We start from the raw sequence: 144,179 nt of genomic DNA on the forward strand, positions 1-144,179 counted from the left end.
ATAAATGTTTTTTTTATAGAGGGAGTATGCTTGTGACCAAGTGGATGGTGTAAAGGAGTAACTAGGTGGGACCCTAGACTACAGAGTCATTCTTTGTGGGTCAAATTTTGAAAGCTGTAAGGTCAATTTAAAGAATGCTTTGCAGGCGAAAGATATTGATCAGATTAAAATGCCAAAGTCATATAGGTCTGCGCTTTGGATCGGATCAGACTAATATATGTCTTGTAATGTACGTGCCCAGAATAGCCGGTCAACAGAGTACACATGCATGCATTGGAATTCCACGTACCTTGGGAATTCCATGAACACGGATACGAATTTGGTCTGTCTGTGGAAGAAAGTTTGGCAGGGTGAGAGAGCGACAGTATTGCAGCAGGAGACTGATCACTGAATTTTTATATAAATATATGTTTCATAGGATTTGGGCTCAGGCCTCTCACAATGATAATGTCTTGGAGAGGCAGGTTATCTGCGAACCCACAAATAGATTTAGTTTTTGCGGATTATGCATGTAGCCCATAAAATGAAGCCTATTGCAGGGGTTTTTTTTATGCGAAGCACAGAGGGGAGAGCTTCCCCGCCTGGATATATTGATTAATCATCAACGGTCTTGTTTCTAGGGAACGAGGCAAAAACCATAGTCATCTGGTTAATTTTGGAAAACCAGACTAAAACCAATATAATAACCCCAGCATAAGGGCTAGACTGTGGCGTGTCCACAAATACATCAAAAAAAAGAGAGAAAGAAAATTATAACACCAAAGCACAGGGACTCTTCGACGGTGCCTTCAGGGAGGTGGATGACGCAACAACATATGTAGTCATCGTCAGCCAAGCAACAAGAGACGACGCCGTGGAAGCTTGACAAGGCTTTCACCCGAGCCTTGTGCCAAGTGGTTGAAAGAGTCAACCATGCGGAAGCAGTGCAAGAGGTTCTTCAGTGACGCCTTCAAGAAGGAGATCCTTGTCGCTAGCCCAAACTAATCTGAGCTGAACTTTCGCTCAGAACCTTTGCTAGTGCTCAACGGCAGTGCCAGTCGCCGCCACACTTCGCGGAGCTGTTCGGACTCGCCCGCGACGATGGAAGGCGCCACCGGCAGTGCCAATCACCGCCACACCTCGCGGAGCCATTCGGACTCAACCGTGACGATGAGAGGCGCGCACCGGCAGTGCCAGTCGCCGCCACGCTAGCCGAGCCGTTCGGACTCGCTCGTGTCGATGGGAGGCGCGCACCGGCAATGCAAGTCGCCGCCACACCTTGTGGAGCTATTCAGACTCGCGCGCGATGATGGGAGGTGCGCACCGGCAGTGCTAGTTGCTGCCACACCTTGCGGAGCCGTTCGGACTCACCCGCGACGATGGGAGGTGCGCACCGACAATCGTCGCTCCACTGTTGAACCCTATGCCCAACTCCTCAACCACTTCCGTCGCTGAGCGGACGGTGTCGAGCCGAGAGTTGGTGAGGCCGTGGGGCAAATCCACCAGCGTAGCACGCCGGCGACGGGGGAGCTCATCGCGGACCCTCGGTGTCGCTGCCCGGCACAGCCCAGCACGTGCGCCTTGGCCAGCAGCTCCATTGCGCGCGGGGAAGGACTGGTTGCGGGCGCGCCGCCTGGCCGACCGCCATCGAGCCTGACCTGCCTGCCACAGATCCAGCATAGGAGAGGTCAGATACGGCTCAGGGGGCCGGGATCCGCCTCCTCGTGCGCCCTGACCATGGCCGCTGGAGAAAAAATGGTGTGGAGGAGGGAAGAGGAGGTGGTGCTCGCCACCGGACATTGAGGAAGCGGAGCTGTGCCTCGACGAGCACTTGGGCGGCTACGCAGAGGAACCCGAGCCGCCGCAGCTACACCTGGAAGAGGACCTGAGCATGTCGATTTGCTTCAAGGAGAGTCAGATCCGGTCGAAGCGGAGTTGGATCTGCCACCTAATGCCGTCGAGAGCCACCGTTTCGGCCGTGGAAGTCGCGGCGACACCCCACACGGAGCAGCTCGCGACACCTGGGCGAGTGCCTCGCCGCTGCCGTCCTAGGGGGCTGCATGGGCTTCTCGGAAGCACCCTCTGGCAGTGGCAAGGGGAAGAGAGGGGACGGTGGTTGGCGGCAGCAGCTAGGGTTGCTGCCGCCCGAGCCGCCCGTGCAGAGGGCGACGTGAGCGCTTATTGCATGTTCGCGGATAACTCATCTTGCATCCCTAGGTACTATTCCCGTTTCTGTTAGTCTTATCACTGATGGGAATCCCTAAGTACTTCATTTAGTGGTATTCTCGTTTTACAATTGAGCAAGCGTTGGCTATTTTGATTTGTTATAAGAATCGGTTAGCCCATAGATCACAGCCTCACATTTATGAACGATTTATATATTGCACTTCACGTCATTGCAGTAACATATATTGCAAACCATCAGCCCACTGATCAGAACACCATGATTATATTTATTCAACACCATTACATCAACAATTATTTTCCCTCCATTAATGATAGACCGTTAGAAAGATTATGGACGGCCTTGCATCAATGCTGTTCGAGGCTGTGGCTATGGTGGGCAATGAGGGGTGCATGCGGGGCACTCAGCCTGACAATCAGCCCTTGTCCAGTAGCAAACATCATTCCCATCGTGCAAACAGCAATAGCAGTCACGGTTCCCATCACATGTATAGTTAGCACAGAATGTAATAGTGAACTTGGTCTCAGGAGGTACCGATGTGTTCCTGACCAAAAAGCCTTTTAATTTCTTGTTGGTAGGACTATTTTGGTAGGTTTGTTTATCTCCAGTCTTAGAGAGCGCCGGACTACCTATTGGAGATTTTTTTTCCATCAGTACATCAGGAGACAATACACACACACATACAAGTTAACCAAAAGACAAGATGTTGATGTAAACTTACAAGGGGAAGGAAGGCACACAAAAAGAACGAAGGACAAGATTGCCATCACATACAAAAGGTTGGCACAACAGCTCTTCATGTTGTATCTCTTTGTATTTTTCAATCAGACTTAACCTTATGTTTGGAGGGTTACACAGTTGAACTTTATAGCAAAATAATGTAGTCTAAATAAGTGCCATGGTTAAGAAGACCTCTGATATATAGAAAGAGGTAAATTCTCGCCTATTAATGTATAATAGATATATCATATATATAGTTGTATTTCACACTTTGTGAAGTTGGCAGTTATTAAAGTATCCTTTGCTCTCTGATAGCAATGATCGCTATAGCCTCAAATAGATTGTATAATTCTATATTTCAGTTTAAGGAACAGCAAAATTGGTAGTCATTAACCTTTGCCAAATTTATGTGCTGGAATTGAGGATCCATTAGGTCTACTCACTACTCGAAATCGGCAATTTGCCGAGTGCCTGCGGCACTCGGCAAAGCCCGAAATACACTCGGTAAAGGCTTTACCGAGTGCTGCACTCAGTAAAGAGCAGTCGGCAAAGAACCCGTTGGCAAAGGTTTCTTTGCCGAGTGCCACATATCGGGCACTCGGTAAAGCCTTTGCCGAGTGTCACGTCAGCACTCGGCAAAAAAAATCCGACGTCAACTCTGACGGCCTCTTTGCCGAGTGCCACCTCAGCGGCACTCGGTAAAGAATTTTTCCTTTTTTTTTGAAAATTCTTTGCCGAGTGCCATACTCTTGCACTCAGCAAAGAAATTTTTTCTTTTAAAAAAAAAAAAATCTTTGCCGAGTGACATGGCTCTGGCACTCGGCAAAGCTGGAAAATTGGGTCTCTACTTCCTAGCTTTGCCGAGTGCCATGGTCACGGCACTCGGCAAAGCCCTCTTTGCCGAGTGTGGCACTCGGCAAAGAGGGGAAAAATGCTATTTTTTTGGTTTTTTGCTTTCCATCAGCGCAAACAAAGAAATCACATATATATCAACACACAGCACATGATATATCACATACACATCCATATTCCATCACCTACACATCCACAACCCATCACATACACATCCACCATCCATAATACATCACATACAAATCCATTGTCCATAATCCATCACATACATTCGCATCATCCATGACAATATCCATCACAATATATATATGTCTCTAGTAGTAGTCCAACATAAGGCTAAGTCTAACACAAGTCCATGCAACATGAAAAGAAATAAATAAACAGTACCTACTGCCAGCCTCCCCACCCGGAGTGTGAACTGCCACCTTGAGGAGGGTCAGTTGTCCACCCGGCCTGTGGAGAAGGGCCACCTTGAGGAGTCGGGTTCGAACCCTCCGACTGTTGCTGCACAAAGGAGAAGCGAATTCATGAGTATCTACAGGAGGGCCACACAAGCTAAAGGAATAAACAACCATATATACTCACCGGAGTCCCTACAGGAGGAGGAGGAGCCACAACTGGAGCGAGCAGCGACTGGGGCACGACCACACCTGGCAAGACCTGAAGGCTCGCCATGAAGCTGAACATGTCCTGCAGCCTCTGCGCCTCGGCCGCCCTCTAGGCTTGTACAGCCTCCATCTCCAGCCGATGGGCCTCCGCCTGGGCCGCCTGCTGGACCTCCAACCTCCGCAAGTCGGCCTGCAACATTCCACCCGCAATGTTTAAACAATGCAAAGGCAAGGTAGATGTGAAAAACAATGAACGACGAATAAAACAGTACTAACCTGGAGTTCCGCCATCTGCTGCTGTGAGCTCTGCTGCCGAGAGCGTATGGGGAGGAAGGAGCTCGTGCTTCTTGCTCGAATCTCGGCGAGGTTGGGAACAGAGGTGGAGTCGACTATGCTGTCCGCCATCCAGTACCGGTCGTGCTGCTTCCCTCCTCCCAGCCTCATCAGGAGGTCTGTCTCCAGGGGCTGGGTGGCCAGATCGAAGTCCTCCCCATGGCGCTCGCGGGCCGCCGAGGTGTACTCGCTAAGCTTGCTGTGGACGCTCGCGCTGGTGTACGCCTCGGGCCCGTCCGCCGAGTTGTAGGTGACTTTCGGGGCCGTCGCCTTGCCCTTGTGTGCTAGGGCGTACGCCATGAACTCATTGCATTCGTGGCCTTGGTGTGCCTGGGACTACGAGGAAAACATAAAGATGATTACAAGTAATGAGAATTGAGCGTTAGAATAAATAAAAAAAGATGAAAACACAAAGAAGATCACATGTGGAGATGTCCTGGTTTGTGAGCATCGTACGTGACAACGTGGTCGAAACTTTTTCAAAATTTTTCCACGGCATACGCATACGATACGGCGACAACTCGACAAGTTTCATGATTTTCGGAATTTGTTCGCATTTTATACAATTAAAAAACCACTCCCACGCAAGTTGGCGGCGTTGCCCCGTGAGCACGTTGATCGAAATTTCGAGACAGTTCCTGGATTTAGCCTAAATTTACACTAAGAAACAAGGATAATATTTTTTTGAACGAATGTAATCCATTATTCAATGCACCCGCAGTTCAAACTTACATTTTCCGGAAAAATTGAACAAAACAAAATAAACTATAGAAATATGCCAAAAGGCAATGAAAATGTCCCAAATTTAAACATGTTGTTTGTGGTAGTGTACTAAAGCTTCAAAAAAAATTGGTGGCAAAAAACCAAAAAAAAAATTTATTTTGCCGAGTGCCAAACGGGGGGCACTCGGCAAAGAGGACGCCGCTGGATGACGTTAGGCCCCCTACCAATCTTTGCCGAGTGTCTTCCTTTGCCGAGTGCCAGGTCTTTGCCGAGTGCCATATTTTGCCGAGTGCGGCGCTCGGCAAAGCAGGTCTTTGCTGAGTGCCCGAAATTTGGCACTCGGCAAATCGCGTGTTTCCCGTAGTGACTACTTTTAGTTATTGGTACATACAACATGGTAGCAATCAATTTTGGATGACTTCTCACATCTTCTACTATTTTTATTTTTAAGATATTTTACAATGCTTGAAAGTAATAATAGCCATTCATTAGTCTAGATCGATCGAATGGCCAAAAATAGAGAGGTACCTATTAGGAGGAGAACCTAAGTTGTGGACCAGAACCTTAAATTTGTGTGCCAAGAACTACATCCAAAATTAGGTAGAGGGGTAAATATGTACTTTCATCTACACGTTTAGTTATTCTAAGAGAGTAATTAGCGCATCTGTAACTCTTCCATCCCAACACTGTCGCCATCATGTCGCACGGCCACGACCTCTCACCAGTACCTACACCGAGACCGGCGCCCACCTCCTGCACTCGCTGCTAGTGCCGCCACGGCCACCACATCTCTCTACCTGCTCACCTCACTACTTTTTTGTTTTTCTAGATACATGCTTCTGATACGTATCTAGATATACATTATATGTGAGTACAAATCAAAGTACACATATATAGAAACACCAAAACGCTTTATCATTTAGAATAGAGGAAATAGTTGTCAATGCTATCTGTAACTTTGTAGGTGACGATTTTAAGGTCTGAAGTCGTTTAAAGTCCTAAATATCCAATTTATGTTGTTAGATTTTGAAACTCAAAATTTAGAATTTTCAAGCTGACTTTGGAATTTCGATGTTGACAACTTGACATATGTTATTATACATCAAACTTCTAGTTAAAGTGAACTACAAATTTCTACTACCTGACAAGTTTTTCATTTGAAATTTGAGCCCTAACTTTTAGTTTTGAAAATCTCAGATCTTGAGTTTCAAAATTTTAACAAAGCTTGGGTGGAGATACACCCTATACCAAAGTTATTTAGTGCTCGGCAATATCTATAATTTTGCAGTTATTTTTTTCATTTGAGAGGTTCTAGGGGTCTATAAGACCGTGAAGGAGGCCCTCCGATAGCCGATATCAATTAGTTTCTGGGTTTACAAAAGTTAATTCGAGTTGGATATTCTCTACCTAATATTAAAGAGCGATGCGTTTGTTCCTATCCACTTTTTCCTTCCAGAATTATCCTTACCTTCGTACCTCAATTTCCCGTGTTCACTCGCCGTTACCTTTGTATTGCTCCATAACTCTTTTTTTTTGTTTTTTCTGTTTAAATTAATGTTTGTGCTCTTTGTTTTCCCCATGTTTAAGAAAATGTGGAAATAGCTAGAAAGATTTTTTTTCGGACGGGAACAAAGTAAATAGCTAGGAAGATGCATAATAAAAATCTACTCCGGATCCGTATCTGTTTTTTGTTCAGTCTTTTTGTTCTTGGTTCCATTCTCTTTTTTTTAACCTTTTTCTTAGTCATTTGTTTTCGTTTCTTTTTTAATAATGTCGTTTTTTCCATTCCAGTCTTTTGTTCAAACCTTTTGTCGTCAGGACTTCCTTGCCGCCAGTTCTGTTACACTTTTTTTTTATTTGTCTTTTTTTGGTGCGTTTCTGTTTTGCTTCAGATGTGGAACCCTGCTCGATCGGCCTCTCATATACATGTACACTATTTCAAGATTATGAATACTACACAGAATAATAGCCAAAGCATTGCACAAAGTGATGTGTTTCACCATATAAACATTAGCAAAGAGAGGTCAGATGATCCATAACCCTGTTAAACGTACGAGGCCTAACTAAACTCAAGCAAAGCAACTCTCCGGAAAGAACTGGAAAAAACTGGGTGTCAAGTTTTGCAACGACCCAATCTAAAGGGAGGGTAACACGAAACAGGAAAAACATGGGGTCATTTTAACAACGAACCATACCCAATCTAGAGGAAGAGTAACAACAAACATGCAAGTGATCGATGACAAACTTAACATAGCAAATAATCTCCTTGCATCAACAATATTTTGCAGGTCAAATAACAGAACATTGAGAAGGTTTAAGAAACAACTACCATGCAAAGGAACAAATGTCAAATGTCAGCTGATTTAACAGGAAGCAGGTCCTAGTAGAAATATTATGAATGAGCAGAACAGTTTTCACTACAACAGTGTGAAAAGATGGCGAGAATTAGCACTTCATGGAACAATGATCAACTCAACACTTCTTTTATGTTTCTCCAGGTAGAAGCATTTAGCTAGTGATTCTGGAAGATCCATTCAAAGCAACGCACAAAATTAAGCTTGTTCCTTTAGTTGAATCCTTTTTCAGCATACTTCATGCGATTGAATCTAACTCGCTCTAACTGAACCTGCATAAGGAAAAGCATAATGTAAATTTGTATAGCTCATCACAGTAGACATAAAGCAAAAAAGCAATATATGCGGAGACCAAACTGCAATTGCACTGATCATCCTTCTTCTAACAGAAACACGTAAAAGGTTTATGCCTAAAAATGAACTCTACTGGTAGTGTGGACTAGGCAAACATTGCATAGCGATTAGGTCATTAGGTGCCTTCATTGAAATAATTGTCAAGACATCATATAGTAGTGCCGGTAATATAGAGAAAGCTGCCATTGCAAAACATCGACCGAAAGAGTAAATTAGAGTCCATGCAAAAATGTTAGGTTCAATTGACCCTAGATTGAGTTTTTTTCTGTGCCAGAGAATGCTAAAATATATGCAATCAACAAGAATACAACTACTACAAAAAGCATTTTTAGGGGCGGCTGGTAACCCTTTGTAGGGGCGGTTTGGCCAGCCGCCCCTACCGAACCGTCTCTACAAATCATGCATTTGTAGGGCTGGTTCCCAGGCCGCCCCTACAAATCGATTTGTAGGGGCGGTTGGTGATTGAGCCGCCCCAACAAATCGATTTGTAGGGGCGGCTGGTATTACGAACCGCCCCTACAAATAGATTTGTAGGGGCGGCTCAATCACCAACCGCCCCTACAAATCGATTTGTAGGGGCGGCTGTAGTGCCAGCCGCCTCTATAATACCTGTTTGTAGGGGCGGTTCAATCTAGAACCGCCCCTATAGTACGTTTTCCCACAAAAAAAATTCAAATTTACAATTCAAATTCGACCAGAACTGTTTGTTTCCGCGTATTCCATCCAGCGTTCGCGTTGCCGAACGCCCCGCGACCAACGTTCTGAACCGCGTTCGCGTTGCCGAACGCCCCGCGACCAACGTTCCGAACGCGACTACAAGCACAATAGTATTATATAAACTACAATTACAAGTCCAATTCGTAAGGATATATACAATCCATCATTTAATATACAAATTCCATACACATTGTTATCAACGTCCTAGAGCTAGCCTTTCAGTCTCACGAAGGTGTTGGTACTGAGGATTTCTACCTAAGTCAGACTCTCGGTCATGGTAGGCGCCTTTGACGTGTACAATCTGGTCCAATATGAAGTTGCAAAGGTCGCCGACGAGCTCTAAGAGTTGGTCATCCTTGTATGGGTCTTTTTTCATTCCTTTCTCTTCTCTCCACTACAAGAGAACAAGTTTCGGTTTAGTATTTCATACCATGTACGAAGTTTTTATACTACTGATGAAGAGGTTCAAACTTACCCTTAAGGGGTGTCTCCTGTAGGCACTGGTGTTACTCATCATAGAACATATATAGTATCCACAATGTACACTCCCAGGCCTCTGCTTGGGGCACTGTGTGTTTTGCATATGAAAATGTTAGGTAATGCTTTTGACAGCCATGTAACGGAGTACTGAAGAAGTAAGTTACACTTACCGCACATAGTGTTTTTATAGCCAGCTTTTCCTTCCTCGCTGGATCATGCCTTCCGTGATGATGAGTGACATAGAACCTAAATGCCCTGTTCGAATTATTTTAGCAAATACAACTTGTTAGTATCCATAAGTGAACGTTACAAGTATGTATACAAACATATAAGCTAATGAGGATTGTCGATATGTATACGTCTTGAGAATCGATATGAAGTCTTTGTATGTCGCCGGGTCCTTATCTATTGAATCAAAGACCCATGCCATGCTCCTCCCGACATCGACGGCTATACAAATCCAGTGGTTGCTGCATGGATTTAATCATAGAACTAGATAAGCTCTTTTGCATCGAATAAAATATATCGAACAAAGCTTTAAGTATATAGTTGAACTTACTCGAAGTTGTATGGTAGCCATATAGTAGAGTGTTGTTGTAGATTTTTGAAAGCCAGAGCAATGTATGCCGCAACCTTAAGGGACTCTTCCTTTAGTTTCGCCGTACGGATGCGCTCTTTCTCCCGAAGAGTCTTTGCAGCAGCTAGCTCTTTGGCATCCAGTGTCCACTGTTTAGGGTAATTAAAATTTGGTTGGGCTATAGCTTGAGGGTCTACATACCCGGCTTTCAGACTTGGCATTTGTTTGACAATGTGCACTTGCATTCTACAAATCACGGCGTTGGTTAGTTACAACAAAATTCAAAGATTACATTCATATCATATCGGGAGGACAAGGACTTACAAGCACCACGTGCGAATTAGATTCATCTCCATTTCTCCCAGGTGAAAGCATGTGTGCATGTCATTGAAGTCAAAGACAATTTTCCCGGCTGGGCTTCCAAATGTGCCGGTGGGGAAGCATGCTTGTACGAGATCTATGCTCGTTGGGAGAACACGCAAGTACCAATCATGGAACCTTCTCATTCCAAGTGGTAGGCGCCGGATGTCCCGGTTTGGTATAAAGGGCTTGCCTCTTTCATATGTTTTCGGGCAATCCTTTGACCATTTGATGTCATCAACATTTGGATACTGCTTTGCAATTTGGTGGAGTTTGCTAGTTACGGCCTCCTCAGAACCCCGTGATGGGACTTGTTTAACTTGGTTCTCAGGCTTGAACTGGTCATGTGAATACCACTTGGACACCGACGAGACGTCTTTCACCGGAACATAAACTGGCCTTATGTTGATTGGAATCTTCTTTCGAAGTTCCCATTCAGGCACGTCCTCGTCTTCTTGTGCATCACCTTCTTCAGGAGGCACTCGTTGTTCATGTATCGGCTGTGCTTGTTGAGAAGACTGTGGCATCTCATCATGCACTTGCTTGGTACGAGCTGGAGAAGGTTGTGGCATCTCATCAGGCACATGCTCGCTAGGAGGCGGGGAAGAATGTGGCATCTCAGGTACGTGGTGGTCACGAGACGGTGAAAATATCTCCCCAACCTCAACAACTCGCTCCAAATTTGGGAGAGGGGGAGGCGGCGAAGAAGCAGTCAATATAATGTCCCGTTTGTGCCAGAGGATGAACTGCCCAATAACGTCTCCGAGTAACACCAGCCCCTCGGGAGTTGCGTAGTCTATCCTCCACTGCATGAACTCGGGCTTCACGGTATGCACCTCGACCCTAGTGTAGTCCGGCGGTATCTTATTATTGTGGTGTAAGCCACCGGGAGGATGTGCCACACCCGTTGCCACCTCCATCACAGTGTTCTGTCGGCCGCTTAGAAACACCAAGGTGCAACTAGTTGGTTCCCGTATGCGATCGACGGGGGTTGTGGCTGCAGTGGAACCTTGGCTGCTAGGAACTTTCGGAGGGCTACCAACTAATGCCAGTTCTCCCGGCGGCGTCACTAATATCCGTGGCTCCGTAGACAGTCCTTGCTCCTCCAGCGCCTTCGCAACTAGAGCCTTCACTTGGAGCTCAAGACTAGTCTCCCGGTCTCGGCCATGTTTCTTGTACATGTGCCTGTCCTCTTCGAATCCTTGCTTCCAGGTCAGTCCTTTTCCCTAGCCCCCTGGTGCGGCCTGTGTGCTCCTTGTTTCCCAAGCCAAGGCTAAGCTCGTCCCTCTCTCTAGAAGGATTGAAGGAGCCCTTCTCCTTGTCTTCAGCATATTTCAGTATCCTTGATACCGCCTCTTGGGTCTCCAGCTTATCAAACTTAAGATTACTGCCGGATGATTCTGTACTCCTCGCATATATCCAGTTCCTTGAGCGTACCTTCAGATTCGTCACATCGATATTCCCAGCAGCTGCGGCCTCTTCGTCCATCTTCCTAAACTGCTCTTCCTTGGCATAGTAGCCACCGGGGCCTAGATGATGGTGGTGTTTGTTCCTCTTCGCCAGCTCGGTGTTACGGGCACTGAGCTCCAATGCCTCCGGTGAAGTCTTCTGAGCCACGAGCTCCTCCCATTGACTAGGAGTTATTTTGCCGAACTCGTTGAAGGGAGTTAACCCCTTTTGGATATACTTCGTGTTGAGCTCCGACCTCCAACGTCGGAATACCTCTCCCATCATCCTGACAGCATTTTTTTACCAGTTCGTGCTTACCCTCCGGAAATCTAAAATTGACCCTCAGGTGCCTATCCCATAGTTCATTCTTTTTGTTCTCTGGTACCTCTTTCCAGTTAGGGATTGCTGGGTTCAATTTATCTCTTACTAGGGCCCCGATCGCATTACGGAATCGTCCTCTTAATTCCTTCGGCTCAAGGACCTCCCCTGCTGGCCCGACCTCCGTTATCACATAGCATGCCTTATCTGGATATAGATTTCCTTTTCTATCCCCTCAGTTTCCTCTTAGGCTTGGTAGTCATGGTTGTGTCTTCAGGTTGTGGAGCAGAGGCATCGTGATCCGTCTCTGTGGTTGTTGCCTCTGCTCTCCTTTCCTCTACTCCGTCTTGTCCAGCGAGATGTCACGGACGTCGACGTCGTCTTTTCCGAGTTTCAGGAGGGACCTGTATATACGACAGGTCAAAGTGTTAGCAGAGGTAACACAGCCAAAGCTTTAGCAAAATTTACAAGCTAAGGCTTTTTCCCTACCTCCTCGTTCGGGTCAAAGTCCTTGTCCAAATCTTCCTCCGTTGGCCTCCTTCTGGCTTCACGTGGGAAAGGATCCTCGGGACTTACATATCCCTCTTCTGAGTCATCATCATCATCATCCTCTTCTTCTTCGCCTTCAGCAGCCTCTCCTTCGGGGCCTTCCTCCTCGTCACACTGCTCCTGAGTAAGCATCACTTCTAGATCCTTTTCTACCTCCTTATTGAACTGTTCCTGAGTAAGCTGGTCCTCTAGTGCTTGCTCCTCAAGGGTTGGCTGCTCATCATGCTCGGGGCATCGGGCTGCACTGTCTGGTGTCCGCGACATTATTTCGCGCTTTGTTCTAATAGATGCAAGAAAGTGTGCTTTAGGTACGCGAGAAGGTATAAGAAATCAAAAAGGATCTATAAACCAAAGTAGTCCTATAAAACAACAATATATAAAAAAACGAGAAGTAGCAGTGGTAGAGGCCTCAGAAACATGTCAATCATCATCTGATCTTGAACTTGGAGCATCAAGGCATCATAACAGAGAAGAGAGGAGAAGGTAATGTAGGGGCGGCTGCTAATGATGCCAAGTTCCTCACAAGTTCTTGATCATCAGCTCATATTCCATATAATGTATGGACTTGGACGATTTCATCATCGGCAAAACAAAGGAGAGGAGAGGAGAGGGGAGATTTGGCAAAAAAAAGCAAGGTGCTGCTTCCAAAACATAGAGGATAGGAAAGGTGGCAACAAATAGAGGAGAGGGGAGATTTGGCAAAAAAAAGCAGGTGCTGCTTCCCAGAAAAAGCAACATGACAATGTAAGAACATCATATGCTTAATATCTTCCGAACCTGATAAGCAGATCGGACAATCAGAAGTAGTAGACAGTAGTAGTAGGGAAGTAGTAGAAGTAGCAAAAAAAGCAACAGCTGCTTAGGAGAGGAGAGGAGTAGAGTGGAGTAGAGGAGAGTAGTAGTAGAAGAGGAGTACAGAGAAGACAGCAAGTACAGAGAAGATTAGTAGCCACCGGCCACAATAGTGTATTTTTAATTTTTACTAAAACTTGAGGATCATCATAATACTGACAAATGACAATGTAAGAAGAATAATATAAATGCAAGGATTATTTCTACTCAGCAGATATTGTTAGAACCCAAAAGGACAAATCATGACAAAAGGCAATATTGTTAGAACAGGCACTCACATTCAAAACCACATTCTGCTGAATACCAGTCACACTACTGTATCAATGTTTATAGTGGTACTTTGTGTTAAGGTATCAGCACATGAATGATCCAAATTAACAAGGGCTAGGTCTGAGATTTATGCATTCCAATGTGGACATGCAGGTGTGAGAAAGACGAGTCTGTCGGTGTTGAACTGTTGACTAGTCATTAAAAAACTAGACCAACTTAAGTTGTGGCATGGATTGCCATACTGACTTTGCTCGATCACACATGAACAAGTATTTCATCCAAACAAAAGCCATAATAAATGTGATAAAAAGGAGCAAGATCATTTCCACAGCTTGTATAAAAGAAATATAGCTACTCAAGATCATTTCAACATTTATCATGGCAAGTATATAGATGAAGAATGCTTATTAAGTGCATAAACATGGTTGTTTATATATATTTGCTCTCAAATCAGTGGGTAACTGCTTTAGGTAGCCTTCCAATGCTTGTTGGTGATCACTGATCCTAGACTAATGTGACAGTCCAATCTTACCAATTTCAGGGTTTTAGAACAAATATTAAATGCCTAGAAAAACAGCAATATAACCAAGATCAAATTACTGATGTCCAGAACAGTAAGAACAGAGGTAACACAGGTTATAGCTCATAAGATTAAAGAACAGAACTACAGGTAATGTTGTTCAACAGTAGAGAAAATTTCTAGACAAATAATAATACAATGCTAAAAGTAATCCACACACTAATAACCCTAGACTGTCTTGTTTGTCTCACTACACCACTGGGTTGGATCTCATTTTTTTCATCAGCTTCTTTTTTCCTATACAACTGGGTGTTCTCAGCTGGGTTTCTTCAAGATACAGTATATGTTAAGGTTCAGACAAAACAGGGGTGTAGGAAAAGTTTGTTCAAGGAGCTAATTAACATAACAGCTAAATGAAGATCACCGACCCTTGGATTCCGATACTGTTAGCAAAAGAGTGAGCAATTCATGAAAGCTCAAAGTGAAATTGTTCCCCCAAAAAAGAAAGCTCAGAGTGAAACGAACAAGCACTATCTGTTTTGCTCCACATGCTCATCATCAGCAAGTGGCAGAATTGGGTGCCATTTTGTCACACTTACGACGTACTGTAAGTGATAAAAGGTGTGCCTAGACTTTGGAGTAACCAATTGACCATTGGCAAAGGTGACTTACATTGACTCTATGAAACTAACATCAATAGACTAGCTAACTAGCAACCTTTCGCTACCAGCTACCGCTTATGCAACCACAAACACTGAATTGTAGGTTCAGTAAAAACCATACCGCCTTCAGCTACAGAAGGCTACCAGGCATTAGGCCTCGTATAGTTTGCATGCCTGATCTGTGCCTTCTACCAGATACGATATCGTGATCTGATCAACAGCACTAAACTAAATAAGTACCTAGTACTAATTAAGCAGCAAATTATTGAACGTCTAGCAGCAGAGATGCAAAAATGAAAATAACACCTACATCATCAAACCCCAATTTATCGTCTACTCAGGAGCTCTGCACGGTAGAGGAATGGTAAGAAAAGGCACAAAGCAGCAAACAAAGCTTGGAAGCAAGTACAGTGGATTAAGTACATGAATTGAGAACTCTGCAGTTAAGAAGGTTTCAATTCAGCTAGTCAGATATGTAATATTTGTTCTATTGAAATATATCTTTAGCAAACTAGAGCAGCATTTCCACCAAGCAAACTTAGAAGATTAAGAACAACCTGTGCTGACATGTGATAATCCCACATCAATTTATAAGGAGCCATATCATTTCAGCCAACTAAAAGATCAAGAACTACAGGTCAACTTTGCAATATATCCTATTCCTATATAAATGAGATAGCATGGATGAAGCCTTCAAAGACTTTTAAGCATAGGAAGAATTTTAAGCTGCTTTTGGAAGGACTAATGTAGGACTGATAAGTATTGTACCTATATAAGAAACTACTAACCATTAATTCATCATAATTAAAAAATTCCTAACTTCTTCAAGCATTTAACTACATTTCTGAATCGGTGAGATGGACAATATGAAATCCACAATGGTCCAGGCAAACTAAATATACAGGGTGCCAACATATACTTTATCTTTTCAACAGACACTGTAAACGACATGGAAAATACTGCACAAATCCAATTGGATCGACACAACTGTAAAGCCCAATTAGGTGGGAAAAATAACCAACATTCAAGTTCTTGACAAATAAACTATTTTGTTGTATAAGTCTAGGCTGTTGTAAGATCCAAAAGTAAATACAGTGGTTTAGAAGAAAAAAAGAAAGGTCCTGATTGGAGTTCTAGAAGGTTTGTTGCAGCCAACAGCTTTAAAAAAAACCAATGTATTTTGCAAAACCGTGATATTTGTCCAACACTACAAGATACTTTGCATCCAAACAGGGCCTCAATGTTTAACCATGTGAATATATGCCAAAAAATCGGTTAAGCCAATAAACAGTTTCTTGACAAAAGGAACATCGCACGAAGCTTACCTCTGTGTTTAGCCAGTGGACCAGGCCTCTTCACCGCCGATCCGTACCTCACTAGATCGTCCTTGCTCGCGCCGTCCGAGACGAACCCAGGTCATCGTCGATCTTGACGTCTCCTGCCTGGCGCGCCCTTAGCGCGGATGAGGTCGCAGATCCGGCTCGAGAGCTCGCTTCAGGCCTCCGTCGACTCCGGCGAGCGAGGTGAGCAAGCCGTCAAGGAGTAGTTGGGGGAGGTGATTGGGGGCGGCGGCTGCGGGGGAGTTGGGCGCTGGGGCCGGCTGCGGGGGGTGGGGCACTGGGGGCCCGGGTGCGGGACCGCGGCGGTGCGGCGGCGGCAAGAACCCTAGGCGCGCGGGCAGCCTGACGGCGTCGTCGGTGGAAGAAGACAGCGCCCCCAGACGAAATCACTACCCGTGCGCCGTCCTATTAATACTCCCTCCTATTTCTAGGGGCGTTCTTGATCCAGCCGCCCCTACAATGCATTTGTAGGGGCGGTTCCTGATCCAGCCGCCCCTACAAATGCATTTGGTAGGGGCGGTTCCTAATCCAGCCGCCCCTACAAATATTTCCATTTTTTAAATTGTAATTTCTATATTTTTTATATCATAAAAACATAAAGTAATATAAAAAAATTATGTATATGCACAAAAATTGTGTATATGCACAAAAATTGTGTATATGAAGAAATATATATATATAAACAATTTTAGTCAAAACAATATTTTGGTCATTTCTTCATTTCATAAAGTGTTAAGTGATTTCATAAAATTTTAGTAGTAATAGAGTTGGATGTTCAAATAGAGTCATCTGGATGTTGCAAAGGGTAGTCTCACACACATGCATAAATGTAGTCTCACACACATACAAAATATGTAGTCTTACACACGTACATAAATATATAGTCTCACACGCATCCATAAATGAAGTCTTACAAACACACATTTACATAAACACTCCACGTTAAACAACTAGCTAGCCCGCTGTAACGACTTTCCCCTTGACACCTTTTCGTTCCCATGGCAATATGTCTTTGGGGAGGTTCTTTTCCACAACACTGATCTTCTTAGGAAAGTCTGTGAATAGCGGCATCTCATCGTAGTTATTGTAAGCTTCAACATCGTCCACGCCATCAACTCCAATAATGTGCTGTTTCCCGGAGGCAACCACGTGCTTTGTCTTCTTCTTCGGGGGGAGGTTACTTTGTGGGTCAGACATATAGAAAACTTGTGCGACACATGAAGCGAGCACCCAAGGGTCATCTTGGTAGCCTAGATTCTCGAGGTCCATGACTCTTAATCCGATCTCGTTCAGTTGGTGTTGTTTGATCCAGCGGCATCGAAACAGGGCCACCGTTATATCCCTTCCATAGTCAAGTTCCCATATCTCTTCAATGATGCCAAAGTATTGGATCTTTCGCCCTAATCCATCGAGAGCCTCTATTCGAACGCCGCTGTTTTGGTTCACATATTTACTATCCTTTGCGTGGGTATAGTACGTATACCCATTGATGTCATAAGCATTCAAGATGTCACTTGTCTCGATGGCCCCTCCGCCAACCTACTGATGGTAATAGAGTCTATGGTTTCTCTAGGCGGTATGTTTTGGTCCTTCAACCATGTAGTTAGTCGTTGCTTGTGTTGTTTCATGACCCAATCATCCGAACGGCCATTTCTCTCCGCCATAATGATAGCCAAGTGTTCATCAATATATCGGTTTGCATCAGTTGTGTACTCTACAAGACACTGTAATGCGTCCGACTCACATCTTTGTAATCATGGTCGATGAACACTTTTCTACCACTGGTGCCCTTCCCAGCCAGCCTACCCTTGTGACGAGAATCGGGTTTACCATCCCTTTCTGTACTTTTTAGGTACTCTTGACAGCACTCAACGACTTCTTCAGTACTGTAACCCTCTACTCATTGAGCCTTCTGGGTATGCTCGATTATGCACTTATCGCCTTAGAACCGACATGAACCGCTCGTAGGACCACATTTCATGCAAGTAGCAGGGCCAAGCACCTGTATTTGATGAAACCATGTGAAATCATGAGATTGGCATTATATCAAAATAAAAGCAGGAGGGTAAACACATCTCTAGTTGGTTTTGGCCTCCACCACAAATTCATGTAGGTCACTCAGCTCTTCCTTGCCAATCGTCTTCTGTGAGATCTTCGAAAAGAAGTAGCACATGCGGGTGATGGCCATTTTCAAGAACTCTGGCTTTATAGCCCTGATTGCAATAGGTAGAAATACTGTCAGCATCACATGGCAATCGTGAGCCTTGCAGTGTGTTATTGACAAGTCCTTCATCGACACTAGCTTCTTCACATTTGCTGAAAACCCAGTCGGGACTTTGATCTCTCTCAGGAAAGTGCATATAGCTCTCTTCTCGTCTGGTGTTAGGTTGAAGCATGCCGCGGGCAGAGTGTATTTTCCATTAGCCTCAGGTACCGGGTGAAGCTGTGGCTTCACGTTTAGCTGCACCATATCTTTTCGTGCTTTCAGACCATCCTTTGACTTGCCTGTGTCTATCAAGGTAGCAATGAGACTCTCAAAGACATTCTTCTGCACATGCATAGCATCAATGGCATGGGGGACCTCCAAGTCTGGCCAATAAGGCAGATACTAAAAAAAGATCGATTGTTTCTTGAAAGGTACGCCTTCGACAGGAGGTGTGCGTCTATCTCTGTTTGTCCCATCTGGATTCTTCTTTCCATAGACGACGCGTATGTTTTTCACCATTCTGTACACGTGTTCTCCGTTATGACATCTCTCCGGAGGGGGTTCAATCTCCGGGGCGTTGTCATAAAATCTAAAGAACAATTTGCTGCGGTACTTGTGACTTATCTTTAAGAAGCGTCAGTTCCTTAGGTAAACTATCTTCTTGGATGCATCCAGGTACACCCATGTAGTACCATCCAAGCAAACCAAGCATCCCGTCTTCCCTTTGATCTGTCTAGACAAAGCAAACAGCGCGGGGTAATTATTGGTAATAACAAATATTATTGCTCTACATATGAAGTCCTCCTTTCGGAACGCATCGTACATCTGCTCCCCATGCCTCCATAGCCTCTCCATTTCTTGCATCAAGGGCTCGACGAACATGTCTATATCAATGCCTTGTTGTTTAGGGCCAGAAATAAGAATAGTGAGGAGAAGGTACTTTCTCTTTTGACACAGCCATGTTGGGATGTTGTACATGGTCAAGATCACTGGCCATGTGTTGTGGTCGCTCATCCTCTCATTGAAGGGATTCATTCCATCGGTGCTCAAGCCAAACCGTACATTCCTTGGGTCATCGCTAAATTCTTTGTGCTTCTCATCAAACATTTGCCACTGACTACAATCAGCCGGGTGTGCAATCTTATCATCATCCACCTTGCGCTCATCATCCCACCATGTCATGAGTGCGGCTTCTTTAGGGTTTAGGAAGATACGTCTCAAGCGGTCGGTCACTGGCAGGTACCACATTACCAGGGCAAGAATTCTTCTCTGCTTTGCATCGTTGCCTCATGGAGTGTCCTCTGGGGGCTGAGATTCTTGTACCACCTTTTTGGTACCCTTCTTATTCCTCTTTTTCCCCGTGGAGGGTTCGTCCCCACCGTAAAGGTCATTGTTCTTGTACCGGCTGGCCCCACACCGGGGACATTTATCCAGTGACTTGAACGTTTCGCCACGAAAAAGTATACAGTGGTTGGGGCATGCATGGATTTTTTCAACCCCCATTGTCAATGGACTTATGACCTTCTTCGCTTGGTATGTGCTGGTGGGAACTGAGTTTGGTTATGGCAGCACCCATGACAGGAGATGCAATAGATCATTGAAACTACAGTCGGACCAGCCATACTTAGCCTTCAGGATGAGCAGCTCAAGCACAAAACGTAGCAATGTCCAATGTGTCGGACAACCCTTTTCAACACTATACACAGTCTCCTTCGATGCTTTTGTCACCCTTTCTAAATTTTCTAGACCTTTCGGGCTATTTAGTAAAATCTCTGGTCCAAGGGCTCGAATCATGTCCTCCAAATCATCTTCATCCCCGACACGTGCTCCACCATCATTATTGGCACCACCTTCGTTGTTACCATCCCAACCACCAGCATCACCACCTTGTTCATTGCCAAACTTGAAATCCATTCGTGCATCAAGCTCTGCTGAATATTGAGACAGGGATTCTATGGTTTCGTCGTCGTATTCCTCCTCATCCTCGTCGTTAACAATAACCGTTTCACCATGATGAATCAACACTGTGTAGTCCTCAACAAATCCTCGCATAATCAAATGTCATCTGATGATAGTCACATCTATCCATGCCATACGGTTCTTGCAATCTTTACATGGGCAAATAATTGTATCCTTATTCTCTTTCAATGTCGTTGCATGCTTCTTTGCGACTTCAATAAATTTATCCACCTCTTCACGGAAACCTGCCTTGAACCTTAACGAACCATACATCCAAGAGTTCCTATACTCTATCTTTTACAACAACAACAAAACAAACATTAAAGGACTACTTATTCAGATATATATAAAAATGAAACAAATTAATAATTACTTGAGAATAATTGTATATACTTCAGATATATATGAATATAAATCTAATATAATTACATGAAGCATAAATTAACGGCTCATTTATCCATAAATAATTAAAAAACATATTTATTGATTACAATAAATAATTTCAAAGACAACAATTAGCAACAATTATACTTTACCCAATATCTTTCATACAAACCCTAGTCCAATTTCATCAAACATAAATTTACAAAAACGAAATTAATAAAAAAATCAAACCCTAGATCTAGATCCACATGCACATGAAACATCCATAAAACTAACTAATTGTTCACTAAAATCAAGAAACATGGACCAAATAAGGGTATGATCTTGTTCTCCTCCCTAATTTATCCTAGTACATTTAAAAGTTGGATCTAATTTGCTTCATAAATAGCTCAAGCACCATAGAAGAGAGATAAAAATAAAACTCTAATTACTCACTAACCAACCATTAAAACTTTAAAAAAAGTATGGAATAGCATTTTCTTACCTTCTACAACCTCTACACCAAAGGATTTGAGACCAAAACATTCCTCCTTAGTAGAGCAATTTTTGAGAGGTGCCCAAGGCCTCCCTACCTTTCTTTCACGGGTTGGAGTGAGTGACCCGAGGAGGAAGAAGGTGCTGCATCTGTTTTATATGGGGGGCATTTGTAGGGGCGGCTGGTGATTGAGCCGCCCCTACAAATCGGAGCTATAAATACGGGGCCATTTGTAGGGGCGGCTCAATCACCAGCCGCCCCTACAAATAGCATTTCCAGGGGCGGCTGGTGATTGAGCCGCCCCTACAAATCAGACCCCATTTGTAGGGGCGGCTCGTAACACCAGCCGCCCCTACTGTTCTATTTGTAGGGGCGGCTGGTGTCTGGGCACCCGAGCACGCCACTGTAGGGGCGGCTCCATCACCAGCCGTCCCTACAAAAAAATCGAACCGTTGCTAAAAAACCGTTTTTTACATAGTGATATGAACTTGCTTCCTCCTGTAGGTACAGGATGGAAGCAGAAGGCGATAGAAGATGGTTTATGGAAAATGAGTCTTGATGCGAGTTCCTTATCCTGAGAGAAGTGAAAGCACTAGCTCAGAGCGCTGGCTTAAAGTATCACTGGCAATTGCCTCGTGTTGCATGCCTTATTATCAGCTAAAGGAGCTTAAGTTTCGAAGTGGGGGAGGATTATAAGTTTGCTGTCAAATTATTAGTTCAAAAAAGCAGGGCCATGTGGTGAACTGGTGTATGGTGCCAGACAAAAAGAGGACAAAGAGCAGTTTCGAAACAACCAATGCTGAATTGCTGATAGTAGCCACTTCAATAATATCAGAGAAGATTATAAGAACAAATTTGGAGGGATCTCTAATAAGCAGAGTTTCCTTTTTATGAGCATTGAAATGAATGACTTAAGATAAGTTGATTTAGCTGCTAGAAAGTTCACTGGGCTTGTTCTCAACGGGTGTGTTTGGTTCCTTGGCTATCCCCTAGCCAGGCTTGCTGGAGCCAACTTAAGCCTATTTGGTTGGCTGAATAACGCTCCTAGCCAAGCCACCCAAGGGGACTTAGCCTGGCTACCAGAAAACACAGAGGTTGGTCGTTTTTGCAGAGCCAAGCCAGAGCCAGCATCTGACGCGAGTTCTGTTTCTGTCACCTCCCGTCCTCCCGACGGCGCCATGGTCGAGCCGCATCGCTCCTCATCCCCGTGGCCTCCGGCGCCGCACAAGTGGATCCCCTTCGACATCGACCTCCCCGTCGTCCCTTTTGGCGTCGGCGGCCCCCGCGGCGGCTTTCGCTTCCCCGCCGCTGTTCGCTCGGTCACGCCGGGAAGGACGAGCCGACCGCGCCGCGACGCTTCTCCATGAGCGCAAATGAGCTGGGCCAGGGCCATCATAACTGCTGCTGCTTCCTCGTCTGCTCCTTCGCATCCACCGTCCACCTTGCCCGCCGGCCAGCATGACGCTGTCACGACGCCACGCACCGTCCTCCTCCCACTCCACGCTGTCACACGCCAGCATCTCCCTATCCTCAATGTCGATCTTGGACTTGCGCAGCATTGCCGAGAGGATCTTGTCCTTGTGGTCCGCGTCTCGCCGCAGCCGCGAAGAGATCGGTGGCCGTGGAGCCGTCTTGTCGCAGCGCTACAACGCAGCCCAGAGCTTGGCCTCCGCCGTGTCAGCGAGGCGCGTGGCGTGCTCCATCACCTCCTTGTCGGTGCGCTCCCGCAGCTGCTCCACACCGCCGAGCTCGAGGCGGTGCTGGCCGAGGTCGCCGGGCTCGCGCTCGAGGAGGCCGCCGACGATCCTATGCGTGGTTTGGCGGGAAGCCACCGGAGCGGAAACGGTAGAAGATGCAAAGTCACAAAGTTGTCCCGATGCAGGAGAAGAACCAAGGGGAGATAAAAGTAAAGCAAAAAAAGAAAATAAATAAATTATAACTGACACGTGGGTCTCATATATTTAGAGAGATTATTGATGATTTATTCTAGCATCTCCCCCCAATAATTTAAAAAATAATAGTGGGCCACCCCAATACCAACTTATTAGGGGAGTTATATTGGTGAGCTACCGGAGATACTCTTGGCCAATGCAACGTAATGAACCATACATGCATGCAGTAATACACCACTCCCTTAGTGCACGGAAAAACAACTCTATTCTTTTTCTTATTAAGTAACATATACCACACTCGTGAATTAAATCGAAATAGCCTCTTATTTTATAGGCATTGATTTAAAAATATAACAGATCAGAGATTTAAAATTACTCCCTGCGTCTCAAATCATAGGTCGTTTCGTCTTTTCTACATGTTACTCACCTAGATATGCTATATTTACCACATAGTAAAAACTATATCTAGAAAAAAAATCAAAATGACCTATAATTTGCAACCGACGAGAGAGCAGTATCAACAGTTGAGGAGAATTCAAATGATGTAAACGCTAGCCATACAGTGTGATCATCGCGCTGCTGATCCATTAACACAAAGCAGAATAACTAGGCGATGAGCAAAGAATAAAGAAAGATTGTTAGCAGCCAACAGCACGCAAAGGGTATTCCTTCCAGGAACAAAGTGTAAAGCATCCAAAGTCTGCCCAGACACACACACACTGGAAAACTTGTATTCTCATCAAGAGCATCGTTTTCTATTGGACAGGAAGCCGAGCTCTTCTGGTAACATTAGCAGATAGAGTTCAGAAGACAGGAGCGCAACTCTGGGGGCAAGGGCACGAGAGAAGGCTGAGCTAGGAAAAAAGAAGCAGCAGAAAATACGGTATGCACTACTGAAACCGGCACTTTGCCGGGTGCCTGCGGCACTCGGCAAAGCCCGAAATACACTCGGCAAAGACTTTGCCGAGTGCCGCACTCGGCAAAGGACACTCGGCAAAAAATTAATCGGCAAAGAAGTCTTTGCCGAGTGCTTTTTGTCGGGCACTCGACAAAGCCTTTGCCGAGTGCCGGAAAAGCACTCGGCAAAATGAAAATGCGAAAAAAACCAAAAATAATAGCAAAAAATAAAATTTTCGGGGGAGGCCGCCACCGGCCATCAAAGTCGTTGTATTTTTTGCGCAAAATTCGCGGCTAACACGACCAGCGGGATTCGAACTCACGACCTCTCCCTCGTGTGTCTGTTGCTCTACCACTGCACTACACTGCCACTTGTGTCTAGATTTCGTTATCTATCCTTATATATTATACTAAACCGAAAGTAAATTGCTTGTTTGAGGCCCTAAACGAATTCAAATCAAAAAGTGGTCAACTACAAAGTTTCATAACTTTTCGAGATCTACAATTTTCATTTAGGAAGTTTTTCCATCCGAGGTCGTTTGAAAAATTCGAATTTCAAATTTGAGAGATTCAAACGTAGTTTTGCATGATAAGATGATTTCAAATTAAAAAGTTGTCAACTACATAGTTTCATAACTTTTGGAGATCTATAATTTTCATTTAGGAAGTTTTTCCATCCGAGGTCTTTTGAAAAATTCAAATTTTCAAATTCAAACGTCGTTTTTGCATGACAAGATGATTTCAAATCAAAATGTTGCCAACTACAAAATTTCATAACTTCTCAAGATCTACAAAGTTTATTTTGGTCATTTGTTCATCCGACATAGTGGTAGTAACATTATTCACAAATCTTATATATCTCTCTTCTACTTTCATGAAACTAATTTGAGAGATATGAGAGAGAAGTAGATTTTATGAACAACGTTATTGTCGTTTTGTCAAATGAAAAAATGATCAAAATAAACTTTGTAGATCTTGAGAAGTTATACAACTTTGTAGTTGAAAAGTTTTTCATTAGAATTCATTTAGGGCCTCAAAAATTGCTTTGAAAAAATGATTTGCCGAGGGCCAAAAAAATGCACACGGCAAAATGCCTCTTTGCCGAGTGCAAAAAAAAAGGCACTCAGCAAAGACGCATTTTGCCGAGCGCCAAAAAATGGCACTCGGCAAAATGCCTCTTTGCCAAGTGCCAAAAAAAGGCACTCAGCAAAGACGCATTTTGCCGAGTGCCAAAAAATGGCACTCGGCAAAATACATCTTTGCCGAGTGCCAGAAAAAAGGCACTCGGCAAAGACACATTTTGCCGAGTGCCGAAAAAAAAAACACTCGGCAAAGCCGTCTTTGCCGAGTGCCCGATAAAATACACTCGGTAAAGCTTCCGGCACTCGGCAAAGTGCCGGTTTCTGGTAGTGATGTGATGTTTCACAAAAACTAATTTGTATTAACTATCTGTTAAAGAGTGGTGATTGTCTAGTATCTAATATTATAATTTTTAAGCCACAAAAACTAGCACTGCCGTGATAAACAAAATAGCACAGATATATATACTCGGTTTGGTCTACTTGCATTGTTGCATCGACCTGTTCTTAGGCCGACCCCTGTTTATAATAGATAGCGAGGCAACTGAACCTACTTGCTTGCCTGAAACATATATAAATTATAGTGACTATATATGGAAAATGGGCATTCACAAACTATTATATTTATTTTAGTCTTACAGTTACACATAATATTAATTAATAATAAGAAAGAAATGGCAAACGGGCCATGGATGTAGTCGTTGCTTGGATTTGGCTAATTCAGCAAATCCAAAACAGAAGTCATGGATACAGGGTGTTTCCAACACTCTTCCTTACTTTTTTTCCTCTCAACTTGCCACCTTGGGCATGACGATTTGGTGGAAGGCGCAGACCAGTGGGTAGGAGAGGGAGCCTTCCAGGTCCACCCAGGGTTTACAATACCGGTAAGAAAAAAATTTCGGTCCCCAGCGATAAATACGAAATTTCGGAAATATCGGTTCAAATTTAAATAAATTTAAATTGAGTTTTAAACAAATTTGGCATCATTTCACTAGAAAAACTCTATAATCCATCATCCATCATAAATTTATATAACATCGACGAAATAATATAATATATCACAGAAGTAGAGCCGCGGTAATACAGTGTGCTGACGGTGGACGAGCTGCATATACTAGTGCCGTCCAATGTGTGAGTGAGAAAATTAAATAAATTTGAAGAAATTTAGGGCTTTGATAAGACTAGATGATATGGAGGGTCATTTTAGTGTGGTTTGGTGTAATTTTAGAGTGAAAGATGAATTTAACCGAAAAATTTTGACCGATACAAAAAAAATTCGGACCTCAGCGAAAAAGGCGATATTTCGGAAATTTCGGCGATATTTCGCCGAAATTGTAAACCCTGGGTCCACCTCTAAATCCAAACCATGAATGTAATGTTAGTTTTTCTATTTAGGAAATATATGTGTAGAAAACTGTCAAGCAAAACAGTACTGGCCAGCGCTAACTATGTATCAGTAAACTGTAAAGTAGCAACATAAGCTATGAACTGGGAATAACCTCGGTTGGTTGGAGTCCATTGCATTGCCAATCTGGATCTTATGTCTTCTTTATTTGGATGTAAAGGTCGATTACGTATTTCTAGATTAGTCTATTCTTTTACTCCCTTCATGAGCAAAAACTGTAGCTAAATCAGAAAGCCTAGCTTTTATGACACACATGTTCTTCTTCTTCCTCTAAGGTGGGCTACCGTCAGTGGCGGATGCACGATGCGGGATAAGGGGGGGCTAAAACAATGGAGATGTTGATTTGCATGAAGATTTAATGGTGAAATCAAGCTTTTGCTACAGTGATTAGGCTTGAAATCAAGACATTAGGGGGGCTCCCCCCCAGCCCCCCCTTTGGATCCGCCACTGGCTACCATCGAATGGGCAATAATATAATATGGGTCGGCAACACTTGGGAAATGCAACATATATATGTATATATATTGCACCAGTTCAATCTTCAAAGTATTTGTGGCCGGTTCAATTAAAACAGTCCAAAGCTATTAAAACAGGCTCAGTAGTACTAGGAATATTCTGAGAAGGAAACATATGCATCTTCAGTCATATGATTGTGTTTTGTGCAACGAGGCCTCTTGAGGAAATGGTAGAGCATCTTTTCTTGCACTGCAGCTTTGCCAGAGATTGCTGGAATCTGGTAGGTATTCAAGTGCCTACTGCAGCTCAACCTTTGGAAATCCTTGAGAGTTTCAAAACACAGCTTGGTGTATCTTTCTTCATATGGAGATCATAGTACTAATGTGCTGGAGCGTTTGGACTGTTAGAAACAATCTTATCTTCAGAAATGAGGCTGTCAGTTTGGACCGCTGCAAGCTTTGCTTCCTTAGTGTCTTCGGCCTAGTTATCCTTCGTGTGAAGAAAAAGTACTTCCCTTCAATCGTTTTATGGCTAGAGCATCTTGTGTAATCTGCCTTATTTTCTTCCTGAAAATATGGTACGTCATGTTTCACAAAAACTAATTTTATATGTAAAATTGATTATTTCGCATCAAATATTATTATTTTGTAATCCATAAAAGGCTAGCTTTGTCGTATTTTTTTAAAAAAAATCACTGATATATACTCGGTTTGTTCCACTTGCATTGACCAGTTCTTAGGCCTATCACTGTTCTTATAGATAAATAGTATATGCAACTGGATCTACTTTCAAACATATAATTTAGTAGAAAAAAGACTGTTTAACCCCTGGCCTTAACTATTGGTGGGTTGTCTACTTCACCCCTTCATCTATGAAACTAGTTATTTTACCCTTCAAACTATTGAAAACTATCTAAATAACCCTCTAGGTTGTTTTGAAGGTAATTTCGCTGACGTGGCATATTAAAAAGTCTATATAACCCCCTAACTTATCAAGGGTTCACTGCATAACTTCCTTCTACAAAACGTGATAATGTAGCCTTTTAGTATATCTAATAATATTCAAATGAACCCCTGTTGATCGTGTAGGACCGTTTGACACCGTATCCCGCCACATTGGCCTAAGTACTTATGCTTACACGTAGGCCCATTTGTTGCCTCCACCTCTCTACAGTACATAAGACGAGAGCTCCAGGAAATGTTGAAGGGCGGCTCCAGGAGTCCCCGTGACCTGCACTGTGATATGAAAACATCCATTGGTTGTTTTATTCTTGACAAGATGAGGTCCGATGAAGTGAGTGGCTGGGCATCCTCCGAAGAGGAAAATAGACAAAGAGGTAGCAGCTTCCAGACTTCTCTGTCAAGGTAGCTGTTAAGCCATCGTCTGAGGCTACCGATAGGAATGAGATGATATACGTGTCTTGTATTCTCATGTGGCACATTGCAACATGCTACTGCGAACTGCACGACCAAGTTCATGTTGTAGACGACAACAAGGATCGTGGCGTGGCCACGGCTGTCCAAATACTGTGCATACTTGGTGGCTTCAGCACCGCGCTTACTCCCTGGCCGCTTCGAGACTACAAAATGGGTATACGCTCAAGTCAGGGAAGTGGTGATTGGCTGGACGACCAGAACAGGAGACAAGTTACGGGCAATGGACAGTTGCGACACGGATGATATTACACTTAATCCATCTGAGGGTGTTGGATACTGGGTCTATGCCCTGGGTGTGAAGCTGGGGAAGGGACTAACTAATAAAGAAATGGCTCCAGCTGATCGGTGGAAGTTGCTGGTAGATTTCTGGGTGAAGGCATTGGTGTACGCCGCGCCATCGGACGACGTGGAGGAGCACATGCAGCACCTCTCGCTGGGCGGCGAGCTCATCACCCATCTCTGGGCGATGCTCTATCATACCGGCATCCAGAAGTGGCAGCTGAACCCGCCTGCACAAGACTGCAAGATGGGGTGGGATTACATCTTTAGGATTCGCTCCTGGAATGACCTCGCGCATCACATGGTACGTACGTACTAGATCCCGGCCGGTCTACTTTATTGCTTTGTCATTTCTTTTTTCTCATGCATTACTCTCTGTATATCGGCTATTTATTTGCACTCATAAATATATTTGCTAAGGTTCTATTCAAAATATGTGCATAATTTTGGCAAAAATAAAAAGAAAACTTTCCTTTTTTGACGGGTTAAGGTAAAATTTTCTATATTCTTGTCAAATTTCTTCATATGGATCCATATGACACCCTAGAGTCATGCCATTCTCGGCAAAAAAATCTTCCTACGCCGGTCCACACATCCTATATAGAACTCCACCTAAAACCTGAATTCCACCGAACTCATTTCCTTTCCTAGCACCCATGCTCAAAGAGCCCCTAATATAATTAACGCCATCTCGGCCCCCATATGTCTGATGCTCCGATCCACCATTGTGACTTGTGTTGTTTATATTTCTTCATTGTTATATGCAATTATGATCTATCATCTATGATGAATTACTAGAGATAGCTCCTAGCAAATCATGAAAAATTTCCTATGGATAAACCTTAAGTTTGCTGAGGCCCGATAAAATTTATTTACTGGTATTATAAACACCTTGTTAGGGAAAAAACAAGCAACCGGTGAATGATGGTCACCCATCAGAGGTCTGGTTTGACAACGCCAGCAACGGCGCCCTACAAGATGGTGCTTCCTCGAGTAGGCCTCCGCTGTCCCCGGGAAATGCTCACACAACATCCGCGCTTCGTCTACCTACTACTTGATCGAGGAGTATACTCCAGAGATCGAGTCCAGAGTACGTGAAACGCCAAGGTACATGGACGCCGTGTAAAATGAGTTGCTCCCCCCATCCTCCTTGCCATGTGGCTTATTTATTATGTTTTTTCGCGCCCGCACGTTTCATTATGGGGTGAGTGGCTTGTTTAAGCAGCAATGCTTTTTGCTGCTGTGTGTGCGTGCCACTATATATGCTTGCTGAGAGTGATTTGTATGTTTCCCTTCCTTTCCTCATATATATGTATAAACTGACTCCTGTGTGTATTTTAATTTCTAGGCCTTCTATTAATAATGGAAGTAGAGAATAAATTTGCATCATCCTCTGCCCATATAGAATAAATTTGCCATGTACTTGTCTTACATGGCAACAGCCGGCGACGACCTTCTCCTAGTGGCGCGGTGCACGCCATGGCCATGACGGGTGGGCGCGGAGTGGGGCGCAGCGGGGGATGCCCACAACGTCGAGCCGGAGTGGGGCGACACGGCGAGGGATGGCCGTTGTGGCGATGCGGAGTGGGGCAGTGTGGCGCAGGATGGGGGCGCGCGTGGGGAGATGGCCGTGGCGACGATGCAGAGTGGGGTGGGCGGATGGCTGACGGCGCAGAAAAGCACACGACGGGCAAGCGAGTTGGGAGATTTTTTGAGAAAGGGAGATAGGGACCTCTCTCAAAAAAAATCTCCACTCATCTTTTTTGTTTTCGTGCGACCCGGTAAGGAGGGAACCTAGACGGCGTGGAGCTTACCTCCGTGACGTCCTTTTAGAGGATTATTTTACTCGTGCACTTAGGGCCTATTTGGGATAGCTCGCCTAGCTCCAGATCCACCAAAAACAGTCCACTCCACGAAAAGTTACCCAAACACTCTAGATCCACCAAATCCAGATTCACCAAAATAGTGGATCTAGGGGCCAGATTCAAAGTAGGGTCATGTGGCTGCGGGATGTACTGCTGTGTCATTTTGTGATAACCATGAGCAGTGGAGGACATAAGAGTGGTAACAAAAGCTCGTGGTGCATCACAGCCATTGTGGGATTGATCATAAACAATACAAAAAAAAATCAACAACAAGCATAAGGTCGAGCACAAGAGAATAAAAAATTCAACAAATCCTCCTATCCTTGACAAATCTCCATCCTCTACTGCCCCAATGGGCGGCGGCCTCCTCATCCACACACCTACCTTTGTCACGGCTCCACACCTGGGACAGCCCAAGCAAGCACAACAGCAGAAGAAGAGTACCAGAGCCCGCCGCAAGAGCGTCAAGGTCCACGACCCGCAATGGGCTTGTAATCGATGTGAGGCCCAACGAGAGGAGTAGAAAGGGGAGATGAGAGCGTGGGGAGTGAAACATCCAAACTTGTAACAGAATTCTAAACCCTATCGCACTCATCCGGGACCTCGTTGGCCCATGGCTACCACCTCCGGCGTTGAGTTCGTGAGCGAATCCTGTTAGTGATTGGAGGTCGCTAACATACCTTGTATCAGAACCCGTCAAAACCTAGACGCCGACGAGCTCTGGAGTCCGCGCCGGCAACTCACAAGCACTTCACTCGTCTGCAATGAGCACGGGGAGCGATGGACCCTGTCGTAGCCAAGACGTTCGACAAAATGCTCAAGAGGTTCGAGGAGTTCGACACGCGCTCCACTGAGCACTGAGAGCACTGGGAGAAGCGTTTTGAGGATGCCACCGCCGCCCTCCAGGAGTGCGAGGACACCATCGACGGCCGCCTCGCCGCCTTTGAAGATTTCACCTCCACCTAGTACACCGCCACCATCATCGCTGACAACTGGGGCTCCCACTTTGACTCGCACGTCACCCAGCTAGAGCAATGCATGGTCTATGTCGAGCTCATTCAGGTGGCTGAGATCTGCAACGAACGCGATGACCGAGTGGCGGCGCTGGAGGAAGCTGTGGGGGAGCTTGGATCTTGGCGCCCGAATGTTGATGGCCACCTTGACGACATCTGCTTCGAGCTCTGCCGCCTCTCCAAGTCTCCCGCGCCCCCTTCTCAGCACCCACCTCTGATGGCGCGTTAGGAGTCGGCTACCTCACACCCTCTTGCTGGAGCCATGGTCGACTAGCCCAGCGGGCACCGCGTTGCCATGACTACACAGGGGCCGCACACATGATTTGGTCACGGCCATAGTTCCGTCCCCGGCCAATGGTATGTTTTCCCCTCCCAATTCCGGTACTCTTGTTCCTTCTTCTCAATTCCATCCTCATCCTCCGCCCCATCCACCAAATCTTTTGTGGCAGAACCGCCTAATCTAATGCCCTCTCAAGAGTACTTGTCTTCCATTAGACACTAAGTACCCAAGAGAGTGCACTAAATCATGCTGTTCCATCGAGCACACCCCAAGGGAGAACTAAAAAATCCACATTTTTCCATCAGGATCATAAATGAGAGAATAAAGCTTACAACATTCTTAACCATTTCTTACATCACTTTATTACAACATTAGAGTACTTAAACAAGTTGAATGCAATAGCGAAATTAAGACAGTTTTACATGTAAAAGAGTTTATACATTTTAGGTTTACATTTTTATCTTGCAGCGGAGAACAACATATGATCAGAATTATAGCGAACATAAAAATTAATGGTGAATCATAAAACTTTTCTTCTAAAAACTTTTAGTGAGGGTTATAAATAAACACTACGGTGGTAGCGTGAAAGAAATCCTCTCTGAGCCCACCAAGAGGTTTCCACACACACAAGTCGTCTACCATCCATCAGTCACCTGCAACAGGGGGAATAAAACCCTAAGTACTCGATTGTACTAAGCAAGACTTACCCGACATGAGAAAAATAAAAGACTCCAAGGATATAAAAGGCTTATTTGGTTTGTGGGTTATTGCATCTGCGGAAGCATTACTAAACGTGTGTCCTTATATTAAATTTTATTAGCAGTCATCATTAGTTCATTAACTATCCATTCTATGTAAGCACCTATGCTACTTTCAAGCAGGTGGTAAGCAATCAGAACCATTTTATCACCTTGCAAGTTCAAGTTCTTACTACGGTGTTAGACCATAGCCAAGTCGGTACCGTCTCACAGAAACGGCGATTCGCGAATCAATGTATCCTAGCTGGGTACCCCGAAACGCATGCCCCATTTGTACCCTAGGCACAAACGAGACCAACCCATTTCACTCCTGTCGAGGGGTCAAGGCCGCCGTCCAAACTTGGACTCCAAGCCCTCACACTAGAGACCAGGTCTCAGCATGGTGCTTAGACCTCCATCTTTCCTTACCTCTAATCAGTCGGTCCAGAAAGAGTTGGAATCCACAACAAGAGCGCAATGAGCCTTCCCGCTCCCATAAGCAAGTATGTGCTCAGGATAATAAGTCTGTGATCTAACTACCATCCACAGCAATAGACGGTCCTCAATCGACACAGGCGGAACAAGTGCAATCCGAGCCTCGCTCGAATGCCTAACTAAGTCTAGATCCAAAGTACCATTCCGCCCAGTCTCCAATTATCCTCCATATATATTCCATGTGATAGTAATATAATAACAACAATAATATCTTTCCCATCTCTCGCGAGTGATAGGCAATCACTCGACTTCTACCGGATCCTATAGCATAGCAATCTACACGATCCTGACATACTAGTAGGACTCATAGGATAAGGATATATATATGCAAGTGGTTTTCATTCAACTCCTTAAAACTTAATGCACAAGCATAAAATAAAGTGCAGAATAATATGGGTTATGCACCAGAGCTTGCCTGGGTAAGATATAACCAAAAGTTAGCACTCCATCGTAGGGACACGATCATCAAGACACCATCTTTTCTGCTACTCCAGATGACTCCACGATCCATCGTTATCCCTATTATGATATACGTGGATGCAACGCAGAGACGTAATTAATCAACGACAATCACAAATCTTAAAAGACGATTACGCCTCTCAAGCTACGAGATAACTCTAATGACTAACGTACTAGGCCACGTATCCATGTTGTCGAATAAAGCGTTATTTCCCAACAAGTGTTTTAGCTATACAAACCCAAGGTGTTTCTTTTTCCATTTCATGGTAGTGGGCTTATATCGGGGTGGTGAGATACCCTATGTCCATATCACCGACTGGTACCCTTGGTCCATATCACCTACAATAGCCCCCAAAGGACTTGATGATGAGCCTGGTGTGTGACTTGATCCTTAGGGTGCCGGTGCCGAAGGTCTACACACTGATGTTCCCAATATGTTGATGCTCCCGAGGATCTTCTAGGCATGTACTGGTGGGTACTTCCTTCGGTCTTTCGGGTATCACGCATTATTAAGTCCTGTTATAGATAAGGATGAATGAGTTAGGGAATCTGAAGAGCCTCGTCTTCCCCGCTGATCTGTTACGCACGTGACCTGCGTGGGTCATGAATCTTGTTGTTCGTTTTCCTTTCTCTTGCTTCAAGGTTTGTCTATTTAAGCCAAGTGTGGAGGGGCCTCCTGTGCTCATTCCACTTATTTTGGTCCCTTGAAGTCTTCAAATCCAGAGAAATCTCTTAGCCAAACACCAGTTCTTCATGGCATCCTTCTTCCTATGCCGCCTCTGACTGCAGTCGCAACATTGGGAGGGGGCCTTCAAGATTGGCTTTAGCTTCTGGGCGCAGCAGTGGCTGCTCATCCTAGGTGGTAGTGGAAGTTTTACGATAACCAAGGGAATGCCACTATTGGTTGCCCAATGGTACGGTACTGATTACACTTTGTGATCGGTTCTACAGTGGTGCGGCCATGGGAGGCTTCATCGGCGCCGCTAGGATGTTGGCGGTAACAAGCGGCGTAGACCTAACACTATGCCTATGCCGAAATCTAACATTATATGCCTTTGCCATGGCAGGGGACCTTTCTAATAAGCACTATGCCTAAATCTAAAGCTAGTGCTAACAAACGGTGTCTAACTAACTAAGCAATTTGCAAAGCACTAACACTAATTGCCTAATCTTCCTTAAGCACTTTTGGTGGCTAGAGCACAAAGAAATGAGCCTCAACTCACACGCCACTTTCCTCAACTCCAACTACACTCAAATGACCGAACATGGGGGTATATATAGCCTCCACCCATCAAAATTTCCATTGGCAAAGGACTACACTCGGGTGGTGAGCACCAGAGACCTCTGCTGACTCTACCATAGATTTGGTGTCCACCACATCAGCTAGCATTGGACTAGTCGTTGCTACCCTTGGTGAGCCTAAGCTCTAGTAGTGGCACTCCGATGACCACTAGAAAATTCTGGCGAGGATAAAATGGTACTATATAGCCTCGGGACATGGTCTATACACTCTGTCTTTCTCCACGGTCTCTACAACTTCTCTATCACCTAAAATCCGGTGTTGTAGTCTCTGTTGACCACTGGAAGTTATGATGAGTCGTCTTCTTGTCGCTCATTTGTAGTGGAGCCATATAAACTCCAGTGCTGAGCTTCGTTGCATCACCAAAGCTTCCCGTTGGGCTCAACAATGATCGGACGGATCCAACTAGCAATATGTCTATTCTCTAGTTGGTATATCCGGTGCTCATCTAAGAACTCTGGTGTAGCCATCTAGTGCACAATGAACTTGTTTTCTTCACATCTCTCATCCATGCTTCTTCTACTTGAGGTCTAAGACTTCTTTATTGTTTCCTAGAGTCTTCAACACAAGTTCTAATCCTTTGCTTGGGATGTCCATCATTTGACCTTCATTTTCGCCTTGTCCAAAGTACATGGTTCCATCCATAGGACTAAAACCTTGTATAGTAGAGGACACCATTAGTCGCAATGGTTACATTGTGATTCTATCACCATAATCAATAATGGATCCCAAAAATGAAACCTACCTACTTGCTTGGATGCAATGTAAGAACAAGATACAATTAAACGTAAAAGATACAAATTGAATGGTACATGAAACCAATTTTGATACCTTACCATGTTCTTACCAAATCTACTTGTCCCCCTTGTGTGGAATTATGGACATAATCCTCCCCCTTAATCCACTACTCCCTATCTAGAACCAAAACTCCCCCACTACTCTTATAATCACCATAAAAATAAGAAATTTTTATTTGATGATTTTGGTATTGATTGTTGGATAGGCTTGCTTTGGTCCATAAATTACCCCCCTTTGGGATCAAACACCAACAAGGCATTTGTAGCACAAGGGAGTGTCCATTATTGTGATCCTTTTGATTAGAGTGAAGTTGATCAAAGTACTTGACAGTCACATTACATAGACTAAGCTATCCCTAAGTGTATGCACATATATGTTGGGAGGCAAAACATAAGCATAATAACTAGCTAATTAAACCAAAAATAGGGAGTTTAATCTATATATTGCATGGAGATAGCATATATGAAATGAATTGAAGATACACCAATTGAAAACATCAAAATGATACTGAATTGAAGATTGATTCCTTTCAAACCATTGATTATCTCATATGACTTCATTTTCCTTACAATGAGAATACACACAAGTTATGCTTGAAAATAGTGCTAGTCTCAAAGATCTCAAACCATAGAGTAACCACCCTTAAAAGTGTGCATACAAGTGTTTGAATTACTTGTAGGAAACATGCACTAGAATTTTAAGTCAAAACATATCAGTTGCAAAATGATACCAGTTGAATTTGAATACCACTTGAAGAAGATAGCTGGTGGAAATTATCTATGATTCGGACATTGGCACATAAAGGATATAAAAATAACAAGTAAAAATGATAATTGGAGTAAGTAACAATTGAAATTGAATACCACTACTTGAAAATTGAACCCAGATGGCAATGGTTAAACTTCTAGGGTTTTACAGTATCACTAGCTCATTCCCTAGGCGATGACACTACAAGCGTGACACAACTTCTGCTCTACCCTGTTTCACAAAAAAAAACTTCTGCTCTACCCTCCCCAAACTCTAACGCCATCTTTTGACATGGTGGCCCTACTCGACAGTTCGTTGCCCCACCCTGTGGCTGGCGGATGGTGCCCAACAGCAGTGGCGGATCTAGAAAATACATTTAGGGGGGGCTGAGAACTCATCTTCAACTCGAAACTCATCTTCAACCTCCGTCGGGAGCACTCCAGCACCTTCTTCCCTGTTGTTAATGGCTGAAAAATTCATGGGGGGGGGGGGGGGGGGGCTAAGGGGGGGCTCCAATGGAGCGACTAGGGTAGGGGGGGCTTTAGCTCCGGCAGCCCCCCTGGCAGATCCGCCGCTGCCCAACAGCGACGGCACCCCTGCGTGATGGCATTGCATCACATCTCTACACGCTTGCCTGCCGTACATCCTTCTTAGTTATAAGCTAGACAAGGCTCATTGGTTGTGTCTATGAAATTGTCATGACACCGACGCAATCGATAAAGATAGGCTCATCGCCTCACTAGGCTGACCAAGGTGCCATGGCATGGTTACTCTATGCTTGTGCCGTGTCCAACAATTGAGCCCGTGGTCTGGTACCATACAAGATGTGCCATGCCACCGGTTGCAATGTTTTAACTAGTAGGTTAAGCTATTTAGCAGAGCCCTACTTTAAGAGCTATAAAAAGATATAGTGAGATATAGATGGAGCTATTTCATTTACCGATTTTAATTTATAGAAAGCGTAAAAACCGTTAATTAATAAATTATGCATAAATATATGGAACTAAGAAATTTATGAACATAAATAAATATTCAAATACATGCCCAGGGCTTTAGGAGAATTTCTCTACATGTCATTGTTTCATAGTTATTCAATCAATCAACACACTCAAGGCTAAAATGAGCACTAATACTCATTAAAATTTAAAAACAAATAAATCAAGGGTTATTTAATAGTTTATTTACTACATCATTTACTAAATAATGAACACACAATGGTGTTATATAGATCATAGTCATCTAGAGTGAGCAAATGAATATATATTTTCCTCGGTTTGGATTAGCTTGGCTAAAAAAGTTTTGCGGCTAAGCAAAATAGCTAGCTAAAATGTCCTTTATGGCAGTGTGGCAGTGGCAGTAGCGAGAATTAGTAGTATTGTAGTGTCATGTCCAATTGTCGATTGAAAAGCTATATAGAGCTATAGCAGGCAATGTAGAAGTTTGTGGGCCCCTTTCCCATGTACACCATCAGCTGTGAGTTTTAGTAAGACATTGAAGATTAATTGATACAGTTGCCTAATTTTAAACTCATTTACTGTTGAACAGTGTAGCAGATTTGTTACAGCAAACGATAGCATATATGTTTGCGGCGGGCGCGGCATATATTGGACTACTGATCTGGCGCGAAGATATTCATTCAGCTGTTTGGTTGCTGTATGATCCGTTGTTGCTGAAGCCTGCCTTGGGTTGCTGATAATTTGGGTTTTCAGATACGTTCTAGAAACCAGAAAGATGTGCAGCACACAAGGACAAGTGACCTCGGGCTGGAACTTGATCACCTTTGCCATGGGCCTGCTCGGCTCCGAATCTCGGGATGATCGCCGTAACGCGGTTCGTCTGTTGGACACCTTCGTCGGGAACAAAATACTGGTGGCACCCAAGCTGCTGCCTTGCAAGGCCCCCCCTTGAGAACCTTATGGAAACGATCGAGGTGGGCGACAGCGAGATCAGGGAGCGTGCAGCTAGGGTTGTTGCGGCTCTTGCCGGCGATCTCCGCCACATTGACCAGTTCCCCTCAGCAGTGGATCACATAGCTTCACTGTTTCAACAAGCCTCTAATAAGCAGTTGCCCACAACTGCAGGGACGACGACGAAAAGCATGCAGGAGCAGGAGGACGAGCAGGCAGGAAGGAACCTTTATTGTGGGCTCGTATACCGGGGCATCCTATCTTTGCTCAACATTTACATCTATAAAACCTTTGAGAATCGAATGAGGAGGAAACTGACCTCGAGAGGCTCATCCAGCACCAAGGAAACTGTGCGCACATATGCAACAACCATGTCCTGCTCTCAAAGATCACAGCGCCACTGAACTCATCCAATGCCTTCCTTGACAACGCAGCAGAGGAGTATGACAGTGAGTGGATCGACATACTGAGCAGATCACTGAGGATCTTAGCCAGGCTGATCCGTTCTCCTGGTGAAGCCAACATAAGCCTGCGCAACGAGACCGCAAGCAATACACAGGCCGTCGCTAACCTGACAAGGATTCTAGAGGGTGACAAGTTTGGCCCAGTGCTAAAGGCACCCAGCCATCCAGATCCTTGCAGAATTGGCGTCTTCAGACAACAAGACTCTGACGAGCTTGGGCAAAGGTGACAAACACAAGTTCATTTCCCGATTGTGGGGCATCTTCTTTGCATCTCCACAAAAGGATGGCATTTGTACTGGTGACAACAACAATAGGACTGCCATTGAAGAAGAAGAAGAAGAAGAAGAAGAAGAGACACAGCAAGAGCAGGCTACCAGATTGAGACACGAAGCAGGGGAGGCACTGGTACATATGCTCCCTGTGCTGGACGTAGGAAGTTCCTCAGATATCCTGCAGATGCTCATCCCAAGTGGTTCTGAGGGTCACGTTGTTGGCCAACTTACCTGCATGCTTACAGGCAATAGTAAGGGCTGTCAAACTCAAACCTGGGCGGCAGAAATCCTCAAGTGCTTATGTTCACATTTGACGAATGAATGAGCACAGGCAACTTCCTAGGCAGGATGTGATCCAGATGTTGACAAAGGTAACCCCATACCCATCTAGATGACTACATCTTCGTTCCTGCACATTCATTCATTTCAGCTTATCATCTTCAACATATTGTTAACTGATGGTGCATCAGGTTTTTCAGCTCATACTATCTATCCAAAGAGAAGAAAGCGATGGCGCTACTGCTGGGGTAGCAGGAGCAGACAGCAATCATGCAGCACAAAACGATGAGGAGACCACGGAGGGAACCCGTCATCATCATCATCATCCAGTAAACATGAAAAGGAATTCGTGGTGGCCCTGTTATTCCTTGCTGTGGCGATATGCGACGGCACGATGGTGAATGCACATGATTTCATCGGTGCTGCCCCTGTCGACATAGTGTTGCTCGTGATAAAGCTTAAGAAAATGATAGAGACAAACAATGACGCCACAGTTGAATGCCTGCGGGTAGTGAAGCTTTCCTGCCAACTGGTTGTTTCCATGGTGCAGCTCGAGCCCAGCTCTGTCAAAGTCTGCATAGACCACAGTTTCATGGATGTACTATCCAAATCCTCCAAGGGCTTGTCAGATCTCGATAACTGCCTCATGCTCTTTGATGCCAATTATCATCAGGTGACCAAGACTGATAAGCCACTAGCTTCACTTGTGAAGCAAGCACAGGAACTCTTCGACAAAGCACAAGAACAAGGTAATAATCGCCCTGCTGCTTAATTAAGAGAAACAAAACCATCTATTATATTGCGGTGTGTATGAACTATATGGAAAAGTACCAAGTCTGTTTGCGGGTCAATCCACTGCTGCGTGAAGTGTGAAACTCGGATTTATATATTAATTGATAGGCCACTGCATATGTTAAACTATTATTAAAGTGTGAATGTGTGATGATGTGTGGCAAGGCTACAATCACTACGGGACTCAGTGAATTTGCCGAGTGCCAGGGGCACTCGGCAAAGCCCAATTTGCACTCGGCAAAGGCTTTGCCGAGTGCTGCAATCGGCAAAGAGCACTCGGCAAAAAAAGAGTCGGCAAAGACGTCTTTGCCGAGTGTCTTTTATCGGGCACTCGGCAAAGCCTTTGCCGAGTGCCGACACTCGGCAAAGTTGGAACCGAAAAAAAAACCCGAAAAAAATGGGAATTTTTACCCAAAAAAAATGGAAATTTTTTTTTAATTGGTGGAGGCCCCCACCGGTCAGCGCCCATCCATCTCCGGCTTTTTTCGCGTAAATTTCACAGCTACGCGGCCGACGGGATTCGAACCCAAGACCTCTCGCTGCGCACAAACCTCCTCTACCACTACACCACACTGTCACTTGTGTCTAGAATCCGTTTTAGTTCCCAATATATTATACTAAACCGAGTGTAAATTGCTTATTTGAGGCCCTAAATGAATTCAAATCAAAAAGTGGTCAACTACAAAGTTTCATAAATTTTTGAGATCTACAATTTTCATTTAGTAAGTTTTTCCATCCGAGGTCGTTTGAAAAATTTGAATTTTAAATTTGAGAGATTCAAACATAGTTTTGCATGATAAGATGATTTCAAATCAAAAAGTTGTCAACTACATAGTTTCATAACTTTTGGAGATCTACAATTTTCATTTAGGAAGTTTTTTCATCCGAGGTCGTTTGAAAAATTCAAATTTTCAAATTTTCAAATTCAAACGTCATTTTTGCATGAAAAATGAATTCAAATGAAAAACTTTTCAACTACAAAGTTGTATAACTTCTCAAGATCTACAAAGTTTATTTTGGTCATTTGTTCATCCGACATAGTGGTAGTAACATTGTTCACAAATCATATATATCTCTCTTCTATTTTCATGAAATTAATATGAGAGATATGAGAGATGTAGATTTTATGAACAACGTTATTGTCGCTTTGTCAAATGAAGAAATGACCAAAATAAACTTTGTAGATCTTGAGAAGTTATACAACTTTGTAGTTGAAAAGTTTTTCATTTGAATTCATTTAGGGCCTCAAAAATTGCTTCGAAAAAATGATTTGCCGAGGGCAAAAAAAATGCACACGGCAAAAAGCTTCTTTGCCGAGTGCCAAAACAAAGGCACTCGGCAAAATACATCTTTGCCGAGTGCCAGAAAAAAACACTCGGCAAAGACGTATTTTGCCGTGTGTTTTTGTTTGACGAGTGTATTTTATTTGACACTCGGCAAACACGGTCTTTGCCGAGTGCCCGATAAAATACACTCGGTAAAGCCTCGGCACTCGGCAAATCGCCGGTTTCCGGTAGGGAATCAAATTAATGTTGCATGCTATAAAAATCGGCCTCTCAGTATTATTTGTTCTGAACGACAATGAGATACACATACATTCTCCAGATTAACAATGTTGTGTGTATGTGCTCCCGCCGGCAACTGCAGTTGCCCCGCCGCTGTATATGATGTGTTATCTCCCTCGCGTGGATTCCTGCTGCATGGCAAGCAAAATCATAGGCTGCCTTCCCAAATCAGCTTGACTTTCGTTAAAAAAAAATCAGCTTGATTGGACAAGCGTGCATCGCCAAAGCATCATGGACTGGGGCGATGGATCGTGGGCTTCCAGCTGCGCCACGAGATGGGCTTTCCAAGTGCTTCCGTTGGAACAGGAGCAAGACAATAAAGGACCGAAGCGACACGGGAACGGACATCGAAAAGAATATACTGAACTCGACTCGTCTTCCTCCTCTGTCCGACTCCTGTACCTGTTCTTGCTGTCTCTCCCGATTCCTTGCTATTCCCAGTCTAAACTCCCTCTGATTCTTCCCCCAAATTGTATCAGTACTGCTGTAATTGCGAATTGGTAGTGAAGGTTCATAACAAGCACATGGTTAGAATAAAGGTTGTGCACGGGAAGAGCTAGCTAGCAGATCTGTCAAACTTACAACACCAGGCAAATAATCCCACACAAATAGAGGCTGCATTTACATGGCAACAGAAAAGCAATCTATACGGGCAGAGGATGATGCAAATTTATTCTCTACTTCCATTATTAATAGACGGCCTGGAAATTAAAATACACACAGGAGTCAGTTTATACATATATGAGGAAAGGAAGGGAAACATACAAATCACTCTCAGCAAGCATATATAGTGGCACGCACACACAGCAGCAAAAAGCATTGCTGCATAAACAAGCCACTCACCCCATAATGAAACGTGCGGGCGCGAAAAAACATAATAAATAAGCCACATGGCAAGGAGGATGGGGGGAGCAACTCATTTTACACGGCGTCCATGTCCCTTGGCGTTTCACTCTGGACTCGATCTCTGGAGTATACTCCTCGATCAAGTAGTAGGTAGACGAAGCGCGGATGTTGTGTGAGCATTTCCCGGGGACAGCGGAGGCCTACTCGAGGAAGCACCATCTTGTAGGGCGCCGTTGCTGGCGTTGTCAAACCAGACCTCTGATGGGTGACCATCATTCACCGGTTGCTTGTTTTTTCCCTAACAAGGTGTTTATAATACCAGTACATAAATTTTATCGGTCCTCAGCAAACTTAAGGTTTATCCATAGGAAAATTTTCATGATTTGCTAGCAACTATCTCTAGTAATTCATCATAGATGATAGTTCATAATTGCATATAACAATGAAGAAACGGATCGGAGCATCAGACATATGGGGGCCGAGATGGCGTTAATTATATTAGGGGGTCTTTGAGCATGGGTGCTAGGGAAGGAAATGAGGTCGGTGGAATTCAGGTTTTAGGTGGAGTTCTATATATATAGGATGTGTGGACCGGTGTAGGAAGATTTTTTGCCGAGAATGGCATGACTCTAGGGCGTCATATGGATCCATATGAAGAATTTTGACAAGAATATAGAAAATTTTACCTTAATCCGTCGAAAAACAAAAGTTTTCTTTTTATTTTTGCCAAAATTATACACATATTTTGAATAGAACCTTAGCAAATATATTTAGGAGTGCAAATAAATAGCCGATATACAGAGAGTAATGCATGAGAAAAAAGAAATGACAAAGCAATAAAGTAGACCGGCCGGGATCTAGTACGTACCATGTGATGCGCGAGGTCATTCCAGGATCCAATCCGAAAGATGAAATCCCACCCCATCTTGACGTGTCGTGGCGGATTCAGCTGCCACTTCTGGATGCCGGCATGATATATAGAGCATCGCCCAGAGATGGGTGATGAGCTCGCCGCCTTGCGAGAGGTACTGCATGTGCTCCTCCACGTCGTCCGATGGCGCGGAGTACACCAATGCCTTCACCCAGAAATCTACCAGCAACTTCCACCGATCAGCTGGAGCCATTTCTTGATTAGTTAGTCCCTTCCCCAGCTTGACACCCAGGGCATAGACCCAGTATCCAACACCCTCAGATGGATTAAGTGTAATATCATCCGTGTCGCAACTGTCCATTGCCCGTAACTTGTCTCCTGTTCCGGTCGTCCAGCTAATCACCACTTCCCTAACTTGAGCGTATGCCCATTTTGTAGTCTCGAAGAGGCCAGGGAGTAAGCGCGGTGCTGAAGCAGTATTTGGACAGAGCCGTGGCCACGCCACGATCCTTGTTGTCTTCGTCTACAACATGAACTTGGTCGTGCAGTTCGCAGTAGCATGTTGCAATGTGCCACATGAGAATACAAGACACGTATATCATCTCATTCCTATCGGTAGCCTCAGACGATGGCTTAACAGCTACCTTGACAGAGAAGCCTGGAAGCTGGCAACCTCTTTGTCTATTTTCCTCTTCGGAGGATGCCCAGCCACTCACTTCATCGGACCTCATCTTGTCAAGAATAAAACAACCAATGGATGTTTTCACATCACAGTGCAGGTCACACGGGGACTCCTGGAGCCGCCCTTCAACATTTCCTGGAGCTCTCGTCTTATGTACTGCAGTCCAAGCAGGCCCAAACACCTCTTTACAAGGGACTTTAGATGAGAACAACATTTCCCGATAATTTGCTCCAGGAATAAGCACACAGCCATTATTTGGGTGCAGAAAGGAACACAGCCGCAAAAATTCACCAGAAATCCGCAACAGAATATCCGATTGTAGAATACCTGATGGCAGCCCAGAAATCCCCAGAAACCCACCCTGATGGAACCGGATTCTTCAATCACTGAATGTTGCCCGAGCTTATTTTGCCATAGGTAGTATTTGTCGTCATACCAATTGATCTTGAGAAGATATGCTCTCAGTCTCATTCCCCAGCTCACATCGTCGGCTTTAATTCTCTTCTCTTCTTTTATATTGAGCGCCGTATGATGATTACTTTTGTCCAGAGTCTTGCTGACCCAATCACGGGCAAAGGAAACTCTGGACCAATTTGAGGTCCAGCAGCGTAGCATCTGCACCACCTGTAGTAGAGCTAGAGACACCAGTATTACTCCAGTAATAACATAGTCCGCTGTTGTGGTGTTCACAAATATGGTGCCCGCAGGAGCAGCACGGCGGGTCATCCTCATGCCAGGTATGGCGGCCACTGCCCCTACGAAACATATGCCGACAACCGAAGCAAATGCCCAGACGCTAGCATTCTTCGCCTCATAGTAATGGAGGAACGTGTTGCTGGTGTACAAGATGTCGTATAGGAAAGCCAACTCAATCTCAGCCACCTTGTAGGCCCGCTCGAAGTTTTTAACCAAGGGCTTTGTGCCGTCGGCCACCGCTGGTGTAATGCCGCTGCTTAACCCAAGGAAACGCCGGTGCAACAAATGAGACAGAGAGAAGGAGAGGCACACATCCTTGCAGGCACCAAGGGCTGATTCTACAATCTTACTAATGCCTTCTTCACAACTCATGGAAGCTATATCACCCATGTCAACCTCCCGACGATATCCAATAATTACGTCAAGCTTCCTATCAACAATTAAGTCTTTTTCTTCATCAGCATCTCCAAAAGAACATTTTCTAATCCTATGTGCCGGAATCTCTCTGATCATGTTCCGCATAGAGCTTGGCAGAACAAGTGCCATTGACCTATGAAATCCCTTCATGAAAGTCACGGCAGCCAACACACAGATGGCTACATTACCAATATGGCTAGAGATGGTTGTGATGCTCATTAGCAGGACATATCCAAAGTAGAGACAAAGTTGATACAACATCTTCCAGAGCTGGTTTTTGTTGTCGAGCCCAGACGCAGCAGCTGAGTCGACGCAGCAAAGGAGAGCTAGTAAGGATACCGCCCATATCGGGTACATCTCGCTCTTCACCCGTGAAGATTGCATTAGGCCAATGCTGTATGTCCCGAGGGACAGAAACAATGCATTTGCAGCCAGGAAACCCTTCTGGATGATCCAACTCTTGGACCAGCGGCGGCAATACCCAAATGCAGCAAGGAAGAAAGAGAGAGCAATGGCCACCAACGCTAATGCCTCGATTTGGAGCACTGTGCCCCTAGGACTCTTCCACATATCTCTCAGCTGATGCAAAAGGCTTTCTTCTGATGCTGCATTTCCCATGTGTTGCTGACTCATATTCCCCATTCGGCGGTGGCCCACCTTGGAAGAACAAGTAGATGTGTGTCATAAAAGCTAGGCTTTCTGATTTAGCTACAAATTTTGCTCGGGGAAAAGATTAGACAAATCTCTATAATTGTGTACTCAACCTTTGTATTCTAATAAAGAAGACATAAGATCGAAATCGGTGATGCAATGGACTCAAGCCTAGCTATGAGATGACTGGCACACGCCTCCAACCAACTGAGGCTATTCTCAGTTCATAGGTTATGGATTGCTACTCTATGGTTTTGTGATATATAGTTATTATCAGGCTAGTACTGTTTTGCTTCACAGTTTTTTACAATATTTAGTTTCTAAATATATAGAAAAATAATTAACATCACGCTAATGGTTGGAGTTAGAAGTGGACCTGGGAGGCTCCCTCCTCAATGTTAATTACGACTCCAAGACCAAAGTAAATATAATACTTCGTGAATGCCCACTTTTCATAGCTAATAAACTAGGAAAAAGTCTACTTAATCCCCCAACTTATTTGTAGTTATCTACTTCATCGCTTCACCAGTAAAACCATGTCTACTGAAGGACCGGAAACGGCGACCAGAGGGGGGGGGGTGAATGGGAGCCTCAAATTTCTTTCGAAATTTTCAACCACTGTCCCAACATCAATCCCCAAAAAGCATTCACGAAAGACTTGATGACCACGATCCTAGAGAAGGGTGGATACTCCCTCAGAACACAACGGGTCACCACAGAGCAAACGGAACAAGGATCGAAGCCCAAACGAGCAAACTCCCAAAATAAAACAGCACTGCTCCTGCAAATATCGGACACGTCCGGTATTATATCGGACACGTCCGGTATTTTCGGACACGTCCGGTATGATCTCGGACACGTCCGGGATTTTCAGCAGCAAGCTGACCAAAAGAGAAAAATCCGAAACCCCATCAAACGGTGTCCAAAAATCATGAAATTTTAACCATAGCTCTTTAGACACCAAGGGAAGATCTCCACAAAATTTCAGCTCAAAACTCCAAAGTGAGAAATATCGGACACGTCCGGTATGATATCGGACACGTCCGGTATTTTCAGCAGCAAGCTGACCAAAAGAGAAAAATCCGAAACCCCATCAAACGGTGTCCAAAAATCATGAAATTTTAACCATAGCTCTTTAGACACCAAGGGTAGATCTCCACAAAATTTCAGCTCAAAACTCCAAAGTGAGAAATATCGGACACGTCCGGTATGATATCGGACACGTCCGGTATGAACGAGCAGTTTCTCGGGAAAAATTAAATCAAGCCATAACTTGATCAAATCAACTCCAAATGACTTGAAACTTTGCACAAGAGTTCACAAGCGGGTAGAAAGGCAACCTCTAAAAGATCATAGCCCGAGACAAACTCTAACTCCGTGAATCGAAGGAATTAAAGAAAACCCCAAAAAATAGGTCAAGAACTAAAATTGCCCGGATCTGCGATCTCGTGAGGAATTAGTGGATTTCCTTCGGTGGAAAGCTTCTACTCATGTCACTGATCGATCCAAGGCAACAAGAACGAACCGAAACCATCCCAAATCGAAGAAACGAGAGGGGAAACAAGAAGGGACAAAAGGAGCTCGTGAAGAACACCAAAATCACATCAAGAACACAACTAAATCATGAATCCCGGAGGACATACGGTGGTTACGGCCACCGATTCCTTCAAAACCAAGTCACAATTTGAGTTGTGGACCTCTCTCATACATGGAAGCAAACTAGAGGAAGAAACCCTAAAGGAGAAAATGAAAACTGGAGGAGGTGAGGGAGATGGGGGCTCCCTCATCCTATTTAACAGGGCTATTACACATTCCCAGTTTTGCCCCTGGATACAAATGAGTTGAACCGCTAAGCCCAAGGGCGTTGTTGTCCAACCCGGTGTAATCTTGATCCGACGGCCACCGCGCCTTCTCATCGATAGCTTCGCCTCGACGCGAACTCCCCGATGCCGCCACGTGCCGTCCGTCCCTCCTCGGAACCTCCGCCCGGGTTTTGAGGCCCAAACCCGTAAACCGTCCATCCGATGGTTTTGAGGCCCAAACCATCAAACCATCCGCGAGTAGCGTACTCCATACGCGTCCCCCGCCATCCGACGCGTGTCACCGCCGTCCTCGACCGGCCGGCCCGCCAAGTCCTCCTGAGCCTCGCTCGACTCACGCGTCCGCCGTCTTGACCCGGTCAACACCGTCACTCCATGTCTTCTTGCACTTGTTGATGTCCCAAGTGTCAGCCACCGCGGCTAGTCACCCGGCCTCTGGGTCCCTCGGTCCAAGCCTCACGTCCGTCCTTCACCGCTCCTGGTCCGTCGGCACGGCACGTCCTCCTTGACCTTCACCTCGCCGTCGACCACCGCATCCGAGCTCCACACCTGCACAACACAAGCCAAAAGACATGTCGCACACATAGCTTTCGCCATGGTAGGGTTAGTCACCACTCAACCTACTTCGTGGATCACATTGACAATCACTCATCACAAAACGAACACACAAGGGTACTTGTCAACCTTGTGTTCGCAATCTCCCCCTTGATGAGTGCATTGTCAACACCAATACACGAACAGCTTGAGCAAAAGAAAAAGAAGAAGAAGAGAAAAGAAAGAACTCACCCAAATGACCAAAAGCCAAAGAAAAGCCAAGAACCGGGTCATTTGAAAATGAGCAAAAACTTGGTCCCCAAAGACATGGGCAACGGCTCGACGCAACCAAGTAAAACAAAACTAGCCCTCAAGAAGAGGCAACGGGCTCAACACCACTAGCAAAGCTCGAAAAGCTGAAAAACTGCTAGACCCTCCAGAAGAGGCAAAGGCTCAACACATCTAGCAAAACACCTCAAATGCAACTCTCCCTGAACAAGTGCAATCTCTCTCAAATGAATGCATATCTCTCAACTTTAGGTGGAATTGGAAGTTTCTTCCCCTTGTGTCATTGTGAGTGTGGAAAACTTCTCCCCCTTGTTGACACATGCACTTATCAAGCTAGAGCCCAAAGACTGCATCTCCCCCTCAAATCATGCTATGAATGGAGAAATGCACGAATGCAGAAGCTTCAAGATTATAGTAAGTAGATTGAAAAGAGGCTCTAGTTGATGCTGTCATGTATATATAGCAACACATACAAGTGCTAGCAAATGCTCAAAGTGACCAAATGAGACGAAATATGGCATTTAAGCAATTTTGATCAAGTTTGAGCAATTTTAAAAGAGGGTTCACCACCAAAGGAGCACATAGCAAAAATAGACAGGAGATCGACCTTGTGCTACACATGTATGCAAAGTGAACTACCCCAAACAAAGTTCACACATCATGTCATGAGACAAACTTGTGGTTTGATCAAAATTTTAGACACCAATTGAAATTTATCAGAGTTATGCAGCTTATTACCAAAGTTTGTCAGACAAGTGTGTGCGGGAGGTTATCTGTGCCACCAAAACCTGACTTAGCGACCATGTCAAGCCTATGCCAAAAGCAATCAGAAGCTTAAGACAATGATCTCGGTATCCATTACAGAGCTCAAGTTCACCAATAAGTGCAATTTGGAGCTGTCTCGATACTCTGACATAGGATAGTACAGACCCATCCCGATCTTTTCAAATCACTGAGTTTGATTTTCAAGTTGTAGCACAAATTCAAGTTTCTCAAGCAAGTGTGTAACTCAAAGTATGAGCCGTAGCAACTAAGCATATACATGAAGCAAGAAAAAGATCTCGACACATTCTACACATGCTAGTGACACAAGTAGTGGTGAACACATTTCATGTTTCAACAAGTTTTAATCAAGTTCACAGTTTGGAAAACAAGCTTAGCTCATAACATGCATCAAATGATCAAGAGGAGCCTAAGCCAAAAGCACATCATGTATATCCATAACATCCCCAACAAGAGCATAGTGTCAATCTAGCTACTATAAGGATGAAGCTCAGAATGCAATATGATACATGATGATATGATATGCAAGTATGATATAAAAACAAAAACAAAGGCTAAACTACAAAGAAAAGCAAAACTAGAATACAACAACCAAAGTTTCCCTCCTCTAAAAAGGGAAACAAACTCCAAGCTCCCCTCGCAAGCGAGCAAACTGGGCTTGGTCAAGTGGTTTGGTGAAGATATCTGCGAGCTGGTTTTGGGTATCAATGTGGTGCAGATCGATATCACCTTTCTCATAGTGGTCACGCAAGAAGTGAAAGCGAACTTCTATGTGCTTTGTCTTTGAGTGAAGGACTGGGTTTTTGGCTACACTTATGGCACTGGTGCTGTCACAAAATAAAGGCACTCGCCTAAACTCTAACCCAAAGTCTCTCAGAGTAGCTATCATCCAAAGCAACTGGGAACAACAAGCAGCAGCAGCAACATATTCAGCTTCTGTGGTGGATTGGGCGACGCTAGACTGCTTGCGAGAAGACCAAGACACAAGAGAAGATCCAAGAAACTGACAAGTCCCCGAAGTGGACTTCCTCTCAACACGACAACCAGCATAATCCGCATCAGAATACCCACAAAGAGAAAGAGAGGAGGAGGCTGAAAACCAAAGACCAAACTCAGGTGTGAAACGAAGGTACCTGAGGATCCGCTTGATGGCTTGACGATGAGACGTGCGCGGAGAAGACTGAAAGCGCGCGCACAAGCAGACTGCGAACTGGATGTCCGGTCTCGTCGCCGTTAGGTACAGCAGGGACCCGATCATGCTTCGGTATTCCTTCTGGTCCACGCCTTCTCCCTCCTTGTCCTCATCCAGGGCCGTCGTGGTTGACATAGGCGTCGAAAGAGGCTTGGCCTCACCCATATCAAATTTCTTGAGCACGTCCTTGGTGTACTTGCCTTGGTGCACGAACGTCCCCTCACGAGTTTGCTTGATTTGCAGCCCGAGGAAGAAAGTTAATTCGCCCATCATGCTCATCTCAAATTCCCTGCTCATAGTATCTGAAAACTTGGCAACAAGAGCATGAGAAGAGCCACCAAAGATTATATCATCCACGTATATCTGAACCAAAAGGATGTCTGTGCCCTGCTTGAGGAGGAACAAAGTCTTGTCTACGGAACCCATCCTAAAACCCTTATCAAGCAAGAAAGCTTTCAAACGCTCATACCAGGCTCTCGGGGCTTGTTTCAAACCATACAAGGCTTTGTGGAGTTTAAAAACATGGTTGGGGTACTTTGGATTTTCAAAGCCAGGGGGTTGCCTCACATAAACCTCTTCCTCTATGTACCCATTCAAGAAGGCGCTCTTCACATCCATTTGATACAGCTTGAACCCTTTCGAAGCTGCAAATGCTAAAAGAATCCTAATGGCTTCTAGACGGGCAACAGGAGCAAAGGTTTCTTCATAGTCTATTCCCTCTTTTTGGCAAAAACCCTGAGCCACTAATCTCGCCTTGTTTCTCACCACCACCCCATCCTCACTCTACTTGTTCTTGTAAACCCACTTTGTACCTATGGGGTGGCACTCTGGTGGAGGTGGAACTAAAACCCACACTTGGTTCCGCTCAAAGTTCTCTAACTCCTCGTGCATAGCATTAACCCAATCGGCATTAGATAGTGCGTGTCCAATATCTCGAGGCTCAAAAGAAGCTACGAAAGCAGAATGAGCGAAATGGGAAATATGATAAGACTTGGAACGTGTTACCCTTTCGTCGATGTCGCCGATCATGGTCTGAGGAGGATGGCGTCGCTGGATATGTCGAGGTGCACCCAAAGACGAAGTCGCCTCCCCCTCATCCACAGCTGGGGCCTCCTCAGTCAATTGAGGAAGCGGCTCGCAAGGACCCCATGAAGTAGAGGTGGAGGGCTCGGGGCCGTGAGCCGAAGTGGTCGAAGCTGGCTCGATCGGGGCAGCTGGTTGAGATGGCTTGGGATCATCCCAATCGATGTCATCGTCATCCTCAACGAAAATGCTGTCACCCATCTCTTCATCACCTGCATGTTCAAAGACAGAAACAGAAGAGGGCATGGTTTCGTCGAAGGTGACTTCACAAGTCTCCACGACACGGTTAGTCTCAAGATTAAGCACACGGTACGCATGTGAATGAGAAGCGTAACCGAGAAATATACCGTCCGAAGATCTAGATTCAAACTTGTCAAGATTACCTTGCTTAAGAATGAAGCACCTGCAACCGAAGACTCGAAAGTGACTCACCTTGGGTGGACGCCCAAACCGCAACTCGTAGGATGTCTTCTTTAAGAAAGCACGAAGAAAAATGCGGTTTGAAACATGGCAGGCGGTGTTGATGGCTTCGGCCCAGTAACGCCTAGGAGTCCTATGCTCATCGAGCATCGTCCTGGCCATTTCAACCAAAGTCCGATTTTTGCGCTCAACAACACCATTCTGCTGAGGGACATAGGGCGAAGAAAACTGATGTTCAAGACCCAAGGAAGCACAAAAGGTGTCAAACTGAGAGTTTTTGAACTCAGTGCCATTGTCACTGCGGATAGCTCGTATGGCATTCTTTGGTAACTCAGTTTGCAACCTCAAGATCAAGTCACGAGCATGAGAAAACGCTTCGTCCTTGCCCTCCATGAAAAACACCCAAGAATAACGAGAAAAATCATCCACGATCACAAGAACGTACCACTTCCCTCCCTCTGACCGAACCCGAGCCGGACCAACAGTGTCCATATGGAGTAGCTCACCGGGTCTCGTGGTCATGACCTGAGTCACTGGAGGATGGGAAGCAGCCACCATCTTTCCATGGCGACAGGGATGGCATACCAGATCCTTCTCAAACTTAAGTTTGGGCAATCCTCGGATCATGTCAAGAGAACTCAACCTCACTAGGAGATCGAAGCTCAAGTGACCAAGTCTCCTATGCCACTTCCACAAATCAGAAGAAGATCCGGCAACCAAACAGCGAGAAGAACCGAAAGACTGAGAGAAATCAGCTCTGAAAACTCGACCGAAAGGAACGATCTGACAAACTAGATGTCCCTGAGAATCGAGCACACGAGAAAGTCCAGTCTTAAAGCGCACCTCAAACCCATCTTGAAGGAGTTGCGAAACAGAGAGCAAATTGAAATGCAGGCTTGAAACCAAAGCAACGTCCTTCAAGATAAAAGACTCATTGACCCGAATGGTCCCACGAGACAGCACCTTACCTTTGCTATTGTCCCCAAATGTGATGTACTCCTTGTATTGCATGGGGTCGAGGCTGGAGAACCATTTGGAACTTCCGGTCATGTGGCGCGAACAGCCGGAATCAACAAGCCACGTGTTCTCCAGGCCTCCGCTCTGCATCAATAGAAAGACAGGGGGTGAGCAAATGGCACAACACTGGGGTTAGTGAAATGAGGAGAATACCAGTGTTGAGTCATTTGCCCTGGAAAAGTGTTAGGAAAAACACCATACATGCCATGTCCCATTGGAGAGAAGCGATCACCACGTGGGGGAAAACGTGGTCCGCTAGGAGTGTGGGACTGAAAGCCACCGTCGCGAGGTCCAGAGTCATATAGGTCATGACTTGGGCCACGCCGGGCACGACCACCACGTGGTCTCGCCACCTGAGGCCTAGCACCTTGAGGCATTGCACCTCTAGGCCTAACATTGTGCCTCTGAACAGGCGGTACATGTACGCCATGGGGACGACGGTACATGTTCCGGTTGTTCAACTCGTACTCGCGCCGCTCATCTCTCTTCCTCTTAAAGCAAAACTCAGCCAAATGACCATCTCTATGGCAATAGTCACAGTGGTACCTCACCTCTCTCTTGGATGGTGGTTGACTCACTCTCTTGTGGATGTGGTTCACTCTTTGAGGCTTTTTGGCTTTAGGAAGGGGTGCACTAGAGATGTTGGGTAGAGTATCGAGTGAGTTCCGAAAGTGGTTCGGTTTGGGAACCCAAACTTGCTTGGATGGTGGAGCTTTTGGTGGTTCTTCAAACACACCATCTTTGATCATAGGCTTGGTAGACTCTGGTGGAGGGATCTTGATCAATTTGGGAGTGTTGGTGGGTTTCTCACTTGGGTTCAAACCACTATGTTCACCAACCTTGCCATAGACATGCTCACCCTTCCCACCTATAGCAAAGCCTACTCCCGATGAGTCAGTTCCCCGCCTGAACTGGCTCACCATCATGCCCAACTGAGGCTCACTGCACGACACCCAGCTCAAGATGGACCGAAGTTGTGTGTTTTCTTCCTCGGTTCCCATCTTGTCGTGCCTACAGGACTCAAGCTCCAACACCAAAGCTTCACATCGAACACATGTAGTGGTGGTGCTATCTGAGTTGGCCTTCTCAAACTCAGCAAGTTTGGCAACCTTCTCTGCCAACTCAGATTGCAAGCCTGAGCAGGACTTGCATGCACCGAGCAACCCAGAACGAGACTTCAGCTCATCACATTCATCAAGCAAAACAGCATACTTGGATTGCAAGTCAGAGAGGTTAGACATGTGTATAGCACACTCATCGCACTCCTCCTCCTCTGACACCACTACACCACTCTTGGCAAGCTCCAACTCCTTCAAAGCAACCTCTAGCTGGTCCTTAAACTCTTTTCTCTCACGGGCAGCACGCTTAAGCAACTTATCTTGACTCATCAATGTATCATTCATAGTATCAAGCTCAAGCATAAGTGAGTCAAGTGTGGGCGGTACCTCGTTTTCGTCGTCGTCGACGTCGACGTCCTTTTTGAGCTTTGCTCCACCGTCAACCGCCATAGTGCAAAACCCACCACGGTTTGCACCGGCGACAAAGCAGAGACCGTTGAGCTTGTCCTCGCGCTTCTTCTCGGACTCATCGTCGGTCGAGGGACAAGAAGAGTGATCATCGTCGGAGTCGTCGTCGAGGTCGCTGAGGGAGGCGAGGAAGGCGCGTTCTTGAGCTTTGGCCTTCCTGCGGTACGCCTTCTTGATCGCCTCCTTGTCGAAGCCGCCCTTGGCCTTGTGCTTGCCGGAGGTGTAGTCGCGCTTATCCTTGCGCTTGCCGGAGTCGTACTTGTTGGTGAAGGGCTTCTTCTTGGGGCAGTGCGCGACGAAGTGGTCCGGATCTCCACATCCATAGCATCCCTCCTTCGGGCCACCACTGCGTCGGCGGTTCAAACGGTTGTTGTGAAACCGAGAGAACCGACTGATGACGAGTGCCAACTCATCATCCCCAAGAGACTCCAGCTGCTCCTCTGTGACTGACATCAAGCACGACAAAGAGAAAGAAGCTTGTGAAGGGTTAGTCAAAGAACTTGAACCACTACCTGAGACCAAAGCCATGGTTGGTGCGGAAGGATTCTTGAGCTTGGCTTGGGTTTGGTAGTCGATCTCTGTGGACTTGAGCTTGCTGAAAAGCTCGTCGACGGTGAGGGTGTCGTAGTTGGCGGACTCGATGATCGCCGACACCTTCACATCCCATACCTTTCGATCAAGGGCATAGAGAAGCTTGAGCGCCCTCTCATGATCACTATAAGGTAGGTTGGCCTTGTTCGCTTTCATTTTGTTGACGATAGTCTGAAAGCGGGAGAACATGGCATCGATGGACTCGCCATCAAACTGAGAGAAGTTCTCGTACTCGCGCTTGTACGTCTCGTAGAGTCTGGTCTTGACCTGTGCGGTCCCCTCGTGATAGCTCTGAAGCCTCACCCAGATCTCTCGAGCTGTAGTACAATCGGAGACACGCTCGAACTCAGAGAGCGAAAGACTCGAGAAAAGCACACTGCGAGCTTTGCTATTTGCGTTGTGCCGATCCTTGTGATCCTGGGTGGTACGGGCCGCTACAGGGAGCACAACGTAAGTAGCATCCTCGCAAATTTCCCAGACGAGCCAATCAATCCCCTGGAGATGCGCAGACATGCGGATCTTCCAATAAGGATAGTTGGACCCATCAAAGTGCGGTGGTTTGCCGGAACCACGCTCCATGTCGCCTTCGTGGATCACGGACCGATTAAGGTGGAATGATCCTTAACCGGCTCTGGTACCAATTGAAGGACCGGAAACGGCGACCAGAGGGGGGGGGTGAATGGGAGCCTCAAATTTCTTTCGAAATTTTCAACCACTGTCCCAACATCAATCCCCAAAAAGCATTCACGAAAGACTTGATGACCACGATCCTAGAGAAGGGTGGATACTCCCTCAGAACACAACGGGTCACCACAGAGCAAACGGAACAAGGATCGAAGCCCAAACGAGCAAACTCCCAAAATAAAACAGCACTGCTCCTGCAAATATCGGACACGTCCGGTATTATATCGGACACGTCCGGTATTTTCGGACACGTCCGGTATGATCTCGGACACGTCCGGGATTTTCAGCAGCAAGCTGACCAAAAGAGAAAAATCCGAAACCCCATCAAACGGTGTCCAAAAATCATGAAATTTTAACCATAGCTCTTTAGACACCAAGGGAAGATCTCCACAAAATTTCAGCTCAAAACTCCAAAGTGAGAAATATCGGACACGTCCGGTATGATATCGGACACGTCCGGTATTTTCAGCAGCAAGCTGACCAAAAGAGAAAAATCCGAAACCCCATCAAACGGTGTCCAAAAATCATGAAATTTTAACCATAGCTCTTTAGACACCAAGGGTAGATCTCCACAAAATTTCAGCTCAAAACTCCAAAGTGAGAAATATCGGACACGTCCGGTATGATATCGGACACGTCCGGTATGAACGAGCAGTTTCTCGGGAAAAATTAAATCAAGCCATAACTTGATCAAATCAACTCCAAATGACTTGAAACTTTGCACAAGAGTTCACAAGCGGGTAGAAAGGCAACCTCTAAAAGATCATAGCCCGAGACAAACTCTAACTCCGTGAATCGAAGGAATTAAAGAAAACCCCAAAAAATAGGTCAAGAACTAAAATTGCCCGGATCTGCGATCTCGTGAGGAATTAGTGGATTTCCTTCGGTGGAAAGCTTCTACTCATGTCACTGATCGATCCAAGGCAACAAGAACGAACCGAAACCATCCCAAATCGAAGAAACGAGAGGGGAAACAAGAAGGGACAAAAGGAGCTCGTGAAGAACACCAAAATCACATCAAGAACACAACTAAATCATGAATCCCGGAGGACATACGGTGGTTACGGCCACCGATTCCTTCAAAACCAAGTCACAATTTGAGTTGTGGACCTCTCTCATACATGGAAGCAAACTAGAGGAAGAAACCCTAAAGGAGAAAATGAAAACTGGAGGAGGTGAGGGAGATGGGGGCTCCCTCATCCTATTTAACAGGGCTATTACACATTCCCAGTTTTGCCCCTGGATACAAATGAGTTGAACCGCTAAGCCCAAGGGCGTTGTTGTCCAACCCGGTGTAATCTTGATCCGACGGCCACCGCGCCTTCTCATCGATAGCTTCGCCTCGACGCGAACTCCCCGATGCCGCCACGTGCCGTCCGTCCCTCCTCGGAACCTCCGCCCGGGTTTTGAGGCCCAAACCCGTAAACCGTCCATCCGATGGTTTTGAGGCCCAAACCATCAAACCATCCACGAGTAGCGTACTCCATACGCGTCCCCCGCCATCCGACGCGTGTCACCGCCGTCCTCGACCGGCCGGCCCGCCAAGTCCTCCTGAGCCTCGCTCGACTCACGCGTCCGCCGTCTTGACCCGGTCAACACCGTCACTCCATGTCTTCTTGCACTTGTTGATGTCCCAAGTGTCAGCCACCGCGGCTAGTCACCCGGCCTCTGGGTCCCTCGGTCCAAGCCTCACGTCCGTCCTTCACCGCTCCTGGTCCGTCGGCACGGCACGTCCTCCTTGACCTTCACCTCGCCGTCGACCACCGCATCCGAGCTCCACACCTGCACAACACAAGCCAAAAGACATGTCGCACACATAGCTTTCGCCATGGTAGGGTTAGTCACCACTCAACCTACTTCGTGGATCACATTGACAATCACTCATCACAAAACGAACACACAAGGGTACTTGTCAACCTTGTGTTCGCATCTACCCCTTAAACTATTGAAAGCCGTCTGAATAACCGTCTAAGGCGGTTTTGAAAGTGGTTTTGTTGGTGCGGCATATGAAGAAGTCTACATGCCATCCTTAAACTATTGAAAAGTCTCCTGCTCTACCTCACTGCACTTCACGAGGGCATTGAGCTCATGCACTGCGCCTACACCCTTCGTCATCTGGCCCCTCCCACATCTCGCCCTTGATCATTGTCTCCTCGTGTGGCTACCTAAAAAACTGAATGACAACCAAATGGAGGACGTGGGAGGGGCCGGATGACGAGGTTGCAGACATGGTGCTTGAGCTCAATGGCATTGATGAGTGCTGGGAGGTGGAGCAGGAGACAAGATGTCACATGCTACTTGTTAGGCAGTGGGCCAGCCTAGAAAGAGTAGAGAGGTGGAGTCAACAAATGGGCCTGCGTTTAAGCATAAGTACTTAGGCCAGTGTGGCGGGATACGGTGTCAAACGGTCCTACACGATCAACAGGGGGTCATTTGAATATTATTAGATGAGTAAATTGCACGGCCGGTCCTTAAAGTATTTGACGGTTCTCATTTGGGTCCCCAAACTATGAAATCGCACGTTTGGCTACCTAATGTATTTAAGCGATCTCATCCAGGTCCAAAATAGACACCAGGAGGGTTAGAAACTGACATGGCCGTAGATGACAGTGGCAATCAAATCACAATCCGCCCGGACCTCCTCCTCTTCGACTTCCTCTACCCGTGGGCGCCGCCTGGCCACTCGCTGCTGTCCCTTGCTGCAGAGCCGTGCCATGTGCTGGACGAGCGCGTCGACCTACGCGCCGTCCTCGTCGTTTAGCGCCACCACCTCCCGCAGTTCCGGGGCGCGGCGCCTGAGCGCGCGGCTCTCCTCCCCGCGCATGGCCCCGCGCACCGCGCGCGCCGCGTCCTCGGCCCGTAACTCCCCGAACCACGCGGTCGGCGCGGGCGCTGCCGAGGCAGTGGACGAAGAAGGAGGTGGCGGCGGCACTACAGGTGCTGAGGTGCTCACCCTCTCTCGGTCTCTCCCTCTCGGTGCTCCCTGCTCCCTGCTCCGTGCCTCGCGCGAGCAACCGCCCTGGGCCGAGACCGCCGACGGCGTCGCCCGGTTTCCTCGCGCGCGCGTGCCCCTCAGCCGCGGTGACCCTGCGCGCGTGCCCCTCAGCCGCGGTGACCCTTCCCCGAGGCGCCCATCCCCAGCCGCTCTGCCCTACCAGAGCGCTGCCGCCCATCGCGGTCGCCGCGCGCGTGGCTGGGCCATCACCGGCGGCGCTCGGCCGAGCCTCCACTGCGGGCATGCTACTCCTGCGGTTCCGGCCAGCTCCCCTGTCGCTGAAGCTGGCCTTCACCATCTCCCTCGCCGTCTCCTGCTACGCCTCCTCCTCCTCCTCGTCCTCGCCAGCACGCTGCGGATCCACGCGTCGGGGCTCGCCGAGGGGTACGACGAGCTGGACCCCATCGCGGTGGTCGTCATCGCCGTCACCGCCACGTTGGCCATGCTCACCGCCAATGGCGCCGCCTCCGTCGTCCACGCTGGCCAGCTCCTGGTTGATTCGGTCACGTCACCCGCTGCGTCCACGACAATGGCGTCGCCTCCGTCGTCCTTGCTCCGAGAGCTCCTCGCAGCTGACGGCTTCAAGAACCGTCACAAGCCGCCCAACAGCTCCGCCCCAGCGGCCTCGAGAGCCACGAGCATACCACTCCAGCACCGGAACCCGGGCAAGCCGCCGTCACGGTCACAGTCCGATGTGCTCACCCGTAGCCGCCTGAGGCAGATGAACGCCGACGCGGACGATGGCAGTAGGGCCACCGGTGCCGAGCGGCGGCGTGCCGCGACCGAGACGCGCGGGTCGCCGACGTCGCTGACGAGCGCGAGGAGGCACAGCAACAAGGGAGACGGCGACAACAGCGGCTCAGGCACCGGTGCCAGGAGAGGCTATGCATCTGACCCTTCCGCGATGCTGGCGCTCGACGAGTCCGCGCTCATCTCCCTGGCCACGGGGTCCCTGAAGCGGTTCGCCAAGGACGAGGCGTGCTGGACCTCCGCGTGCACGCGCAGACCGTCGAGCGGACCGCGACAGAGGGCCTGGATCCGCGTGACCTAAAGCGCGCGTCGCTCAAGCTCCACGAGATGGCGTCGCTCTAGGGCAAGGATGCGGACGCGGTGACCGCGGCGGCGGGAGTTCCCTACGTGTGTCTCGCAGCGTGCGCGCACCTCTACATGGCCGCCGTCTCCAAGCTGCAGAAGCGGGACCACTCTGCCTAGCACCGCGTGAGGCACGGACGGTCCTGCTGCCCGCGCTCTGGGACAGGCTCTTCCGGTCGGGCCTCTCGCACCTCAGGACGTGGCGCGACCGCGAGTCGGCAGCGGCGAGCGCGGATGAAAGGGTGAAGGAGGTGGTGAAGGTGTTCGTGGACGTACTGGACGAGGGGACGCGCGCTCTCGCGTGCTACTACAGGGACTGGCTGCTGGGGCGGACAGATGCCATGGCTCTCCCGGATGTTCCAGCTCCTCCGAGCACGGTCCATGGTTTTCTGTCTACTTCGCGTACGGCGGCTTCGACAACATCACGACCATGGTTTTCTGTTCAAACCATGTCCACGTCAGCTTCTAATCTTTCTCGTGTCTATTTTGGACCTGAATGAGATCACTTAAATACATTAGGTAGTTAAACTTACGATTTCATAGTTTGGTGATCCAGATGAAAACCACTCAATACTTTAAGGACCTGCCGTGTAATTTACTATTATTAGATATACTAAAAGGCTACATTATCATGTTTTGTAGAACGAAGTTATGCAGTCAACCCTTGATATGTTAGGGGGTTATATAGACTTTTTAATATGCCACGTCAGCAAAATTACCTTCAAAACAGCCTAGAGGGTTATTTAGATGGTTTTCAATAGTTTGAAGGGTGGAATAACTAGTTTCATAGATGAAGGGGTGAAGTAGACAACCCACCAATAGTTAAGGGGGTTAAACAGTCTTTTTTCTACTAAATTATATGTTTGAAAGTAGATCCAGTTGCCTCTACTATTTATCTATAAGAACAGTGATAGGCCTAAGAACTGGTCAATGCAAGTGGAACAAACCGAGTATATATCAGTGATTTTTTTAAAATACGACAAAGCTAGTCTTTTATGGATTACAAAATAATAATATTTGATGCGAAATAATCAATTTTACATATAAAATTAGTTTTTGTGAAATATGACGTACCATATTTTCTGTTGCTTCTGTTTTCCTGCTAGCTTAGCTGAGCTTCCCCGGGTGCGCCAGCCTTGTCACGCCTAGCTTGCCCTCCAGAGTTGAGTTTCACTCTGTATCCATAGTATTAGGATTGGACGATTAATCGAATCGGCAAGATCATTGGTTAACTGATTCGATCGTGAAAACCAGTTTTTTTTGAGAGAGAGAGAACAGGCCGGAGGGATCAGAGGCTGGTCCCTACTGGAGCATATATTAATTAAAAAACAGGAAACAAACAAAGGAGTACAAAGGGAGTACAAAAGGGGAACAGAGCAGGTTCAAGAAACAAAGAAGGTGAGGAAGAAAATAAGGCAGATTACACAAGATGCTCTAGCCATAAAACGATTGAAGGGAAGTACTTTTTCTTCACACGAAGGATAACTAGGCTGAAGACACTAAGGAAGCAAAGCTTGCAGCGGTCCAAACTGACAGCCTCATTTCTGAAGATAAGATTGTTTCTAACAGTCCAAACGCTCCAGCACATTAGTACTATGATCTCCATATGAAGAAAGATACACCAAGCTGTGTTTTGAAACTCTCAAGGATTTCCAAAGGTTGAGCTGCAGTAGGCACTTGAATACCTACCAGATTCAAGCAATCTCTGGCAAAGCTGCAGTGCAAGAAAAGATGCTCTACCATTTCCTCAAGAGGCCTCGTTGCACAAAACACAATCATATGACTGAAGATGCATATGTTTCCTTCTCAGAATATTCCTAGTACTACTGAGCCTGTTTTAATAGCTTTGAACTGTTTTAATTGAACCGGCTACAAATACTTTGAAGATTGAACTGGTGCAATATATATACATATATAGTTGATTTATAGAAAAAAATAAACACATAAGTATTTCAAAAATATTGTAGAAACCAAAACAAGTGTATTAAAAAATGAGTTAAATGCACCGTATGACCATTAACTTTTGCATATGTGTCACCTAGGTCCATCATCAACTTTGAAAGTGCAGTTTTCAGTCCCAAAACTCTTTCGGTTGTTGTTCACCAGAAGTTCATATCCCTTCATTTATCATTTAGATCTAACGTAACGTCGTGTACACTCAGCGGCATCCATGGTGTGTAAATTACAATAGCTCCTTCCCTTCATTCCCTCTCTATGTAGCTCCCTTCCCTGAGTTGCGGCGTGCGGAACATGGAATCTCACCGGGTCCTCGCTAGCCGCAAGCCCACCAGCACGCTGGCCTAATTATAATTTACACGCCACGCTGGCTAGTGAGTATATACGCCACATCAGATCTGAACACTAAACAAAGGTGCATTTTCAAAGTTAATGTACCTAGGTGACGCACATACAAAAGTTAATGGTGCTGTGGTGCATTTAACTCTTCCAAAATGATTGTGAAATTAGGAAGCACAAACACAATAAATAGTCTCATACTTCATGATTCGACAAACTCAGTCTGACTCACAAATTACCAAGTATCAGCTAAAAAGGATTACAAGTAGACAGCCACAAAAGCTAATATCAACTAAAAAGGATTACAAGTAGACAGCCACGTACAAGAGCTATGACTCACAATTAACAAGTTCGCAAGCAAACTGACAATAGGACAGCAACAACAGCACTGATCGATGAACTGAAGTCTGAACAAACACAAACACATGTGATGATGTGAACGTACAGTAGGTGTTGGATTTGGGTGACTGTCAACTGGAGTTGGTGTGTCAAAAATATCAACTGTGTGAAAAACAAGTAAAACGGAAATTTCTTTTCATTTGGCCGAGCGGGCGGCGGCAGCGCCGGAATCCCGAATCCTTCTCCTCGGGCTCTGGCGCTCCTAGGCTCCTCCTCTCCATATCCCACGCAGCCACGCTCCCAGTTCCCCGAGCTCGTTCGTCGAGTACGTCGACAACGGACATCCTCCTTCTAGCGCCAGCCGGCGGCGCGGCGGCCCTGTCCGTGACGGGTGAGGCTCTGGGTGCCAGGCGGCGGCCGCTCTAGCTTCTGGGTCCGCCGTCCCCACCGCAGCGGGTGCCGGCTTCCGGGTGGGCGCTCTAGGCGCGCCATTCGTCGTGCAGCACGCAGGCGCTGGCCACCGGGCCTCCACGGGCCACGCCTCCACCTCCATGCACCTCGTTTCCTTCCGGTAGCAGGCGGTGCGCCAGTGCTAGAGATCCACTATCGCACGCAGCACGGCGGCAGGCAGGAACACAGAAGGCCGGCGTCGTGCGCTACTCCTAGGTCCTAGGCTCCTCCCGTTCTTCACCGAGCAGTACCAGTCAGGCCAACAAGCACGGCTAATGGTCAGTACATAGTATTCAGATTTCCTAGTTCAAACTAAACTACTGAAGTGTGTGTCGATTTGTTCCCTAATTAGAAGTTGCAACTCAAATGCCTGCCAATTACAATGTCAGCACTTATTGGATTAGGTGAAGCATAAATGGTTTGTTGCTTGCTGCTGCCAAAAGTCAACTTTGTGCTTGTACGGTTGGATGCTCGCTCTATGCTACACCCCTTACTATTTTACTTGTTTTTCACACAGTTGATATTTTTGACACACCAACTCCAGTTGACAGTCACCCAAATCCAACACCTACTGTACGTTCACATCATCACATGTGTTTGTGTTTGTTCAGACTTCAGTTCATCGATCAGTGCTGTTGTTGCTGTCCTGTTGTCAGTTTGCTTGCGAACTTGTTAATTGTGAGTCATAGCTCTTGTACGTGGCTGTCTACTTGTAATCCTTTTTAGTTGATATTAGCTTTTGTGGCTGTCTACTTGTAATCCTTTTTAGCTGATACTTGGTAAATTGTGAGTCAGACTGAGTTTGTCGAATCATGAAGTATGAGACTATTTATTGTGTTTGTGCTTCCTAATTTCACAATCATTTTGGAAGAGTTAAATGCACCACAGCACCATTAACTTTTGTATGTGCGTCACCTAGGTACATTAACTTTGAAAATGCACCTTTGTTTAGTGTTCAGATCTGATGTGGCGTATATACTCACTAGCCAGCGTGGCGTGTAAATTATAATTAGGCCAGCGTGCTGGTGGGCTTGCGGCTAGCGAGGACCCGGTGAGATTCCATGTTCCGCACGCCGCAACTCAGGGAAGGGAGCTACATAGAGAGGGAATGAAGGGAAGGAGCTATTGTAATTTACACACCATGGATGCCGCTGAGTGTACACGACGTTACGTTAGATCTAAATGATAAATGAAGGGATATGAACTTCTGGTGAACAACAACCGAAAGAGTTTTGGGACTGAAAACTGCACTTTCAAAGTTGATGATGGACCTAGGTGACACATATGCAAAAGTTAATGGTCATACGGTGCATTTAACTCATTTTTTAATACACTTGTTTTGGTTTCTACAATATTTTTGAAATACTTATGTGTTTATTTTTTTCTATAAATCAACTATATATGTATATATATTGCACCAGTTCAATCTTCAAAGTATTTGTAGCCGGTTCAATTAAAACAGTTCAAAGCTATTAAAACAGGCTCAGTAGTACTAGGAATATTCTGAGAAGGAAACATATGCATCTTCAGTCATATGATTGTGTTTTGTGCAACGAGGCCTCTTGAGGAAATGGTAGAGCATCTTTTCTTGCACTGCAGCTTTGCCAGAGATTGCTTGAATCTGGTAGGTATTCAAGTGCCTACTGCAGCTCAACCTTTGGAAATCCTTGAGAGTTTCAAAACACAGCTTGGTGTATCTTTCTTCATATGGAGATCATAGTACTAATGTGCTGGAGCGTTTGGACTGTTAGAAACAATCTTATCTTCAGAAATGAGGCTGTCAGTTTGGACCGCTGCAAGCTTTGCTTCCTTAGTGTCTTCAGCCTAGTTATCCTTCGTGTGAAGAAAAAGTACTTCCCTTCAATCGTTTTATGGCTAGAGCATCTTGTGTAATCTGCCTTATTTTCTTCCTCACCTTCTTTGTTTCTTGAACCTGCTCTGTTCCCCTTTTGTACTCCCTTTGTACTCCTTTGTTTGTTTCCTGTTTTTTAATTAATATATGCTCCAGTAGGGACCAGCCTCTGATCCCTCCGGCCTGTTCTCTCTCTCTCAAAAAAAACTGGTTTTCACGATCGAATCAGTTAACCAATGATCTTGCCGATTCGATTAATCGTCCAATCCTAATACTATGGATACAGAGTGAAACTCAACTCTGGAGGGCAAGCTAGGCGTGACAAGGCTGGCGCACCCGGGGAAGCTCAGCTAAGCTAGCAGGAAAACAGAAGCAACAGAAAATATGGTACGTCATATTTCACAAAAACTAATTTTATATGTAAAATTGATTATTTCGCATCAAATATTATTATTTTGTAATCCATAAAAGACTAGCTTTGTCGTATTTTAAAAAAATCACTGATATATACTCGGTTTGTTCCACTTGCATTGACCAGTTCTTAGGCCTATCACTGTTCTTATAGATAAATAGTAGAGGCAACTGGATCTACTTTCAAACATATAATTTAGTAGAAAAAAGACTGTTTAACCCCCTTAACTATTGGTGGGTTGTCTACTTCACCCCTTCATCTATGAAACTAGTTATTCTACCCTTCAAACTATTGAAAACCATCTAAATAACCCTCTAGGCTGTTTTGAAGATAATTTTCCTGACGTGGCATATTAAAAAGTCTATATAACCCCCTAACATATCAAAAGTTGACTGCATAACTTTGTTCTACAAAACGTGATAATGTAGCCTTTTAGTATATCTAATAATATTCAAATGAGCCCCTGTTGATCGTGTAGGACCGTTTGACACCGTATCCCGCCACACTGGCCTAAGTACTTATGCTTACACGCAGGCCCATTTGTTGACTCCACCTCTCTACTCTTTCTAGGCTGGCCCACTGCCTAACAAGTAGCATGTGACATCTTGTCTCCTGCTCCACCTCCCAGCACTCATCAATGCCATTGAGCTCAAGCACCACGTCTGCAACCTCGTCATCCGGCCCCTCCCACGTCCTCCATTCGGTTATCATTCAGTTTTTTAGGTAGCCACAGGAGGAGAAAATGATCAAGGGCGAGATGTGGGAGGGGCCAGATGACGAAGGGTGTAGGCGCAGTGCATGAGCTCAATGCCCTCGTGAAGTGCAGTGATGTAGAGCAGGAGACTTTTCAATAGTTTAAGGATGACATGTAGACTTCTTCATATGCCGCACCAACAAAACCACTTTCAAAACCGCCTTAGACGGCTATTCAAACGGCTTTCAATAGTTTTACTGGTGAAGCGATGAAGTAGATAACTACAAATAAGTTGGGGGATTAAGTAGACTTTTTCCTAGTTTATTAGCTATGAAAAGTGGGCATTCACGAAGTATTATATTTACTTTAGTCTTGGAGTCGTAATTAACATTGAGGAGGGAGCCTCCCAGGTCCACTTCTAACTCCAACCATTAGCGTGATGTTAATTATTTTTCTATATATTTAGAAACTAAATATTGTAAAAAACTGTGAAGCAAAACAGTACTAGCCTGATAATAACTATATATCACAAAACCATAGAGTAGCAATTCATAACCTATGAACTGAGAATAGCCTCAGTTGGTTGGAGGCGTGTGCCAGTCATCTCATAGCTAGGCTTGAGTCCATTGCATCACCGATTTCGATCTTATGTCTTCTTTATTAGAATACAAAGGTTGAGTACACAATTATAGAGATTGGTCTAATCTTTTCCCCGAGCAAAATTTGTAGCTAAATCAGAAAGCCTAGCTTTTATGACACACATCTACTTGTTCTTCCAAGGTGGGCCACCGCCGAATGGGGAATATGAGTCAGCAACACTTGGGAAATGCAGCATCAGAAGAAAGCCTTTTGCATCAGCTGAGAGATATGTGGAAGAGTCCTAGGGGCACAGTGCTCCAAATCGAGGCATTAGCGTTGGTGGCCATTGCTCTCTCTTTCTTCCTTGCTGCATTTGGGTATTGCCGCCGCTGGTCCAAGAGTTGGATCATCCAGAAGGGTTTCCTGGCTGCAAATGCATTGTTTCTGTCCCTCGGGACATACAGCATTGGCCTAATGCAATCTTCACGGGTGAAGAGCGAGATGTACCCGATATGGGCGGTATCCTTACTAGCTCTCCTTTGCTGCGTCGACTCAGCTGCTGCATCTGGGCTCGACAACAAAAACCAGCTCTGGAAGATGTTGTATCAGCTTTGTCTCTACTTTGGATATGTCCTGCTAATGAGCATCACAACCATCTCTAGCGATATTGGTAATGTAGCCATCTGTGTGTTAGCTGCCGTGACTTTCATGAAGGGATTTCATAGGTCAATGGCACTTGTTCTGCCAAGCTCTATGCGGAACATGATCAGAGAGATTCCGGCACATAGGATTAGAAAATGTTCTTTTGGAGATGCTGATGAAGAAAAAGACTTAATTGTTGATAGGAAGCTTGACGTAATTATTGGATATCATCCGGAGGTTGACATGGGTGATATAGCTTCCATGAGTTGAGAAGAAGGCATTAGTAAGATTGTAGAATCAGCCCTTGATGCCTGCAAGGATGTGTGCCTCTCCTTCTCTCTGTCTCATTTGTTGCACCGGCGTTTCCTTGGGTTAAGCAGCGGCATTACACCAGCGGTGGCCGACGGCACAAAGCCCTTGGTTAAAAACTACGAGCGGGCCTACAAGGTGGCTGAGATTGAGTTGGCTTTCCTATACGACATCTTGTACACCAGCAACACGTTCCTCCATTACTATGAGGCGAAGAATGCTAGCGTCTGGGCATTTGCTTCGGTTGTCGGCATATGTTTCATAGGGGCAGTGGCCGCCATACCTGGCACGAGGATGACCCGCCGTGCTGCTCCTGCGGGCACCATATTTGTGAACACCATAACAGCGGACTATGTTATTACTGGAGTAATACTGGTGTCTCTAGCTCTACTACAGGTGGTGCAGATGCTACGCTGCTGGACCTCAAATTGGTCCAGAGTTTCCTTTGCCTGTGATTGGGTCAGCAAGACTCTGGACAAAAGTAATCATCATACGGCGAGCAATATAAAAGAAGAAAAGAGAATTAAAGCCGACGATGTGAGCTGGGGAATGAAACTGAGAGCATATCTTCTCAAGATCAATTGGTATGACGACAAATACTACCTATGGCAAAATAAGCTCGGGCAACATTCAGTGATTGAAGAATCCGGTTCCATCAGGGTGGGTTTCTGGGGATTTCTGGGTCACCACCGCTGCCACCAGGTATTCTACAATCGGATATTCTGTTGCGGATTTCTGGTGAATTTTTGCGGCTGTATTCCTTTCTGCACCCAAATGGTGGCGGTGTGCTTATTCCTGGAGCAAATTGTCGGGAAATGTTGTTCGCATCTAAAGTCCCTTGTAAAGAGGTGTTTGGGACTGCTTGGACTGCAGTACATAAGACTAGAGTTCCAGGAAATGTTGAAGGGCGGCTCCAGGAGTCCCGGTGACCTGCACTGTGACGATGTGAAAACATCCATTGGTTGTTTTATTCTTGACAAGATGAGGTCCGATGAAGTGAGTGGCTGGGCATCCTCCGAAGAGGAAAATAGACAAAGAGGTTGCCAGCTTCCAGGCTTCTCTGTCAAGGTAGCTGTTAAGCCATCGTCTGAGGCTACCGATACGAATGAGATGATATACGTGTCTTGTATTCTCATGTGGCACATTGCAACATGCTACTGCGAACTGCACGACCAAGTTCATGTTGTAGACGAAGACAACAAGGATCGTGGCGTGGCCACGGCTCTGTCCAAATACTGTGCATACTTGGTGGCTTCAGCACCGCGCTTACTCCCTGGCCGCTTCGAGACTACAAAATGGATATACGCTCAAGTCAGGGAAGTGGTGATTGGTTGGACGAACGGAACAGGAGACAAGTTACGGGCAATGGACAGTTGCGACACGGATGATATTACACTTAATCCATCTGAGGGTGTTGGATACTGGGTCTATGCCCTGGGTGTCAAGCTGGGGAAGGGACTTACTAATCAAGAAATGGCTCCAGCTGATCGGTGGAAGTTGCTGGTAGATTTCTGGGTGAAGGCATTGGTGTACGCCGCGCCATCGGACGACGTGGAGGAGCACATGCAGTACCTCTCGCAAGGTGGCGAGCTCATCACCCATCTCTGGGCGATGCTCTATCATGCCGGCATCCAGAAGTGGCAGCTGAAACCGCCTGCACAAGACTGCAAGATGGGGTGGGATTTCATCTTTCGGATTGGATCCTGGGATGACCTCGCGCATCACATGGTACGTACTAGATCCCGGCCGGCCGGTCTACTTTATTGCTTTGTCATTTCTTTTTTCTCATGCATTACTCTCTGTATATCGGCTATTTATTTGCACTCATAAATATATTTGCTCAGGTTCTATTTAAAATATGTGTATAATTTTGGCAAAAATAAAAAGAAAACTTTCCTTTTTCGACGGGTTAAGGTAAAATTTTCTATATTCTTGTCAAAATTCTTCATATGGATCCATATGACGCCCTAGAGTCATGCCATTCTAGGCAAAAAAATCTTCCTACTCCGGTCCACACATCCTATATAGAACTCCACCTAAAACCTGAATTCCACCGAACTCATTTCCTTTCCTAGCACCCATGCTCAAAGACCCCCTAATATAATTAACGCCATCTCGGCCCCCATATGTCTGATGCTCCGATCCACCATTGTGACTTGTGTTGTTTATATTTCTTCATTGTTATATGCAATTATGATCTATCATCTATGATGAATTACTAGAGATAGTTCCTAGCAAATCATGAAAAAAATCCTATGGATAAACCTTAAGTTTGCTCAGTCCCGATAAAATTTATTTACTGGTATTATAAACACCTTGTTAGGGAAAAAACAAGCAACCGGTGAATGATGGTCACCCATCAGAGGTCTGGTTTGACAACGCCAGCAACGGCGCCCTACAAGATGGCGCTTCCTCGAGTAGGCCTCCGCCGTCCCCTGGAAATGCTCACACAACATCCGCTCTTCGTCTACCTACTACTTGATCGAGGAGTATACTCTAGATACTACGGGATACTGTGTATTTACCGAGTGTGAGTAACTACACAGTCTCCGGTAGTGAGAGATCGAGTCCAGAGTGAATTAGTGTGTGTGTGTGTCTATATATATATATATATATATATATATATATATATATATATATATATATATATATATATATATATATATATATATATATATATATATATATATATATATATATATATATATATATATAGCTGGCTACAAAATAACTTATTCAATAGCCACTTTGAGTTACGATAATTACTATGTTAATTTACGAGATTATAGTAACTCCTTACTAAGTGGTTTACTATAACGTTATGGTAAATATCTCCATCTGTTAGTAACCCAACTATCGTAAATATGTATTAACATTATCGTAAATTAGTATATAAAATTATCGTAAATGGAGGTGGCTACAGAATAACTTATTTTGTAGCTGGCGTTTCATTATGGGGTGAGTGGTTTGTTTATGCAGCAATGCTTTTTGCTGCTGTGTCTGCGTGCCACTATATATGCTTGCTGAGAGTGATTTGTATGTTTCCCTTCCTTTCCTCATATATGTATAAACTGACTCCTGTGTGTATTTTTAATTTCCAGGCCTTCTATTAATAATGGAAGTAGAGAATAAATTTGCATCATCCTCTGCCCATATAGATTGCTTTTCTGTTGCCATGTAAATGCAGCCTCTATTTGTGTGGGATTATTTGCCTGGTGTTGTAAGTTTGACAGATCTACTAGCTAGCTCTTCCCGTGCACAATCTTAATTTATTCTAACCATGTGCTTGTTATGAACCTTCACTACCAATTCGCAATTACAGCAGTACTGATACAATTTGGGGGAAGAATCAGAGGGAGTTTAGACTGGGAATAGCAAGGAATCGGGAGAGACAGCAAGAACAGGTACAGGAGTCGGACAGAGGAGGAAGAGGAGTCGAGTTCGGTATATTCTTTTCGATGTCCGTTCCCGCGTCGCTTCGGTCCTTTATTGTCTTGCTCCTGTTCCAACGGAAGCTGATTTTTTTTTAACGAAAGTCAAGCTGATTTGGGAAGGCAGCCTATGATTTTGCTTGCCATGCAGCAGGAATCCACGCGAGGGAGATAACACATCATATACAGCGGCGGGGCAACTGCAGTTGCCGGCCGGAGCACATACACACAACATTGTTAATCTGGAGAATGTATGTGTATCTCATTGTCGTTCAGAACAAATAATACTGAGAGGCCGATTTTTATAGCATGCAACATTAATTTGATTGTAGCCTTGCCACACATCATCACACATTCACACTTTAATAATAGTTTAACATATGCAGTGGCCTATCAATTAATATATAAATCCGAGTTTCACACTTCACGCAGCAGTGGATTGACCCGCAAACAGACTTGGTACTTTTCCATATAGTTCATACACACCGCAATATAATAGATGGTTTTATTTCTCTTAATTAAGCAGCAGGGCCATTATTACCTTGTTCGTGTGCTTTGTCGAAGAGTTCCTGTGCTTGCTTCACAAGTGAAGCTAGTGGCTTATCAGTCTTGGTCACCTGATGATAATTGTCATCAAAGAGCATGAGGCAGTTATCGAGATCTGACAAGCCCTTGGAGGATTTGGATAGTACATCCATGAAACTGTGGTCTATGCAGACTTTGACAGAGCTGGGCTCGAGCTGCACCATGGAAACAACCAGTTGGCAGGAAAGCTTAACTACTCGCAGGCATTCAACTGTGGCGTCATTGTTTGTCTCTATCATCTCCTTAAGCTTTATCACGAGCAACACTATGTCGACAGGGGCAGCACCGATGAAATCATGTGCATTCACCATCGTGCCGTCGCATATCGCCACAGCAAGGGATAACAGGGCCACCACGAATTCCTTTTCATGTTTACTGGATGATGATGATGATGACGGGTTCCCTCCGTGGTCTCCTCATCGTTTTGTGCTGCATGATTGCTGTCTGCTCCTGCTACCCCAGCAGTAGCGCCATCGCTTTCTTCTCTTTGGATAGATAGTATGAGTTGAAAAACCTGATGCACCATCAGTTAACAATATGTTGAAGATGATAAGCTGAAATGAATGAATGTGCAGGAACGAAGATGTAGTCATCTAGATGGGTATGGGGTTACCTTTGTCAACATCTGGATCACATCCTGCCTAGGAAGTTGCCTGTGCTCATTCGTCAAATGTGAACCTAAGCACTTGAGGATTTCTGCCGCCCAGGTTTGAGTTTGAGAGCCCTTACTATTGCCTGTAAGCATGCAGGTAAGTTGGCCAACAACGTGACCCTCAGAACCACTTGGGATGAGCATCTGCAGGATATCTGAGGAACTTCCTGCGTCCAGCACAGGGAGCATCTGTACCAGTGCCTCCCCTGCTTCGTGTCTCAATCTGGTAGCCTGCTCTAGCTGTGTCTCTTCTTCTTCTTCTTCTTCTTCTTCTTCTTCTTCTTCTTCTTCTTCTTCTTCTTCTTCTTCTTCTTCTTCTTCTTCTTCTTCTTCTTCTTCTTCTTCAATGGCAGTCCTATTGTTGTTGTCACCAGTACAAATGCCATCCTTTTGTGGAGCTGCAAAGAAGATGCCCCACAATCGGGAAATGAACTTGTGTTTGTCACCTTTGCCCAAGCTCGTCAGAGTCTTGTTGTCTGAAGACGCCAATTCTGCAAGGATCTGGATGGCTGGTGCCTTTAGCACTGGGCCAAACTTGTCACCCTCTAGAATCCTTGTCAGGTTAGCGACGGCCTGTGTATTGCTTGCGGTCTCATTGCGCAGGCTTATGTTGGCTTCACCAGGAGCACGGATCAGCCAGGCTAAGATCCTCAGTGATCTGCTCAGTATGTCGATCCACTCACTGTCATACTCCTCTGCTGCGTTGTCAAGGAAGGCGTTGGATGAGTTCAGTGGCGCTGTGATCTTTGAGAGCAGGACATGGTTGTTGCATATGTGCACACAGTTTCCTTGGTGCTGGATGAGCCTCTCGAGGTCAGTTTCCTCCTCATTCTCAAAGGTTTTATAGATGTAAATGTTGAGCAAAGATAGGATGCCCCGGTATACGAGCCCACAATAAAGGTTCCTTCCTGCCTGCTCGTCCTCCGGCTCCTGCATGCTTTTCGTCGTCGTCACTGCAGTTGTGGGCAACTGCTTATTAGAGGCTTGTTGAAACAGTGAAGCTATGTGATCCACTGCTGAGGGGAACTGGTCAATGTGGCGGAGATCGCCGGCAAGAGCCGCAACAATCCTAGTTGCACGCTCCCTGATCTCGCTGTCGCCCACCTCGAGCGTTTCATAAGGTTCTCAAGGGGGACCTTGCAAGGCAGCAGCTTGGGTGCCACCAGTATTTTGTTCCCGACGAATTAAGGTGTCCAACAGACGAACCGCGTTACGGCGATCATCCCGAGATTCGGAGCCGAGCAGGCCGACGGCAAAGGTGATCAAGTTCCAGCCCGAGGTCACTTGTCCTTGTGTGCTGCACATCTTTCTGGTTTCTAGAACGTATCTGAAAACCCAAATTATCAGCAACCCAAGGCAGGCTTCAGCAACAACGGACCATACAGCAACCAAACAGCTGAATGAATATCTTGGCGCCAGATCATCAAGTAGTCCAATATATGCCGCACCCGCCGCAAACATATATGCTATCGTTTGCTCTAACAAATCTGCTACACTGTTCAACAGTAAATGAGTTTAAAATTAGGCAACTGTATTAATTAATGAGTTAAATACATCAGGGTCCATGAATTTGTCACGGTGTACCACTTAGGTCCATGAACTAGAAAAATGCATTTATAGGTCACCTAACTTGTTAAATAGCGCACCGTAGGTTCATAATGCTTTGTCAGCGCTTTCTTGCTTAGGTGGCATGCCAACCTGGCATGTTTTTTTTCCATCTAACCCCTCACTCTAGGCCTGTGCATGGATTATGTGATCCACCCAATCCAGCCACCCAAAACAAGCGCACTGGAGCAGCACGAACAACGTGGTCCTAGGGCACGCGGCGATCAGAGCAGTGGAACGACGGCAGCGTTTGTCGATGGTGATGGCCGCGTCCTCCGTCGCGTTTGTTGTGTCCGGCAACTTCACGCCGCGTAGCCGCAGGAAGTCGTTGCCGGTGCATTTGAGCCGCGTCACGCACCTGCACCCGGTGACGCTGTCCCTGAGCCCCCAGTCCCGTGGCGACGCTGGCGTGAATTGAACCCATGCATGCAGGCGCACGCCGGTAAGCCGCTGCTGGTGTTGCAGACGCCGAAGCGCTACAGTGCACTCGACTGGTTCAGCACAAATTGTGACACGCCGCCGCCGCCGTTGCCGATGAACTGCAGCCCATTCATTGTTGTTGGCGACGAACTTGAACTGGAACTGCGTTGGCGACGGCGACGGCGACGGCGACGGCGACGAACTCGAACTGGAAGTTGCTGTTGTTGGGCTCTATCTCCGGCTCGCCGCTGAACTGCAGCCCATTCCATGGCCCGTTCTGGTACACGGAGCTCCCAACGATGGCAATGGCACCGGCGCAGGCGAACGAGCTTTCCCAAGTCCGTTCACGTTCCAAAACATTACTCTCATTTGGATACCGAACAATTTAAAACATTCCTAGAGCTCCTAGAACAAACCCCCGCCTCTCCACCCTTGGAGAAACTGAGTTGTTCTTCCTGTTGCAAGGTAAAGGCACCCATGCCTAAATCACTCAAATCATCTTCCATCAACTCTCCACCCTTGGAGCTTATTAGAGGAGATCCATGAATGTCATCTCTGTCCTTAATGTTTTTAGAGGCCTTCCTCCCCACACCCCCCTTGGTGAGAATGGGAGAACCTCTCTGTGTATTTGAAATAACTTTCATGGCCAAATTTTCAAGGTCACCATCATTTTTCGGTTCAATTCACGCCAGCGTCGCCGCGGGACTGGGGGCTCAGGGACAGCGTCACCGGGTGCAGGTGCGTGGCGGCTCAACTGCACTGGGAACGACTTCCTACGGCTGCGTGGCGTGAAGTTGCCGGACACGACGAACGCGACGGAGGACGCGGCCATCACCGTCGACAAACGCCGCCGTCGTTCCACTGCTCCGATCGCCGCGTGCCCTAGGACCACGTTGTTCGTGCTGCTCCAGTGCGCTTGTTTGGCGGAGGGCTGCCGACGGTCATGCTGAAATTCTGACCCATGGGTCTTATGGATTGGATTGGGTTTTGGGTGGCTGGATTGGGTGGATCACATAATCCATGCACAGGCCTAGAGAGAGGGGTTAGATGAAAAAAAAAACATGCCAGGTTGGCATGCCACCTAAGCAAGAAAGCGCTGACACAGCATTATGGACCTACGGTGCGCCATTTAACAAGTTAGGTGACCTATAAATGCATTTTTCTAGTTTACGGACCTAAGTGGTATACCATGACAAGTTCATGGACCTCTGGTGCATTTAACTCTTAATTAATCTACAATGTCTTACTAAAACTCACAGCTGATGGTGTACATGGGAAATGGGCCCACAAACTTCTACATTGCCTGCTATAGCTCTATATAGCTTTTCAATCGACAATTGGACATGGCACTACAATACTACTAGTTCTCGCTACTGCCACTGCCACTGCCATAAAGGACATTTTAGCTAGCTATTTTGCTTAGCCGCAAAACTTTTTTAGCCAAGCTAATCCAAACCGAGGCAAATATATATTCATTTGCTCACTCTAGATGACTATGATCTATATAACACCATTGTGTGTTCATTATTTAGTAAATGATGTAGTAAATAAACTATTAAATAACCCTTGATTTATTTGTTTTTAAATTTTAATGAGTATTAGTGCTCATTTTAGCCTTGAGTGTGTTGATTGATTGAATAACTATGAAACAATGACATGTAGAGAAATTCTCCTAAAGCCCTGGACATGTATTTGAATATTTATGTTCATAAATTTCTTAGTTCCATATATTTATGCATAATTTATTAATTAACGGTTTTTACGCTTTCTATAAATTAAAATCGCTAAATGAAATAGCTCCATCTGCACCTCACTATATCTTTTTATAGCTCTTAAAGTAGGGATCTGCTAAATAGCTTAACCTACTAGTTAAAACATTGCAAACCGGTGGCATGGCACATCTTGTATGGTACCAGACCATGGGCTCAATTGTTGGCCTAGACACGGCACAAGCATAGAGTAACCATGCCATGGCACCTTGGTCAGCCTAGTGAGGCGATGAGCCTATCGATTGTGTCGATGTCATGACAATTTCATAGACACAACCAATGAGCCTTGTCAAGCTTATAACTAAGAAGGCTGTACGGCAGGCAAGCGTGTAGAGATGTGATGCACTGCCATGAAGCAGGGGTGCCGTCATTGTTGGGCACCATCCACCAGCCACAGGGTGGGGCAAGGAACTGTCGAGTAGGGCCACCATGTCAAAATATGGCGTTAGAGTTTGGGGGAGGGTAGAGCAGAAGTTTTTTTTTTTTGCGAAACAGGGTAGAGCAGAAGTTGTGTCACGCTTGTAGTGTCATCGCCTAGGGAACGAGCTAGTGATACTGTAAAACCCTAGAAGTTTAACAATTGCCATCTAGGTTCAATTTTCAAGTAGTGGTATTCAATTTCAATTATTACTTACTCCAATTATCATTTTTAGTTGTTATTTTTATATCCTTTATGTGCCAATGTCCGAATCATAGATAATTTCCACCAACTATCATCTTCAAGTGGTATTCAAATTCAACTAGTATCATTTTGCAACTGATATGTTTGGACTTAAAATTCTAGTGCATGTTTCCTACAAGTAATTCAAACACTTGTATTCACACTTTTAAGGGTGGTTACTCTATGGTTTGAGATCTTTGAGACTAGCACTGTTTTCAAGCATAACTTGTGTGTATTCTCATTGTAAGGAAAATCAAGTCATGTGAGATAATCAATGGTTTGAAAGGAATCAACACTGGTAGAGAACCGAGCTTTACTCCCGGTGGGGAACCCCCTCTAGTCCCGGTTCCCCACCCGGGAGCAAGCATCCGGGACTAAAGGGGGGGTCCTTTAGTCCCGGGTCAGGAACCGGGACTAAAGGAGGACCTTTAGTCCCGGTGGGTAACACCAACCGGGACTAAAGGTGCCTCCTGACATGCCACGATGGCCGGCACCTTTAGTCCCGGTTGGTAATACGAACCGGGACTAAAGGTTTTTTTCTTTTTTCTTTTCTTTTCATTTTTTTGTTTTCTTTTCAAAATAGGTTTTCGAAGTTGTATTGTACGCTGCTAATTATACATTTATACGCGCATATAGTATGTTTCGGTTCAAGCACAATGAACGTATTAAATCACACAATTCAAGCATAGAAATATATATATATATATATATATATATATATATATATATATATATATATATATATATATATATATATATATATATATATATATATATGCATCATATATATATTTACATGCATGCATGCATATGTGTATTTTACATTATATTATTTCATGTGCATATATTACAAAAGATTGCATTATAGTTGTTGTGACATAACAAGTTTCTTCTCATCCTCTAGCTTGGCTTCAATGGCAGTGTTGGGTCGAAGTAGAACTCGCCCTTGGAATCGATGACCTGCTCATTAAAAAATCCAGCTATAGACTCTTGAATTGCTTTGATTTGGTCTTGCCGTATGACCTTTTCCTCCAACCATCGAGTCTACAGGTTTGAATTAAAGGAAAATAAATTAATATATGTATATATATATATATAAAGACATAGTAACACAATCAATAATAATAATTAAATGAATATATAGTGTATTTTTAACGTACTTTGAGTCTCTCTGTAGGAGTTCTTTGGGAGAGCACCTTGATAAACTTGCAAACATAGTAACCACAGTAGTTGTTCCCCTGTTCCTGCCTCAGACACCACTTTACGAGAAAAAGATTTGTCATCCAATCTGGTGATCCGGTGAAAGCTATATGTTTAATTAATAAAGATGATGCGATTCAGGGGACTTACTTTCAATGGGATTACATTCAGTGGCGCTTTGCATTTTTCCATGTGTTGCTTCTCAATAAAGGTTTTCCAAACACTGCCCAATAAAAAATTTGCCACGTCATCAGATATAGTTAATCATCATGTTTGTGTGTATATATAGTTGCTAGAGATCCCGAAATTACCTCTGGATAATATCTATCATATCTTGGTAGTCTTGTTGTGGTTTTCTCATCGAGTCATAGATTATCAAGTGACTTTTCACCAGATCGATGTCCATCAATATCCAGTGATTGCTGCATGTGTTTATAGGATATAACGCATAACACTCATTAATTAACTAGAATCAACATATGAGCCATTAAGGCTATGATCGACATGATTAACACTCACTTGAAGTTATAGGGAAAGAGTATATCCTTCTTGTGGCGTTGGTTCACTAAGAAGTTCATGAGGTTACTCTCTGACTCAGACTTCCAATTAGTCATTGGAGTAATTGGGTCTTTGAATACTATATGGGGATCAACAAAACCAATTTCATTGCAGCCTTCCTTTCTGAGCTCTGTCATTGTAAATCTGCATATATATAGTACTTGTTAGGATAATTTATATGCATATACACACATATGATGAGTTTAATAATAGATCGAAAGAATTATTACTTACAGGCAATAGCAGTTAATGATAACTTTGTCCAGAGAGGTCAGGTGGCATAGTTGATGAAATTCTACAAAGTCAACATACATAACATCATCGCCACGGAACCAATGTTCGTCTCTAATTTTGACACCAACGCAGAAGTCTCCACTGGTAGACGCCTGCATATACCACTTGTTTAGCAGGTACATTTGCGTCCCCAGATCAGATAAGGCTTGAGGGTTGTATAGACTCTGGCCTAGTACAAATTTTTTCTTCCAAATATCAACCTCCGCCGCACTCTCAATGTTTCCATCACCAAACATCTGGTAAAGGTCGAGACCAGTCTCATCAAGAAATTCACCAAGGTGATCCAAATCGACATCCGGAGGTATGTTTGCCTGATGCATTAATCCTAAATTCGAACCATATTCATTACCAACAACTAGCGGGGGGATTGATTGGTGCGCTTGTTGTCCGAGTTGGGCAACTCCTTTCCCTGCCCGCTTCTTTTTCTGTGCCGCCTCAATTGACTTGGTGAGAGTGCGGTCATAGTCTGATAACGTTGATTTGGACGGCTTACGAGATTCCCGCTGTTGATGCTGGTAAGAAGTCACCTTTTTTCTTAAAATATCCGGAGCTACGAAGAAGTACGGTTTCTCTGGGTTTCTCCTTGCTTCTTGATTCATTTTAAGTTTGTCATAGAATCTAGACATGTCTTTTTTATATGCATCAGTTCCTTCTTTCTTCTCTTCAGATATTATTTTGGGAATAGCCCTTGGTTTCACGGTGGCTTTCTTTGCAGGCGGGGACTAGTTCTTCGTTTGAGGGGCTGGCCTCTTGCTAGGCTTCTTGGTAGGCAGGGGCGGGGGAGGCGTTGGAGACCTCCTTGGAGGTGTTGGCAGCGGCGTTGGAGACCTCCTTGGAGGTGGCGGCTGCGGCGTTGGAGACCTCCTTGGAGAGGGTGTGGATGCAGCCTCGTCTTCCAACACAATGTCATCGTACAGAGCACTATGATGATCTGGCGATTGAACAATTGGATTTAGGTTGGGGGAGGATCTGCTACAAAAAAAGGAATGACATATTATTATGAGCAGATTGTTAATTATTTAAGCCAATACAAATTAATGATGTAGTGTTTTCATCCGCACGTACCTATGGTGAGGTAGTTCAGGAGGAGGTGGAGCCGACATCCCTAGAATGATGATGTAGCGCTTGCGCCATAGAATGAATGTCTTCTCCGCTTCTCCTAGAGTCTTCTCGCCATCACCTCCAGGAATGTCAAGAGGCAAATCACTAAAACCTTTTTCAGCTTTATCTACCGAGATGGTGGCATATCCTTCTTGGATTATATTCCCATGAATCCTTGGTGTCTTGGTTCGGTCGATAGGATTAACAAGACCGATAGCCACCTTGATTGTGGAATTCTCCTTCGGAATGTGTAGCTCACACGTTGTACAAGGTTCAGTGACGTCATCCACAGGGAAGCGCAGTCCTGTGTCCCCTTGATTTGGTATCTCCGTGGAAGCGCAGCTGCTTTTCAACTGAACAGATTGGCTAATGTTGATTCCTGGCTCTGATGCCTGCTTGCTTGCACTCACTGCTATTTGCACTTGCCTTTTGATTTCCTCCTGCATTCTCGCTTCAAGGTTTTTTTCCCGCTCCTGTGCTTCAGGCACCGCTTCCTCCAACCTCTGGAGCCGGTGTGCCTCTTCTTCCTTCTTTCTCTGGCGACTTCTGTAGGAAGGTCTGTCCTGAGGGAATCCATGCTCCCACGAGACACTTCCTTTGCCTCTAGTTCGGCCACCATGTTCAATAGTCCCGATGGCGTATGTCAGCTCATCCTTCTCTCTGTTGGGCCTGAACGCACCACTAGCAGTAGCTCTCTGAGCATAAAACAATCTTCCTGCTGCTTCTTGCAATCTTGCGCCATAAACGCACTTCCTTGTCTCCTGGTCTAGTGTTCCCCCATGAGCGAAAAACCAATTCTTTGCACGTTCTCCCCACTCGAGTGATTCTGGTCTGATACCCTTGGCAAGAAGGTCTGCTTCCATTTTGTTCCACTTCTTAATGGCAGTCGGGTAGCCACCTGATCCCAAGGTATGGTGGTATGTCTTCTGTTGGGCATTACGTTGGTTCTTTATCACCCGACTCACACCCTCTTCCGAAGTCTTGTACTGTACAAACTCATCCCAATAGGGCCTCTGCTTTGAGATCGGGCCTGGGACAGTAAAATCTGGTGCTATGTTCTTCTTGACATACGTCGTGTATAGGTGTTTCTGCCAAGTCTGAAACTGGGTGGCCATCTTCTTCATTGCCCAATCCCTAACTCGCTCCTTCAATTCATCACCATCTATTATATCATCATAATCATCTGTTTGGAGCGTGAAATGTACCAAGACATCATTCCAAATTAACGCCTTGTCACGATCGGAGACAAAACTGATATGAGGAGCATTGGTCTTCTTCTTCCATTCACGGGTACTAATCGGGAGCCGGTCCCGTACAAGGTAACCACAGTGGTGCACAAATTTCATTTTATTCGGCCCCCCCGGTTCTCCTGTATCCACATTGAACTCCGAGATGATGAAGCGACCCTCCAATGGCTTTTTGGGACCTCGAACATTTTTACTCTTCGTTGTAGTTGTTGATGTCGATCCAGAGGGCTACAAAACATAAACATTATTTTTAATGTCATGAGCACACATAAGACATATGATAATATATATATAGCTAATAATAAAAAATATATACTTGGCCAATATGTTGTTGCTCATTTTGTTCAAGAGCTACGTACTGACTCCCGTCATCTACATCCTCTTGCACGTTATTTTTAGCACCATCATCGCCGGCAACTTGAGTGCCAGTGTTGATCAAATTCATCATCAACTCCTCCTCATCCATATTTCTCGGGTCGGCCATCTAGCTTCAAAAAACAAAACCAATATATAGTACGTCAAATCTTTGCTTATTACATGCGTAAAATCTACAAACAATATGCATTATTAAATCTTGCCCCTCGATCACGGACGCAATTCGCCACACTAGGACGAACTACGTCGGTACTAGGGCGAATTAGGGCACGAGAAAGGGCGGTGTGACAAGAGTGGTGGTGCTCCACTCCGCCGTATATATGTCTGTACACATGGGTGAACGAGGGCGGCGGTGCTCCGCCGTATACATAGAAACGCATGGACAAAATGCATATGAATACAAATGACGTATATATACGTGTCGGCGCGGTGGCCGGTGTGCTGACGACGATGACGTGAGGCGGGCCGGCGTGCTGACGACGACGACGACGTGAGGCGGGCCGGGGCGGTGTCGGTGCGTGATGTTGTGATCCTATGTACCATGTGATCAACCATGTAGTCATTCATCATATGAGAAAATTCTATGTTAATAATATAAGTATAAGTCATTATGAAATGTAAGTATATGTGTCTTATTGCTCATATAACCATTACTATTTCCGAAATGATAAGAATTTATTTTCTTCTTCTACAGGCGATCTCTGATGCTATGATATAAAGTTTGAAGATAGTCTTCCCGGAAAAAAATATGTAATGCTCATATTACTTTAGCAACATTAATATATTATATCTGTATATTCAAAGTTCACAAATGAAGAAACATGTGATATTTTTGATAAACTAAAAAACGCTTAGTTTACAAACTGGGTATCAAAATTGAGTTCCTATTTGACCATTATATATCCTACAACAAATCCTTCAAAAAAAAAGACCCTACATGAATATATTTGGATAAAATTTCGTTAACAAACATTGATCTATGAAGATAGAAAAAATTCTTCTATTGAAACTGCATCTTGAAATAATGGCATATCATATAGTGATGAATATATGGCGGTTGATGGGCTGGATCATTAGCGGATGGTTCGTAGCGTTGTTTCCAAATAATATATATAGCGTGTTTATTATACAAGCCATGGATTTACATCAATCTAATTAATTTCTAAAGTAATTTCATTGGTGATCCTTAATTATACTTGTCATTTAGAGTTCCAAATATTCAAAACTTGCCTTAAGATATGTTTTTATTTAAAATCATTTAGAGTTCCAAATATTCATTTTTAGTTTCTAGATTTTGTGATTCAAAATTTGGAATTTTCAATCGACCTCGACCGTTGACATGGCTTACACCAAAGTTGTAGTTTTCGACGTGATCTATAACTCGGCAGTGGAGGGCTCGGACGAATGTACAAAGAGATCGACGAATATATCACCTCGAAGCTCGGTAGTGTACGTACTGGAGGGCCTCGGGCCGGCGCGGTGGGGCAACGCGCGGTGGAGGGCCTCGGGCGTGGAGGAGGGCGCGGTGGAGGGCCACGGGCAAGCGCGGAGGAGGGGCACGGGCGCGCGCGGTGGAGGCCGCACGAGGAAGAAGACGGCGGCGCCGGTGTCACGGAAGGCGAACGGACGCGGCGCGAGGAAGAAGAGGGCGGCGGTGTTCGACGAGGAAGAAGACGAGCGGATCGATCTGCCAGGCGCTGGAGGTTATATAGCAGAGGAGAATTACTCCCGGTGCCAGCCACCAACCGGGAGTAAAAACCCTTTACTCCCAGTGCGTATTACCAACCGGGAGTAAAGGTATACCTTTACTCCCGGTTGGTAACACGCACCAGGAGTAAAGGCTTTTTTTTGGCGGGCCACGAAACTGCAGCCCACCTTTACTCCCGGGTGGGCTTCCCACCCGGGAGTAAAGGTGGCCTGCAGTTTCGTTTCCCGCCTGTTTTAAGCAATAGTCTTGTTAAATACAATAGAAATGCAATAGTTTTTATTAAATACATAGTAAATTAAATAAAAGGCATAAAATTATTTTGTTAAAAATATGAATTTTATTTTTGTTTATTGCACATAGGAAAAATCGATAACCTAACTTTTTTTATTTTTTGTTAGAATTATAAAACATAATGTAACTAATATTTATTATTTCGTTAATGCAAAAATGTAGTGTTTAATTAAAATTATTAAAATTATTGGTTTTGGACAGAAAATTTGTTTTCACATCATTTTAACGTTAATATTTTAATTTTTCATCACTCAGTATCCTAATTTACCTTTTTGAGAGAGAAATCCCACCAAATCAAACATTGATTTAATTTGAAACATGACATAATAAACATCTGAATTCACAATTATTACATAATATCTCAAACACACACTATATTAAATCACTATATCATCAAGTGGGCACAGCAGTGAACTTCTTCTTTACGTATGTCCCTTGGTTATGATCGCTTCGTAACCATGGAGTGTCCTCATCATTTACCAAGATGCTAGGGTCTTTGTTCACTTTGAAGGGCGGAATTCGGTCATCCTTTTCATATTCTTCTGACATGTCCGACTTGTCCTCAATTCCCACGATGACTCTTTTCCCTGAAAGAACTATGTGGCGCTTTGGCTCTTTGGTTGAGTCATTATCGTTTTTCCCTCTTTTTGGTTTGGTAGACATATCATTGACATAGAACACCTGATTCACATCCTTGGCAAGGACGAATGGTTCGTCTTTGTACCCAATATTACTAAGGTCTACTGTTGTCATTCCATACTCGTTGTCTACTGTTACCCCGCCTCCGGTCACCTTGACCCATTGGCACTTGAACAATGGGATCTTCAAAGTAGGTGCATATTCTAGTTCCCATATTTCATCTATGCGTCCATAATATGTCTGCTTATTCCCATTCGGGTCTGTGGCATCTATGCGGACACCACTGTTTTGGTTGGTACTCCTTTTATCTTGGGCTACTGTGTAGAATATGTTCCCATTTATCTCGTACCCTTTGTATGTGACGATATGCCATGATGGTTGCATAGCCAATAAATACAGTTGCTCATGGATGCTCTCATCACCTTGACATTTTTTTCGCAACCAACCGCCGAAAGTTTCCATGTGCTTATGCGTAATCCAAGCTTCAGTCTTCCCTGGAAACTCGGATCGTAAGAGATCCTTGTGTGTCTCAATATACGGATCTACCAAAGAGGAGTTCTGTAGAACTGTGTAGTGCGCTTTATTGAAATAATCATCATCCGTACCAATATATGTTTTCCTCCCTAGTGTCCCCTTTCCGCTTAGTCTCCCCTCATGTCTCGATTCAGGAACACCAATCGAGTCAAGGTCAGGAATAAAGTCAACACAGAACTCAATGACCTCTTCTGTTCCATAGCCCTTGGCGATGCTTCCTTCTGGGCGAGCACGGTTGTGAACATATTTCTTCAGGACTCCCATGAATCTCTCTAAGGGGAACATGTTGTGTAGGAACACAGGACCGAGAGTGAAAATCTCCTTGACTAGGTGAACTAGGAGGTGTGTCATAATATCAAAGAAGGAAGGAGGGAACACTAACTCAAAGCTGACGAGACATTGAACCACATCATTCTGTAGTTTAGCTAGATCAGTTGGATCAATTGCCTTCTGAGAAATTGCATTGAGGAATGCACATAGCTTTACGGTGGCTAGACGTACATTTGGAGGTAGAATTCCTCTTAATGCAACTGGAAGTAATTGCGTCATGAGAACGTGACAGTCATGGGACTTTAAGTTACAGAATTTCTTCTCTGGCACATTTATAATACCCTTTATATTCGAGGAGAATCCATATGGTACCTTGATGTTGTTTAAGCATTCAAACATGATTTCCTTCTCCTCTTTGCTTAGAGTATAGCTAGCAGGACGTAAGTAATGGCGTCCATCATCTGTCTTCTCTGGATGCAGGTTGTCTCTTTCTCTCAAACAACGCAGGTCCTGTCGTGCTTCAAATGTGTCCTTAGGCTTTCCATACACACCCATAAAGCCTAGCAGGTTCACACAAAGATTCTTCGTCAGGTGCATCACGTCGATCGAGCTACGGACCTCTAGGACTTGCCAATAGGGTAGGTCCCAAAATATGGACTTTTTCTTCCACATGGGTGCGTGACCATTAGCGTCTTTCGGAATAGGTTGGCTTCCATGTCCTTTTCCAAAGACGACTTTCACATCATTGACCATATCGAGTACATCCTCACCGGTTCGGTTGCGAGGCTTGGTCAGGTGGTCTGCTTTCCCTTTAAAATGCTTACCTTTCTTTCTTACGGGGTGATTTGCAGGAAGAAATCGACGATGGCCAAGGTACATGACCTTTCGACATTTTTTCAAGAATACACCTCTAATATCACCGAAGCAGTGTGTGCATGCATTATATCCCTTGTTTGACTGTCCTGAAAGATTACTTAGAGCAGGCCAATCATTGATTGTTACGAACAACAATGCTCGCAGATCAAAGTGTTCCTGTTTGTACTCATCCCACACACGTACACCTTCTTTATTCCACAAAATGAGAAGTTCATCAATAAGTGGTCTCAGGTACACATCGATGTCATTGCCAGGTTGCTTCGGGCCTTGGATGAGCACAGGCATCATAATGAACTTCCGCTTCATGCATAACAAAGGAGGAATGTTGTAGATACTTAGAGTAACAGGCCAAGTGCTATGACTACTGTTCTGCTCTCCAAAAGGATTGATACCATCTGTACTTAAAGCAAACCTTAAGTTTCTTGCGTCATTTGCAAACTCCGGGAATTCTCTGTCGATTGCTCTCCACTGGGACCCATCAGTAGGGTGTCTCAACATATTGTCTACCTTACGGTCTTCTTTGTGCCATCGTAACAATTTTGCATGTTCTTTGTTTCTGAACAGACGTTTCAAGCGTGGTATTATAGGAGCATACCACATAACCTTGGCAGGGATTTTCTTACGTGGACGTTCGCCCTCAACATCACCAGGGTCATCTCGCCTGATCTTATACCGCGACGCATGGCATACCGGGCATGCATCCAATTTCTCGTACTCTTTGCCACGGTATAGGATGCAGTCATTAGGACATGCATGTATCTTCTCAATTTCTAGCCCCATAGGACAGACAACTTGTTTTGCTTCGTAGGTAGTGGCGGGCAATTCATTGTACTTCGGAAGCATCTTCTTTTGGATTTTTAGTAACTCTTCAAATCCCTTGTCAGATACACCATTCTTTGCCTTCCATTGCAGCAATTCTAGTGTGGTTCCCAACTTTTTCTGCCCTGTATCACAAGTTGGGTACAACAATTTCTTGTGATCTTCTAGCATCCGCTCGAACTTGATCTTCTCCTTTTCACTTTCACATTCTCTTTGTGCATCACGAATGACCTGACAAAGATCATCAGCCGGCTCATCTTCTGTGGCTACCTCTTCTTTAGCTTCTCCCATTGCAGTATCATTGAAGCACGCACCATCAGGAATAATATCATTGTCGTCCCATTGTTCTTCTTCATCTTCTTCCATTACAACACCGGTTTCTCCGTGCTTTGTCCAACAAATATAGTTTGGCATGAAACCCGACTTGAACAAGTGTGAATGAAGAGTCCTTGAGCAAGGATATTCCACCGTATTCTTACATATGGCACATGGGCAGCACATGAAACCGTCGCGTTTGTTTGTCTCGGCCGCACGTAATAAAGAATGCACGCCGTCAATGAACTCTTGTGAGCGGCGATCAGCATTATACATCCCATGACGGCTCATCTGCATTACATGACATAAATATCATATTAAAACCTAGATCATAATTAATTATTTATACAACATGCGTGCCACCACAAAAGATACAAATTTATGAAAGCATCGCTACAATGTAGACAATCCCAACTACTACTAAAAGAACTAAAGCTAAAATACATTTCAGGAGCACAAGGATTTCGCGACCAATCTCAACTAAAACAGACAGATCCCCCGATTGTGCAACATCTTTGGGCTTCTTCGGCTGGATCACTGCCTCATTAGCCGCCGTATCTGCCTGTTGTGCAAGATATTTTTGCACGAGTTCAACATACTCTTCCTCCCAGTAGAAGCCTGAACATCGTCCACTGCCATCCCACTGAAATTAAAACAAAAAATTAGAACTTTAATCACAACCATCATGAAAATAGGTATAAACTAACCATAATCATTAAATACGATAAAATAACTCACATTGCGATCCGGACACTTGTAGAAGATACGATCCTTGTTGGGACCCTCCTTCTTCACTCGGTACTCCATCACAATCTTCGTCTCATCACGACACTTGCCGCATGGAATGAGAGGAAGGCCCGGCCTAAGTCGCTTTGGAAACCCATGAGAGGCCGAGACCCCAGAAGCAGTTGCCATCTACTCTCTATACTCATTTTTTAATACACTATAAATTTCTTCTTTTATAAACAAATAAAATTAACAAACTATAAAATTATCTAGATCTCTAAACAATGATATTTTTAATGGTCATTGTGTTCTCGTCTTTTACTGCGGCAGGTAAGTAATTCATATGATATTTCCGCAAATTAACAGAAGAATGGGAATGTACACACATAACAGACTACTACGACGATATCGGGACGTGTGAATAAATAACCATCCGTACTAGTTGACCTTGCTTACGTGATCATCTCGGCGAGCATTTCTCCACCGGACAGCACCGTACTTGGTTAAGGAAGAGCTCCGATTCTATGAGGAAGGGAACACGGTCTCCCACGACCGTTGTCGCTCTCCCTCGTAGAATCAAAGCTCCTCCTTGATGTCCGTTACCGCTCGACAGAGAACATGCTTGCCGAGCTGAACACGGTCCGCAAGTTCAACTAGTACGGATTTTCTATAATTTTCTAACTATTTTCTAAGTTTTTATTTATATATACTACGTTTAGGTACGGTGATTGACAGACTACTACGACGATATCGGGACATGTGAATAAATAACCATCCGTACTAGTTGACCTTGCTTACGTGATCAGCTCGGCGAGGATTTCTCCACCGGACGGCACCGTACTTGGTCAAGGAAGAGCTCCGATTCTACGAGGAAGGGAACACGGTCTTCCACGACCGTTATCGCTCTCCCTCGTAGAATCAAAGCTCCTCCTTGACGTCCGTTACTGCTCGGCAGAGAACATCCTCGCCGACCTGAACACGGTCCGCAAGTTCAACTAGTAAGGATTTGCTATAATTTTCTAACTATTTTCTAACTTTATATTTATATATACTTTAACCTTCTTTCATGTAAATATGCAAGCTTAAAGTGATTTTGAGCTCAAATTGCTTACAAATGAAAAAAAACCACAATAAAGAACCATAAATATATATAGTGAATAAAATGGCATAAGAAAATGGTAAAAAATGAGAGTATGAGATTGGTAACCTTTACAACTGAAGAATCGACGGAGGAATCGAAGAATGGATGGAGGAACAATGGAGGGAGGGAGGAAGCAAGAACACTACTGCAGTGAGCTTCAAAATGTGCTGAGCTCGGGCTCGGGGAGGAAGGAGGAGACGGCCGATTTATAAAGGGAGAACATTTAGTCCCGGTTGATAGATCCAACCGGGACTAAAGGTAACTTTCCAACCCCGGGCGCAGCCACGGCCCGGGAGTAGACCTTTACTCCCGGTTGGAGCCACCAACCGGGAGTAAAAGTATACCTTTAGTCCCGGTTGGTGGCTCCAACCGGGACTAAAGGTCCCTGCCACCTCTGTCTGGCGCAGTAGCCGTTGGGCAGGGACCTTTAGTCCCGGTTGGATCCACCAACCGGGACTAAAGGTATTTCTAGTCCCAGGGGCAAAAAATTCCGGGACTAGAGCCCATTTTGGCCGAGGATCAAAGGTCTGTTCTCTACTAGTGCAATCTTCAATTCAGTATCATTTTGATGTTTTCAATTGGTGTATCTTCAATTCATTTCATGTCTGCTATCTCCATGCAATATATAGATTAAACTCCCTATTTGTGGTTTAATTAGCTAGTTATTATGCTTATGTTTTGCTTCCCAACATATATGTGCATACACTTAGGGAGAGCTTAGTCTATGTAATGTGAGTGTCAAGTACTTTGATCAACTTCACTCTAATCCAAAGGATCACAATAATGGACACTCCCTTGTGCTACAAATGCCTTGTTGGTGTTTGATCCCAAAGGGGGGTAATTTATGGACCAAAGCAAGCCTATCCAACAATCAATACCAAAATCATCAAATAAAAATTTTCTTATTGTTATGGTGATTATAAGAGTAGTGGGGGAGTTTTGGTTCTAGAAAGGGAGTAGTGGATTAAGGGGGAGGATTATGTCCATAATTCCACACAAGGGGGACAAGTAGATTTGGTAAGAACATGGTAAGGTATCAAAATTGGTTTCATGTACCATTCAATTTGTATCATTCACATTTATTTGTATCTTGTTCTTACATTGCATCCAAGCAAGTAGGTAGGTTTCATTTTTGGGATCCATTATTGATTATGGTGATAGAATCACAATGTAACCATTGTGACTAATGTTGTCCTCTACTATACAAGGTTTTAGTCCTATGGATGGAACCATGTACTTTGGACAAGGCGAAAATGAAGATCAAATGATGGACATCCCAAGCAAAGGATTAGAAGTTGTGTTGAAGACTCTAGGAGACAATAAAGAAGTCTTAGACCTCAAGTAGAAGCCTAGATGAGAGATGTGAAGAAAACAAGTTCATTATGCACTAGACGGCTACACAAGAGTTCTTAGATGAGCACCGGATATACCAACTAGAGAATAGACATATTGCTAGTTGGATCCGTCCGATCATTGTTGAGCCCAATGGGAAGCTTTGGTGATGCAACGAAGCTCAGCACTAGAGTTTATATGGCTCCACTGCAAATGAGCGACAAGAAGATGACTCATCATAACTTCCAGTGGTCAACAGAGACTACAACATCGGATTTTAGGTGATAGAGAAGCTGTAGAGACCGTGGAGAAAGACAGAGTGTATAGGCCATGTCCAGAGGCTATATAGTACCATTTTATCCTCGCCAGAATTCTCTAGTGGTCATCAGAGTGCCACTACTAGAGCTTAGGCTCACCAAGGGTAGCAATGACTAGTCCAATGCTAGCTGATGTGGTGGACACCGAATCTATGGTAGTGTCAGCAGAGGTCTCTGGTGCTCACCACACGAGTGTAGTCCTTTGCCAATGGAAATTTTGATGGGTGGAGACTATATATACCCCCATGTTCGGTCATTTGAGTGTAGTTGGAGTTGAGGAAAGTGGCGTGTGAGTTGAGGCTCATTTCTTTGTGCTCTAGCCACCAAAAGTGCTTAAGGAAGATTAGGCAATTAGTGTTAGTGCTTTGAAAATTGCTTAGTTAGTTAGACACCGCTTGTTAGCACTAGCTTTAGATTTAGGCATAGTGCTTATTAGTAACATCCCATGCCATGGCAAAGGCATATAATGTTAGATTTAGGCATAGGCATAGTGTTAGGTCTACGCCGCTTGTTACCACCAACATCCTAGCGGCGCCGATGAAGCCTGCCATGGCCGCACCACTGCAGAACCGATCACAAAGTGTAATCAGTACCATACCATCGGGCAACCAGACCAGAGGATTGGGGGTAAGGCCCATAGGAGTGGCAATAGTTCAATTGCTTGTAACCCTGAGTTCGCCTTGACTCCCTCCATCCGGTGCTCGCGCTATTTTGGCCAGGGTGCTCATCGTCGGTGGGGTGACGCGCCAGTGTCCATAGCAGAGCGTCACTGCCATGCTCGGTCGCACGTGGCCAACTCTGCTTGGGCCGCCTCTGACCGAGCCATCACCTTGGACAAGCTCGCTGTAAGCTCCTTATGCTCACCCGCTCACTCGTTAGTCTTCTAGCTGCTCTGGCTTGACGGAACAGTCGCGCCGCTGCCACCACGGATAGTCGCTCGCCGCTGCAGTTCACACCAGTGCTCCTTCGAGTCCCTAACCGCCACCCATCCTTGTGCGTTTAGCCGTAGATGGTGGTCGGCCTCTTACTTCCGTCGTAGCACGCCTAGGTTGCCCGACGTAATCACCCTATGCCGTCGACCACCGCGCCGGCGAGCGTGGGGATCCCCAGGGACCTTCCTGTGGTAAAGGTGGAAACATCCGAGGGTTTGTTTGCAAAACCGCTGTCGGTAGGAATAGTGCGCATAGTAGTCATGTTATTATCTAAAAGCTCGGGGGCTTTTCTGCAAAGTCGTCATCGCGCGCGGTCTCCCTCAGCCTTCGGCCGCGTTGGGCCATCGCGACGCGCGCGCAACCGCTCCCGCGCTGGGCTGCTAGGATGAATTGATAGCCACTGGCCCTTTTCTTTTCCTAAAGCATTTTCTAATTTAGTTTCTAAGGTAAACTTGTAAATTCAATATAAATTTGTGTAGTGGACCAAAAATGGTGAAACTAATTTTGTTAGGTTTCTAAAATTGTGATCTATCTGCTAGTATATCTTGTTCACATAGTTTTATAATATTTTTAGGAGTTCTCTAATTAAATTAAGATGCTTAATATTGTTAAGATAGAAACTTGTAGGAATTTTTGTGATAAATTGGTGATAGTGTTGGCTCTAAAAATTTCACAGCAAATTTCTAATATTATTAGGTGATCACTGTAATTTTTGTAGCTCCAGAATAGTTAGTGTGCTAAGATAGCTAATGAGTCCTAGTTCGAATATATATTAAATCCATGAAATAGAAAAAGAAACAGCTTGGGTTTGTATAGCTAAAACACTTGTTGGGAAATAACGTTTTATTTGACAACATGGATACGTGGCCTAGTACGTTAGTCATTAGAGTTATCTCGTAGCTTGAGAGGCGTAATCGTCTTTTAAGGGTTGTGATTGTTGTTGATTAATTAGACTCTGGGTTGCATCCACATATATCATAATAGGGATAATGATGGATCGTAGATTCATCTGGACTAGCGGAAAAGATGGTGTCTTGATGATCGTGTCCCTATGATGGAGTGCTAACTTTTGGTTATATCTTAACCAGGCAAGCCGCGGTACATAACCCCTATTATTCTGCACTTTATTTTATGTTTGTGCATTAAGTTTTAAGGAGTTGAATAAAAACCACTTGCATATATATATATATATATATATATATATATATATATATATATATATATATATATATATATATATATATATATATATATATATATATCCTTATCCTATGAGTCCTACTAGTATGTCAAGATCGTGTAGATTGCTATGCTATAGGATCCAGTAGAAGTCGAGTGATTACCTGTCACTCGCGAGAGATAAGAAAGATATTATTGTTGTTATTATATTACTATCACATGGAATATATATGGATGTAGCATCTGGTTTTAAGGACAAAACTAGATACACACCATATGTGAGCCCAGGAAGTCAAATCTCACATATAGCTATAAATAAAGGTGATATCAATAGACAATGCTTAATATATAACATACTAAGTGTAAAGGACATAACCTTAGATAGCAAACAACGGAAAGACAACTCCGATCTTCGGGTGAAGACTCCAATTCCACAAGAACAACTGACTAGTTGATCACAAACCTATTTCCTTCAAACTCTAGCAATCTGGTACCCATCCAGGATTTTTCCTAAGATTTAAAAATTAAAGCAAGCATAAGTACACGTCGTACTCAACAAATTTAACATGGGGTTCATGAGGCTCAAAAGGCTGACACTGGTTTAACTGTAATTAGCTTTTAATGAGTCATCTTTTAGCAATTGAGTGACAACAAGTTTATCCACAAGCCCATATAAACACATAATCAGGTAAACATGAATAATGAATAGCATAAATAGTAATCATTAGTGAGCATCTTTATCATCAGTATCATCAGTGTTCATCATCTATTCCATAAGCAGCCGTCACGGCGCCGGTGCCTGGGACGGAGTCTTTGCCGAGGGCCGTCTCCGGGGGCCCTCGGCAAAGAATTATTCTTTTTTTTTGAAAAATCTTTGCCGAGGGCCTCCAACCATGGCCCTCGGCAAAGAAATGTGTAGAATGTTTCCAAAAAATCTTTGCCGAGGGCAATGGGACGGCCCTCGGCAAAGAATTATTCTTTTTTTTAAAAAAAATCTTTGCCGAGGGCCTCCAACCGTGGCCCTCGGCAAAGAAATGTTGCAGAAATTTTATTTTTTTAAAAAAAAATCTTTGCCGAGGGCAATGGGACGGCCCTCGGCAAAGGACCCTTCTTTGCCGAGGGCCTTGGTCATTGCCCTCGGCAAAGAGGCAGAAATTTAATTTTTTTTTTGTTTTTTGCATTCCATCGACACAAGCATTTTATATATATACATATATATCAACCATCACATATATATATCATACAGAACCCATTTTCTCACAATATATCACAACCATAATTGTGAACCACAAATCACAATATATTACAACGACAAGTCACACGTTTATTACGACAAGTTCATGAAATCCAAGCACAAGTCAGAACCATAAACCACAAATATTACAATAAAGTCCAACCACATCACCTAGCACTAGTCCTGATCAAGGTAGCCTATGAGACGGTGGTGAAGGAAAGGCGGGATCACCCGGTGACGCACTACCAAATTGATTGGAACCCGCGGACGGAGGCTACACAAAGGAGCAGAGATTGCATGTGTGAGTAATCCGGGAAAACAGTTTTGGAACTTAGAGATTGCATCTAGTAATCTAAGAATACAAAAAGATTAGACTCAATTGAAAATTTCGGCAGCACCTCCCCTGCACGGGGAGGTTTCCAAAACCTGCAAGAAACAACGGCACGAACGCCGACATCCACAACGGCACGAACGCCGACATCCACAAAGGCACGAAGGCCGACATACATGCAAAACACAAGCGAAAAGTGAACTTTCATACTTATAGGAGTAGCTGCAGGAGTAGGAGGAGGAGGAGCTAAAAACTGCACAGGTACACCCGATGCTTGCCCAAGACTTTGCATGATCACCATCATCTCCGCCATCTGCTTCTGCGCGGCCTCGAACACGACCTGCTGGGCCTACAGCTGTGCAGTCAGTTTCGCGTTCTGCTCTTGACTTTGCCTTTTTGTTTCTTGTAGCTCGGCCTGCAATATTTCACTCCAATGTATCAGTAATGCAAACCTAATTTAGGTGTGTAAATATCAACGTACGATGAGTAAAACAGGAATTACCTAGAGTGCCTGGACCTGCTGCAGTGCTGGAGAAGGCCGTGAGCATATGGGCTGGCTGGAGCTCGTGCTCCGTGCTTGGATAGCGTCGAGGGAGGGAACAGTGGTGGAGTCAATGGCGCCGTCTGCAATCCACAGCCACCCGTGCTTCTTGCCTCCTCCGAGCCTCATGATTGTCTCTGCATCAATGGGCTCAGTGCGCACATTGTAATCTTCCCTATAGATGTCCCTTACCGAGGACGTGTACTCTTGGACTTTAGTGTATACGTTCGGGTCGGAGTACACCTGGGGCGGGGCAGCCGGGTCGAAGGAGACAGAGGACGACGCCCTGCCCATGTGGGACATAGCCCACGCAGAGAACTCCGAGACCTCCTCGCCCGAGTGCGCAGCCTCCTGCGAGAAAGACGGGAAGATGGTGAGAAATCAAGCAGAATTGAGCATCAAAATAAATGAAAGAAATCACTTACGTATGCTTGTTTGTATCCGGGGAGGCTGCGGCTGCCTTGATGGTGAGTTGGACCTTGCCTCATCAGACGCTGTTCCCGTAGCCTCTCGTGCGTGCCAACAAAGTCCTGTGATAACCACTTGTCCGCGATCATGGCCCAGCACTCGGGATACGATCGGCACCACCAACGAATCACCTACAAGTCATCGAGTATTTGACATATAAGAAGATGAAATTGAATCTACTTAATATGAAAACGAATCATTATGAATGTTATTCGCCTACCTCAAGGTACTGATCCTGGGTCAGCGTAATCAGTCTTGCTTGAGGCTTGGGGAGGGACTGCTTAAGTACCGACCTGTAGTAGTCTATGTGGGCTTGGACGCGCCCATGGTGGTGCATCTCGGTGACGTACTTCCTACAAGCTGCGGCAGCCGCCCGATCCGCCTGGGCCTCAAGTCCTTCTTCGGCCTTGAAAAATTTCGGTATACAAAACCGATGTATCCATTCATTATTTCAATAAAACATTTAACCAATGAATGAGATGTATTAAGCAATGTTGTGCGAGAGAAACTTACCCAAAACTCCGCCAATACCCGTTCCTGCTTGTTGCGGTAAGTGTCATCCATGACCAGCGCGTACCTATCCCAGTTGGAGGCCGGCTCCCGCACCACCGGCTCTTCGGACAGTTGCACAATGCCGGGGTACCATTTCCTGCACAAAACACCAAGGATGCTCGCGGGGGTGCGTGATGGAGTACCTGACAAAACCAACCAGGACCTGCACAAGTGATTAAGAAAATTTATCAGTTTCTCTTATGATTTCCAACATATCTTATGAAGTAGTTATGATAACATCTATAATTACTTACCTCTTTGCCATAGGCCGAATCATTGGGCGGTTGTGAGGAAGCGGAACCGGAGGGAGGCTCGCGGGACCTCGCTCGTAGGGAGTCCGGGTAGCGGTACCCCCTCCATCGCCCTCGAGCCCCTCGCCTCCCTCACCCTCGAGCGCCTTGCCTCCCTCGCCCTCGAGCGCCTCGCCTCCCTCGCCCATCTGCTAACCCCTCTCGTCCTCCGATGAGGATGTGGCCGTGGCCGTCACGTGCTCCTCCTCCAGCACCTCGTCACATGGTGAGGGAGGAGACTGCTGCCTCCTGTGGCTGCTGCCCCTGGTCGTCCTCTCGTCACCTCCTATGGACGCTGCCCCGGACAACGACCCCTCACCTCGAAGGAGAGGGCGGTCTCTCCCGTAAACCGAGGGCGTGTCACGGCGTGGACGTCTGCTCGCCATCTTTGTTCAATCACCTGCAATCACAAAGAATGAACAAGACTAATCGCCAGAAGAAGCCACTCAATCCATATGTGGTAGTCATGACTCTTCATCCCGTTGACTCGCAGAGTGCCTAAGTTCACTCCCCTGCTAAGATTCGCTGCATATCCATCTGGGAACATTAACGTCTGGATCCATTTTAGTACTTCCCTCCTTCGATCGATTTGCAAGACAAAATTGACCTTAGGCCTTTTCCAGTTCTTGTTTCGGCCACTAGGAGGCTACATCGCTTGATTCGGTCTATCGCACAACGTCGCTAGGTCCACTCTAGCCTTAATGTTGTCCTTAGACTTGTCAGTGTCCATGAGAGTTCCCCAAAGTGCCTCGGCGATATTCTTTTCAGTGTGCATTACATCAATATTATGTGGCAGAAGAAGGTCATCGAAATAGGGGAGCCTCGTCAAGCCGGACTTATGAGTCCACATATGTTCCTCACCATATCCCACAAAACCACCTTCTTCATTGGGCACAAGAGCATCTATCTGAGCACAAACCTCGGCACCAGTCCTCAAGTGCGGTTTAGGGTCTGTCACTTTGACACCTTTCGTAAAGCTCTTGATGTCTTCTCTGAATTCATGGTCTAGAGGGAGGAACTGACGATGTTGGTCGAACGACGAATACTTGCCACCCTTCTTCAACCAAATGAACCTCACAGCTTCCTTGCATATTGGGCATGGGAACTTCCCGTGAACACACCAGGCGACAAATAACCCATACGCCAGGAAGTCATGCAGGGAGTAGTGGTACCAAACGTGCATTTTGAAGCTTGTCTTTGTAGCTCAGTCGTATGTCCATACCCCCTTCTCCCAAGCGTGGATCAATTCATCAATCATAGGCTCTATGAACACACCCATATTACTCCCCGGGTGTCCAGGAATTATCAACGACAAGAATACGTTATGCCATTGAAAGGAGATGCCAGGAGGGAGATTGAGGGGGATAACAAAAATGGGCCAGCATGTGTATGGGGCAGCCATCATTCCATAAGGATTGAACCTATCTGTTGCCAGCGCGACACGTACATTACGGGCCTCAGCTGCTTTGTCACGATGTTTGTCATTGAAGTACGTCCATGCTTCAGCATGAGACGGATGTACCATCTTCCCAGGATTGTACCATTTGCCATCTTTGTGCCATGTCATCTGTTTTGCGGATTCCTCGATCATGAATAGCCGTTGGATCCTCGGCAGGAAAGGAAGGTGCCGTAGCACTCTCGCGGGGATCGGAAGCTGCTTTTTCTAATAATCACCAGAGTCTACCTCTAGGTACCTGGAGGATTTACACTTCGGACAGTAAATTGTGTCCTTGTGTTCTTTCCTAAATAGGACGCACCCCTTCGGACAAACATGTATCTTGTCATACGGCATCTTAAGCATACAACGGAGTTTCTCTGCCTCGTACAAGTTAGTCGGCAAAGTGTGCTTCTCCGGTAGCATGGTGCCAAACACGGCCAACATCTTATCGAAGCCTTCTCGACTCAGGTTTAACTCGGCCTTCAACCCCATTACGCGTCCAACCGCATCCAGCTGAGAAATCATTGTACGCTCATGAAGGGGTTTCTGTGCCGAGTGCAACATTTTGTAGAAGTCCTTTGCGGATTCCTCCATCTCCTCCTTCTCACGTCGTTCAGCGAAGTGAGCTTGGTGGGCGTCATCTAGCATGTCTGCTACCCCGGTATCATCATCAAAAGCCTCAAGGTGTGCTCTCACCACCTCCGCTCTTATACGATCTGCTTCACCATGGTAGATCCACTGCTGATAGCCAGGCGTATAACCATTGAACACAAAATGTCTACACATGGTCTTCTCGTCTACCTTTCTCCTGTTTGTCACATTTGCTGCAGGGACACCAAACTAGAGAATGTCCTCCTGCTCCTGGGCCAAATGCATGTTTCAAGAAACGATCTGTCCCCTTCACCCATTCATAGTCGTAGTCACTGCCGCTTCTCCAGCCCGTGTACATCCACTGACGGTCCTCCATCCTTTAACATTTACATCACAGAGTATTGTGACCATCAATTGCATCTACGCGGTGTTCCTAATGTCTAATAGGTGAGGATAGGTCCTAATCCCACCCGTAGATGCATAGATGAGGTCAGTTTCTAGGCTCCGCTCCTCTCCGAGATAGAATTTCGGCAGCACCTCCCCGCTGTTCTCCCGATACACGTCCTGCCAGGGAGAGTGTGTATCCGGAGAACAACAGGGAAGAGCTGCCGAAACTCAGTCTCGGACTGGAGCAGACCATGGAAACTAACCCATCTACGCATCCGCGGGCTGTCCAAAAAACGTGGATAATCCGAAACAGATACGGTCGTAGATATGCAAAGATCCGCATACCTACGACCGTATCTCTTTCGGACGGGAGACGCCTAACTGGGTTACGCGATCTAAGACAATGATACGGGAGGAGGGCTTATTTATACCTACGGTGGCGGTGGAGTCAGGCTAGCGGGGCAATGGCGAGTCGGGGCAGTGACGAGGCGATGTTGTGCAGGCAGATCCGCAACGCCGACGAAGAGGATTGGGGTCGCCGAGTCCCCTCTAACGTGCTCTTCTCTGCAAAAGAAGAAACACAATACTATAAGTTGAAAATTTCGGCAAAACCTCCCCTGTACGGGGAGGTTTCCAAAACCTGTAAGAAAAAACCGGCACGATGGCCGACAACCACATATCAAGGGAACAAATACGGCACGATGGCCGATAGCCAGATATATATTAATCCACCATCAGCACACCACCACCTCCACCACCACCACCACACCACCACCACCACCACCACGACCACACCACGACATCCACCACAATGACCATGACCACACCACCATATCCACCACAACGACCACACCACCACAACCACCACAACGACCACACCACCACCACCTCAACGAACACACTACCCTCCTTCTTCACCTCCACCTCCACCTACACCTCCACCATTGCACGCCACCACCACCTCGACCTCCACCTAGACCTCCTCCTTCACCAGCATTGTACACCATGAAGCGAGGGAAGGGCATACCTAGACATCGGAGGCCGCGGACGGGGCGAGGGTCGCGGACGGGGTGGCGTCAAGGGGCCGGGGCGGGGCACCTCGGAACGGGGGCAGGCACGGCGGACAGCATGGACGGGGTTGGCGGGTGGCGCGGGGTCCTCCTCCTTCTCCGGTGGCCGGCGGATGGCGCGGAGGTTCTCCTCCTCCTCGGGGCGGGCCGGCCGGTGGGCGTGGGCAGGCGGCGCGACCGGGGCGGGGCACCTCCGGCGGGTTGAGGCGAGCGGCGGGGTGGGGCTCCTCCGGTGGCCTGCTCCTCCTCCCTCCTCCTTTGGCGGCCGGGGGCCGGGGACGCGCGGGGTGGCGGTGGCGGCCGGGCGCGGGGCGGCGCGGTGGTGGGCGGTGGGGCGCGCGGGGCGGCCGCGCTACATGTGGAGATATCTGGGTTTTAGGCATCCGACGTCACAACTTGCTCAAAACCTTCTCAAATTTTTACCACAGCCTACACATGCGATAACATGAGACCTCGACAAGTTTCATGATTTTCGGACTTCGTATGAATTTTATATAATTTAAAAACACTTTTCCGACATGTTCCTCGTCATGTTACGTGAAGAAGATGCCTGAAATTTGTTGCGAGTTCGTGGATAGGGACTCAGCATACACCAAATTCCATGAATAACATTTTTCGAATCACTAAATTGCATTATTCCATCCACCTGCAGTTCAAATTTGAAATATTCGAAAAAAATCAACGAAAAGAAATAAATTAGGGAAATATATCAAAAAAAGTCAAATTTGGCCCAAATTTTAAAATTGAGATTTAAATAATGTATTATAGCACCACAAAAAAACTGGGTTCAAAAAACCAAAAAAAACCTCTTTGCCGAGGGTCTAGCCTGGCCCTCGGCAAAGGGGTCTTTGCTGAGGGCCTGGCCAATGGCCCTCGGCAAAGAATATTTAAAAAAAAATCTTTGCCGAGTGCCTGACGGCGGGCACTCGGCAAAGACTAACGCCAGTGGTCATGACCCATCCGGCCATATTTGCCGAGGGCCAATTTGTCGAGGGCTAGGCCCTCGGCAAAGATTTATTTTGCCGAGGGCTGTTTGTTTGCCGAGGGCCTATCTTTGCCGAGGGCTCCTGGGGCTGGCCCTCGGCAAAGACCCCCTTTGCCAAGTGCCCGAGATGTAGCCCTCGGCAAACCCACAAGCCCTCGGCAAAGAGGACGTCTCCTGTAGTGTGCAGACCAGTGGGTAGGAGAGGGAGCCTTCCAGGTCCACCTCTAAATCCAAACCATGAATGTAATGTTAGTTTTTCTATTTAGGAAATATATGTGTAGAAAACTGTCAAGCAAAACAGTACTGGCCAGCGCTAACTATGTATCAGTAAACTGTAAAGTAGCAATTCATAAGCTATGAACTTGGAATAGCCTCAGTTGGTTGGAGTCCATTGCATTGCCAATTTGGATCTTATGTCTTCTTTATTAGGATGTAAAGGTCGATTACGTATTTCTAGATTAGTCTATTCTTTTACTCCCTTCATGAGCAAACCTGTAGCTAAATCAGAAAGCCTAGCTTTTATGACACACATGTTCTTCTTCTTCCTCTAACTTGGGCCACCGCCGAATGGGGAATATGAGTCAGCAACACTTGGGAAATGCAGCATCAGAAGAAAGCCTTTTGCATCAGCTGAGAGATATGTGGAAGAGTCCTAGGGGCACAGTGATCCGAATCGAGGCATTAGCGTTGGTGGCCATTGCTCTCTCTTTCTTCCTTGCTGCATTTGGGTATTGCCGCCGCTGGTCCAAGAGTTGGATCATCCAGAAGGGTTTCCTGGCTGCAAATGCATTGTTTCTGTCCCTTGGGACATACAGCATTGGCCTAATGCAATCTTCACGGGTGAAGAGCGAGATGTACCCGATATGGGCGGTATCCTTACTAGCTCTCCTTTGTTGCGTCGACTCAGCTGCTGCGTCTGGGCTCGACAACAAAAACCAGCTCTGGAATATGTTGTATCAGCTTTGTCTCTACTTTGGATATGTCCTGCTAATGAGCATCACAACCATCTCTAGCGATATTGGTAATGTAGCCATCTGTGTGTTAGCTGCCGTGACTTTCATGAAGGGATTTCATAGGTCAATGGCACTTGTTCTGCCAAACTCTATGCGGAACATGATCAGAGAGATTCCGGCACATAGGATTAGAAAATGTTCTTTTGGAGATGCTGATGAAGAAAAAGACTTAATTGTTGATAGGAAGCTTGACGTAATTATTGGATATCGTCGGGAGGTTGACATGGGTGATATAGCTTCCATGAGTTGCGAAGAAGGCATTAGTAAGATTGTAGAATCAGCCCTTGATGCCTGCAAGGATGTGTGCCTCTCCTTCTCTCTGTCTCATTTGTTGCACCGGCGTTTCCTTGGGTTAAGCAGCGGCATTACACCAGCGGTGGCCGACGGCACAAAGCCCTTGGTTAAAAACTACGAGCGGGCCTACAAGGTGGCTGAGATTGTGTTTGCTTTCCTATACGACATCTTGTACACCAGCAACACGTTCCTCCATTACTATGAGGCGAAGAATGCTAGCGTCTGGGCATTTGCTTCGGTTGTCGGCATATGTTTCGTAGGGGCAGTGGCCGCCATACCTGGCACGAGGATGACCCGCCGTGCTGCTCCTGCGGGCACCATATTTGTGAACACCATAACAGCGGACTATGTTATTACTGGAGTAATACTGGTGTCTCTAGCTCTACTACAGGTGGTGCAGATGCTACGCTGCTGGACCTCAAATTGGTCCAGAGTTTCCTTTGCCTGTGATTGGGTCAGCAAGACTCTGGACAAAAGTAATCATCATACGGCGAGCAATATAAAAGAAGAAAAGAGAATTAAAGCCGACGATGTGAGCTGGGGAATGAAACTGAGAGCATATCTTCTCAAGATCAATTGGTATGACGACAAATACTACCTATGGCAAAATAAGCTCGGGCAACATTCAGTGATTGAAGAATCCGGTTCCATCAGGGTGGGTTTCTGGGGATTTCTGGGCTGCCATCAGGTATTCTACAATCGGATATTCTGTTGCGGATTTCTGGTGAATTTTTGCGGCTGTGTTCCTTTCTGCACCCAAATAATGGCTGTGTGCTTATTCCTGGAGCAAATTATCGGGAAATGTTGTTCTCATCTAAAGTCCCTTGTAAAGAGGTGTTTGGGCCTGCTTGGACTGCAGTACATAAGACGAGAGCTCCAGGAAATGTTGAAGGGCGGCTCCAGGAGTCCCCGTGTGACCTGCACTGTGATGTGAAAACATCCATTGGTTGTTTTATTCTTGACAAGATGAGGTCCGATGAAGTGAGTGGCTGGGCATCCTCCGAAGAGGAAAATAGACAAAGAGGTTGCCAGCTTCCAGGCTTCTCTGTCAAGGTAGCTGTTAAGCCATCGTCTGAGGCTACCGATAGGAATGAGATGATATACGTGTCTTGTATTCTCATGTGGCACATTGCAACATGCTACTGCGAACTGCACGACCAAGTTCATGTTGTAGACGAAGACAACAAGGATCGTGGCGTGGCCACGGCTCTGTCCAAATACTGCTTCAGCACCGCGCTTACTCCCTGGCCTCTTCGAGACTACAAAATGGGCATACGCTCAAGTTAGGGAAGTGGTGATTAGCTGGACGACCGGAACAGGAGACAAGTTACGGGCAATGGACAGTTGCGACACGGATGATATTACACTTAATCCATCTGAGGGTGTTGGATACTGGGTCTATGCCCTGGGTGTCAAGCTGGGGAAGGGACTAACTAATCAAGAAATGGCTCCAGCTGATCGGTGGAAGTTGCTGGTAGATTTCTGGGTGAAGGCATTGGTGTACTCCGCGCCATCGGACGACGTGGAGGAGCACATGCAGTACCTCTCGCAAGGCGGCGAGCTCATCACCCATCTCTGGGCGATGCTCTATATATCATGCCGGCATCCAGAAGTGGCAGCTGAATCCGCCACGACACGTCAAGATGGGGTGGGATTTCATCTTTCGGATTGGATCCTGGAATGACCTCGCGCATCACATGGTACGTACTAGATCCCGGCCGGCCGGTCTACTTTATTGCTTTGTCATTTCTTTTTTCTCATGCATTACTCTCTGTATATCGGCTATTTATTTGCACTCATAAATATATTTGCTAAGGTTCTATTCAAAATATGTGTATAATTTTGGCAAAAATAAAAAGAAAACTTTCCTTTTTCGACGGGTTAAGGTAAAATTTTCTATATTCTTGTCAAAATTCTTCATATGGATCCATATGACACCCTAGAGTCATGCCATTCTCGGCAAAAAAATCTTCCTACGCCGGTCCACACATCCTATATAGAACTCCACCTAAAACCTGAATTCCACCGCTCAAAGACCCCCTAATATAATTAACGCCATCTCGGCCCCCATATGTCTGATGCTCCGATCCACCATTGTGACTTGTGTTGTTTATATTTCTTCATTGTTATATGCAATTATGATCTATCATCTATGATGAATATTACTAGAGATAGTTCCTAGCAAATCATGAAAATTTTCCTATGGATAAACCTTAAGTTTGCTGAGGCCCAATAAAATTTATTTACTGGTATTATAAACACCTTGTTTGGGAAAAAACAAGCAACCGGTGAATGATGGTCACCCATCAGAGGTCTGGTTTGACAACGCCAGCAACGGCGCCCTACAAGATGGTGCTTCCTCGAGTAGGCCTCCGCTGTCCCCGGGAAATGCTCACACAACATCCGCGCTTCGTCTACCTACTACTTGATCGAGGAGTATACTCCAGAGATCGAGTCCAGAGTGAAACGCCAAGGGACATGGACGCCGTGTAAAATGAGTTGCTCCCCCCATCCTCCTTGCCATGTGGCTTATTTATTATGTCTTTTCGCGCCCGCACGTTTCATTATGGGGTGAGTGGCTTGTTTATGCAGCAATGCTTTTTGCTGCTGTGTGTGCGTGCCACTATATATGCTTGCTGAGAGTGATTTGTATGTTTCCCTTCCTTTCCTCATATATGTATACACTGACTCCTGTGTGTATTTTTAATTTCCAGGCCTTCTATTAATAATGGTAGTAGAGAATAAATTTGCATCATCCTCTGCCCATATAGATTGCTTTTCTGTTGCCATGTAAATGCAGCCTCTATTTGTGTGGGATTATTTGCCTGGTGTTGTAAGTTTGACAGATCTGCTAGCTAGCTCTTCCCGTGCACAATCTTAATTTATTCTAACCATGTGCTTGTTATGAACCTTCACTACCAATTCGCAACTACAGCAGTACTGATACAATTTGGGGGAAGAATCAGAGGGAGTTTAGACTGGGAATAGCAAGGAATCGGGAGAGACAGCAAGAACAGGTACAGGAGTCGGACAGAGGAGGAAGACGAGTCGAGTTCGGTATATTCTTTTCGATGTCCGTTCCCGTGTCGCTTCGGTCCTTTATTGTCTTGCTCCTGTTCCAACGGAAGCACTTGGAAAGCCCATCTCGTGGCCCAGCTGGAAGCCCACGATCCATCGCCCCAGTCCATGACAGTGCTTTGGCGATGCACGCTTCCCCAATCAAGCTGATTTTTTTTTTAACGAAAATCAAGCTGATTTGGGAAGGCAGCCTATGAATCCACGCGAGGGAGATAACACATCATATACAGCGGCGGGGCAACTGCAGTTGCCGGCGGGAGCACATACACACAACATTGTTAATCTGGAGAATGTATGTGTATCTCATTGTCGTTCAGAACAAATAATACTGAGAGGCCGATTTTTATAGCATGCAACATTAATTTGATTGTAGCCTTGCCACACATCATCACACATTCACACTTTAATAATAGTTTAACATATGCAGTGGCCTATCAATTAATATATAAATCCGAGTTTCACACTTCACGCAGCAGTGGATTGACCCGCAAACAGACTTGGTACTTTTCCATATAGTTCATACACACCGCAATATAATAGATGGTTTTGTTTCTCTTAATTAAGCAGCAGGGCGATTATTACCTTGTTCTTGTGCTTTGTCGAAGAGTTCCTGTGCTTGCTTCACAAGTGAAGCTAGTGGCTTATCAGTCTTGGTCACCTGATGATAATTGGCATCAAAGAGCTTGAGGCAGTTATCGAGATCTGACAAGCCCTCGGAGGATTTGGATAGTACATCCATGAAACTGTGGTCTATGCAGACTTTGACAGAGCTGGGCTCGAGCTGCACCATGGAAACAACCAGTTGGCAGGAAAGCTTCACTACTCGCAGGCATTCAACTGTGGCGTCATTGTTTGTCTCTATCATCTCCTTAAGCTTTATCACGAGCAACACTATATCGACAGGGGAAGCACCGATGAAATCATGTGCATTCTCCATCGTGCCGTCGCATATCGCCACAGCAAGGGATAACAGGGCCACCACGAATTCCTTTTCATGTTTACTGGATGATGATGATGATGACGGGTTCCTCCCGTGGTCTTCTGCTGGACGCGGGTTCTCCTCATCGTTTTGTGCTGCATGATTGCTGTCTGCTCCTGCTACCCCAGCAGTAGCGCCATCGCTTTCTTCTCTTTGGATAAATAGTACGAGTTGAAGAACCTGATGCACCATCAGTTAACAATATGTTGAAGATGATAAGCTGAAATGAATGAATGTGCAGGAACGAAGATGTAGTCATCTAGATGGGTATGGGGTTACCTTTGTCAACATCTGGATCACATCCTGCCTAGGAAGTTGCCTGTGCTCATTCGTCAAATGTGAACATAAGCACTTGAGGATTTCTGCCGCCCAGGTTTGAGTTTGACAGCCCTTACTATTGCCTGTAATGAGCATGCAGGTAAGTTGGCCAACAACGTGACCCTCAGAACCACTTGGGATGAGCATCTGCAGGATATCTGAGGAACTTCCTGCGTCCAGCACAGGGAGCATCTGTACCAGTGCCTCCCCTGCTTCGTGTCTCAATCTGGTAGCCTGCTCTTGCTGTGTCTCTTCTTCTTCTTCTTCTTCTTCTTCTTCTTCTTCTTCTTCTTCTTCTTCTTCTTCTTCTTCTTCTTCAATGGCAGTCCTATTGTTGTTGTCACCAGTACAAATGCCATCCTTTTGTGGAGCTGCAAAGAAGATGCCCCACAATCGGGAAATGAACTCGTGTTTGTCACCTTTGCCCAAGCTCGTCAGTCTTGTTGTCTGAAGACGCCAATTCTGCAAGGATCTGGATGGCTGGTGCCTTTAGCACTGGGCCAAACTTGTCACCCTCTAGAATCCTTGTCAGGTTAGCGACGGCCTGTGTATTGCTTGCGGTCTCGTTGCGCAGGCTTCTGTTGGCTTCACCAGGAGCACGGATCAGCCTGGCTAAGATCCTCAGTGATCTGCTCAGTATGTCGATCCACTCACTGTCATACTCCTCTGCTGCGTTGTCAAGGAAGGCATTGGATGAGTTCAGTGGCGCTGTGATCTTGAGAGCAGGACATGGTTGTTGCATATGTGCACACAGTTTCCTTGGTGCTGGATGAGCCTCTCGAGGTCAGTTTCCTCCTCATTCCCAAAGGTTTTATAGATGTAAATGTTGAGCAAAGATAGGATGCCCCGGTATACGAGCCCACAATAAAGGTTCCTTCCTGCCTGCTCGTCCTCCTGCTCCTGCATGCTTTTCGTCGTCGTCCCTGCAGTTGTGGGCAACTGCTTATTAGAGGCTTGTTGAAACAGTGAAGCTATGTGATCCACTGCTGACGGGAACTGGTCAATGTGGCGGAGATCGCCGGCAAGAGCCGCAACAACCCTAGCTGCACGCTCCCTGATCTCGCTGTCGCCCACCTCGAGCGTTTCCATAAGGTTCTCAAGGGGGACCTTGCAAGGCACCAGCTTGGGTGCCACCAGTATTTTGTTCCCGACGAAGGTGTCCAACAGACGAACCGCGTTACGGCGATCATCCCGAGATTCGGAGCCGAGCAGGCCAACGGCAAAGGTGATCAAGTTCCAGCCCGAGGTCACTTGTCCTTGTGTGCTGCACATCTTTCTGGTTTCTAGAACGTATCTGAAAACCCAAATTATCAGCAACCCAAGGCAGGCTTCAGCAACAACGGACCATACAGCAACCAAACAGCTGAATGAATATCTTCGCGCCAGATCATCAAGTAGTCCAATATATGCCGCGCCCGCCGCAAACATATATGCTATCGTTTGCTCTAACAAATCTGCTACACTGTTCAACAGTAAATGAGTTTAAAATTAGGCAACTGTATTAATTAATCTACAATGTCTTACTAAAACTCACAACTGATGGTGTACATGGGAAATGGGCCCACAAACTTCTACATTGCCTGCTATAGCTCTATATAGCTTTTCAATCGACAATTGGACATGGCACTACAATACTACTAATTATCGCTACTGCCACTGCCACTGCCATAAAGGACATTTTAGCTATCTATTTTGCTTAGCCGCAAAACTTTTTTAGCCAAGTTAATCCAAACCGAGGCAAATATATATTCATTTGCTCACTCTAGATGACTATGATCTATATAACACCATTGTGTGTTCATTATTTAGTAAATGATGTAGTAAATAAACTATTAAATAACCCTTGATTTATTTGTTTTTAAATTTTAATGAGTATTAGTGCTCATTTTAGCCTTGAGTGTGTTGATTGATTGAATAACTATGAAACAATGACATGTAGAGAAATTCTCCTAAAGCCCTGGACATGTATTTGAATATTTATGTTCATAAATTTCTTAGTTCCATATATTTATGCATAATTTATTAATTAATGGTTTTTACGCTTTCTATCAAATTAAAACCGCTAAATGAAATAGCTCCATCTATATCTCACTATATCTTTTTATAGCTCTTAAAGTAGGGCTCTGCTAAATAGCTTAACCTACTAGATAAAACATTGCAAACCGGTGGCATGGCACATCTTGTATGGTACCAGACCATGGGCTCAATTGTTGGCCTAGACATGGCACAAGCATAGAGTAACCATGCCATGGCACCTTGGTCAGCCTAGTGAGGCGATGAGCCTATCTGTATCGATTGCATCGATGTCATGACAATTTCATAGACACAACCAATGAGCCTTGTCAAGCTTATAACTAAGAAGGTTGTATGGCAGGCAAGCGTGTAGAGATGTGATGCACTGCCATCAAGCAGGGGTGTCGTTGCTGTTGGGCACCATCCGCCAGCCACAGGGTGGGGCAAGGAACTGTCGAGTAGGGCCACCATGTCAAAAGATGGCGTTAGAGTTTGGGGGAGGGTAGAGCAGAAGTTTTTTTTTTGCGAAACAAGGTAGAGCAGAAGTTGTGTCACGCTTGTAGTGTCATCGCCTAGGGAACGAGCTAGTGATACTATAAAACCCTAGAAGTTTAACCATTGCCATCTGGGTTCAATTTTCAAGTAGTGGTATTCAATTTCAATTATTACTTACTCCAATTATCATTTTTAGTTGTTATTTTTATATCCTTTATGTGCCAATGTCCAAATCATAGATAATTTCCACCAACTATCATCTTCAAGTGGTATTCAAATTCAACTGGTATCATTTTGCAACTGATATGTTTTGACTTAAAATTCTAGTGCATGTTTCCTACAAGTAATTCAAACACTTGTATGCACACTTTTAAGGGTGGTTACTCTATGGTTTGAGATCTTTGAGACTAGCACTGTTTTCAAGCATAACTTGTGTGTATTCTCATTGTAAGGAAAATGAAGTCCTATGAGAAAATCAATGGTTTGAAAGGAATCAATCTTCAATTCAGTATCATTTTGATGTTTTCAATTGGTGTATCTTCAATTCATTTCATATCTGCTATCTCCATGAAATATATAGATTAAACTCCCTATTTGTGGTTTAATTAGCTAGTTATTATGCTTATGTTTTGCCTCCCAACATATATGTGCATACACTTAGGGAGAGCTTAGTCTATGTAATGTGAGTGTCAAGTACTTTGATCAACTTCACTCTAATCCAAAGGATCACAATAATGGACACTCCCTTGTGCTACAAATGCCTTGTTGGTGTTTGATCCCAAAGGGGGTAATTTATGAACCAAAGCAAGCCTATCCAACAATCAATACCAAAATCATCAAATAAAATTTTTCTTATTTTTATGGTGATTATAAGAGTAGTGGGGGAGTTTTGGTTCTAGAAAGGGAGTAGTGGATTAAGGGGAGGATTATGTCCATAATTCCACACAAGGGGGACAAGTAGATTTGGTAAGAACATGGTAAGGTATCAAAATTGGTTTCATGTACCATTCAATTTGTATCTTTTATGTTTAATTGCATCTTGTTCTTACATTGCATCCAAGCAAGTAAGTAGGTTTCATTTTTGGGATCCATTATTGATTATGGTGATAGAATCACAATGTAACCATTGCGACTAATGTTGTCCCCTACTATACAAGGTTTTAGTCCTATGGATGGAACCATGTACTTTGGACAAGGCGAAAATCAAGATCAAATGACGGACATCCCAAGCAAAGGATTAGAAGTTGTGTTGAAGACTCTAGGAGACAATAAAGAAGTCTTACACCTCAAGTAGAAGAAGCCTAGATGAGAGATGTGAAGAAAACAAGTTCATTGTGCACTAGACGGCTACACCAGAGTTCTTAGATGAGCACTGGATATACCAACTAGAGAATAGACATATTGCTAGATGGATTCGTCCGATCATTGTTGAGCCCAACGGGAAGCTTTGGTGATGCAACGAAGCTCAGCACTAGAGTTTATATGGCTCCACTGCAAATGAGCAACAAGAAGATGACTCATCATAACTTCCAGTGGTCAACAGAGACTACAACACCGGATTTTAGGTGATAGAGAAGCTGTAGAGACTGTGGAGAAAGATAGAGTGTATAGGCCATGTCCAGAGGCTATATAGTACCATTTTATCCTCACCAGAATTCTCTAGTGGTCATCGGAGTGCCACCACTAGAGCTTAGGCTCAACAAGGGTAGCAACGACTAGTCCAATGCTAGCTGATGTGGTGGACACCGAATCTATGGTAGAGTCAGTAGAGGTCTCTAGTGCTCACCACACGAGTGTAGTCCTTTGCCAATGGAAATTTTGATGGGTGGAGGCTATATATACCCCCATGTTCAGTCATTTGAGTGTAGTTGGAGTTGAGGAAAGTGGCATGTGAGTTGAAGCTCATTTCTTTGTGCTCTAGCGACCAAAAGTGCTTAAGGAAGATTAGGCAATTATTGTTAGTGCTTTGCAAATTGCTTAGTTAGTTAGACACCACTTGTTAGATTTAGGCATAGTGCTTATTAGTAAGGTCCCATGCCATGGCAAAGGTATATAATGTTAGATTTAGGCATAGGAATAGTGTTAGGTCTACGCTGCTTGTTACCACCAACATCCTAGCGGCGCCGATGAAGCCTGCCATGGCCGCACCACTGCAGAACCGATCACAAAATGTAATCAGTACCGTACCATCGAGCAACCAATAGTGGCATTCCCCCTGGTTATCGTAAAACTTCCACTACCACCTAGGATGAGCAGCCACTGCTGCGCCCAGAAGCTAAAGCCAATCTTGAAGGCCCTCTCCCAATGTTGCGACTGCAGTCAAAGGCGCGATAGGAAGAAGGATGCCATGAAGAACTGGTGTTTGGCTAAGAGATTTCTCTGGATTTGAAGACTTCAAGGGATCAAAATAAGTGGGATGAGCATAGGAGGCCCCTCCACACTTGGCTTAAATAGACAAACCTTGAAGCAAGAGAAAGGAAAACGAACAAGATCCGTGACCCACGCAGGTCACGCGTGTAACAGATCAGCGGGGAAGACGAGGCGCTTTGGATTCCCTAACTCATTCATCCTTATCTATAACAGGACTTAATAACGCGCGATACCCGAAAGACCGAAGGAAGTACCCACCAGAACATGCCTAGAAGATCCTCAGGAGCATCGACATATTGGGAACATCAGTGTGTAGACCTTCGGCACCAGCACCCTAAGGATCGAGTCACACACCAGGCTCATCATCAAGTCCTTTGGGGGCTATTGTAGGTGATATGAACCAAGGGTACCAGTCGGTCATAAGGACATAGGGTACCTCACCACCCCGATATAAGCCCACTACCATCGGGATAGCGGCACACATGGTGATTTTTGTTTCTTAATCGTGTAGTACGTACATCTTTTCATCATCACAAGGATAAAAACACAAACATGCATAAAGGAACCAAAGAGCACCAACTAATTAATAATGAATGAAAAATACAAATAATCAGCGGATGGAAACATCTTCATCGTTGCACGTAGCATCCACCTAGCTCAAACATGCTCAAGGCTGGGCCACCCCCAGTCCACGAGTAAGGTTCTCAAGCAGTTCAAAAGATAGTACAAGAACCAAAACGAGGTCCGTAAATGTGATGCCTACATAACGCATGCAGAGCACAAAAATCAATATAACTAAACAATGACGTGTGCATCTCGACGTCGTTGGGATGCCATGGATGCCTCCTCAAGCTCAAGGTTGTGCCGCCCCAAGGTTTGAACACAGAAGGTTCTATGGTGCGTGCCAACAACACAATCTCCTGTCAGCGTCGCTGCTAAGGCCCCGTTTGGTTCCAGGGACTAAAGAATAGAGACTAAAAGAGGAACAAAATAACATGTTTGGTTTCAAGGACTAAAAGGGACTAAAGGGCTGAACAAAGACTAAAATATCCTTCTTCCTTTGGACAGAGGAGAGGGAGGAGAGAGAGAGAGGGAGGGATAAGGGCTGTAAAGTTGGTCCATTAATCCTAAAAAGCCTCTTCCAAGGAACTAGTGGACTAGAGACTAAAAGTTCCCTTAGTAGTCCCTCCTATTTAATTAAAAAAGACTAAAAAAGTAGTCTTTAGTCTCTAGTCACAGGCCCTAAATCAGTCCACGTACAATTCTCGGTATCGTATGCTCTTAGTGCGGATGTCTAGCTTGTCCACCCACATGAGTATCCTCCCGTCACCCAGAACCGCCAGCGGATAGTGGTACTGCATGGAGTACTTATCGTCACCAAACGGCATGGACTGCAATATGTACCGTTTGCTCCAGGGCGCCGTCATGTCGTCCTCCATGTCTTCCAGGAACCAGAGGTCCGTCGAACCTTTCTTGACTTTGCAGTAGAGTACCACCAAGCTCTCGCCCAATCTGGCCAGCTGAAAATGATTCCTACGAAGAAGAACAAGAGGACGATTAATTATGGGGCATGATGTAGTGCATGATGGGCTCGTAGTCTTCATCCTCGTCGTTCGTGATATCTAGAAGTCACCCTATACATGGGCCGGTTCGAAACCGGACCAACCCATGAAACCAGTCCATAAAAAGCCGTTCTGTAATTTCTGCTTGGGTTGGTTTGGGTACGGTCCGAAGCCGCAAAACCGTACGTGAGTACGTGAGGTGAGGTCATCTTGGTCGTCGGCGGCGGCGGCGGCGACGTGCAGACTCGCCAGTGGCGGTGCTGTGGTCTCGACCAAGCCGAAGCTGGAGTCGGCCAGGGCAGCTGTAGCCTTGAGTTTCGCATCGGCGACGGCGACGGCGACGGGGCGTCCATCTTGGCCTGCAGCGGCGGCGCCTCCATCTTGGCCTGCAACGGCAGCTTCGTCTCGACCAGGCATAAGGTGTGGCAGGCTGGTGCGGCGGCCAACACCGCAGGTTTCGTGATGGCAACGATGTGCGGATCCATCTTAGCCGGCAGCGGCGTCTTGGTGCTTCGTGCCTCGTCGCGATCTTCTGGAGCCCTCAACGGTGGGCACCACGCGTGCGTCCGCCGCCGCCGTCTCTGCCGAGGGGAGCCGATGTGCCGTCCGCGATGGAAGCCCCCTAGAGCATCAGCCGCCGCGAAGAGCCGCGTCGCCCGCGATCGGAGCTCCCCACACCTCCGCTGTCATCTCTTCAAGTTCAAGCACAGGCAAGTAGGCAACCCGTCGAAACCATGGTAACCGTGGGTTCCAAACCGTAGAAACCTAGATGCCTTCCTCGATCGGGTTGATTGTTTTTGAACAAAAACCGGTTTAACCAGACCATGTACACCCTGATCTAGAAGGCGACTGGTCAGGGGCCCTTGGAGCGTCGCTGGTTTCCACTCCTCCGTCGCCAGGTCGAACATAGCTAGACGATCTGTCTCCACGTTGAGTTCGTCTGCCAGAAAGTAGACGAGCCCGGCGACAACCTGAACGTTCCAGGAGCTGGACAAGGGTTTGATACGGAGAGTGACAGAGGGCATGGTCTCCGTCTCCACCTTCCGGCGTCACCACTGCCACCTAGTGTCACGACCTCGCACGTCTGCCGCCGCCGCCTGCAACAGTAATCTGCTTGGATGCGGAGCACCTTGTACTCTCCGGTGGCCGCGACGTGCCCGAGCACACAATAGGGTCTCGCCGAGTTGACTTTCTTCCGGTGATCGACGGCGCCGTCCGACGGCGCTGGTGACCATGCCCACCACGCAGGTCAGCCCCCCAGCCGTGCGATGCGCAGAGCAGGTCGCCGTGCATGCTCAGGGGACCGATGGTTTGTCGGATCCGCATGCACTCGATGACGTTGCCGTGCAGATCGACGGCGCAGACCTCAGCTGCCTCGTCGTACGTCGTGGCGGCGAACGACGATGACGTGCGGTGCCGGGTGGCGCGAGGCGTGCGCCCTGCCGAGCGTTTGTTGAATCCATGATTAATTTGATCCATGCAGCTGCAGCGCCGAGTTGCATCATTGTTGCAGGAAAGAAAAAAAAAAGGAAAAAGTCTACTCCACCCCCTCAACTATGCAAGATGGTCTACATAACCCCCTCAACTATGAAATCGTCTGTTTTACCCCCTGAACTTTCCAAGATGGTCTAAATTAGACGGTTTTGGAAAGTTCAGGGGGTAAAACAGATGGTTTCATAGTTGAGGGGGTTATGTAGACCATCTTCCATAGTTGAGGGGGTGGAGTAGACTTTTTCCAAAAAAAAAACCTAGATTGATTTTCTGGTGGTGCAGATTGCTTGTTACGGGCCGGGTCTATTATTTAAGTTGGTTGAATCCATGCTTTGATCGAGTGCGTGGCCGACCAGGACTCAGAGACTACGATCCGGCTCGATTACGTAGAGATCGTATTTTTTTTTCCTATTTCCTTTTCTGTTCGGATGTTTTTTTTTTTGCGATTTCTTTCCTTCTTCTTTTTCCAGCTCTGGTTTCGTTCCGTTACGTTTTCTTTTTCCATTCCGTTTTCTTTATTTTTCATATTCAACTAGACGTGTTTCCATTAAATTGTTTTTATCTTTCACGTTCAACGAAATATGTGAATATGAAAATAGAATCAGGTATATAATAAACTAGAAGTATACCCCGCGCGTTGCCGCAAGGTTTTCTTAAAAATAAATCTGTTATATATATAGCATTAGTATATGGTATTCTATATACTGTGTATATATATGAATTTAACTTGAATGTTATTTTATTGTATCGTATCTGGTAAAAAATCGGTAAGCTAATAGAAGAATAACCAATAGAACAGTTGATTACATTATATAGGAATAGGTGGTGAAACAAATAACGGATGTAGATGACTTGTATGTTAATAGATTAAAGATTAAAGGTATTGCACGCGATAGAGATTATGTGGACATTTTATCTAATTAATAGAGGATGACATGGACTTGATGAAGAATGATGTGGACACCTTGCATAAAGAGATAGAACATCTAGTGGGGTCATTTAGTTTGGAATGATGTGGACGCCATTAATAAGGGATGACATAGACTTAGTGGAGAATGATGTGGACACCTTGCATGAAGAGATAGAACATTTAGTGGGGTCATTTAGTGGGGAATGATGTGGACACCATGAAGAGAAAAATCATCTAGTGGTGTTTAACTTTATAATAGTATATAGATAAATGATAACAATAAAATAGAGAATAAAAACAACCCAATATTTAGGCTTTGAACTCCTGACCATTAATAAACTATGAAATAAATATTTATACCACCAAATTATTAATGTAATTTTGATTAAAAGCAAAACTCATATTATTGTAACGTGATTCAATCAATAATCCAACTAATTAAACCGTGAAACTAAATCTTGAGTAGTTTGTTATCTACTCTCATAAATAAATAAGGGTCTGTTTGGTAGGGCTTCCACTCTCAAAACACAGCTCCAGAGCAGGTGCTCCAACATGGAGCAGCTCTACGGTAGAGCTATTTTTTTTGTGAATGAGCAACTCAAACATACTTGTAAAATTAGATGCTAAATTATGAGATTTAGCCATCATGTAAAATAGAAAGCACATCTAAAATGTAGAGCTCTACAACAGCCTAGCTAAATTGGAAAACACATATAGCAAGCGGACTCGCTAGGGAAATAGAGGCAGCGAGAATGTTGGGATACCCGGCTGGAAAAAATAGAAAACAATATAGACAAGCTGTTAGAATGCTTTTTTGAGCACAATAGCTATAAATATCTTCACGAATACATTTACCCAGTCTGTTGGAGTTGCTCGCTCCCACCAAATCATTTGGTAGAGCTCCAGCTCTGAGATGGACTCATATATATATATATATATATATATATATATATATATATATATATATATATATATATATATATATATATATATAATTGTTATTAAAACATAAATAGGGCTAAAGTGGAAAAAAAACACATCTTCCTCCGGCAGGAGGGGCGGCGGCACCGCACGTGGCACGCGGCATGCGGGCGAACGGCGCATGCGGCACGTGGCTCGCGGGTGGACAGGGAGGGACCGCACGTGGACGGGACTAATGGCATCATTTTTTATCTAAAGAAAATCTGCTTTCCTTGGAAAAAATCGTTCCTTACTCCGAAGTCTCAAAGCAGACTTGGTTGGCGCCTTCTGAAGACCCCTTCGTTCTGCGAGTCAGATCGGCTAGTATTGTAAGGAAAGCCTCTGTTAATCATTCTTATAGTGGTGCCACTTTTTCTTACTTGAATTTAATACAGGTACAAATTTGTAGTTTAGAAACATGTAAACTTTATGGTTATGGATTCCCGGAATGATGTTATAGTTTAATTTTAATTGAGGTACAAATTTGTAGTTTAGAAACATGTACATTAAATGATTACTTTATATTTTCTTTTCATAATACCAGACACTGGCAAGTTAAAAACAAATGTAGGAGTTATTTTGTATTATCTTTTGTGATGCAACTGGTGTGTGTAATTTAGGAGAGTATTTTATTTGTTGTTTACAATGGTAGAAATGGATAATTTTTAAGAAAATGCGATCAAGATCCGGTGGCTATTATTAGTGATGGTGATAAACTTAAAGGCTAGATGTTTTCTAGTTATTACTTATTATGACAATTCCTGGGATTTATTTTTCTCTGGCGTGACACCAATTAGTAATAATATATTAAGATTAAGGTTCTCAGCCAGTCCAAAAGACAGTACAAGAACAAATTAGAACGAGGTCTACATATGTGATGTGTCTACAGAAGACACGCAGATCGAGCCCATAAATCAATAACTAAACAATGACGTGGGCATCTTGACGTCGTTGGGATGCCATGGCTACCTCCTAAAACAAGCTCAAGGCTGGGCCGCCCCTACGTTTGAACACAGAAGGCTTCCATGCTGCATGCCAACAACGCAATCTCCTGTCAGCGTGGCCAAATCAACATGCCTCTGGATCGTATGCTCGATCTCAGTCCTGTTCACCCACACGAGTATCGTCCCATCATCCAGAACCGCCAGCGGGTAGTGGTACAGCGGGGACTCATCATTCCCAAACGGCGTGCCCTGCAACGTGTACCATTTGCTCCAGCGCGGCGTCGTGTCGTCCACCATGTCTTCCAGGAACCAGAGCTCCGTCGAGCCATCCTTGACGTTGCAGTAGATTACCACCAAACTCTCGCCCAACCTGGCCAGCTGAAAATGTTTTCTACGAAGAAGAAGAGGACGATCATAGGGCATCATGAGCTGCCTGATGAGCTCGTCGTATTCAGCTTCCTCCTCGTCGTCCGCACTAGCTAGAAGGCTACTGGTCAGGGGGCCCTTGGAGTGTCACCGGCTTCCACTCCTCCGTCGCCAGGTCAAACACCGCTATGCTATCCGCCTGCAAGGGTTGTTCGTACGTCTTCCCGGCCCCAGCACACCAGGAAGTAGGTGAGCCCAGCGACAACCGCCACGTTCCAGGCCCAGGAGCTGGACCAGGGCTCGATACTGAGGGTGACCGGAGGACACGTCCACCGTCTCCACCTTTGGCATCGCCACCGCCGCCCAGTGTCACGACCTCAGATCTGTTCCAGATATTACCTTCTAGTTCAATTAATTACTTCAGAAATCTAAAAATCAAGGGCTCAGATTTGTTTGTGATATTACCTTCTAGCAAGTAAAGGGGTACCGTAGCATTGCCCGTTTTATAATTCTTAGATCTTATAAGATTCAATTTTTTTAATTTTCTAGAAGACCTCAGATTGAGACACACTATACTGACATTGTAGCGCTATACAGTATTTAAAACTTTGTAGTTATTTTTTTTATCCATTTGAGATGTTTTAGGTGTCTAAATATTTAATAAATGATTCATGTAATAAGTTCATATAAATAAGGATAGCATAGTGATCGAGGAGGGGTAGGATGTGGATATATAGGTAAAGAGGGGCAAGTTGTTAGCAACTTCCAAACACTAACAGGATTCGCTCACGAACTCAAAGCCGGAGATGGTAGCCACGGGCCAACGAGGTCCCGGATGAGTGCGATAGGGTTTAGAATTCTGCTACAAGTTTGGATGATTCAGTCCCGTGCTCTCGTCTTCCCTTTCTACTCCTCTTGTTGGGCCTCACATCGATTACAAAGCCCATTACGGGCCGTGGACCTTGACGCTCTTGCGGCGGGGTCTGGTACTATTCCTCCTCTGCTGTTGTGCTTCCTTGGGCTAGCCTAGGTGTGGAGCCGTGACATCCCCCTCTCCTTGGGATCTGGCGTGTCCCCATGCCGGAGCTTGCGGAAACAGCTGACGGAGAGCTTCCGCATCCTCCCAGGTTGCTAACGACGCGTCGAGGCCGGACCATTTGATGAGGACTTGGGGCACCGCACCATCTCACTGGGGATGAAGACGTCTCTGGACCATAGCTTCCGGCACCTGGAGAGTATCGTCGGCGTGCGTCAGGGAGGGGCGGCGAGATCGTGTACTTTGTCGACGGAGCCGGCTTGAGCAGCGACACATGGAACACCGGGCGGATCGAGGAAGACGGTCGGAGGGAGCTCCAGCTTGTAGGCGACGGAGCCGATCCGCTCAAGCACCTTGTAGGGGCCGAAGTAGCGGAAGGAGAGCTTTTGTTGTGCCCGCGGCGCCAACGACGACTGTACGTACGGCTGAAGCTTGAGGTAGACGAAGTCGCCGACGTTGAAGGTGCGTTCAGACCGGCGCTTGTCGGCTTGGGCTTTCATGCGTTGTTGAGCTCGGAGAAGGTGTTGCCGCACAGACACCAACATAATGGCGGCGTGCTCAGTCAGCAAAGGTGTTGCAGGCAAGCACGCCATTGTTCCACTGCAATGAGCACAGCCAAGTACTCCTCATATGTGGAGAGTCCCCGAGTGCGTGGGCCGAGGGCCTTGCTGATAAATGCAAGTGGACGGCCATCTTGAAGCAGTACCGCACCGACACCAAGATCACTCGCGTCAGTCTGTATTTAGAAAGGCTTTGAAAAGTCCAGCAAGGCTAGCACCGGAGCTGACATCAGAGCCTGCTGCAAAGTAGTGAAAACTGTCTCGTGGGCTAGGGTCCAAATGAACAGAGTACCCTTCTTGAGAACATCTGTCAGCCGTCGAGCTAGGAAGGTGAAATGGCAGACAAATTTCCGGTAATAACCTACGAGGCCGAGGAAACTGCGGAGCTGCTTGACATCTTGCGGAACCAGCCAATCACGAATGGACTGAACCTTCTCAGGGTCTATGGCGACACTTGCTGCGCTGATAACATGCCCCAAATATGCTATACTCTGCTGTGCAAACCAGCACTTGGATAGCTAAACTTGCCATTGATCGCGAGCAAGCAATTCTAGCACCTGACGGAGATGAGAAAGATGTTCGTCGAATGAGGAGCTGAAGACCAGAATATCATCAAAGAAGACAATGACACATTTGCGAAGAAGCGGGCACAGAGTCGTGTTCATAGCGCCTTGAAATGTGTCCAGGGCGCCGGTCAACGAGAACGACATGACAGAGAACTCAAAGTTACCCCAATGTGTTTGAAAGGCCGTCTTGTGTTCCTCGCCTGGTGCTAATCTGATTTGATTGAACCCCACCTGAAGATCCAGAACTGAGAACCATGAAGCGTTGGAGAGCTCATCCAGCAGTTCATCAATCACTGGTATTGGGAACTTAGACTTGATAGTGAGGGCATTCAACATGCGGTAGTCTATGCAAAATTGCCAACTGCCATCCTTCTTGCGGACCAACAAAACTGGAGAAGAGAAGGCACTCAAGCTTGGATGGATGAGACCAGACTGGAGCATCTCGGAGACCTGTGTCGAGGAGGAAGTCCAGAGGGCTCAGCAAACACGGCAGAAAACTCGTCCAGAATGGCTTGCACGGCTGGATGAAGCGGAGACTAAGGGCCTGTTTAGATTCCAAATAATTTTGCGCAGTACTCGTCACATCAAATCTTGCGGCACATGCATAGAGTACTAAATGTAGATGAAAAAAAATTAATTGCACAGTTGGGTGAGAAATCGCGAGACGAAACTTTTGAACCTAATTAGTCCATAATTAGACACTAATTGCCAAATACAAACGAAAGCGCTACAGTAGCCAAAATCCAAAAAAAATTTTGATCTAAACGCGGCCTAAGCCGGGAGCAAGTTTCAGACTCAGGCAACTGTCCTTGAAGCAGGATCTGAACTGAGCCATAAAGAATAGAAACCCACTAATGCAACTTCATAGGGGGAAAATGCCTCCAGCGAGTCCATGCCTAGAATCATGTCATAAGAGCCCAGGGGCAGGACCTTCAGAGTGGAGTGGAATTCGTAGCCCTGAACTGACCAAACTGTCGTCGGGACCTCCTGAAGACAGGGGACCGAATTGCCATCCGCAACCTGAACGTACTCAGTTGAAGGCAGCTGGCGAACACCTGAACAACGACTGGCGACTGATCTGTTGATAAAGGAATGGCTGCTCCCAGAATCCACCAGTATGAGTATATCCTGACCCTCAATAGATCCTTTGAATTGCATAGTTCGAGCTGCTGGGCGGCCAGATGCAGCGGCAGCTGACAAAAGCAGGAAGAGCTGTGCCGCCGGGGCTTCTTCAGCAGTCTCGGGACCGGCTTCACAATCAGGCACGTCGAAAGCATCTTGACATAGGTTCCATACTTCCTGGAGAGTGTGCAACTAAATGACAGGGGCACATTTGTGGCCAGGCTGCCAGCGCTCACCACAGCGGATACAAAGTCCCCGAGCCTTGCGGTACGAGTGTAACGTCTGAAATTTGTCTTCCATGCTTGGTGGCTTGGGCGGGAAGCGCCGTTCCTCTAGAGGCTTCTTGTCATCGACAGGAACTTGAGCGCCAGCACGGACTGGAGGAGGGGGCAGCGGCAGTGCCCCTTTAGTCACCGGTGACTTGATGAATGGAAATCCGTCAGACTTGCAGACTTCATGGCGGCGTCTCGGCTAGACAACTTCCTCCTGCAAGAGAGCCAAAGTGCACGCAGCGTCCAAATCTGGAGGACGCTGAACAAGAATAATTGCTCGAATATCGTCATGGAGCCCATCAATGAATCGGGTGGTGTATGAGAGGTGATCTGGGTTGGGTGCATAGGAAGAAAGTTGCTCGATCAAGGCGACAAATCGATCAACATAGTCTTGAACAGTAGTAGTTTGTTTGATGTGGAACAACTGGTGGAGAAGGAGTTCGTGTTGATCATGGTAGAAGCGCTCATGAATCAAGCGACAGAAGAACGGCCAGTCCAGACCAACAAGTTGACGTTCGACTGATTGGAGCCATCGATGGGCGGCACCAGTTAACTGCATGGTGGAGCACTTAACCCACATGGAGAGGTCAACGGCATAGAGGTCGAAGTAGTTGTGAGCACAAGTCATCTAGTTCCGAGGATCATCGCCGTCGAAATTAAGAAAGTGCATTTTGGGCAGATGGCCAAGGGCGGGTGGGTGGGCAGAGTGGGAAACAAATTTGGTGGTGCTGGATGGGGAGGTGGAGGATTGGGTGGTAGCTGTGGTGGAAGAATGTAAGACCTCTAGTGTTACGAGCTTACTTAGCACCTAGGTTAAGGTCAAGGAAAAACAATTTATATAAACAAAAATAAAATATAACTTGTGTGTAGTACTTAAGTAAAGATGATGAGCAAGTGGTGTAGTTGAAAATGCAACTTTAATTTTTTAAAACAAATGTTGTTAACTAGTGTTCTTGAGAGCTCAAAAATCGAATCCGAAATTTAAACTAGAACTTTCCGTTGAATCGACAAGAAATTGAACTTAGGTTACGAACGTCATTTTTGGTGAGTTATATTGAGCAAAATAGTTAAAAGGTGCTTAAATGTTTTGCTCCGATGGGTTAGTATGAAGTATGGACTATTGCATGAAACACTTGTTGGTTGAAGTTAATAAGGTTTAGACAAATTAAAAATTGTGGCAAAGGTGTTAATGGATGTTAGTGTAAGCCGAGCTCTGGACCTTCTAAGACTAGAAGGAAGAAGACAATGTCATCTTGGCGTTTACATTTTAACTAAAATACTTAAGCACTAGCTCCACGATTTCGTTTTGTTGGTTTCCTCTAAGTGAGTGCTTTAGCAGGGTGTAGTTCACGGATGAGTTGGAGTTGTTGTGGCGTCGCAAAAACTGCCCTAACATCCTAAGAATGCGCTATGACCAGGTTGTTGGCGCTCCGTTCATGAACCAGCGCTTAGCGTGACGAACCCATGTTGGCACCTATCTATTTCCCTCGATGCTCACTCTCCGACCGTGCTCGTTGCTCGGATGAGAAGCCCTAAGTACCTATTAGGATCTTGAACTCGTGTTTTAATCTCAACCGAGCTCTAATCGGTTGGTTTTTACGCTTTAAAATTCATGCACGACCGCCCCAGAGTCCAAACGGCTTAGATCCACTCTGCACGTTGAACGAACCACACCTACCACCATCCCACTTACGCTTTCGTCCTCGCTTCACATAAAAGGATTAACCCGGGGATGGTGGGATGGACTCTAGAAGCCTTATATGTTGGTCTGTCCCACCTTTAACAACCAAGGTGGGACTAAACTCTTCACAATATCTCATTAACTTGCATATGAGCCACAATGGGTCAAATTTCAAACTGGGCCGGATGTCACATACACCCCTCCCCCCTCAAAGAAACCGACGTCCTCGTCGGCCCAACACACCCACAACGGGGCAAACGATGACCAGGAACGTTCCCTCTTAGCACATGCAACCGTGTGCCCAGTGCCAGCACATGTGCCATGCCGTGCACCCCGCAGGGCCTACACGCGCAATGAACCCCATGTCCGTGCCCCCTGGCCCGCACGCGCCCGTGGCCGCAAAGGACGGCTCTGATACCATTTGTAATGCCCCAGAGTCCAAACAGCTTAGATCCACTCTGCATGTTGAACGAACCACACCTACCACCATCCCACTTACGCTTTCGTCCTCGCTTCACGTAAAAGGATTAACCCGGGGATGATGGGATGGACTCTAGAAGCCTTATATGTTGGTCTGTCCCACCTTTAACAACCAAGGTGAGACTAAACTCTTCACAATATCTCATTAACTTGCATATGAGCCACTATGGGTCAAATTCCAAACTGGGCCGGATGTCACAACCTCGGGCTGGCTGGTCTGGTGTGTGCGATCACCGTGCTTGGGAGTGCGGCGTCGCGTGGGGGTGCTCGCACTGTTGCACGCGCGCACCACGCGTGACCTTGCCGGTGGTAGCCGGTCGCGGCCACCTCGTGTCGGGCCAGCCGAGCCATGCCTTGGCTCACATGCACACAAGCGCTACGCGGCAGCACTGCGCTGTGCTGAAGTGCTACCACTACGCTACGCCAGTGTAGCCGCTGCGCGGCCACGCTGCGAGGCGCCATCACGGTGCGGTTATCACATGCGTCCGTTGTTGCCGCGAGCGTGCGCCATCTTGACCGCTGAGCCGCGCGTGGGGCCGGGCTGAGGCCGCATCCATTGTTGTTGTGTCTACGTGGTAGTCGCCCTACCCTGCAATTCAACTACCACGAGCTGTGCCACCGCCGCCACGTCTGAGTCAGCTAACCCTAGTCACAGGGTGACGGTGACGCCTCTCTCCTCGCCCTGACTCGCTAGCCGCCATGGGAGATCCCTGTTCGAGTAGGGCCGCTCCAATTCAAAAGCATTGTGCCAAGTCTCTTGGTCTCGTCATCCGTGCACGCATGCTCATACTGCTGCCATCAATCGGGGCCGCCTTGTCTTAATTCGCTCGAGGTCACTCGTCTGACCTCCCCACAACCGCGCTGAGCGTAGAGCCACCGTTCCTCCTTCTTCCAATCACTAGCTCAAGGCCTCCCAGTCCAATTCCTCATACCGGTGAGTAGCTTAGGAAGTTAGCTAGGTGTCGCATTCTCATCGAGCCCAGCCTTGGTCTGTCAGTGGTCAATTTTGGTTTCTTCTCGCCGTTGGTCATGTGCGCCGCTGTGACCAGAGGGTTGGGGCTAAGGCCCGTAGGAGTGGTAACAGTTCAACTGCTCATAACCCTGAGTTCGCCTTGACTCCCTCCATCCGGTGCTCGCGCTATTTTGACCAGGGTGCTCGTCGTCGGTGGGGTGACGCGCCGGTGTCCATCGCAGAGCGTCGCTGCCCCACTCGGTCGCACGTGGCCAGCTCTGCTTGGGCCGCCTCTGACCAAGCCATCACCTCGGACAAGCTCGTTGTAAGCTCCTTATGCTCACCTGCTCACTCGTTAGTCTTTTAGCTGCCCTGGCTCGTCCAAAAGTCGGGTAATATATATATATAATTGTTATTAAAACATAAATAGGGCTAAAGTGGAAAAAAAACACATCTTCCTCCGGCAGGAGGGGCGGCGGCACCGCACGTGGCACGCGGCATGCGGGCGAACGGCGCATGCGGCACGTGGCTCGCGGGTGGACAGGGAGGGACCGCACGTGGACGGGACTAATGGCATCATTTTTTATCTAAAGAAAATCTGCTTTCCTTGGAAAAAATCGTTCCTTACTCCGAAGTCTCAAAGCAGACTTGGTTGGCGCCTTCTGAAGACCCCTTCGTTCTGCGAGTCAGATCGGCTAGTATTGTAAGGAAAGCCTCTGTTAATCATTCTTATAGTGGTGCCACTTTTTCTTACTTGAATTTAATACAGGTACAAATTTGTAGTTTAGAAACATGTAAACTTTATGGTTATGGATTCCCGGAATGATGTTATAGTTTAATTTTAATTGAGGTACAAATTTGTAGTTTAGAAACATGTACATTAAATGATTACTTTATATTTTCTTTTCATAATACCAGACACTGGCAAGTTAAAAACAAATGTAGGAGTTATTTTGTATTATCTTTTGTGATGCAACTGGTGTGTGTAATTTAGGAGAGTATTTTATTTGTTGTTTACAATGGTAGAAATGGATAATTTTTAAGAAAATGCGATCAAGATCCGGTGGCTATTATTAGTGATGGTGATAAACTTAAAGGCTAGATGTTTTCTAGTTATTACTTATTATGACAATTCCTGGGATTTATTTTTCTCTGGCGTGACACCAATTAGTAATAATATATTAAGATTAAGGTTCTCAGCCAGTCCAAAAGACAGTACAAGAACAAATTAGAACGAGGTCTACATATGTGATGTGTCTACAGAAGACACGCAGATCGAGCCCATAAATCAATAACTAAACAATGACGTGGGCATCTTGACGTCGTTGGGATGCCATGGCTACCTCCTAAAACAAGCTCAAGGCTGGGCCGCCCCTACGTTTGAACACAGAAGGCTTCCATGCTGCATGCCAACAACGCAATCTCCTGTCAGCGTGGCCAAATCAACATGCCTCTGGATCGTATGCTCGATCTCAGTCCTGTTCACCCACACGAGTATCGTCCCATCATCCAGAACCGCCAGCGGGTAGTGGTACAGCGGGGACTCATCATTCCCAAACGGCGTGCCCTGCAACGTGTACCATTTGCTCCAGCGCGGCGTCGTGTCGTCCACCATGTCTTCCAGGAACCAGAGCTCCGTCGAGCCATCCTTGACGTTGCAGTAGATTACCACCAAACTCTCGCCCAACCTGGCCAGCTGAAAATGTTTTCTACGAAGAAGAAGAGGACGATCATAGGGCATCATGAGCTGCCTGATGAGCTCGTCGTATTCAGCTTCCTCCTCGTCGTCCGCACTAGCTAGAAGGCTACTGGTCAGGGGGCCCTTGGAGTGTCACCGGCTTCCACTCCTCCGTCGCCAGGTCAAACACCGCTATGCTATCCGCCTGCAAGGGTTGTTCGTACGTCTTCCCGGCCCCAGCACACCAGGAAGTAGGTGAGCCCAGCGACAACCGCCACGTTCCAGGCCCAGGAGCTGGACCAGGGCTCGATACTGAGGGTGACCGGAGGACACGTCCACCGTCTCCACCTTTGGCATCGCCACCGCCGCCCAGTGTCACGACCTCAGATCTGTTCCAGATATTACCTTCTAGTTCAATTAATTACTTCAGAAATCTAAAAATCAAGGGCTCAGATTTGTTTGTGATATTACCTTCTAGCAAGTAAAGGGGTACCGTAGCATTGCCCGTTTTATAATTCTTAGATCTTATAAGATTCAATTTTTTTAATTTTCTAGAAGACCTCAGATTGAGACACACTATACTGACATTGTAGCGCTATACAGTATTTAAAACTTTGTAGTTATTTTTTTTATCCATTTGAGATGTTTTAGGTGTCTAAATATTTAATAAATGATTCATGTAATAAGTTCATATAAATAAGGATAGCATAGTGATCGAGGAGGGGTAGGATGTGGATATATAGGTAAAGAGGGGCAAGTTGTTAGCAACTTCCAAACACTAACAGGATTCGCTCACGAACTCAAAGCCGGAGATGGTAGCCACGGGCCAACGAGGTCCCGGATGAGTGCGATAGGGTTTAGAATTCTGCTACAAGTTTGGATGATTCAGTCCCGTGCTCTCGTCTTCCCTTTCTACTCCTCTTGTTGGGCCTCACATCGATTACAAAGCCCATTACGGGCCGTGGACCTTGACGCTCTTGCGGCGGGGTCTGGTACTATTCCTCCTCTGCTGTTGTGCTTCCTTGGGCTAGCCTAGGTGTGGAGCCGTGACATCCCCCTCTCCTTGGGATCTGGCGTGTCCCCATGCCGGAGCTTGCGGAAACAGCTGACGGAGAGCTTCCGCATCCTCCCAGGTTGCTAACGACGCGTCGAGGCCGGACCATTTGATGAGGACTTGGGGCACCGCACCATCTCACTGGGGATGAAGACGTCTCTGGACCATAGCTTCCGGCACCTGGAGAGTATCGTCGGCGTGCGTCAGGGAGGGGCGGCGAGATCGTGTACTTTGTCGACGGAGCCGGCTTGAGCAGCGACACATGGAACACCGGGCGGATCGAGGAAGACGGTCGGAGGGAGCTCCAGCTTGTAGGCGACGGAGCCGATCCGCTCAAGCACCTTGTAGGGGCCGAAGTAGCGGAAGGAGAGCTTTTGTTGTGCCCGCGGCGCCAACGACGACTGTACGTACGGCTGAAGCTTGAGGTAGACGAAGTCGCCGACGTTGAAGGTGCGTTCAGACCGGCGCTTGTCGGCTTGGGCTTTCATGCGTTGTTGAGCTCGGAGAAGGTGTTGCCGCACAGACACCAACATAATGGCGGCGTGCTCAGTCAGCAAAGGTGTTGCAGGCAAGCACGCCATTGTTCCACTGCAATGAGCACAGCCAAGTACTCCTCATATGTGGAGAGTCCCCGAGTGCGTGGGCCGAGGGCCTTGCTGATAAATGCAAGTGGACGGCCATCTTGAAGCAGTACCGCACCGACACCAAGATCACTCGCGTCAGTCTGTATTTAGAAAGGCTTTGAAAAGTCCAGCAAGGCTAGCACCGGAGCTGACATCAGAGCCTGCTGCAAAGTAGTGAAAACTGTCTCGTGGGCTAGGGTCCAAATGAACAGAGTACCCTTCTTGAGAACATCTGTCAGCCGTCGAGCTAGGAAGGTGAAATGGCAGACAAATTTCCGGTAATAACCTACGAGGCCGAGGAAACTGCGGAGCTGCTTGACATCTTGCGGAACCAGCCAATCACGAATGGACTGAACCTTCTCAGGGTCTATGGCGACACTTGCTGCGCTGATAACATGCCCCAAATATGCTATACTCTGCTGTGCAAACCAGCACTTGGATAGCTAAACTTGCCATTGATCGCGAGCAAGCAATTCTAGCACCTGACGGAGATGAGAAAGATGTTCGTCGAATGAGGAGCTGAAGACCAGAATATCATCAAAGAAGACAATGACACATTTGCGAAGAAGCGGGCACAGAGTCGTGTTCATAGCGCCTTGAAATGTGTCCAGGGCGCCGGTCAACGAGAACGACATGACAGAGAACTCAAAGTTACCCCAATGTGTTTGAAAGGCCGTCTTGTGTTCCTCGCCTGGTGCTAATCTGATTTGATTGAACCCCACCTGAAGATCCAGAACTGAGAACCATGAAGCGTTGGAGAGCTCATCCAGCAGTTCATCAATCACTGGTATTGGGAACTTAGACTTGATAGTGAGGGCATTCAACATGCGGTAGTCTATGCAAAATTGCCAACTGCCATCCTTCTTGCGGACCAACAAAACTGGAGAAGAGAAGGCACTCAAGCTTGGATGGATGAGACCAGACTGGAGCATCTCGGAGACCTGTGTCGAGGAGGAAGTCCAGAGGGCTCAGCAAACACGGCAGAAAACTCGTCCAGAATGGCTTGCACGGCTGGATGAAGCGGAGACTAAGGGCCTGTTTAGATTCCAAATAATTTTGCGCAGTACTCGTCACATCAAATCTTGCGGCACATGCATAGAGTACTAAATGTAGATGAAAAAAAATTAATTGCACAGTTGGGTGAGAAATCGCGAGACGAAACTTTTGAACCTAATTAGTCCATAATTAGACACTAATTGCCAAATACAAACGAAAGCGCTACAGTAGCCAAAATCCAAAAAAAATTTTGATCTAAACGCGGCCTAAGCCGGGAGCAAGTTTCAGACTCAGGCAACTGTCCTTGAAGCAGGATCTGAACTGAGCCATAAAGAATAGAAACCCACTAATGCAACTTCATAGGGGGAAAATGCCTCCAGCGAGTCCATGCCTAGAATCATGTCATAAGAGCCCAGGGGCAGGACCTTCAGAGTGGAGTGGAATTCGTAGCCCTGAACTGACCAAACTGTCGTCGGGACCTCCTGAAGACAGGGGACCGAATTGCCATCCGCAACCTGAACGTACTCAGTTGAAGGCAGCTGGCGAACACCTGAACAACGACTGGCGACTGATCTGTTGATAAAGGAATGGCTGCTCCCAGAATCCACCAGTATGAGTATATCCTGACCCTCAATAGATCCTTTGAATTGCATAGTTCGAGCTGCTGGGCGGCCAGATGCAGCGGCAGCTGACAAAAGCAGGAAGAGCTGTGCCGCCGGGGCTTCTTCAGCAGTCTCGGGACCGGCTTCACAATCAGGCACGTCGAAAGCATCTTGACATAGGTTCCATACTTCCTGGAGAGTGTGCAACTAAATGACAGGGGCACATTTGTGGCCAGGCTGCCAGCGCTCACCACAGCGGATACAAAGTCCCCGAGCCTTGCGGTACGAGTGTAACGTCTGAAATTTGTCTTCCATGCTTGGTGGCTTGGGCGGGAAGCGCCGTTCCTCTAGAGGCTTCTTGTCATCGACAGGAACTTGAGCGCCAGCACGGACTGGAGGAGGGGGCAGCGGCAGTGCCCCTTTAGTCACCGGTGACTTGATGAATGGAAATCCGTCAGACTTGCAGACTTCATGGCGGCGTCTCGGCTAGACAACTTCCTCCTGCAAGAGAGCCAAAGTGCACGCAGCGTCCAAATCTGGAGGACGCTGAACAAGAATAATTGCTCGAATATCGTCATGGAGCCCATCAATGAATCGGGTGGTGTATGAGAGGTGATCTGGGTTGGGTGCATAGGAAGAAAGTTGCTCGATCAAGGCGACAAATCGATCAACATAGTCTTGAACAGTAGTAGTTTGTTTGATGTGGAACAACTGGTGGAGAAGGAGTTCGTGTTGATCATGGTAGAAGCGCTCATGAATCAAGCGACAGAAGAACGGCCAGTCCAGACCAACAAGTTGACGTTCGACTGATTGGAGCCATCGATGGGCGGCACCAGTTAACTGCATGGTGGAGCACTTAACCCACATGGAGAGGTCAACGGCATAGAGGTCGAAGTAGTTGTGAGCACAAGTCATCTAGTTCCGAGGATCATCGCCGTCGAAATTAAGAAAGTGCATTTTGGGCAGATGGCCAAGGGCGGGTGGGTGGGCAGAGTGGGAAACAAATTTGGTGGTGCTGGATGGGGAGGTGGAGGATTGGGTGGTAGCTGTGGTGGAAGAATGTAAGACCTCTAGTGTTACGAGCTTACTTAGCACCTAGGTTAAGGTCAAGGAAAAACAATTTATATAAACAAAAATAAAATATAACTTGTGTGTAGTACTTAAGTAAAGATGATGAGCAAGTGGTGTAGTTGAAAATGCAACTTTAATTTTTTAAAACAAATGTTGTTAACTAGTGTTCTTGAGAGCTCAAAAATCGAATCCGAAATTTAAACTAGAACTTTCCGTTGAATCGACAAGAAATTGAACTTAGGTTACGAACGTCATTTTTGGTGAGTTATATTGAGCAAAATAGTTAAAAGGTGCTTAAATGTTTTGCTCCGATGGGTTAGTATGAAGTATGGACTATTGCATGAAACACTTGTTGGTTGAAGTTAATAAGGTTTAGACAAATTAAAAATTGTGGCAAAGGTGTTAATGGATGTTAGTGTAAGCCGAGCTCTGGACCTTCTAAGACTAGAAGGAAGAAGACAATGTCATCTTGGCGTTTACATTTTAACTAAAATACTTAAGCACTAGCTCCACGATTTCGTTTTGTTGGTTTCCTCTAAGTGAGTGCTTTAGCAGGGTGTAGTTCACGGATGAGTTGGAGTTGTTGTGGCGTCGCAAAAACTGCCCTAACATCCTAAGAATGCGCTATGACCAGGTTGTTGGCGCTCCGTTCATGAACCAGCGCTTAGCGTGACGAACCCATGTTGGCACCTATCTATTTCCCTCGATGCTCACTCTCCGACCGTGCTCGTTGCTCGGATGAGAAGCCCTAAGTACCTATTAGGATCTTGAACTCGTGTTTTAATCTCAACCGAGCTCTAATCGGTTGGTTTTTACGCTTTAAAATTCATGCACGACCGCCCCAGAGTCCAAACGGCTTAGATCCACTCTGCACGTTGAACGAACCACACCTACCACCATCCCACTTACGCTTTCGTCCTCGCTTCACATAAAAGGATTAACCCGGGGATGGTGGGATGGACTCTAGAAGCCTTATATGTTGGTCTGTCCCACCTTTAACAACCAAGGTGGGACTAAACTCTTCACAATATCTCATTAACTTGCATATGAGCCACAATGGGTCAAATTTCAAACTGGGCCGGATGTCACATACACCCCTCCCCCCTCAAAGAAACCGACGTCCTCGTCGGCCCAACACACCCACAACGGGGCAAACGATGACCAGGAACGTTCCCTCTTAGCACATGCAACCGTGTGCCCAGTGCCAGCACATGTGCCATGCCGTGCACCCCGCAGGGCCTACACGCGCAATGAACCCCATGTCCGTGCCCCCTGGCCCGCACGCGCCCGTGGCCGCAAAGGACGGCTCTGATACCATTTGTAATGCCCCAGAGTCCAAACAGCTTAGATCCACTCTGCATGTTGAACGAACCACACCTACCACCATCCCACTTACGCTTTCGTCCTCGCTTCACGTAAAAGGATTAACCCGGGGATGATGGGATGGACTCTAGAAGCCTTATATGTTGGTCTGTCCCACCTTTAACAACCAAGGTGAGACTAAACTCTTCACAATATCTCATTAACTTGCATATGAGCCACTATGGGTCAAATTCCAAACTGGGCCGGATGTCACAACCTCGGGCTGGCTGGTCTGGTGTGTGCGATCACCGTGCTTGGGAGTGCGGCGTCGCGTGGGGGTGCTCGCACTGTTGCACGCGCGCACCACGCGTGACCTTGCCGGTGGTAGCCGGTCGCGGCCACCTCGTGTCGGGCCAGCCGAGCCATGCCTTGGCTCACATGCACACAAGCGCTACGCGGCAGCACTGCGCTGTGCTGAAGTGCTACCACTACGCTACGCCAGTGTAGCCGCTGCGCGGCCACGCTGCGAGGCGCCATCACGGTGCGGTTATCACATGCGTCCGTTGTTGCCGCGAGCGTGCGCCATCTTGACCGCTGAGCCGCGCGTGGGGCCGGGCTGAGGCCGCATCCATTGTTGTTGTGTCTACGTGGTAGTCGCCCTACCCTGCAATTCAACTACCACGAGCTGTGCCACCGCCGCCACGTCTGAGTCAGCTAACCCTAGTCACAGGGTGACGGTGACGCCTCTCTCCTCGCCCTGACTCGCTAGCCGCCATGGGAGATCCCTGTTCGAGTAGGGCCGCTCCAATTCAAAAGCATTGTGCCAAGTCTCTTGGTCTCGTCATCCGTGCACGCATGCTCATACTGCTGCCATCAATCGGGGCCGCCTTGTCTTAATTCGCTCGAGGTCACTCGTCTGACCTCCCCACAACCGCGCTGAGCGTAGAGCCACCGTTCCTCCTTCTTCCAATCACTAGCTCAAGGCCTCCCAGTCCAATTCCTCATACCGGTGAGTAGCTTAGGAAGTTAGCTAGGTGTCGCATTCTCATCGAGCCCAGCCTTGGTCTGTCAGTGGTCAATTTTGGTTTCTTCTCGCCGTTGGTCATGTGCGCCGCTGTGACCAGAGGGTTGGGGCTAAGGCCCGTAGGAGTGGTAACAGTTCAACTGCTCATAACCCTGAGTTCGCCTTGACTCCCTCCATCCGGTGCTCGCGCTATTTTGACCAGGGTGCTCGTCGTCGGTGGGGTGACGCGCCGGTGTCCATCGCAGAGCGTCGCTGCCCCACTCGGTCGCACGTGGCCAGCTCTGCTTGGGCCGCCTCTGACCAAGCCATCACCTCGGACAAGCTCGTTGTAAGCTCCTTATGCTCACCTGCTCACTCGTTAGTCTTTTAGCTGCCCTGGCTCGTCCAAAAGTCGGGTAGCTGCCGCCGCCGCGGATAGCCGCTCGCCGCTGCAGTTCACACCAGTGTGCCTCTAAGTCCCTAACCGCCACACATCCTTGCGCGTTTAGTAGTAGATGGTGGTCGGCCCCTTACTTCCATCGTAGCACGCCTAGATTGCCGGGCATAATCGCCCTATGTCGTCGGCCGCCGCGCCGGCGAGCGCGGGGATCCCCAGGGACCTCCCCAAGGTAAAGGTGGAAACATCCGAGGGTTTGTTTGCAAAACCGCTGTTGGTAGGAATAGTGCGTATAGTAGTCATGTTATTATCTAACAGCTCGGGGTCTTTTCTACAAAGCCACCGTCGCGCGTGGGCTCCCTTAGCCTTGGGCTACGTTGGGCCATCGCGATGAGCGCGCAACCGCGATGGGCCGCTGGGCCGAATTGATAGCCACCGGCCCTTTTCTTTTCCTAAAGCATTTTCTAATTTAGTTTCTAAGGTAAACTTGTAAATTTAATATAAATTTATGTAGTAGACCAAAAATTATGAAACTAATTTTGTTAGGTTTCTAAAATCGTGATCTATCTGCTAGTATATCTTGTTCACATAGTTTTATAATATTTTTAGGAGTTCTCTAATTAAATTAAGATGCTTAATCACTAGTAGAGAACATACCTTTGATCCTCGGTCAAAATGGGCTCTAGTCCCGGAATTTTTTGCGCCCGGGACTAGAAATACCTTTAGTCCCGGTTGGTGGCTCCAACCGGGACTAAAGGTCCCTGCCCAACGGCTACTGCGCCAGACAGAGGTGGCAGGGACCTTTAGTCCCGGTTGGAGCCACCAACCGGGACTAAAGGTATACTTTTACTCCCGGTTGGCGGCTCCAATCAGGAGTAAAGGTCTACTCCCGGGCCGTGGCTACGCCTGGGGTTGGAAAGTTACCTTTAGTCCCGGTTGGAGCCACCAACCGGGACTAAAGGTCCCCCCTTTATATTCCGGCCGTCTCCTTCCTCCCCAAGCCCGAGCTCAGCACATTTTGAAGCTCACTGCAGTAGTGTTCTTGCTTCCTCCCTCCCTCCATTGTTCCTCCATCCATTCTTCGATTCCTCCATTGATTTCTTCGATTTCTCCGTCGATTCTTCAGTTGTAAAGGTTACCAATCTCATACTCTCATTTTTCACCATTGTCTTATCTCATTTTGTTCACTATATATATATGGTTCTTTATTGTGGTTTTTTTATTTGTAAGCAATTTGAGCTTAAAATCACTTCAAGCTTGCATATTTACATGAAAGAAGGTTAAAGTAGCTAGTTGAACTTGCGGACCGTGTTCATCTCGGCGACCATGTTCTCTGCCGAGCGATAACGGACGTCAAGGAGGAGCTTTGATTCTACGAGGGAGAGCGGCAACGGTCGTGGAAGACCGTGTTCCCTTCCTCGTAGAATCGGAGCTCTTCCGTGGCAAGTACGGTGCCGTCCGGTGGAGAAATGCTCGCCGAGATGATCACGTAAGCAAGTTCAACTAGTACGGATGGTTATTTATTCATATGTCCCGATATCGTCGCAGTAGTCTGTCAATCACCGTACTTTTTATTTTTACTTTTTATGAAATAAAAACTTAGAAAATAGTTAGAAAATTATAGAAAATCCATACTAGTTGAACTTGCGGACCGTGTTTAGCTCGGCGAGCATGTTTTCTGTCGAGCGGTAACGGACATCAAGGAGGAGCTTTGATTCTATGAGGGAGAGCGACAACGGTCGTGGGAGACCGTGTTCCCTTCCTCGTAGAATCGGAGCTCTTCCTTGACCAAGTACGGTGCCGTCCGGTGGAGAAATGCTCGCCGAGATGATCACGTAAGCAAGTTCAACTAGTACGGATGGTTATTTATTCACATGTCCCGATATCGTCGCAGTAGTCTGTCAATCACCGTACTTTTTATTTTAACTTTTTATGAAATGAAAAACTTAGAAAATAGTTAGAAAATTATAGAAAATCCGTACTAGTTGAACTAGCGGACCGTGTTCATGTCGGCGAGCATGTTCTCTGCCGAACGGTAACGAACGTCAAGGAGGAGCTTTGATTCTATGAGGGAGAGCGACAACGGTCGTGGAAGACCGTGTTCCCTTCCTCGTAGAATCGGAGCTCTTCCTTGACCAAGTATGGTGCCGTCCGGTGGAGAAATGCTCGCCGAGATGATCACGTAAGCAAGTTCAACTAGTACGGATGGTTATTTATTCACATGTCCCGATATCGTCGCAGTAGTCTGTCAATCACCGTACTTTTTATTTTAACTTTTTATGAAATGAAAAACTTAGAAAATAGTTAGAAAATTATAGAAAATCCGTACTAGTTGAACTAGCGGACCGTGTTCATTTCGGCGAGCATGTTCTCTGCGGAGCGGTAACGGACGTCAAGGAGGAGCTTTGATTCTACGAGGGAGAGCGGCAACGGTCGTGGAAGACCGTGTTCCCTTCCTCGTAGAATTGGAGCTCTTCCATGGCCAAGTACGGTGCCGTCCAGTGGAGAAATGCTCGCTGAGATGATCACGTAAGCAAGGTCAACTAGTACGGATGGTTATTTATTCACACATCCCGATATCGTCGCAGTAGTCTGTTATGTGTGTACACTCCCATTCTTCTGTTAATTTGCGGAAATATCATGTGAATTACTTACATGCCGCAGTAAAAGACGAGAACACAATGACCATTAAAAATATCATTGTTTAGAGATCTAGATAATTTTATAGTTTCTTAATTTTATTTGTTTATAAAAGGAGAAATTTATAGTGTATTAAAAAATGAGTATAGAGAGTAGATGGCAACTGCTTCTGGGTCCTCGGCCTCTCATGGGTTTCCAAAGCGACTTAGGCCGGGCCTCCCTCTCATTCCATGCGGCAAGTGTCGTGATGAGATGAAGATTGTGATGGAGTACCGAGTGAAGAAGGAGGGTCCCAACAAGGATCGTATCTTCTACAAGTGTCCGGATCGCAATGTGAGTTATTTTATCGTATTTAATGATTATGGTTAGTTTATACCTATTTTCATGATGATTGTGATTAAAGTTCTAATTTTTTGTTTTAATTTCAGTGGGATGGCAGTGGACGAAGTTCAGGCTTCTACTGGGAGGAAGAGTATGTTGAACTCGTGCAAAAATATCTTGCACAACAGACAGATACGGCGGCTAATGAGGCAGTGATCCAGCCGAAGAAGCCCAAAAATGTTGCACAATCAGGGGATCTGTCTGTTTTAGTTGAGATTGGTTGTGAAATCCTAGTGCTACTGAAATGTATTTTAGCTTTAGTTCTTTTAGTGGTAGTTGGGATTGTCTACATTGTAGCGATGCTTTCATAAATTTGTATCTTTTGTGGTGGCACGCATGTTGTATAAATAATTAATTATGATCTAGGTTTTAATATGGTATTTATGTCATGTAATGTAGATGAGCCGTCATTGGATGTATAATGCTGATCGCCGCTCCCAAGAGTTCATTGACGGCGTGCATTCTTTGTTACGTGCGGCCGAGGCAAACAAACGCGATGGTTTCATGTGCTGCCCATGTGCCATATGTAAGAATACGGTGGAATATCCTTGCTCAAGGACTCTTCAGTCACACTTGTTCAAGTCGGGTTTCATGCCAAACTATATTTGTTGGACAAAGCACGGAGAAACCGATGTTGTAATGGAAGAAGGTGAAGAAGAACAATGGGACGACAATGATATTATTCCCGATGGTGCGTGCTTCAATGATACTGCAATGGGAGAAGCTGAAGAAGAGGTAGCCGTAGAAGATGAGCCGGCTGATGATCTTTCTCAGGTCATTCGTGACGCACAAAGAGAATGTGAAAGTGAAAAGGAGAAGATCAAGTTCAAGCGGATGCTAGAAGATCACAAGAAATTGTTGTACCCAACTTGTGGTGCAGGGCAGAAAAAGTTGGGAACCACACTAGAATTGCTGCAATGGAAGGCAAAGAATGGTGTATCTGACAAGGGATTTGGAGAGTTACTAAAAATCCAAAAGAAGATGCTTCCGAAGGACAATGAATTGCCCGTCACTACCTACGAAGCAAAACAAGTTGTCTGTCCTATGGGGCTAGAAATAGAGAAGATACATGCATGTCCTAATGACTGCATCCTATACCGTGGCAAAGAGTACAAGAAATTGGATGCATGCCCGGTATGCCATGCGTCGCGGTATAAGATCAGGCGAGATGACCCTGGTGATGTTGAGGGTGAACGTCCGCGGAAGAAAATCCCTGCCAAGGTTATGTGGTATGCTCCTATAATACCACGCTTGAAACGTCTGTTCAGAAACAAAGAACATGCAAAATTGTTGCGATAGCACAAAGAAGACCGTAAGGTAGACAATATATTGAGACACCCTGCTGATGGGTCCCAGTGGAGAGCAATCGACAGAGAATTCCCGGAGTTTGCAAATGACGCAAGAAACTTAAGGTTTGCTTTAAGTACAGATGGTATCAATCCTTTTGGAGAGCAGAACAGTAGTCATAGCACTTGGCCTGTTACTCTAAGTATCTACAACATTCCTCCTTGGTTATGCATGAAGCGGAAGTTCATTATGATGCCTGTGCTCATCCAAGGCCCGAAGCAACCTGGCAATGACATCGATGTGTACCTGAGACCACTTATTGACGAACTTCTCATTTTGTGGAATAAAGAAGGTGTACGTGTGTGGGATGAGTACAAACAGGAACACTTTGATCTGCGAGCATTGTTGTTCGTAACAATCAATGATTGGCCTGCTCTAAGTAATCTTTCAGGACAGTCAAATAAGGGATATAATGCATGCACACACTGCTTCGATGATATTAGAGGTGTATTCTTGAAAAAATGTCGAAAGGTCGTGTACCTTGGCCATCGTCGATTTCTTCCTGCAAATCACCCCGTAAGAAAGAAAGGCAAGCATTTTAAAGGGAAGGCAGACCACCTGACCAAGCCTCGCAACCGAACCGGTGAGGATGTACTCGATATGGTCAATGATGTGAAAGTCGTCTTTGGAAAAGGACATGGAAGCCAACCTATTCCGAACGACGCTAACGGTCACGCACCCATGTGGAAGAAGAAGTCCATATTTTGGGACCTACCCTATTGGCAAGTCCTAGAGGTCCGCAGCTCGATCGACGTGATGCACCTGACGAAGAATCTTTGTGTGAACCTGCTAGGCTTTATGGGTGTGTATGGAAAGCCTAAGGACACATTTGAAGCACGACAGGACCTGCGTTGTTTGAGAGAAAGAGACAACCTACATCCAGAGAAGACAGATGATGGACACCATTACTTACGTCCTGCTAGCTACACTCTAAGCAAAGAGGAGAAGGAAATCATGTTTGAATGCTTAAACAACATCAAGGTACCATCTGGATTCTCCTCGAATATAAAGGGTATTATAAATGTGCTAGAGAAGAAATTCTGTAACTTAAAGTCCCATGACTGTCACGTTCTCATGACGTAATTACTTCCAGTTGCATTAAGAGGAATTCTACCTCCAAATGTACGTCTAGCCACCGTGAAGCTATGTGCATTCCTCAATGCAATTTCTCAGAAGGCAATTAATCCAACTGATCTAGCTAAACTACAGAATGATGTGGTTCAATGTCTCGTCAGCTTTGAGTTGGTGTTCCCTCCTTCCTTCTTTGATATTATGACACACCTCCTAGTTCACCTAGTCAAGGAGATTTTCACTCTCGGTCCTGTGTTCCTACACAACATGTTCCCCTTAGAGAGATTCATGGGAGTCCTGAAGAAATATGTTCACAACCGTGCTCGCCCAGAAGGAAGCATCGCCAAGGGCTATGGAACAGAAGAGGTCATTGAGTTCTGTGTTGACTTTATTCCCGACCTTGAATCGATTGGTGTTCCTGAATCGAGACATGAAGGGAGACTAAGCGGAAAGGGGACACTAGGGAGGAAAACATATATTGGTACGGATGATGATTATTTCAATAAAGCGCACTACACAGTTCTACAGAACTCCTCTTTGGTAGATCCGTATATTGAGACACACAAGGATCTCTTACGATCCGAGTTTCCAGGGAAGACTGAAGCTTGGATTATGTGTAAGCACATGGAAACTTTCGGCGGTTGGTTGCGAAAAAAAATGTCAAGGTGATGAGAGCATCCATGAGCAATTGTATTTATTGGCTATGCAACCATCATGGCATATCGTCACATACAAAGGGTACGAGATAAATGGGAACATATTCTACACAGTAGCCCAAGATAAAAGGAGTACCAACCAAAATAGTGGTGTCCGCATAGATGCCATAGACCCGAATGGGAATAAGCAGACATATTATGGACGCATAGATGAAATATGGGAACTAGAATATGCACGTACTTTGAAGATCCCATTGTTCAAGTGCCAATGGGTCAAGGTGACCGGAGGCGGGGTAACAGTAGACAACGAGTATGGAATGACAACAGTAGACCTTAGTAATATTGGGTATAAAGACGAACCATTCGTCCTTGCCAAGGATGTGAATCAGGTGTTCTATGTCAATGATATGTCTACCAAACCAAAAAGAGGAAAAACGATAATGACTCAACCAAAGAGCCAAAGCGCCACATAGTTCTTTCAGGGAAAAGAGTCATCATGGGAATTGAGGACAAGTTGGACATGTCAGAAGATTATGAAAAGGATGACCGAATTCCGCCATTCAAAGTGAACAAAGACCCTAGCATCTTGGTAAATGATGAGGACACTCCATGGTTACGACGCGATCATAACCAAGGGACATACGTAAAGAAGAAGTTCACTGCTGTGCCCACTTGATGATATAGTGATTTAATGTAGTGTGTGTTTGAGATATTATGTAATAATTGTGAATTCAGATGTTTATTATGTCATGTTTCAAATTAAATCAATGTTTGATTTGGTGGGATTTCTCTCTCAAAAAGGTAAATTAGGATATTGAGTGATGAAAAATTAAAATATTAACGTTAAAATGATGTGAAAACAAATTTCCTGTCCAAAACCAATAGTTTTAATAATTTTAATTAAACACTACATTTTTGCATTAACGAAATAATAAATATTAGTTAAATTATGTTTTATAATTGTAACAAAAAATAAAAAAAGTTAGGTTATAGATTTTTCCTATGTGCAATAAAGAAAAAGAAAATCCATATTTTTAACAAAATAATTTTATGCCTTTTATTTAATTTACTATGTATTTAACAAAAACTATTGCATTTCTATTGTATTTAACAAGACTATTGCTTAAAACAGGCGGGAAACGAAACTGCAGGCCACCTTTACTCCCGGGTGGGAAGCCCACCCGGGAGTAAAGGTGGGCTGCAGTTCGTGGCCCGCCAAAAAAAACCCTTTACTCCCGGTGCGTGTTACCAACCGGGAGTAAAGGTATACACCTTTACTCCCGGTTGGTAAGACGCACCGAGAGTAAATGTACCTTTACTCCCGGTTGGTAATACGCACCGGGGGTAAAGGACCTTTACTCCCGGTGGGGGGATGGCACCGGGAGTAAAGGGGTATGGCCTATATATACCAGGGCCATCTTCTTCCTTGCGTTCTTCGCCGATTCCTCTCCCCTGCGCCCACGCCACATCGAGGACGCCGCCGCCACCCCGCCCGACGCCGATCGTCACCATCGCCTCGCGCGCGTCCGCGGTCCCCACACCACCCCGCGCGCCGACGACCTCGCTGCTACTGCCCGCCCCGGCCCAACACGCGCCAGCCGCTGCTTGGTAAGTTTTGGTAAGTTAATTTCATCATTAGCGCCGATGACTTCGCTGCTGATGCGATCTTGAATGTGTTTCGTCATTAGCGCCGACGACCTCGCTGCTGATGCGATCTTGAATGTGTTTCGTCATTAGCGCCGACGACCTCGCCAGCCGCTGCTTGGTGTTGTAAAAATGTGTACCGCGCACCGACGACCTCGCTGCTGATGCGATCTTGAATGTGTTTCATCATTAGCGCCGACGGCCTCGCTGCTGATGCGATCTTGAATGTGTTTCGTCATTAGCGCCGACGACCTCGCCAGCCGCTGCTTGGTGTTGTAAAAATGTGTACCGCGCGCCGACGACCTCGCTGCTCTGCTGCTGCTGATACGACCTCGCTGCTTGGATGTGTACTATGTTGTAAAAATGTTAAGTTCGTCGTCCGCGAGTGTGCACAAGCAGCTGTTGTCGGCCACCAGGCCATTCCTTAACGACGACGACAAGCGTAGTCTTCGTCATTAGCGCGCGTAACCGACGCGTGTCATCCAGCGACACCAACGAAAACGGCAAATTAAGCGTACGACGATACAGTGGCTAGTCACCATTTATCTTTAAAAATAGTTACAGATATTACGATTGATGTTTCAAGTTACCACCATAAATCGATTTATAAAGACGGTTGGTATATCACCCTGAAATTGATTTGTAGACATAGTTGGTAATAATGTGACCGGTCTCAAAAAGAAATACAGCGCAATGAAGTTCATAACCCTTTCAAGTTAGATTAAGAACTTTCTATTGAAGTTGTTGAGCTAGAAGACATGTACAACCTTTACTTGATGATATTTTCAATTAAAATAGTATATGGCCCCAAAATTATGCTTTAAATTTTTTAGTTTTTCAAATTCAATTTTAAAATGTACATTCTTGCTGTGATACCGAATAGATCTGAAACGTAGAAATTTGTTCTCCTAAACTGAAAACATTTCTCTTTTGAAAGTAGAACATTGTTTCATGAATCTAGAACATTGCCTTTGCTCAATACAAGAATTTTTTCTATCTTCATAGATCAATGTTTGTTAACAAAATTTTATCCAAATATATTCATGTAGGGTCTTTTTTTTGAAGGATTTGTTGTAGGATATATAATGGTCAAATAGGAACTCAATTTGGATACCCAGTTTGTAAACTAAGCATTTTTTAGTTTATAAAAAATATCACATGTGATGATGTAAGCAGTTTTGGTTGGACTTGCATGCATGGCTACAGACAATTTGGGCCACAAGAAAGAAAAGTCCAAAAAGAAGATAAATTCTTATCATTTCGGAAATAGTAATGGTTATATTAGCAATAAGACACATATACTTACATTTCATAATGACTTATACTTACATTATCAACATAGAATTTATGTATACGGCGGAGCACCGCCGCCCTCGTTCACCCATGTGTACAGACATATATACGGCGGAGTGGAGCACCGCCACTCTTGTCACACCGCCCTCTCTCGCGGCCTAGTCGATCAACATTCGTATTATCGTTATCGTTAACGCTAAACAATCACACCAGGGCGAACCGCGCAGTTGATGTCACCGACGTGGTTCGCCCTACTCACCGACGCAATTCGCCCTCGGCCGTTTATGTATAGCCCTAATTCGCCCTAGTACCGACGCAGTTCGCCCTAGTGTGGCGAATTGCATCCGTGACCGAGGGGCAAGATTTAATAATGCATATTGTTCGTAGATTTTACGCATATAAGCAAAGATTTGACGTACTATATATTGGTTTTGTTTTTTGAAGCTAGATGGCCGACCCGAGAAACATGGATGAGGAGGAGTTGATGATGAATTTGATCAACACTGGCACTCAAGTTGCCGGCGATGATGGTGCTAAAAATAACGTGCAAGAGGATGCAGATGACGGGAGTCAGTACTTAGCTCTTGAACAAAATGAGCAACAACATATTGGCCAAGTATATATTTTTTATTATTAGCTATATATATTATCATATGTCTTATGTGTGCTCATGACATTAAAAATAATGTTTATGTTTTGTAGCCCTCTGGATCGACATCAACAACTACAACGAAGAGTAAAAATGTTCGAGGTCCCAAAAAGCCATTGGAGGGCTGCTTCATCATCTCGGAGTTCAATGTGGATACAGGAGAACCGGGGGGGCCGAATAAAATGAAATTTGTGCACCACTGTGGTTACCTTGTATGGGACCGGCTCCCGATTAGTACCCGTGAATGGAAGAAGAAGACCAATGCTCCTCATATCAGTTTTGTCTCCGATCGTGACAAGACGTTAATTTGGAAAGATGTCTTGGTACATTTCACGCTCCAAATAGATGGTTATGATGATATAATTGATGGTGATGAATTGAAGGAGCGAGTTAGGGATTGGGCAATGAAGAAGATGGCCACCCAGTTTTAGACTTGGAAGAAACACCTATACACGACGTATGTCAAGAAGAACATAGCACCAGATTTTACTGTCCCAGGCCCGATCTCAAAGCAGAGGCCCTATTGGGATGAGTTTGTATAGTACAAGACTTCGGAAGAGGGTGTGAGTCGGGTGATAAAGAACCAACGTAATGCCCAACAGAAGACATATCACCATAACTTGGGATCAGGTGGCTACCCGACTGCCATTAAGAAGTGGAACAAAATGGAAGCAGACCTTCTTGCCAAGGGTATCAGACCAGAATCACTCGAGTGGGGAGAACGTGCAAAGAATTGGTTTTTCGCTCATGGGGGAACACTAGACCAGGAGACAGGGAAGTGCGTTTATGGCGCAAGACTACAAGAAGCAGCAGAAAGATTGTTTTATGCTCAGAGAGCTACTGCTAGTGGTGCGTTTAGGCCCAACAGAGAGAAGGATGAGCTGACATACGCCATCGGGACTATTAAACATGGTGGCCGAACTAGAGACAAAGGAAGTGTCTTGTGGGAGCATGGATTCCCTCAGGACAGACCTTCCTACAGAAGCCGCCAGAGAAAGAAGGAAGAAGAGGCACAGCGGCTCCAGAGGTTGGAGGAAGCGGTGCGTGAAGCACAGGAGCGGGAAAAAAACCTTGAAGCGAGAATGCAGGAGGAAATCAGAAGGCAAGTGCAAATAGCAGTGAGTGCAAGCAAGCAGGCATCAGAGCCAGGAATCAACATTAGCCAATCTGTTCAGTTGAAAAGCAGCTGCGCTTCCACGGAGATACCAAATCAAGGGGACACAGGACTGCGCTTCCCTGTGGATGACGTCACTGAACCTTGTACAACGTGTGAGCTACACATTTCGAAGGGGAATTCCACAATCAAGGTGGCTATCGGTCTTGTTAATCATATCGACCGAACCAAGACACCAAGGATTCATGGGAATATAATCCAAGAAGGATATGCTACCATCTCAGTAGATAAAGCTGAAAAAGGTTTTAGTGATTTGCCTCTTGACATTCCTGGAGGTGATGGCGAGAAGACTCTAGGAGAAGCGGAGAAGACATTCATTCTATGGCGCAAGCGCTACATTATCATTCCAGGGATGTCAGCTCCACCTCCTCCTGAACTACCTCACCATAGGTACATGCGGATCAAAACACTACATCATTAATTTGTATTGGCTTAAATAATTAACAATCTGCTCATAATAATATGCCATTCCTTTTTTTGTAGCAGATCCTCCCCCAACCTAAATCCAATTGTTCAATCGCCAGATCATCATAGTGCTCTGTACGATGACATTGTGTTGGAAGGCGAGGCTACATCCACACCATCTCCAAGGAGGTCTCCAACGCCACAGCCGCCACCTCCAAGGAGGTCTCCAACGCCACTGCCAACACCTCCAAGGAGGTCTCCAACGCCTCCCCCGCCCCCGCCTACCAAGAAGCCTAGCAAGAGGCCAGCCCCTCAAACGAAGAACCAGTCCCCGCCTACAAAGAAAGCCACAGTGAAACCAAGGGCTATCCCCTGAAAAACACCATTACCAATATTAAGTTAGTCACACAATTTTTGGATCTTATTGAAGAATTCAGGGATTTGAACCTAGAAGAGTGGAATTT

At 45.8% G+C, this 144,179-nt stretch overlaps 1 protein-coding gene and 3 pseudogenes across 1 annotated transcript; 2 read left to right on the forward strand and 2 right to left on the reverse strand.

The window, feature by feature from the left end:
• Positions 1-8,786: 8,786 nt before the first annotated feature.
• LOC136502589 (uncharacterized) lies at positions 8,787-10,458 on the reverse strand. Its single transcript, XM_066497838.1, has 5 exons — positions 9,865-10,458; positions 9,665-9,775; positions 9,476-9,560; positions 9,301-9,393; positions 8,787-9,219 (listed from the first exon to the last, which is right to left on the reverse strand). Exons 1-5 carry the CDS (start codon positions 10,125-10,127, stop codon positions 9,022-9,024), a joined length of 750 nt encoding a protein of 249 aa, XP_066353935.1. The 5' UTR covers positions 10,128-10,458; the 3' UTR covers positions 8,787-9,021.
• A 32,170-nt stretch (positions 10,459-42,628) lies between these two features.
• On the reverse strand, positions 42,629-58,460 carry LOC136503963 (uncharacterized; annotated as a pseudogene).
• On the forward strand, positions 58,459-70,734 carry LOC136503964 (uncharacterized; annotated as a pseudogene).
• Positions 70,735-99,395: 28,661 nt separating this feature from the next.
• On the forward strand, positions 99,396-104,518 carry LOC136503966 (uncharacterized; annotated as a pseudogene).
• The last annotated feature ends 39,661 nt before the right edge of the window (positions 104,519-144,179 follow it).

Source organism: Miscanthus floridulus, chromosome 14 (genome assembly GCF_019320115.1).
Source record: "Miscanthus floridulus cultivar M001 chromosome 14, ASM1932011v1, whole genome shotgun sequence".
Taxonomy (NCBI): domain Eukaryota; kingdom Viridiplantae; phylum Streptophyta; class Magnoliopsida; order Poales; family Poaceae; genus Miscanthus; species Miscanthus floridulus.

Bases quoted from the DNA above. Each gene is read 5' to 3' on its own strand.
- LOC136502589 (XM_066497838.1), bottom strand. From the start codon at position 10,127: ATGCAAGTGCACATTGTCAAACAAATGCCAAGTCTGAAAGCCGGGTAT. The intron at 9,776-9,864 runs GTAAGTTCAACT...AAATCCATGCAG, and splicing joins TGGCTACCATACAACTTCGA to CAACCACTGGATTTGTATAG. The intron at 9,220-9,300 runs GTAAGTTTGAAC...GTTCTCTTGTAG, and splicing joins ACAGGAGACACCCCTTAAGG to TGGAGAGAAGAGAAAGGAAT.